This window comes from Sesamum indicum, linkage group LG1 (assembly GCF_026168435.1).
Source record: "Sesamum indicum cultivar Baizhima isolate 11 linkage group LG1, ASM2616843v1, whole genome shotgun sequence".
Classification (NCBI taxonomy): Eukaryota; Viridiplantae; Streptophyta; class Magnoliopsida; order Lamiales; family Pedaliaceae; genus Sesamum; species Sesamum indicum.
The window spans coordinates 17,709,576-17,833,786 of record NC_142657.1 but is presented as its reverse complement, the minus strand read 5'-3'; the positions used below and the strand labels follow the sequence as shown (position 1 = coordinate 17,833,786).

General features: G+C 31.9%; 12 protein-coding genes, 1 long non-coding RNA gene and 1 other non-coding gene across 24 annotated transcripts; 7 read left to right on the top strand and 7 right to left on the bottom strand.

The window, feature by feature from the left end:
• Positions 1 to 4,626: 4,626 nt before the first annotated feature.
• On the top strand, positions 4,627 to 8,180 carry LOC105166934 (TPD1 protein homolog 1). 2 transcript variants are annotated; one of them, XM_011086457.3, is made up of 4 exons: positions 4,627 to 4,842; positions 5,244 to 5,548; positions 5,871 to 5,987; positions 7,651 to 8,180. In XM_011086457.3, the coding sequence occupies exons 2-4, from the start codon at positions 5,443 to 5,445 to the stop codon at positions 8,010 to 8,012; spliced, it is 585 nt and encodes a 194-aa protein (XP_011084759.3). In that variant the 5' UTR covers positions 4,627 to 4,842; positions 5,244 to 5,442; the 3' UTR covers positions 8,013 to 8,180. The 2 variants fall into 2 exon arrangements, with proteins under 2 accessions (XP_011084759.3, XP_088741739.1); XM_088885613.1 differs by lacking the exon at positions 4,627 to 4,842 and adding an exon at positions 4,859 to 5,127.
• A 1,666-nt stretch (positions 8,181 to 9,846) lies between these two features.
• Positions 9,847 to 14,882, top strand: LOC105166038 (Pseudouridine synthase family protein). Its single transcript, XM_011085251.3, has 12 exons — positions 9,847 to 10,008; positions 10,126 to 10,169; positions 10,263 to 10,340; positions 10,862 to 10,962; positions 11,152 to 11,239; positions 11,776 to 11,854; positions 12,029 to 12,111; positions 12,332 to 12,397; positions 12,541 to 12,597; positions 13,210 to 13,338; positions 13,661 to 13,899; positions 14,534 to 14,882. Exons 1-12 carry the CDS (start codon positions 9,912 to 9,914, stop codon positions 14,634 to 14,636), a joined length of 1,164 nt encoding a protein of 387 aa, XP_011083553.1. The 5' UTR covers positions 9,847 to 9,911; the 3' UTR covers positions 14,637 to 14,882.
• Positions 14,883 to 20,664: 5,782 nt separating this feature from the next.
• LOC105166033 (bidirectional sugar transporter SWEET14) lies at positions 20,665 to 22,646 on the bottom strand. Its single transcript, XM_011085236.3, has 6 exons — positions 22,461 to 22,646; positions 22,195 to 22,231; positions 21,885 to 22,095; positions 21,548 to 21,709; positions 21,241 to 21,360; positions 20,665 to 21,103 (listed from the first exon to the last, which is right to left on the bottom strand). Exons 1-6 carry the CDS (start codon positions 22,492 to 22,494, stop codon positions 20,831 to 20,833), a joined length of 837 nt encoding a protein of 278 aa, XP_011083538.1. The 5' UTR covers positions 22,495 to 22,646; the 3' UTR covers positions 20,665 to 20,830.
• Positions 22,647 to 37,527: 14,881 nt separating this feature from the next.
• LOC105166015 (putative serine/threonine-protein kinase At1g54610) lies at positions 37,528 to 44,485 on the top strand. Of its 3 annotated transcripts, none has more exons than XM_011085216.3 (8): positions 37,528 to 37,983; positions 38,230 to 38,637; positions 39,104 to 39,388; positions 41,284 to 41,601; positions 42,277 to 42,504; positions 43,016 to 43,116; positions 43,197 to 43,320; positions 43,895 to 44,485. In XM_011085216.3, exons 2-8 carry the CDS (start codon positions 38,299 to 38,301, stop codon positions 44,243 to 44,245), a joined length of 1,746 nt encoding a protein of 581 aa, XP_011083518.1. In that variant the 5' UTR covers positions 37,528 to 37,983; positions 38,230 to 38,298; the 3' UTR covers positions 44,246 to 44,485. The 3 variants fall into 3 exon arrangements, with proteins under 3 accessions (XP_011083518.1, XP_011083526.1, XP_088736836.1); XM_011085224.3 differs by having other exon boundaries at positions 37,528 to 38,143; XM_088880710.1 differs by having other exon boundaries at positions 37,528 to 38,637.
• A 1,732-nt stretch (positions 44,486 to 46,217) lies between these two features.
• EMB2247 (protein EMBRYO DEFECTIVE 2247) lies at positions 46,218 to 66,198 on the bottom strand. 4 transcript variants are annotated; one of them, XM_011085180.3, is made up of 27 exons: positions 66,007 to 66,197; positions 65,539 to 65,632; positions 64,918 to 65,044; positions 63,437 to 63,520; positions 62,732 to 62,826; positions 61,635 to 61,726; positions 61,269 to 61,322; positions 60,593 to 60,645; positions 60,441 to 60,508; positions 58,702 to 58,777; positions 56,738 to 56,821; positions 55,576 to 55,724; positions 55,368 to 55,485; positions 55,175 to 55,291; positions 54,640 to 54,860; positions 53,106 to 53,195; positions 52,388 to 52,499; positions 50,717 to 50,827; positions 50,435 to 50,572; positions 50,078 to 50,128; positions 49,890 to 50,002; positions 49,228 to 49,375; positions 48,834 to 48,938; positions 48,628 to 48,729; positions 47,896 to 47,968; positions 47,587 to 47,753; positions 46,218 to 46,781 (listed from the first exon to the last, which is right to left on the bottom strand). In XM_011085180.3, the coding sequence occupies exons 1-27, from the start codon at positions 66,152 to 66,154 to the stop codon at positions 46,653 to 46,655; spliced, it is 2,919 nt and encodes a 972-aa protein (XP_011083482.1). In that variant the 5' UTR covers positions 66,155 to 66,197; the 3' UTR covers positions 46,218 to 46,652. The 4 variants fall into 4 exon arrangements, with proteins under 4 accessions (XP_011083482.1, XP_011083497.1, XP_088737132.1 ...); XM_011085195.3 differs by having other exon boundaries at positions 65,539 to 65,626; XM_020697453.2 differs by lacking the exon at positions 46,218 to 46,781 and having other exon boundaries at positions 47,592 to 47,766; positions 66,007 to 66,198.
• A 1,538-nt stretch (positions 66,199 to 67,736) lies between these two features.
• LOC105165996 (pyruvate dehydrogenase E1 component subunit beta-1, mitochondrial) lies at positions 67,737 to 73,884 on the bottom strand. Of its 4 annotated transcripts, XM_011085166.3 has the most exons (15): positions 73,545 to 73,877; positions 73,384 to 73,462; positions 73,226 to 73,285; positions 72,749 to 72,829; positions 72,617 to 72,643; positions 72,469 to 72,531; positions 72,298 to 72,384; positions 71,397 to 71,522; positions 70,373 to 70,506; positions 70,171 to 70,243; positions 70,032 to 70,097; positions 69,308 to 69,346; positions 69,090 to 69,214; positions 68,877 to 68,991; positions 67,737 to 68,117 (listed from the first exon to the last, which is right to left on the bottom strand). In XM_011085166.3, exons 1-15 carry the CDS (start codon positions 73,556 to 73,558, stop codon positions 68,067 to 68,069), a joined length of 1,140 nt encoding a protein of 379 aa, XP_011083468.1. In that variant the 5' UTR covers positions 73,559 to 73,877; the 3' UTR covers positions 67,737 to 68,066. The 4 variants fall into 4 exon arrangements, with proteins under 4 accessions (XP_011083468.1, XP_088742415.1, XP_088742417.1 ...); XM_088886289.1 differs by having other exon boundaries at positions 72,298 to 72,531; positions 73,545 to 73,884; XM_088886291.1 differs by having other exon boundaries at positions 72,298 to 72,531; positions 73,587 to 73,884.
• A 2,714-nt stretch (positions 73,885 to 76,598) lies between these two features.
• LOC105165987 (uncharacterized) lies at positions 76,599 to 78,293 on the bottom strand. Its single transcript, XM_011085157.3, has 3 exons — positions 77,575 to 78,293; positions 77,394 to 77,449; positions 76,599 to 76,841 (listed from the first exon to the last, which is right to left on the bottom strand). The coding sequence occupies exons 1-3, from the start codon at positions 78,038 to 78,040 to the stop codon at positions 76,791 to 76,793; spliced, it is 573 nt and encodes a 190-aa protein (XP_011083459.2). The 5' UTR covers positions 78,041 to 78,293; the 3' UTR covers positions 76,599 to 76,790.
• Positions 78,294 to 82,029: 3,736 nt separating this feature from the next.
• On the bottom strand, positions 82,030 to 83,730 carry LOC105165979 (NAC domain-containing protein 83). Its single transcript, XM_011085145.3, has 3 exons — positions 83,409 to 83,730; positions 82,663 to 82,949; positions 82,030 to 82,424 (listed from the first exon to the last, which is right to left on the bottom strand). Exons 1-3 carry the CDS (start codon positions 83,593 to 83,595, stop codon positions 82,215 to 82,217), a joined length of 684 nt encoding a protein of 227 aa, XP_011083447.1. The 5' UTR covers positions 83,596 to 83,730; the 3' UTR covers positions 82,030 to 82,214.
• A 2,531-nt stretch (positions 83,731 to 86,261) lies between these two features.
• On the top strand, positions 86,262 to 89,363 carry LOC105165967 (mitochondrial import inner membrane translocase subunit TIM8). The gene is made up of 2 exons (XM_011085135.3): positions 86,262 to 86,417; positions 88,910 to 89,363. The coding sequence occupies exons 1-2, from the start codon at positions 86,370 to 86,372 to the stop codon at positions 89,093 to 89,095; spliced, it is 234 nt and encodes a 77-aa protein (XP_011083437.1). The 5' UTR covers positions 86,262 to 86,369; the 3' UTR covers positions 89,096 to 89,363.
• Positions 89,364 to 89,442: 79 nt separating this feature from the next.
• Positions 89,443 to 93,420, bottom strand: LOC105165959 (putative protein S-acyltransferase 7). Of its 2 annotated transcripts, none has more exons than XM_020692325.2 (5): positions 92,977 to 93,420; positions 92,136 to 92,318; positions 91,347 to 91,652; positions 90,910 to 91,143; positions 89,443 to 89,893 (listed from the first exon to the last, which is right to left on the bottom strand). In XM_020692325.2, the coding sequence occupies exons 1-5, from the start codon at positions 93,067 to 93,069 to the stop codon at positions 89,576 to 89,578; spliced, it is 1,134 nt and encodes a 377-aa protein (XP_020547984.1). In that variant the 5' UTR covers positions 93,070 to 93,420; the 3' UTR covers positions 89,443 to 89,575. The 2 variants fall into 2 exon arrangements, with proteins under 2 accessions (XP_020547984.1, XP_011083425.1); XM_011085123.3 differs by having other exon boundaries at positions 91,347 to 91,634; positions 92,977 to 93,418.
• Positions 93,421 to 96,037: 2,617 nt separating this feature from the next.
• On the bottom strand, positions 96,038 to 96,109 carry TRNAQ-UUG (transfer RNA glutamine (anticodon UUG)). Its single transcript has one exon. It is a non-coding gene; the product is annotated as a tRNA-Gln (tRNA).
• Positions 96,110 to 99,269: 3,160 nt separating this feature from the next.
• Positions 99,270 to 101,439, top strand: LOC110011684 (uncharacterized). Its single transcript, XR_002286705.2, has 2 exons — positions 99,270 to 99,551; positions 101,025 to 101,439. It is a non-coding gene; the product is annotated as an uncharacterized LOC110011684 (long non-coding RNA).
• A 7,129-nt stretch (positions 101,440 to 108,568) lies between these two features.
• Positions 108,569 to 111,672, top strand: LOC148789501 (bidirectional sugar transporter SWEET12-like). The gene is made up of 6 exons (XM_088881696.1): positions 108,569 to 108,744; positions 109,014 to 109,050; positions 109,172 to 109,382; positions 109,522 to 109,683; positions 110,005 to 110,124; positions 111,173 to 111,672. The coding sequence occupies exons 1-6, from the start codon at positions 108,693 to 108,695 to the stop codon at positions 111,407 to 111,409; spliced, it is 819 nt and encodes a 272-aa protein (XP_088737822.1). The 5' UTR covers positions 108,569 to 108,692; the 3' UTR covers positions 111,410 to 111,672.
• Positions 111,673 to 117,276: 5,604 nt separating this feature from the next.
• Positions 117,277 to 119,853, top strand: LOC105166923 (bidirectional sugar transporter SWEET14). The gene is made up of 6 exons (XM_088881692.1): positions 117,277 to 117,415; positions 117,852 to 117,888; positions 118,022 to 118,232; positions 118,358 to 118,516; positions 118,777 to 118,896; positions 119,332 to 119,853. Exons 1-6 carry the CDS (start codon positions 117,370 to 117,372, stop codon positions 119,626 to 119,628), a joined length of 870 nt encoding a protein of 289 aa, XP_088737818.1. The 5' UTR covers positions 117,277 to 117,369; the 3' UTR covers positions 119,629 to 119,853.
• Positions 119,854 to 124,211: the final 4,358 nt, after the last annotated feature.

The window sequence follows — 124,211 nt, the reverse complement described above, 5'->3', positions numbered from 1 at the left end:
TTTTAAATTAAAAAAATTAAAAAAAAATTAGTTACAAAATGAAACATATTATTTGGCCTGTAGCCAATATTTGGTCGAAGAATATCATACATTATTCACTTAATAATTAAGGCGACGTGATGATTAATAATTTATTAATTAATACAAGTTTGCAATAATCAACAAAGCGTGCAGCTGTACAATTGGGTATAGCTTTCGTGAGGTCTCACCAGATGACTGCAACATATTCCATCAACATCTATTTTAATAATTAGTTGCTCTTGTTCATTACTTTCTATTATAAATATTTTGTACTGATTAAATATATAATACTTGTAATTTTTCGCGAGGCCTTGCTCGATTAATAAAATTGAGACACCATAATAAAAAAATTATAAGTTTGAGTCTCACGAATGTGGGCCGATGTTTACTTTTATAATAGTTTGTTGTTTTCTTATCTCATTTGATTGTATTCGCTAATTTGAATTTAATTAATTCATCATCATTATTATTACATGATTTAATACATTTAAACTTAATAGTGATATATTCATTAAATATAATATACATAATTCTTATAATGATTTCAAATTAAATAAGGCATTGCAATCTCCTCCTCTTCTTCTATATACCTTTACTTTTCATAAAGAGAAGTGCATTACGTATATATAGATTCCCCCCATTTTTTACTTATATAAATAAAAAATTGAAGAACACTAATGACTATTTAAATAATAAGTGGTGGAATTATTTTTGTTGCAATGATTACAAGTTAGTGGGGGGGAGTAGTTTGGATGAAGGAATTTGATTTAATTAACTTGCAACAAGTGCAGAGGTTAGTGGACATGCATGTCCCAAATAAAGCCACCTACCACTATTGCATTATTTCTAGTCTATGTTCTGATTATTATTATTGATACTAGCAAAAAGCTTGATTAGAAATCCATTTTAAGTTATGATTAATTTATTACTTATTTATTATAAATTAAATATTTTTTTAATTAAATTACCCTTATAAGTGTGAAATATATACATCCTAATATGCATTAATATATAAAGTTGTATAAGACTAGTTTGGTCACAAAATATTTGTTTGACTTGCAATAGGACGGTAATAAGTCAATCAAGGTAAATATAAAATTTTCATTCAACTTGTTTACTAATGGAAGGATCTATTTATTAACAAATATCAAGAATACTAAATTTAATTTTTTAAATTACATACAATAGTTTTAAACTTTTTAGAAATTATACTGATTAATGAAAAAAAAAAATTGACCGAATTTTGTAAGTTAGATCCATCGTATCCAGAGTTGGGTTCGGTTTAGTACGACTTTGGATGGGTTTCAAGTCTTATTAGAGGCGGGTGAAGATAAGACGGACTTCAAAATCCAAATTCCGTTCTTGCTAAATTAAGTAAAATGACTTCTCAAAACAAAATTAAACTAAAATGAGTTTCCTGTCCAACTAAAGGTAGGTTGAGACAAAATAGAGTGTGTGTCAAATCTTGATAAAATTAAAATAAAATAAATTACAACGGACTCTTTTACGATTTTTTACAATTATAAATATTTTTTTAAAATTACAAAATTTTTAACAAATACTCCCCTGTGGCTGACTAACTGACTGCCTATCAGGAGGGGTATTGAAAATATTGAAGCTCATCCCATTACCATTCCTAAATATCATACATATATAGTTGGGATAATTACAATTTCTTCCCCTAAAATTTGGTATAATTACATATCAACCTCATTTGGTTTGAAAAATTATATCTAGCACCCTGAATTTTGCTTTTGTCTGCAAATAAGTGCTCCCTTAGTTAAAATTCACGAAACTTATTAATATTAACAAAAAAATTGAATGAAACTTAATATTTAAGTTCGATTGACATATTATTGATTTATTGCAGGTCAATTAGTTTTTTTCGCACTAAACTACTCTTATAAAGGTGACGATATACCTTCTCACATATATTAACGTGTGGAAAAAGTATAAGGGTAACTTGATCATAAAAAAATTATTTAACCTGCAATAAGTAAACTGGGGATAAATCTACTATTTTTGGCCCCAATTGTTTCTTAATTTCTCTGTTGAAATCTTGCATTATGCTATAAAAATAATTTGAAACTTATGTCTGCTGTCTCTTGAGTCCTTGACTTGACTAGTACCATTTTTTGGCATTACACGGCAACTAATTATAATACTTAAAAGCTTTGACTACATAATTTTGCTTCATTTTCTAAATAGTCGCATTTCAGGAAAATCATTGTCATGATTTTAAATAATTGGGGAAATGGCACACGACTGGGTGAATTGTTGAATTTATAAAATATTTTAATTAATTAAAGTATTATTATTATTATTATTATTATTATTATTATTATTATTATTATTATTATTATTATTATTATTATTATTATTATTATTATTATTTTGAGCAATTCTCTATCTCCAAGAAAATAATTAAATTTATGTTGGAAAGCATTGCCCAAGTTATTGATTGGAGTCTTATATATGAATGCGAGTATTGATTTATTTTAATAACAATTTTGTATTTTTTTAATTTTTATTGCATGATTTTTTTCAATAATATTATTGATATACTTAACCAATATTGATATCTTGGCATATAGATATAGAATGATACAATAAAATTATTTTTATAAAAAAAATAAAATAATGAAAGTTTGATAAAATGTATTGGGAAAATGATGTAATGCGAATTAAGGGTTATTGGAGTTTCAAAATCATAAGCATCAAAAGATTAATTAAAATTTTTAAAAAGTGATATGCACTATCCTGTAAGAAATACATTGGGATTTTAATATCTATGTTAATGATTTTTTAGATGGGATATAAGCAAAAACAGTTTACAGAAACCACAAAACTAATAAACGTGACAGAAAATGCAAACAATTCGTGCAAGAAGAAGTGTTGAAGTGTGTTGAGAATATCTTAACAACACCACTATGTATGTTTTCATTTTCAAGTTATATTCGAGTTGAGTTAAAACATACTCAATATTTGCCATCATACAAAAAATACTTTATCTGGGTGTTTTTAACTGTTTTGGCATAAATACGTACATATATATATATAAAATATGATTTGACAATGAAAATCTCTAATACAACAAAACACTCCGAAAACGAATCCAAACACTATGCACTTGTCTTACCTTTACTGACCTAGTCTCTCTTTTGTACTAATCTCGTAAAATGACTATTACTAAAAATCGAAAAACTTTTAGTTAGAAGAAGTCAAAATTACTGGAAGTTGAGAAAAGTGAACAACTTGTCATAAAATATTTAAAAATAAAAAATAATTAATAACTGAAAAAAATTATTAGCTGAATTTATCTTTACAAATGAAGAGAAAAAAGTTAGTATAAAGAATAAGTAGTTAGATAAATTAAAATTATAAAAAAAAATGTGGGTTTCAATTGTAGAAAGTATAGGCTATAGATACGCCCTAAGGATCCGTTTGGTGTTATTCAGTAAGACCCAATTATTTGTGAATCCAAGCTGGTGCTACAAATACTATAGTGGGCTAAATACTAGTAATTAAACTGTAGTTGCGTGTCTCTCGTATGAGTTCTTACGCTCTGAATTCGGCTTAATCCACAATTCTAAAGATTTAAATATAAATATTCTTTTCAATTTTTTTGTTAAAAATTTTGTACCAATGCGTCATACAAATATGAGATTTTTTAAAAGAAATTTTTTTATTGGCTATAATTTAAAATCGTGACAAATAATTATTATAATCATAGTTACAAAAAAATCGATAAGAATACTTAAATCATCGATCGTGTAAACTCATAATATAGTGCTTTTGTCATGACTTTAACAGCGACAAATGTTATAACCATGCTCCTAAAATCACAATCGATAACCATTGTGTGACCGTGACAGACAACTATTTACTTTAATTATTTATTAGGGTAAATTACAACGACCTCCCATGAGGTTTGACATAATTATGAATACCCTCTTGTTATTTGGAAAATTATCAATACCCCCGTTAGGTTTTCATCTATTTTTTGTGGTGAATTGACTAAAATGCTCTTGTAGATCAAAAGTTATAATTTTATTTATTTTTTAAAATTTTCTGATTTTTTTATGGACTAAATGGATAAGTGTATAAGTATTTCATCCGTCTAATATTATGAAACTCTTCAACGTCGGCTTTTTCATTGATGGTTTTACCTGATATTCTTTAGAGAAAGCAATAATGATTCCACTAGTTGTTCTATTGTTGGTAATCGTATTGGTATGGATTAATTTTCAGAGCATTGCTACGTAAACATGCAATTTGTCGTTCTTTTCCTACAAATCACAAAATCACATAAATAAGTATTGATAAAATCATAAAATCCAAGGAATAAAAAAAAGTAATCTCATTAAATCATCAAGTGGAAGTGTTCATATGTGCGTAAATAGTCCGAATAATTTTATTTTATTATATATAGATTTGTTGATGATGCACGTGCGAGAGAAAGGTATGGTGGTGGAATAAAGAGCTAACCATAAATCAGTGCATTCTTTATCACCTACACGTGCGCGTTAAAACAGCATTTTAATTCTTTTTTGAAGAAAAAAAATAACATTAAATTGTCTCAATATATTGTTCATTTATTCTTCTCTCTCCCTCCCTCCACAACCATAACCAGGCCTGCAAAACCTAAACACACACTGCTTCTCTCTCTCTCTCTCTCTCTCTCTACAGTTTGTATATACCACCATGCACGCTTCTCACAACTGATTTCTCTCTCTCTCTCTCTCTCTCTCTCTCTCTCTCTCACACACACACACACACACGCACATGCACATGTATCTGTGTGTAACTCCATAGTTGAAGGTAAGAATAGAACGAAGGATAGCTCATATTGCATATCGCTGTTTGCTTTGAGTGCTCTGTCTCCATGCTTTTCTATGTATATGTATGTAAACACATACGTACAGACGCGTTTTCATGTATTACTAATTTTTCATCATTTTTGAATGATGTATTGCCATCTGATTTCATTTTCGGCTGTTGCATTGATTGGGAAAGAACCACTCTGTTTGGGAAAAAATTCGGCTGCGGCCTATGTGGGGAAACTTTTCCGTTCTTGATCTGCAAAAGGTTCCATGGACTATATATGTAAATCGCACTCGTGAAATCTCTTTCCAAAAGTCAAATTAAAACTTACACCCTTTCTTCCTTCTGGGTTTATACACGTGAAATGCTAATGGTTTGACGTTATCATGTTGTTGCAGAGTTAATAGTCATATATCTCGAAGCTTTTCAATAGCATATCTCCGCTTCAAGTGAAAGATAAATCGAAGGAATTATGGAAGGATGAGATAGATTTCATATGTGCAGGCGGTGAATCCAAGTCCACTCATTTTGACTCGGTTATCTTTATCTTCTTCTTGAGCCAACTCAGTGGGAAAATATCACTGAGCTGATAAAAACATGGGTTCTGAACCATCATCATTACACCGGCGGAGAATCGCATCGTTCACGCCTGAGTTGTTTGCGGTCATATTATTCTCGTTGTTAATCATTGGAAAATATACAGGTCAGTGCTCATTGAACATGCACAAATGACAAATCCACATCTTCATGTAGGTGTGTGCATTTGTTCTGTTTTAGTGCGCGTAGTGTTTGTTTTGGGTAGAGTACTGTAATTTCATTGGCGGAGATCGAAATCACACTTGGCTTTCAACTCTCCCCAAATTTTCAATTTCTCAACAATTTCCCTCTCTTCTTGTCTTGTGTAAAACTACTCATAGCAATCATCAGATGACTCAAAAATTCCAACCTCCCTTTTTCTGCATAGCAAAAATCAAACGACTACTCTTCTACTGATGTTAGTGATAATTTACTGACTTTTCTTGCAGGTAATAGGCTAATGGAGTTAACGCCAGTTACATATGAGGAGAAGAGCTTGGCGAATATCAAGAACAGCACTCCCTCTGTTACTCGGTTTCCTCATCGCAGACTGCTTAATCATCAAGGTAATTATACTTAAATTTTCCCTAACCATGCCATATATTTTCAACGAGAAATATTTGTGGATAGAAGGGTATCACAGACTGCCCAACAGTCCTCACGCAGTCTTGGAGCCCCTGATCTGATCATGGGTTTTTGGATTATGCATCAAAGGAAGAGACGAAAACTGAAAATCTCTGATATGCCCAGTGATAAGATATATCAGTGATATACGTACATACATTCATATATACACATACACGTATTTATATATGTGATTGATGTATATTCTACCCACTGTCTCTGCATTTGGGGTTGTCTTTAATTTGCATGTTTACATGAAAAGCCCACACAGAGAGAGTGCCCACTGTCCGCACTGCGCCATATTCGTCGGTTCCTGCGGCTACACCGCCAGATCAGAGGTTGCCACAGCCTTACCCACCACTGTTTTTCCCTTTTTCTGTCAGTGGTCGCTTACGGTTCTGCTGCCCACATTTCGGTGGCGCAGCCTCAGCTTTTCTTCCTAACGCGTCCTTTCTATCTAACATGCGCCACCACCTTTAATAGTGTGGGCTCCTAGGACCTACCTATTTATTATTAATCATGCAATAATAGCGTCGTAATTATCTTGTTGTAGGGTAGTTAATGATGTAGCTGCATTAAATAATTAATCACATGCACGTGTGAGCTGATGGAGACGTTTTGAACCTAGAAGGCGCATGTTAGCCTCTTGGCATAGGTGCGGCAATGGCATTGAAGTAGTGAGCAATGCCAATGCATCAATGAGAAATGAAAATCTAATGAATGAAGGCAATTCACTCACTCAGAAATTAGGAATCCACATTTCTCTATGCATAATCCTCTTTCCTTCAAACGTCTCTTTCTTGTGCCTCCCTTTCAAAAGCTTTATTCCTCTATTATTAATGTTATATATACTATGAAAAGTCGTTATATGAAAAGTTCTAGACATCAGGAATGATGATAAATTACATTATAAATATAATAGTATATGTAATGCAATTGAGAACTAAATTAAGGAATTTTTGAGTTGCACTTATTTTAATAAAAATTGATAAAAGTCTTGTCAATTCAAGTTAACAATTCTTGTATGTTCAAAATAGTTCGATTTTATCGTTGACGTCTTGTCTCGATGGTAAGAATTCAGATTTTAAAATTTTTTATTTCCATACATTGTCTTGTATTCAAGGTGGGTAATTCTTTGAAAAATTCTTATTCAAATTTGGCTTGGTAGATCAAATTAATCATTCAACAAATGTATTAATGTGATATACTTGTCATTTGATTAGTTACTTGTTTTAAATTATAGACGATTACATACAAGTATTACACTTTTGTAATTGGTTCAGATTTGACCAAATCTGATTTGAGTAAGAATTTTTCTATTTTTACTTTGGTATTAGTTTTTAAATTTATTATGTTTCGACTTATTTTAAATTTAATTTATGGGTATGATCAGTGTCTAGCAAAAATCAAAATATTCATTAATTTGCACACAATTGCAGTGAAAAATAGGGATACCAAAGGCCCTCAAATTGTACTTGTTTGTGAAATGTATTTCATCTCACTGTTTGATTATATCAATAACTTTTTCATTCGGAAAAATAACATATGAAGCACATTTCATTAAATTTGTGTTTGTATAATTTGTGGGGCTTTCTACAACGGCAGAGGTCAAAGAGAAGGAAAATGAAAAGGAGGTGGTGGAGCCAAACAGGATATGGAGCGAAAAGTGTTCGAAATCGGATATCGTGATAAGCCAAGGCTCCACCGAGGCGCTGCCGAATGGGATACCCACCTACACGGTGGAGATAATGAACGTCTGCATCTCCGGCTGCGACATCTCCGCCATCCATCTCACCTGCGGCTGGTTCAGCTCCGCGCGGCTGGTCAACCCACGAGTCTTTAAACGCCTCCGCTTTGACGACTGCCTTGTTAACGAGGGCAAGCCACTGGTGAACGGCCGCACGTTGTCTTTCCAGTACGCTAACACCTTCCGTTACCCTCTCTCCGTCTCCTCTCTTTCCTGCTGACTACTCACCAATCAACCAAACTGAGACACTTTTTCGTATATCTGTACGTATAGGTTTGTGTACATGTATACATACATACAGTGGTGTAGAGAAAAAAGCTGCGTTAGGGGATGTTAAATATACTTGGGAGGATATGGGAAGAAATAAAAATGGGTGATTTATTTTTTATTTTTTACTCTCCCATGAATTTTGATTTCTCTTTTATTATGTTTATGCTGATGGGAAATTCTTTCTTTTTTATGTTTCCCCCTTCCCGGTTACGTGTATAAAATTGCAAATACAATTTGTACCCTACGCGTTATGATATGAACACAAAGATATGTAATTTACATTTTTATACTATAAATTAAGTAAGAGCGAATTTTTTTATGTTTCATTTAATTTTGATATGTTATTTATTTTAAAATTTTTGAATTAATTGATTAATTATTTCTTAATCTTTTCATTTGTTATGATTTTTTATAACTACCTTTTGGTGATTATTTTTTTTCATATATATTTTTATTTTTTCTACATTATTTATTATATGTATTTGTCAATTAATTTATAAATGTAAATATTTATATTAATTTATTATCTTAATATATATTTTTCAGTTACTTTTAAACTACAAAAACTAATAATACAATTTATATAAATATTTAGAAAGTGCCACAGTTATTAATTATATATTAAGGGATAACTCCTTTTTTTATGTCTCCTTTATTTTTTATCTGCTTTTTTTTTCGCCCACTAACTTTCATATTTTTCTCATCATCTATAAGTGATAGAAATTATTTTTTTAAATAATTATTTATTTTTAATTAATATTATTTTTCTCTTTCTTCTACTCTATATATTCTCTTTTAGAATTATTTAATTTTATCATAATTATTTTTATACAATAAAAAATTATTAAATAAAATATATTTAATAATTTTAATTTTTTTGTACACATACATAAAATGTGCAGCATAAAAGTAGTTTATAAGAATTTTTAGGGCATGTTTTCTGCTTCATGGGGGAATTAAAACGAACAATTAAGAGATTTCACCTCTAAAAAATTGAAAAAATGCACCAAGGATAGAAGGTACAAAAATACTGATATACCCTCACTAGGTGAATACAGTATTTTGACAGTAGGTTTATACATACTATTATAGTTTACTTGATGCACATGTATACTTTAAATTTTCTTTGTATTTATTTAATTATATGAAAATAATAAAATAAAATAAAAATCAAATCAGTACCTTTATAATTTCTTAGATAATTTTAATTATTTTTAAATGTCCATAAATAAAATATTGTTGATAGAAAAATATAAAGAGACAATAATTCTAATAAATATGTTCGAGGATATTTTAATAAAAATATATTTTGACAATAAGAGTGGTATAATTATTTTTAAATTTTTTGAAATTTGAAAAATGAGAGTTTATATTAATAAAATTTGCTTCTATTTAATAAATACGTCCATATGTTAGTTAAAGTATATTAACAACAAATAAATAAATAAAAAATTCATATTTATTTTCAATTGATTTATTGCAAGTCAAATAAATACTTTATGATCATCTTTATATATTTTTACATGTTAATACGCATAAGTAAGTATATTTTCATTGTTATAAGACTAGTTTAGTCGAAAAATTATGTTTAATAAGTCAGTCAAAAGTAAATATAAATTTTCATCCAACTCGTTTTTATTTAATATCAATAAATTTAATAAAATTCAATTAACAAAAAGACTTAATAAACAAACTTAGGAGATATTAAAGATAAATTTTGGTACTTAAGTCTTATCTAAGTCTTGTGGGAGGATTGTGTAATTAGTGGTAGAACAAAGTAAAAAAAATGTCTTGACTTGTGAAATTAACAGAGTGGTAATAGGATCCTAATGAGCAGCAAAAACAGAGAATGAAGAGGAAGAGAGACGGACCAGAGGGGAACATGGAGATTGTGTGGCAAACTCCCGCCAATCCTCCACAGCGTCAAGATTACGTTTTTCGCGACGGTAAGGAAAAAAATTGGAATTTCACACACACACACACACTGGGAAAAAAGCCCAATTTTTTTTCTATTGATTGCTGTAGAGTATTTCGAGTTACTGTGTCTTTTCGATCTTCCGCAGGCATAAGATACGTCCGACCCTACTATTTTGAGTTCATCTCACACGTAAGAGTGTACATTTCTGTAAAATTTTGGTTGAACTGAATAGTTGGATTGAAATAGGAAACGGGATGTGGGTTTTTTTAATTCTTGGTGCAGGCTAAGAATCGGTGGGCGGGGAAGACGATTGTCGATTTATTTGCGGATGAATTTAAAGGGCGGCCTCGAGATTATTATGTATGTAATTTGTTTATTTGTTTTTTCCGGATTCCTTTTTTCTGCTTTCTGGTAATCTCTCCTTAGATATTCTTACTTTCTTATGTATGGTAATGGAGCATAGTCATGTTTAATTTTTGCTTATCTTTTGTGTGCTACGCTGCTGTTCTATTAATAGCACCAAAGGTTTGCATTGTTTTGGTGACTTGTGCTTGTCTTTTCAGTGAAATAATACAACATGATATCATTGTGGTTGCTATTTTTGAAGGTTTTTCAAAATGCATTTGCCTTCTGTGTTTGTGCTGGTAAAACAATGTAGCCATCGATAGGTGTGGAACCATGATACATAGAACAATAATATGACTTTGATGTTTGCTGGTGTGAATGTGATCTGTTGGTGGAAGACCTCTTTAGATAACTTGGTTATGGTTTGAGTAACCCTGAGTAAGACATTTGATTTTAATAAATTGGACATGACATATACAGAGTATATAAACTAAACTTTGTTATCGAGTTTAAGGTTTTGATTATGTGTATGGCAGGTGTCTGCAGTTAAAGCTGGACGCATACAAGTTGATGGACAGATAGTACCTGTATCATATGTAGTTCAGCCATCACAAAAAATCAGCCATTTTCTGCACAGGTTTGTAGTTCTTGGGTCCTTCTCTTTATAAACATGGAGTAAGTTTCATTTATTTGTATCTTTCTGTTGTACTTGGAAGTATTAATTCCGTATGCTGTATTACCCTTTATTATGATTATTTGTGCTTTTCCATTTTAATTGCTCATGACGATGTTGTAATTAGAGTAATTGACATACTGAAGGCTGTAGGCATGAACCACCAGTTATGGCTAGGGATGTCAAGATACTCCATACTGAACCAGATGTTGTAACTGTTTGTAAGCCCGCATCAGTTCCTGTAAGTTACTGCAGTTGATTAAGTTGGTCTGTGTTAGTTGTGCTCTATTACATTTTTCTACAATCAAGAGTTGAATCCTCTTATCCGTTTGCTTTTGTAAAATGGATATTGCTGTTGCTATCTTGCAATCCTTTTTGGATCTTTAAAATAATTTATTTAAGTCTTAGGTCATGTTTATCTGATTCATTAAGTAGAAAAGCTTGGCGTAAACATTCCGATTATATTTCTTTTTTCTTCTCCAAAGATATAACTTATAACTATGTTACAGAGGGGGGATGTATACCATAGTTCTGTTAAATTTGTCTTTAGGGGTTTCCTTAAATATAAAAAATTTGTTGTCTTGATTGTCAGCCTTGTGGTTATCTTTTAAGTGAAAGTTGGGTAATGTATTTTCCTGCAATTATTTTCAGTTCCTTAAAATTATTTTTCACATTCCTAGGTGGTTGTGGAAAAATATGGTTTACTCTGATTGACCTTTTAATAGCTTTCACGTAAATGACCTTGTGACTGGAATAGATCTCATTTCTGATACTCAGGTGCATCCATGTGGGCAATATCGGAAGAATACAGTTGTTGGTATACTTCAAGCAGAGCATGACTTGGCACCAATATTTCGTATCCTTTTTTTCTTTAGCCTGGCCAAGTGACAAGTAACCAACAATTTTTGTTGTTATTTACATCTGTCTACACTTTATGCAAATTTTGCTTCTCAGTTCTTGCCTTATATTTCTCTTCCTGGTTAAGTATAAAAATTTAGGTTTTCTCATATCCTTGACATTTAAATATCAGCAATTCATCGATTGGATCGGTTGGTCTCTGGACTTCTTATCCTAGCCAGAAGTGCTTCTAAGGCTGATAGTTTCAGGCAACAGGTAGCTATATTCAGATTTTTATTGAATTGCTGGCCAAACAAATAAAAACTAAGTTGGAGATTTTTTACATGAAGCTTGTAATTAGGAATGATTTTAATCACTTTTGTTTATAATAGTTTACATATGTATACTAAGTGCAAAAATTCTAATGGCCTGAACACAAAATAAATTTGGAAGAATATATTGATTATTTGATGCTGGCATGAACGTTTAATTTCAGATTGAGTCAGGAGAAGTCAAGAAACAGTATGTTGCGAGGGTGACAGGAGTATTTCCTGAGGATGAGGTGCTTCATTGTCTTCTTTCGCGTGACTTATACTTCCTCTTGTGGCCTTTTTTTTACTCGAATTGGTTTAACACTATTCCACTTCCATCCAGAGTGTATTCCTGGTTCTCCTTTGACTTCATTTCATGCTATTTTATTCACAGCAAGTTGCTAATGCAAAAGTCAACTACAATGCACGAGAAGGAAAGAGCACAGTGGAGGTATGAAATTCCAATCATCATCTCTCTTTTGTGGTTGAGAACTTCATATGTAAGTTGTTGAAATATGATAAAGCTTCAAGAGAAACTAATTTTGACTGTACAGGAAATGGATCTTGTTTGTGTCTTTTAAGAACTAAATGAATCTTTCTTTACTAGGTAGAAAAGCTTGTTTGCATGTTTAAGTACAATAACACATGCCATCACTTGTAAAATGCTATCCGGCAGTTTTTTTCTTTTCCGTCAGGTCTGATTATCCTTGACCCTATCGTGTTTTTATGTGTTGCACTGGTACAAACTAATGCATAATACGCACTGCATAAACAAAAGGGAATCTCATTTTTCTTTCTGCTCTTCTTTTTATAATTTCATCAAATCATTTGAAACCTGCCTGTAGATGTCTTTATGCATCTCACAATTTGCAGCTCCTTATATAATTAGGGTAGTCTCTTGATTGCAGCATGAAGCCGTAGCAGAATCCATTTTGGTTGCCCACTTAATATATCTGCTAGTGAATTTTCTCAGCAGTTATAGCATTTGTGTGTTTTAGCTCTGCCACCTTTTATCTCTTAGTAGTTTTAGCACCTAGCAGTATCATGGGGGCCTTTTGTGCAGGTGGAAAATGGTTCAAATGGGAAGAGTCCTTCAAAAGGAAAGGATGCTTGTACCAAATTCACTAGGATTAGTACCAACGGTACCCAAAGCATCGTTTTGTGTGAACCAGTAACTGGCAGAACACATCAGGTAATATAACTATACTGTTCAGAGGAATTTACCATGGTTTCCATCATCCCCAACTCCTTCGACTAGATGTTTTCATGTTCAGTTAATAATTCTAAACCTTGGATCTGGAGTGCATTTACAGAAAAATATGCACTGCTCAATTTGCTTTAAAGATGTGCTCGTTGTAGCTATCTGTTTCAAATATAGCCTTACCCATCACTACCATGTTAGACTTTGGCTATAACTTTAGATTAGGCTTGAACTATGACCAGAGCTTTTATTCTCTTATTGCAATATTTATTTTAGTCAAAATTTTTTCTGAACTAAATTTCCTTTCTTTCAGATACGCGTCCATTTGCAGTTTTTGGGGCATCCCATAGCTAATGACATGCTTTACCTCTCGGAATGTATTACCCGTCGTTCTGTTGAAGGTTTGAGTGCAGACAGAGCTGCAGCTAAGTCAACGCTTCCCATAAAACCCAGTCATAGTGAGGTTCACGTGCCTCATTCTACAGATGAGCCCGTTGAAGATTTCAACATTGATCCTATGTGTACCAACTGCCCAAATCTGGCACCTAAAGGGTGAGAGACTTTCTTGTATGATATGACAATGTAATTGAATATAATTTCTGCAATTCTTCTATGTTTTATGTGATTGAAGAATTTCTCTGTGCTTGGAAAGATAACTCTACTTTAGGGAACTAATAATCATGATGAAACTCTTGAAGCATATGAAATGATAGCTTGTATCCTCTTTAAGAACAAGAACTGGAGCAACAAATTTAATGAGGTGATAGCCAAACTCTTGTTGTGTTAGTTATCACGTGGTCAAGTGTTGAAATATGTTGAGTAGAAAACCCTTTCTTTTGTTGTTCAGGTGACTAATTGACTGGTGTCCATATGTAATTGAGGTTATGGCAGTCGGGGTCAAGAAATAAATGTTGAAAATGTTGGATGTCTGGGTTCGTATTAAGCTTCTTGCTTGTAATATTTGGGAACCTGAAGAAAACCCGTTATTTCAGTTGCTTTTTATTTGAAGTGTTGGTTATTGGCAATTGTCTTTTGATGGTTTCTCAATTGTTATTCATTTAATTTAACTAATCCATTTAGATCTATATCCTTGTAGGCTGAACTAGTCCTGTTGCCTTTAGAAGTTTTTCTGGCATTAATGATCGCTTAAATCATGATATCAATGACAACTTTTTTCTGGATGCAGATATGATGGTAATGAAGAGGGTTTATGGCTGCACTGTATTAGATATTCCGGCCCTGGCTGGACTTATGAGTGCCCATATCCCGAATGGGCATCTCTCAGCTGATTTATTTTGTATTTCTTTGTTGTATTTTCCATTGGAAACTATCATTTAACCTCTTCTAAATTTTGGGTGTAATGTTCAACAACTGCTGTTAGGATACGGATTATAGTAACATGTAAAACAAATTACAATATGGAAGGTTTCGAGGCAGCCAAGATCCTACTCCAGTAGATCTTCAATGTACACTTGAAACTGCTGTAAACTAGCCAACTTTGCATAAAGAAAATCGTATCGAAATTTGACTTCCTACTATGTTGTTACTATATTGAAATATGCCTATGATTTCAGGAGTTATAGGAGAGATAAGCGGCTCTCATGCTGGCTATCTTTCCTCACGAATTCTGCCTTGTTATCTTTGGCAGATTCTAGCTTTCCCTTGCATGGTGAAACAAAAAGGTAATGGATGAGTAACAGGCATGCTCTTCACCCTCTTCAACATGGTACTTGGGATGATCATACTTTTGCTGTTGGGCATATATTCGCATCTTCTGTTTGTCTTTATCATACTTGCAAATAGTAAAAGTTTCACGGGAAAGAAGTTTCCCTTTGAATATTTCCAGATAAAAGGAAACCCCTGAAAAAAGTGCTAGATACCAGTTATTGCAGTCTCTCTTCGTGGCCCGAATGTGAAAAAATATCTTCTATGCATTTATCCTGTCGAATTCTGTCTCCTTGGTTATTTTCACTTGATTTATGCTTTTAGTTTGGATTCGTGGACTAAAAACATGGATGAATCTGTTTAAATTCAAAGGAGAGAAATGAAAAAAATTATAGGGTGTTTAGGCTAAGTTTATTTGCAAGATCTTATGACTTCATTGTACATCTTATCACATATTTTTTAAATTTATAAGATGTTAGGTCTTATTTTAAAAGAATCTATCCAAGTGTTTTGATATAATAAGACGGTGTGACTTATAATGTGTTAGTAATTCTAGTTACTTTGAAGAAAAATGAGCTAACTAGTTAAAATTTTGAAAACAAATTAGGAACTCCTTATTTTTCTCTCAGAAGAGTTTATTTTTATTTTTAGATTTTATAAATTGTTTTTCTGAAAAATTTACCAAGTAGACTACAACATCTCATAAGTAATGCTTTAAAAGAGCTTATAAGCTCACCCAAACAAGTTGTGGATCTATTTGAAGCTAAAGCATATGTAATGCCATGAAAACATTGTTTACAGGTGCAGGTTGCTTCTTCTCAAAGGAAATATTCAACTCAAACTCATCTGAGGACCCTTTTTGCTGGGAGGAGGAATATTAAGTTAGATAGATTGCAGAAATCTGATTTGAGTATTCTTATCTTGCTTTTGTTGATGTGGTGGGCCATTCTTCAACTTCAATTATTTCTACTTTCTTGTCATTCAACACTCACACTTGCGATCTCAATTCATTAATGGTATCTTAGACCACTTGAATGTTATCCACTCCTGCTCCTAATTTTGCTCATTCAAGTAAAAGGAGTTGCTTCAACTTGATAACCTGCACAGCTAGAAATGGATGCACCCCTTTCTTCATTTTTGTTTCTTTCTACTTATTTGTGTACCTACTAGTGTTATACTCTTCAGGACCTCTCCTATATTCAAATATGTTTTTATTTTATTTTTGGGCGAAAACAGAAATTTTCATTTCAAAAGTATGTTTTATTAATTGAAATGGCAATTTATTTTGATTTTCCTCTTAATAATTTCTATGGTATGATTGATTGATTGCCTGTCTGTATTAATGCCATTGTGAAGGCAAACCATTGGAGCCCAAAATAAGAAAAGCGTGCTGGGAGCTTTCACGCTGCATCTTCCTCCTTTAGAATTTGGTAAGATTCCACCAGGTATTTAAGATACACGCTTTATAAAGAAAAATAATATTAAAAATTTGCGTCACTCAAGTCATGATTAATTGTATTATAAAAGTGAAATTCGGATGTTGGCGAAAGACGGTATCTAGAAATTATTAGTACATATACAGGTAATATTCTTGTCGATTCACTAACATTTCATAATAATTAATTATTATTATAATAAATATTAATTAGTTAAGACTAAGCTACGGCTACTAACTGATATTTTTGCAATTGGGATCAAAAAATTAGCTATGATAAATGTTGGTGATAGCTTGGCAAATTTTAGTCAATCATAATCAAAATTTATGTTTTCTCGTTGATTTTCTTTAATTGTGATAGAATGTATTGATTCATCGTAATTTTTGTAGTGATTTGATTATTTAATACTTGAAGAGTGCGGTATGCGTCTATTTATTTCTTACATGTTTAAAATATGTAAAGGCAACCTTGCCTAACAATTTTGGCTTAATAATACCATCGCTCTTTCTCGGAGAACAATTATAACATGTTTAAAATCCTTAGACTAGTAAGTTTGGAAGAAGAAAAATTAATGATGTCTTAGTTTAATAGGGTTGAAATTCCATCGACAAGTTTGCGGTTTATGATTTTAAATTTTATTAAGTATGTGAGCATTTATTTTATTTTATGTGAGTTATTAATGTTATTTGTCTATTATTTTTAGTCGTGGTAATGTATTGCTAGATTATACAAATGCTGATGTAATCATGTATGTAATGGTTTAATTATTTTTTATTATAAAAATAATAATAATAATAATATATCTAAAATAATACATATGATATAAATATAGCATGTGTCCTCGACTTCACAAAAGTAATCTAGGTTGAGAACTTAGACGAAAGAATTGTATCTGTTCAGTTTGAAATATGTAGGAAATAATAAATTTTAATATAAACAAAATATTTTATATCATATAACATACCACAATATCCATCATGCATGTATCTCCAGGTTGGAACCCACTTTCCACACGTCTATTGTAGATGACGTTATGAAATGATATGGCATGTTGTTGTGTCACTACGTTTTGTATGTCTTCTGTTGAAAATGAGTGGTCTACGCACAATCGTATCATGTCGTCTCTGCCATATACTAGTGTATATTATATATTGTAAGCCCCAATCTGTGCTTGTATGTGCTTTACGGGAGACGACTTGGAGTCCCGAACAACTTACAGAATTTTTTTTTTAAAAAAATTTGTAAAGTTGCCGACACATGCTGTATTTTATTATATGTATTATTTTAAATTTATTTTTTATTATTTTCATTTTTTATAATAAAAAATAATTAAACCTATATGTAATTACCACTTAAAAAAGTTGAAAGAAGTAAAGGCAATTCTAAATTGAAGAACTAGTAATAAATTGAAAGTCGTGTATAGATGAAATTATTTTGTTACGAATGAGGTCGTGGTTTGTAACTAAAATTGATACTTTATTATTTTATAAATATTTGATTATGAGTTCAAACTTTATTAGAATTATAAATATTTATCTCACTTATATGAATTTATTATAATTAATTTGGTACTCTATTGTTATTGGTAACTTGCAATAATTTACGATGTACTGAATTATTGTTTAATATTTTAATATAATGATGAAATTGATTTCAATCGCAACTACCTTACAAGATAATTTTTGGAATTACCCCACCAATGATGGATTATATATAAAATAAACTAAAATTAATTAATTTCTTGATTTCCAAAGTTAAGATTAGTTAGATAATAACTATTACTTTTGCCTTTATTTGTAGCGCTATTATTACCCTATATATTACTACTAGATTTAATCTTCACTACAAACCATTGACAAAATACTAAATTGATACTTTTAAAATTATCATTAAAGATATATATTAAATAATAATAATTTTGAATATATGATTACACTACATCATAATAATTTGAGTAGGTATATAAATGATACGAAATTAAAATAGGTCTGCTTGTATTAGAAAGAGAAAGGTAAGATTTTTAAATTTATTTTTATGACTATTATATATGTTTCTTTAATTTTACAATTTTTCTACAGCGTTTTCAAAACGTTTTTAATATTTATTAACTTCAAATATTTGTTAAAAGTGAAACTTTAAACCATGCATCCAATAAGATGAAATTAAACTGCACAAAAATTGAAAAAATTCTTATCCACTCAAACCAAACCAATCACACAGTAAGTATGATATATTTGTTATTTGATTTCATATTCTTTTTTTTTTTTTTTGAATTAGATTGGCACTACATCATCTAATAAATTCAAAAATCCAAGTGAACATTCAATACATTAAAATTTCTAAATCAACAAATATATTTAAAATAAATAAAGAGACAAGACATTATTATGAAAAATAGACAATACATTCACATTCATAATTATACATTATATGAGTGCATGATAAATGTTTTATATTTATCTAAAAACTGATTTAAGTATGGCCAAACTCGATCTGAACTAAAGTTTGAAAAATGCCCTAACACGCCATGTCTTTGGTTACACTAATTATTAACCTAGCTATTATGGGAACATAAATATACAATTGGTGGCCGTTCATAGATGCCATTGATAGACAAAATTGATTTAATTAATTACAGAAAAATTAATATATTACGTATTGATATGATAATAATAATATTATATTGATTGATTAAAATTATGGATGTATTTTAAAAATTTTATCATTGGAATATTAATTGCGTAGGTAGATATATAACTGATTTTGTTTAATTTGAGTGATTATAACTAAAGTTTTTATTTTGAATTACGTGCAAAAATTTTCTATAGCGCAGGTACATGGAAAAAGTTACACAGATATTTAATCATACACTCATATTTGTCGTTATTGTATAATCACTGATCAATTGCGTGTAATAAATAAAAACTTTTAATTGTTATTTTATATATAAAGGTTACTTTCTCCATCTGCATATCATTTTATGTACGCAAATTCATGGAGTAATTCTCGCTTTCTCATTGTTACGCATTTAGTGCACCCCCTCCGCTAGTAAACAAAATTACCAGTTTTATAATTTTTATTCAGATAAATACACTACAAATTACGCTTTAATTATACATGTATCTATGTTGTTTTAATTTAATCGTTAAGGTAAGATTTCTCACAAACAAGTCTAGGATCATGAGTTTTAATTAGTCCACTCAAGTATGGACATTTATCTTACTTTATATAAATGTTTGCAATTTGTTTATTATTATTATTAGGAAAAATAACATTTTTTATTCCATAAGTTAGGTGTATTTCACTTACAAAAATTAGCACTTTTGATTTTCATCTACTTTTTCTTCTACAATTTAATGATACAGGCCACATGTCTAGCACGTGACTCTTATGTATTTTTTGTTGGAGGGAAAATTGACCCTTCTTCCCATAGTAGTTCATAAAAGCCCCACTTTGCTTACTTGATTCACTTATGCAAGATATGATTTTTTGTGTTGTTTTTACTTGGTTTTAACTTACAGAAATATGAGAATAATGAGATTTAATTTTTGTCAGTGAAGAGAGAAATCTCTCTTTTTTTTTTTTTGCACTAATTTTCCTCAAGATTTATTTTTTCCTAATTATATTTTCCCACGAAATGGTCCCAAACTGGAAGACACATCAATTCTCCCTCCAGCTAGAAATATTCAATGGACATGTGCTGGATTCATGATCAATATCGTTAAATTATAGACAGAAAACTGGATTAGAAGTAAAAGTGCTAATTTTTATTAGTTATGGGACTAAAAATACTAATCCCATAATGCAATAGGACAAGAATTGAAACAGGCCAAATATATACTACAAAAAATGTTATTTCCCCTTATTATTATGTATTAACTAAAACAATATATTACTCTGAGATGTTGATGTAATCATATATTTACCTTATATGATCTGTTGAAATGTTGATGTTGATATGTTCCTCTCATGCACTTATGCATACTTATATGATCTAATTAATACATTTTTAATAATAAGAAGCATATTTAACAAGTAAAGAACAACAGGAAGTATAGGAAAATTTTAATTCGGATCGGATCATATCTTAATTAAATATATAACAAGTGTAATACATTTGTTATATGATTAGTTTGACTCGATCGGATTAGGTTCGGATGAAAATTTGATATATAAAACACTTGATGTCAAATGAATTGATGATGATACAACAGAATTAATTAACCTTAACACCAAATTAATTACCAACCTTAAATTTGAATTCCAACATCGACTAATTATAACACCAACATATTAATACGAAAAGGAGTCGCTGTAATTAAGCCAACTGCCAAACCAAATCATCAATTCAAGAAAATAATTAAACCAACACTAAATTTTTTTCATGGGTTTTGATCTTCGTTCTTTCCCCCTCCAAGAATGTGGTTGTCGACCAGGATTGAGACAACAGGAATTATCTCAACTTCCAATCCACCCTGCAGCTTCACAACATCAATTATCTGGTCCCTTAGTTCAGGAAGCTGCTTCTCGTCTTCTACTGCAATAATTCCAGCTGGGAGCTGCTGGTTTTCTTGCACCAATGTTTTGCCATTTCTGTAGATCAAATAAAGCACCATTTGCAGCACCCCGAAGATGAACCCGAGAACATTAGGTATCTGTATTTTATATGCACAAAACAGAGTAAAGTCACATCTCGATACACTGAATAATACCTCAATTCAACCAATATATCAATATATATAACTGGCAATGATAAATAAATTACAAACAAATACTATACGCTATTACTTACGGCGATGTTATAGTCTTTGCGCAAAAAGCCATAAAAGAACCACACAATAGCACTAATAGTGAGGAAAAATGAGAGAAGAAACGGCATGTACTCCGCACTCTTGGTTCGTAGCACTTGTCTCTGCAGAACGGATAAAAACCAACTTTTAGTTAGCTTATTATTAAGTCAAGATGATTATGAGAACATGTAGTAGAGATGTTCTAAGAATGAAAATCATTAATTATTACAATATAGTACATGTAGGAAAATTCTTTCATATATGTACCTTAAAATTTTGTTCCATACACACATATATATAAGTACTTACCACAACGCATAAAGGTGCGACGAACACACACAAAGAGAACACGAGGCAAATCCATCCGACGAAATTGGCGCGGTTTGAGCCTTTTGCTAGGAAATAAGTAAGTACCATGATTAGCCCGAACCCGACCGTATTTAGCAGAAGCAGCAGCTTCACAGTTTGGACCTAATTACATGAAAATAATTAGCAAAAATAAAGAAGGAAACATTATATCTTGAATTAATTCAGAATTATTACAATTAGAGAAATTAAAGGACATTAATTAACTAATCACTAGCTAATTTGGTTTGTATTTATTTAATTTATTGAGTGGTGGGTATGTGTGTGTATATATATGTACCCTTGCATTTCTTGGTGCAAAAAAGAGGTAGAAGCAGATGTATGCCGACTGAATGAAACAGCCAACGGAGTTGATGGTGATGAGAAGGGTTGTATCTGGTTTCAGAAATGCGTAGTATATCCACAGCATCGCGCTGAACAACCCCACAACGTAAGGGACGGATTGGAACCCCTCTGTTGATTTTTTCTTGTAGATTTGATAAAATGTTGGACTGCAAATCAAATAGAAAATTGAGATTATATTATTGTATATATGTTATTAATTCAAATTGAGAATATATATAATCAAAATAATTAAGTTAGATGCTCACATTGGAGCAAGGAAAACCATGAAGGAGACCACGTTACCTGCACATATCAAGAAAAAATTGTAACCAGCTCTATTAGTCTCGACCGTTACGATATTAATGTAAAAAGTTATATAATTCTTGATATAAATATATATATATATATATGCATGCGCATGCTTTTGCATGATAGTCTATGTATAATTAATTCTGCATGTTGAACATAAACCTTGCCTCTAGATAGAAATGATATCCATATATGTTGAACAAAATGTTGACATCGTACGTACCTAAAAGGCCGAACACAAAAGCCAACTGATTCATTTCTAGATTTCTTGATGATGATTTTTCTTAATCCGAGACAATATATATATATATATATATATGTATAACAAATAGTAGCACTATAGGGTTAGGAAGGGCTATTGATATAGTGATAGTGTGGATGTTAAAACACAATTAAAATGTTTGTGCGAATACCTATATTTATATAGAGGGGAGTAAGTAATTACATTGAACTAACCCTATTTCATCTACAAGTGGTGCAGATTGAATTCCCTCTTGTTTTTCTGCTTTACAGTTGTTCAAGACTCAAACAAAGTGATCATTCTTCTCTCCATTTAACCTAATTTGGGTAGTTTATGGCATTCACAGAGGCTCCATTAAGGTTTTCCATGGCTTGTTTGGGCCCTGTTTGCGGGTGGGGCCCGAAAGAAATGGGATCTTTCTGATGTGTTACCCACCCATCCAATTGGGGTCATACATACAGTTTGAGGCAGTGTTTGATGCTTCCGTGGCTGACCCCTGGATCTGCTCCTATTCAGCAAAACCAATTGGGGTACACCCCACACCCAATTGATATATCATAATGATAATATATATATATATATAGATTATTTTATTAAAAATAAATGAATAATCAAAGTAATTTTTTCTTACCATATTAAGGAAAATGATAAAAAAAATTCCAGTTGACCACCGCAGCCGCCTTCCCTAAAATATTTTTCAATAAAGGAAAAAAATGAACATGGAAAAGAAAACAAAAGGCATGAGAGACAAAAAGTGATAACTTTATTTCAAATTCATTTCCAGCTTATAATTAAGCATAAAGGACTTTCATGCACATTACATATATATAATAGAAACGATACTTATATTGTCACGTTAAGATATATATACACATTTTTTTATAACAATTAGATTACAATTAATAATGATATAATAAATTATAACGTAAATTTATATAAAATGAGACATTTATTCAAATATTTGGTGGGTTTTCAAATCTATATAACCTCATACTACCTTATAAGATCTCTACTTTAATCATTACACATGCTATAAATTATTTTCTATATTATAAATGATCATAAAACTTAAAAATCGATACCATGATTAATTATCATTTACCATGAATTTTTATTATGATTAATGTTTTGATCTTACTTGTAGAAACAACAACTAATTATAGCCGTTTGCAGCCATAGTTACACTGTTTTTTTATTTTTGATCATAATAATCAGCCATTACTAAAAGTAACATATTTTCTTACAGTGGCAAAACAACTTTTACTACCGCAGCAATGAAATGGGGAAAATTTTCGTTCAAAAATCCATGGAGGAAATTTGAATTAAGTGTTGAAGAAAATACAACAACTTATATATAATGTAGGTAGAAAATAAATATACTTTTCATCATCAAACTCTGAGACTTAGCTATTTAATTACAATATATATATGTATAATTATTGTTCCGAAATTTGCTTAACATGAAACTTTATCTTTATTTCATGAACTTTGGTTGATACGAAGAAATACATACTTGGGCAACCTGCATATCTGTGCTGAACTGATCGGCGTTTAAGTCCTAATAAACCTGCGGATACCGAGTTTCAACAAGTGGTATGTCGCAATGCAGTCGATGGGGATAGTATAACTGTACGAATGACTCCGGAAACCTAACTCATATATTCAAGAAAACATGACCAAGAATAAAGTTCCTAGATGAAATATTTAAGAAAGACATCAAATTAAAATACCCAAAACCGTAATTTTCTTTAACACAAAAGTCAATTAAAAATGTAATTAGATAAATAATTTCTACTCATTTCATATCTGAATAATTAATAATAATCTAACATAAATTAAATTGCTGGTTGGTAGTTGTAGGAAAAAGTAGCAGGACTAGCATGATCAAGAAGAGGCCGTCAGCTAAGCCAAGATGACTTGCCCGGAACTCCACACACACAAAAGGGTTTCTCTCATTCCCAATGCGAGCTCTCGTGTTCGAGTCTTGAGTGTGTGTACGTGTTGGATGCGTGAGTGTTAAAAAAAAACAGGGTTTCCCTCTCATGATCTCTTTTAGGAGAGAGGATTACGGGAAAGCCATTCTTAGCTACTAAACGAGGACTCTTCTCTTCGTGCAAGCCCGCTTTTCCTTATATGATCAAACGGTTAGAGACATATTGAGATGAATTTTTGTTCTTGGTTTTATGGTCTCTATTTATAGCCAAAATGAGATTCTGATTTTGTTTCATACTATGGATCCTTATCCAAGTTGCCTTATCCATGACTTTCTTGTTTGTCCCTTTCATCAACGTTGGGCAAAGTGTTGTTGCCCATGCAAATTATTATGATCAGGAATATATTCTTTGAGAGTGATCATCTATGGTATGGAGAGGGAATGTCAACCTTCACACCTTGTCAACACCCTTTTCCCAAGTATAATTTATTATCATGCACTTTATACAAAGTTTATGAAATGGTTCAACGTGAGTATTCAGATAGTAGCCTTTCACAATCCTACAACATCCGACGGTCCCTAATATTCTTCGAATATATATGCATCGTTGATCCAATATTATCAAATAATATTGTTGATACGATGAATTATCTGTCAGCATATTATTGGTAATAATATTCTATCACATCGTACTTTTTAATGGTTCTATTTGTTAATGAAATTTATATATTTTTTAACAACTTCTTGTAGTATGTATTGAGTAGTACTAATTTTTTATATTGTTTGTATTTTATTTAATAATTTTATATTAATATAATTTTAGAATTTTTCAGCTTTTATAATGTATTGTTTTGGTATCGCTCGATAATATCCCCGTACGGTACCACATCTAATGTAGAATAACACCTATCGATATTATTATCGATACCAGAACTTTAAACTATGGTGTGAACTGCTTAATTATAGTATATAGAACTTTAATCATTGTGGAAGAATTGTTTATTATAACAATGAAGAGTTATTAATTACAGAAAAAAGTAAATATGTTAGATCACGAATCCTTATTGACAGATGGTAATTTTCAAGGTTTATATGCTACAGAACATTATATTTCATAGTTTTAGTCGATACAGAAAAGGAATATATATGAATAAGAAAGTTAAAATATTTCAAAATTCATATACAGCTTTCAGGAGTCTATCGATAAAAAAAAATTTAATTGTATGAAAACATATACAGGAATCAATTATCTTTGGTATTCATAGCTTTTCTTATTCTACGTACGTACCATATCCAATTGCTTTATTTAGATCATATTATTTAAGTGCAGTAAGATTGAGCACTCATAATTAAGGAGTTTCGGACTCGATTCCGCTAACCTAAGTTATGACTTATGATAGTTTTTTCTATAATAAATTAAAATTAAAAATTTTTATTCGTTGCTAATTTTTTTATCGATTTACTCAGTTTTTGTTGAGAATTGGCATGATGAAACTTAAATTTGCCTTCTTATTTTCAGCAATGTATAACAGATTTTTAGAAGACTTTTATATGTGTTTTCTATGCAAATGATTGTCATTTTGAGCGAATCACATATGAAATTGAAGCTCTGTCAATCTAGTTTCTAATGGTGGAGATTTCAAACCCTTTTGTAAATTTTTACAAAAGGTTATTGCTGTTTTATCAAAAACTGCTAAAAATAGAGTTTGTTGTTTCATGCCATCTGGAGTTGGAATTTTATGGGGCGTATGACTCCACCTTCTCAGTTATATTAGCCCACAGAGTGTACAGTTGACTGGCTCTTATGTTCATGATAATAAACATTTGTTTTCAAGAAGTGATTTAAAACCCTAGGGAATTAGCATCGAAGATATTGAATCGGATTCTGATCTGTACTCTGAAAATGACAAATATGAGGATTATTTTATTGAAATGATATATATATAGTGAATTACTAGTTTTCACACTACCCCAATATCGTCTTGTTGAGGGAAAAAGAAGAGCGATGAAGAAAAGCTCAGGCCTTTCCAGCTTAAGAAAAAGCTTAATGTAAAGTCTGATCGCGAAGATGAGTTGCATGAGAGCAAAAAAGAAGATGGTTAGCTTTTGAACATCTTTGATATACAGAGAGCCTTTAAAGAAAAAAGATACAAGAAAAAGCAGGAATAACAAGTCTGAAGTTTGTGGTCGTAAGGCCTGTAAGTATAAAGGAAAAAAGTTTGATGTTATTGACCAAAACTACCAACAAGATAGATAAGCCAACATAGATGATTATAGAAAGAAATTTCCCATGAGATCGAGCCTCAAAAAATTCATGATGCTAATATTGATAATGCTGAAGGCTAGGAACTAGAAAATGATCTCATAGAAATTTGTGCATTGATAATGCCAGAGACGAGGAACTGGAAAATGACACCATTAATATTTTGAGGATTTGCAAGACGACACAGGTCTTTAAGATTTGCAGATTTGCAATGCGACCCAAAAGTCTTCAACTCAACGTAGTGTGGGGGAAAATGCCAGTTATCCTTTGTATTTTGGTGCTGGATAAAGTTGAGTAATGTCATGTGAAGTTGGAATTTGATGAGGCATATGACTTAAACATTCTCAGTTATTGGCCCATAGGTTGTTCACTTGAATAGTTATTGTATACGTACATGATAATACACCTTTGTTTTCATACAGTGATTTAGAATCATATGAAATTAGCATTGAAGATATTGAACCGAATTATGATATATGCAGTCTAAAGATGACAAATATGAGGATAGTTTTATTGATGACAGTGAATCATTAATTTTGGCATCTACCAATATGGTCTTGCCAAGTGAGAAATCAAGAAGAAAGACTTAGGTCTAAACGAGTTAAGAAAAAACTTGACGTGGAATATGATCATGGTGTTGAGTTGCACGAGAGCACATACAAAGATGGTTACATTGTGAACATCTTTAGTTTCAAAAAGCCTTTAAAGAAAAAGTACTACAAGAAGCAAGAAATAACGAGTTTGAAGTTGGCGCCAGAATCGAGTTAATTATTTGTTTAGAATTTTGTTTGCATTTAATTTATGCAAAATTCTATTTATATATAAATTGTCAAGAGACATTGCATACACTGAACATGAATAAACAATGTAAAATATAAGATGACATAAACTTAAAATAGATGATCCAAACAGGTAGAAAATTGACATGTTTTGATGGAAAAGGGAAGAAGAGGGTTAACATGATGAGGAGGAGCCTGTCAACCAAGCCAAGATGACTTCCTGAAAACCCTGGAGAGCATGATTATTGTGTCCATGGAATGATCATGTCAGGAAGGGTACAGGCAAGTCATTCTTGGCTGGTAAACAATTGGAATTAGGGCTCTTCTCCACATGTAAACCCCTCTCTTCCTCATGCATATAGCTTCATTTTTCCCCGGCTCTTTTACCTCTATTTATAGCCAAGATTTCGTTTAAGGCTGTCCCTTTCACTCAAATTGACCCTTTGCCAACTAGCCATATCCCATAACATATTCTTCTTAGTTTTATCTCTTGACAAAAAGTTATGTGCCCATGCAGACTTCGACGGGAATATATTCCCTATTGTATCGTGTGGTATGGAATGTCAACTCTGAAACTTGATGAAATTATGCAACTCTCAATTTGGTTTTGGGGTAATATAATAAGATGGTTTGAGTATTACCTAGCTCAATTTCCTCTATGTTCTGTGAGGGAGTTGCTCTAAGTTCATTTATAATATTTTATAAGTTCATATATCTTTTATAAGATATTTTTCAAAGTTCAAGATGTTAGATTTTGTTTTTAAGAAAAAATTGTTCCAAGTGTTTTGCTAAAATATAACATCTTGTAGCTTACAATATATATGTTGCTAATGATAAATTTGTAATTTGTTGTGATTAAATCGAACTAGCTTGTTAAGATTTTTAAAAAAGAAAAGTTGCGAAGTCCTCACTTGTTTCTAAAAATTTTAATTATAAGTTCCCAACATCTTTTAATTTTTGAATTTATAAGTGTCTTTTCTAAAAAAATTGTTGAGTAGCTTGCAACATCTTAATTAATTACAAATTTTTTGAAAGAGCTCATAAGCTCACCCAAACAACCTTTTAATTTGATGTGGTTATACGTAGTATTGTTTACTTCTCGTTTTTCTTTTGTATCTTTCATTTTCTTTTACCAATTTTTTGGATATAATGCATATAGCTATATATCGATAAAACTTGACATATTTCATTTTTCCTTGACAATGTTAATTCCATTTTTACTTGATAAAATAGAAGATCGGATCTTATACATATTTATTTATCAATTTGATTTTAAAATTTTGAAAATTGTTTAAAAGAATTATATATTGCTGACCTAGTCATGCCCTCTCCATCTCATCTCTATTAATTTATACCCAAAATTTCATTTTAAATTGTCTTTTCCATTCAATTTGACCCTTAATCTCAATACATATCATGTGGGAGTGGAATTTCAACCTTGAAACCTCATATAATGGTGCCTATGATAGAGTGTAGCACTTTTGATTCCATAAAAGATTAATTTAGTGATTCAATCGACCAATTTATCAATTTTTGCACGATTAAGACTTTTTTCGTCTTTGAAGCTGGAGGAGAGAAAGGGAAGAGATCTAAGCCCTGAACTTCATCCATCCTCTTTTTCCCTTCCTCTCACTAATGTTCGACCCTTCACTCTCCCTCTCACCTTTACAACAAAGAGGTTTGAGCTATAGCGAGATGTCTGTAAATTTTTAGAATTCTGAATTTCATCACCTGGCATGGTATACATATGGTAAAATCCTACTGTTTCTGAAAATACCATAAAAAAGAAAAAAAAAATCCTCCAAAAATAATAAATTAGTGCACTAGATTGTCAAATCAACTTTTTATGAGATCTAAAATGTCAACTTTAATGTCATTGTCAATTTTAAAGATCGATGTAATTATATAATTCTCAATTTAATTATATGGTAGCAAGTGGATATCTAATAAAATGCTTTGAGTACGTCGCTTTAGAGAGAGTATTGAACCAATGACTGGTTTAATTACGTATTGCAAGTAACCCTACACGATCTTCTTTTTTCAATGGTTGAATTAATATTTGAGCAAAAAATTTACGGGATCTCTTTAATTTTTGGGTCGAACCTAAGTTCTTAATGCATCAATATTACTAAGTATAGATAATAGGGGTGGACAAAATAGACGGTTAACATATATATATGATTTATTAAAAATTATAGAAAGAAATCTCAATACAGAGACACACTCTATGTATATAAACATGTGCGACTGTTGATCTTGTCGTGTGTGAAAAGACTAAAATGCTCTTAAACGAATTACCAAACTAACATAGCACAGGACGATAGTAAACTTTGTATCTTCTAACAGGAGGAGGTTGACACAGGAGAAATAGCAAAATTGCCAACACCAGAGCCACCACAAACCCTAGTAGGGCTGTCGAGTCGTCGTCGGAATCGCAGCACACCGCCTTCCCCATTGCTTCTCCTCCGGCTTTCTCTCCTCCTCAAGTCACATAGGCATATGTAGAAAAATTGAACATAATATTCATGTATGAATATGATGATATGAACAAGAGAAGAAATGGAGAAAGCACGCTTGTGGAAAAGATTTTACGCGGGTTGACTTGAGACTTGAGAGTACGAGGGTAGACCTGAGTCGTATTATGATATTACCAAGAAGTTGGTACGAGGACGAAAATGGGCTGGTGGAAAATTAGTACCATGCTTCTGTCCAACATGCAAAGCGACTTCTAACCAAACATTGACTTGAAATCTCGAAAAGTCTTGTATTTTACGTCCCCACAACTACAATTTATTCTCTTTGCAGTTTTGGTTATATTATTTTTGGATTCACAATTTTGTATTTCATAACTCTAAAAGATTTATAATTTTAATCTCATGTTTTAATTTCGGTTAAATCTCTAATGAAAATGATACATGCACGGCACAAGCTCTGTTAAGTTTTAAAGGGAATTAAGATTGTTTCCGTTATAAATTTAACGAAATTAAAATTTGGGGTTAAACTTGTCATTTTTTGGAGTTATGCAGTGTGAGTGATTTCGATGCACTATAAATTTTTTATTGAAAAATTAGGTGGGATAAAAAAGGAAGCTTTTTGAGGCTCGGAGTTACGTTCTTCTCTTTCGTACTCCTAATTCATTTATAAAACCTATAATTGTGCGCATAGGCAACCCAACTACCACAGAATTTTCTTCTTGTTTCTCGTGATCCCTTCAACACACTAGTTGAGTTCAGTCTTCACAAAATCAAGAATTATAAATCGGGCACTGACTTTTAATAATATATTTAAATAAATTGACGAGCTCTACGTCTTCACTCCAGTCTTCACTCCAATGGACTAACCTATTAGCATGTGAGACAGATGCAACCATCCCAATACACGTTCACATAATGTGGCAAATTATACAATTCTTATGTCAGACCATCATATTGGTGGTAAGAGGTCAGTGATGATAACAACTATGTATAATAACTAATGGGAATAGCTCAATTTCATCCTGGAAGAATTCAAGGCCGGCCCTTAGCATTTTTAGCCCAAAAATGGATTGTGGTGAATGGGCCGGGCCAAGAAACCCCAAAATCTAAGAAATTTTCTTAGAATGATTCAATATTTGAGGTAATGAATTCGACTCCCATCAAACATATGATTATTTATCTCACTTTATATTAGTATTTATCTTATATTAGTTTTAGTAATATTGATGTATTACTCAGTTAATCGAAATGTTGATATAATCATACCTTTGATTACCACTTCAAAAAAATAAAAGAATTCTTCCAAAAAAAATTCTTTTCTTCTCTTTTTTTCTTTCTTAAAGAAACATAGCATGACCAACAACTTTTAACCAACCTGCTGTTATTCACAATTAGATCTTCCAACAGAAAGTCGTACTTGTTCGTTCTCCCTCGTTACGGTGCGAGTGAGTGGAGCCCAATAAAACTAGTCCAAATCATAGTACAGTTGACATTGGGTCAGCATTTTAAATTTTCTTAATTCGAATTTTTAAAATGAATTTATAAGATTTAAAAATAAAACAGTACGATCTTATAAGTTCTTTTATAAGAAATATGGACTTATTAATTTATTTTTAAAATATCAACAAATTCTTTTATTTTTATTATATTAATTATAAAAATCAACATTGTTAACATCGTATAAGTTCCACAGTCTTATCTTATTCAAACAACTCATGAATTTATTCATAAAATAAGATCGAGCACTCAATAAATTTTGAAAACATCTTATAAGTATATGAATTTATAAAATATTTTAAATAAATTTAGGCATGCGTCCTTTAAATAACAATTAACTCAAGAAAATCCCAATTCATAAAATTGGAAATATGAACTCAAATTTTCTATATTTATTTATCTATACCTTACTCATAAAATTACAATAATATTCCTAGAAAATTACTGGCTGAGTTGAAAGTTATGAATTTTATTTTTGCAATAATAACAATATTAAGATGTTGTAAATCAAGTGGATCCATATTTTTCATCCCTATCAACATCAATAATTAATATTTCCGTGTATCACTGCAATGACTGAGGGAATAATGACAAAGGCTGCCAGCAATTAAATTCCATTACATGTCATTTTCTGTTCCCTCTCCAATCATTTAAATCAATTATTCTTTTATTTACTTTTTAGAAAGCCATTTATGCCACTAAAAAGAGAGAGAGAGAGTATTAACCACAAATATTTAGAATTATCACTAATTAAAAAATATTTTTTTTTACTATAATGATTTTATAATTAAAGTAAATATCATCACCAGGTATAATTAAAGATAATAAAATTTTGCATAAAGTTGTTACAAATGTGATTGTCAGTATAAATATATCACTAATTGATAATTTATTCCATAATTCTTAGCATTAATAATTATATTATGATTCCCTCTAAAACAAAATAGTTATATTATAATAAGATCAAAATTATTATAATTTAAGATATATATTTAGTGATAACTTTTAATTATTACTCAATACTTTGCCAATAATAATATCTTTTATCACCGTGTGTGTATATATATGAGAATCAAAAATTAAAATACGGTCAAGATGTTCTATCACACTTATATTGATATTACATCAATATGTAATTGGCGCATATTTCTTTTGATAATTAAAAGATGTAATCATTACCATACATATATTGTAACACCAAGGTGGGATAAAAAAGGGGGCGGTAAATAGTAATTTATTTTTATATTTTATAAAATAAAACAATTTACCTGATACGGGTATTACCCTATTTATCCCAAAAAGATAAAAAAAAAAAAAAAACCCTCATTAGGGGTAAATAGCCTAAAAACTAGCAGGATTCGCACACCAATGCACGGGTTGGGTCTTCGAAGCCCCAACCCGTGCCAGAACCCGAAAAGCCACCCGGTTGAAAAGATGAATTCTCCACTGCACGATAAAAAGCTAGGAACACCTAGATAGTGACATGTGGCTCAGCCAACACTGTACACTTGGGCCTTATAAATACTCCCGATACATATCATTTGAAATAACGTGCATTTATTGCTTTCGACTATAAATCTGCAGATTGCATATTTCTACCTCGATTCGAACTAACTTGAGCGTCAAGGGTCTTAGTCGAGAACAAATCCGACTAGACTAACATACATGTTTTTATCTCAGGACCCATTAACGATGAATACGTGGCTAACTTGGATCAGTCAAGGGAGGTTGCAAATTTCAATTTGAATCATTATCTAAAGAAGTAAATTGATTATTTTTTATAATACAATTAGGTAAATTTAATTTTTTCTAAAATAAATTCACCTTTTAGATAAGCCCTTTTGATCTCATCTAGGAGGATTATACACCTTGTCTGAAATGTTGCATCCTTGGGAGTGAAATCAAACCCCTCTAAACCGAACTTGCAAGGAGTTGAAATCATTTTTTTTCCGGTTCGGGAGGCAATTTTTTCAATCTATGTGGTTTTTTATAAAATTAGAACAGATAATATTTTATGTAACAAAATATTAATCAAATTACAAAACCATATTAATTAGTAAAGGCGAGTTACATAGTCATTGATTTTGATTCTTTTATTAATATTGTAAGGGTTACATTGGTATGTAATTTAAATGTACTAATTTTATAATCTTGAAAAAATATCCTGATTTATAATGGTGATCGAAATCGAAATTACTTAAATATTTTAATAAATAAAAAGAAAAAAGAAGTGTTGTAGTGAGGCTAATGTTGTCCTTGTAGGGAATCTGTTGCTATAAAGAGAGATTTAATTGTGCTATATTCAGGTAAACATCATTAAAATGGACCCACATAGGTTGTCCGTGCATTTGACATGCAGCAGGCACGTGACTGGTTCATATTTCTGAATGTTAAATTAAATATATATAACTTTAATTATGTCCTAATCTTTTAGATCTTTTTCCTAGGAAAAACGCTCACGTTTTTGCCGGGGCTGACCTTAGCGACCCGGATACGACTTCCTTAGTGGTGTTGCAATAATTTCTTCTTCTTCTTTTTTTATTGGAAATAAATTATAAAAAAAATTAGAAAGTTGGGCGAATTTAAAAAATTGATAAGGTGTTATTTATAATTTTTAACTTAAATTAATTGAGTTAAAAAATAGTAATCAATAGTCAATCCGATCTGCAAACTAAAAATCGAACCAAATATCAAAATTTAATAAAAATAGAAATAAAACAACTTATACGAAATTTTCAATTCGATTTTGATGGATACCAGATTTTTAACTCATTTTGATTTTACTTTTCTCCTGAATTACGAAAAGTAATCAAGGTAATTATTCCATAAAAAGCATTAATTTCACAATCACGGGAGTAGGTTTGAGTTAATTATATATAAATGCTACCACATAACAACAAAATTTATAAAGCCAATAATGCCTAATTAAATTTGCGAAGTTGAGACTTTATGAGGTTATATTAATGTTTCGAATCTTATTAATATTTGGGTATTGATATACTGTAATAATAATTATTGATCAATTATACATATTTAATGTTGATCATTAATATATATTAATTATTGATTATTGAAATTTATACCATAACTGTAATCAATTCATTAAAAAAATATTGATTAAATAAATGGTCCAACATACATATTCAATACAAATTCAAATTGAAAATTATTTCCGTACCAATACCAAACAAGTAAATTATACCATAGCTTTGGTGGACTCTTATTGGAAATTCTTATTCCAGTCTAATTTCAAATATTCATATTGGAAATTCAACTAAACTATCTTATTTTCCTTATAAAAAAGATCTTATAATTAATAAAATATTTTAGATCTTATGGGATCTTTGAAAAAAATTAATTTTACCTTATTTTTTTCAAAATATCTTAAACTCTATGTGATTAATATTCCATAAGATAAACACATATTCTTATAAATATTTTATCATTATTTGAAAAATTATATATACCCTTTGAAATTAATGATCGTTTAATAAATACCTTCTCGTGACATCTCATTCTGGGAGGTGTAACTTTTAGGCGGCCGTCAATTTCATGAGGGTATTTGAAATTATGACAAACCTTAAGGGAACCTTTTGTAATTTATCCTTAATTTTATGAGGTCATGAATTCAAATAGCACCAACATCTAATTTTTATCTATATTAATAATAGTTGTTGTTGATTAAAAATTATTAGTAATTGTTAACAATTAATATGCTAATTATTATAATTGTTAAATGATCGAGTTTCATAATAAAATAATATGTATAATATATAGGTTCACTTAAAATAAATAAATATAGATTAATATGTATTAATTTTCCTTAAAAAAAAAGAGAATTTAAATTATTATACAAATTGTATCAACAACTAATTTAGTTGGCGAAATTAAAAGCATATGACTTCAAATCCCACCACGTCTTCATATCTTGTAAGGTGTAGGTAACTGATCATTTATACACTATTTTTTTTCTTTCTAATAGTGCTTGAATCTTCAGGTTATGAATAATTCAATAATGTATACCTACAATTTGAAATTAAAAATAGCATTTAATATTTACTTTATTATTTAAAAAAATAAAATAAAATGGACTCTCCGATTTACCATGAGTTTTAATTCAAATGACATGGAATCATGATTGATATAATTATTAAAAATTAATTTTTAATATTGTAGAACTTATTAGAAAAGGACTATATATATATATAAAAATATATCCTCATGGTTCAATCATTAATATTAATGAATTAGACCATTATACGACATCATTAAGCTACATAATTATTAATTATTGGTCCTAACGAACATGATGTGATCATTATCATATAAAAATAAAATTTCATGTCAATACTAACTTTTTGTTTCTAAAAATTTGCAAAACTTAGAGAACATTCTTATTATTTCAATCGGGGAAAATTGCATAATACCCAATCAATTTACTTACAAAAAATTAAAAAAAAAAAAAAAAGTTGTGGCCCCTTTTAATTCAATAAATCAATGGTACTATATCTAGTTGAAAGTACTTGAAGCTAGGCTGCCATGACTACTTAGAATGATTAACCTTTCTTTTTTTTTTTTTTTTTAATAAATCTTTTGGTAATAAGAATCTGTTCATCAAAGTGGATTCATATTGATGGTCTCATCAATATTACCACGTGCTAAACTAGGACCACGCACACAGGGTAATTAGTATGGCTGGATTCTTTGATTTTTCTGTGTTTTTTTTTTTTTTTTTTGGTTTACAAAAGAATAATTATTTTAAGGAATAAAGTAATAGATAACAATTTTAATAAAATAGCATGGTTGACATACTCGATGTGTGTGCTTACATTCTTAAAATAAGCTATGAAGTGAAAAGATAAATAACATTTATAAATAAATAGAAAATATAAACACTTTAAATAACGAGTAATGTGAGAGGAAAAAAATGAAATTATGAAATAACATGAGAGAAGATACAAAAAAAAATTAGAATGAAATAAAAAATTTATATGGCTACTACGTACTTCTCTAAATAGGAGTAATTTAATCGATTCATTCAAAAAATATGTTGATGTAGTTATTAATGTGCTGGTACTTATAATCATAAGGTGAAAATGAGGGAGGGTGACTAAGAAACAAGCAATAAAGTTTTGGAAGGAAATTTTTTGAATTTATGAGAAAAAAAATATTGAAATGATTTCAAATAATTTAATATTAAAAAAAAATTGAAATTCATAAACATTTCACAAAGTATGGTTTGAAAAAAAATGAATTTATTTGAAAGAATGAAAGGAAAACAGAAAAGATTCATGACAAAAAAATAAAAATAAAAAGCTAAGTTGTAATTTTAATATTATTACTAGTTATATATATCTACTTTATCTCGATCAAAATTAATTATATTTTACCTTTATGAAAGTATTTGAGATATTAGGAGTAAAATTTAATGTAATTGAGTTAAAAAGATAAGCACATATATCATTAACTAGTGCAAAATAGGACACTCTTGTAACTTCTCTTGAGTTAAAAGACAAGCAAATAATAAAGTATAAATAAAATTATAAGTTAAACAGTAATGAAAATTGAAAATATGTGAAAATAGTGAAAAGTGAAGAAAAAAGATGAAATTGGAGTGATTGAGAAAGTAGTTCAATATTTAAAATAAGCCGTAAAAGTTGGCAAGTAGAAGTTGTAAATCAATGACACAATTTCAACTTATTTTTAACAATAATCGAGAAATGTTTATTTTTTCTTATTTTTTTTAAAGTTGTTGCAAATACTAAAAAGTATAAGTATAGTTATAGTAAAAATTGGTGTGTCCCAAAAATAACAATAAAAAGTTGAAAAAAGTTAAAATTAAAAACTAATAAGTATTTGTAATTTTTTCAATAAACTATAAAATTTAAAATAAATTAATTTAATTTAAGCAACTAAAAAAGAAGCTTTGAAAAGAAAAAAACATCTTTCCAACCTTTTCTTTTTCTAACTATTTCAAGCATATGGGCTGGGATCGTACAACAACTAATATATCGGATCCCATGTGAACTCCGAAGGTATTATCTAATATAAGTAAACCTTAAAAAGTTCTGTTGCTGCATTCAAAGAAAAAGAAAAAAGAAAACCATTTCAAACGCCTCTCAAGTCATTTCCACCTTTTCTTTGAACAATATGAATATGAATCCATTCCAAAATTTCAAACAGAGAAAAAAGGGAAAATTCTTTTCTTTTAAACTCAGCTTCCCTTTCTAGAATCCTGCAATAAAAAGACTCAAACTTTTGTTCCTGCCATATTTATATTTGCTGTGCTTGCTCAGTCACACACACATACACACAGAATGTGTGTTCTTGTGTGTGTACAGAGGCAGAGGGTGTATTTGTGGAGCACTGGAGTCATTTTTTTTACCTGAATAAATAGTTTAACCAGAGCTCAAATTTCAAACGCAAACACAGACATCTACCCACACTTGACACTGCTGAGAGCAATTAATGCTGAGTCAGAGACTAACATAATACAATTGGTTCTTCCTCTGTTTCTTTATTAGTTTTTTGTCTCTGCTGTGTGCTGGTGCTGTTGCTGGTTGGTTTTCTTACTCACTCAATTGACTTCTCTTTCTTTCTCTTTTCCGTCTTTTGATTTTTCTTGAAAATTAATGAGAACACAGTACTAGTATAAGTTTCTTTGCTGATCCCAGTTTGCATCAGTAAAGCACGCACCAGAAACACACACACTTTCGTGGGTAAGCAATAAATGCGGAGTGGTGTTCTGGGCTGGTCCTTACAATTGAAACAAGATTCTTTTCTTTTTTCTTTTTCTTTTTTCCAGATTATGTTTGCATTTTCAGATGAAATGGGCAGCTGAGATTCCAGATAAGTAATCTCGGTAGTCTTGGTTATGGGGTGTGTTCTTGGGAAAAGGGCCACCGGGAAAAGAGAAGCTCGCCGGAAGCACAAAAATGATGAACGGCGGGGTTCAGAATCGGCCACCGCGACGGTGCAGGACGGGGGCGTGGTGGGCCGTGGAGAAGAGAAGAAGATCGAAGAGGCTCCGGTTGAAATGGTAGCGACGGCGCCAGCTCCAGCGGCAGCTGTAGTGGCTCTGCCGGAGTTTCGGCTGAAAAGGGGCGTCTCCGCCGGTGGTGAGGGGTGGCCCTCGTGGCTAAACGACGTTGCTGGCCACGCCATAAAGGACTGGAAACCCCGCCGTGCCAACACCTTCGAGAAGCTTGAGAAGGTAATCGCCGTCGATTCTTGAAGCTATGTGTGCACGCTTTGTTTAGCGTTAATGTCAGTGGAAAAGGGACCTTTGTTGATTAGGAAGAAGGTACAATACTGGGAAGCATGTGTTTCGTATGCTTTACACCGACATCGGGGTGAGGGGGAGTAATGGAAGCAGTATGAAGTACTATCAATTTCTCTGACTTAGGTACAATACTTTTATGCGGAGGTGGTTCTTGGCAAGACACATAGGATTTTATTTTTCCTTCTAAATATTTAGGCGTGTGAAGCCATTCTTGCCTCATTATATATACTGCATAGCTTTAGCTATCCTTTTATATTGATCTAGTACATTTATACGTTGCCTATGGCCAAAAGTATGAAAACAAAGTCGGTCACCGACGAATTCTAGTTGTAATGCAGTACGGTCTGCCTATGAATTATACTGAATTTTGAGGATATGGTTTTGTGTAATTGTGCAGATTGGGCAAGGGACATATAGCAATGTGTATAAAGCCAGGGACTTGATCACAGGGAAGGTAGTGGCCTTGAAGAAAGTAAGGTTTGATAACTTGGAGCCGGAGACGGTGAGGTTCATGGCGAGAGAAATACTCGTGTTGAGAAGGCTGGATCATCCCAATGTAATTAAGCTTGAAGGTCTGGTTATATCCCGGATGTCGACCAGTCTTTACCTCGTTTTCGAGTATATGGAGCACGATCTTGCTGGCCTTGCTGCTGTCCAAAGTGTCAAGTTTACTGAGCCCCAGGTGAGTAAGTTACAAGGATGAAAAAGAATCCGTTTCTATCTACTGTAACTTTCATATGTTTTAATGGGTTTAATCTCTACTCAATGTTCGAATGATTGGCTATTTTCACATGCTTGTTTTACTGTTTAACTGGATGTTTATGGATCTATTGTGTGTTGTCTGGTTGGAATTTTGGAACAATTTATCTTGTATTTATTTAGTAATGTTGGATATTGTCAAATTTTCTATGACAAGGGATCTATATGGATATCTTTCATGTTTTTGTGGACCTTTTTGACTTCTATCTGAGGCACAGGTCTAGTTACAGATGAAGGATCTTTCCTTCTGTTTCTGATGTAAATGAGGCATTTGGATTATGTATTGTCTTCTTTGTCTGCTATGTCTGCATCATGTGCTTTTTGGATTCTACTGACAGACTTTTCTTGGTCCACTGGTCCCGAACGTTGGAGGTTGGGTATCACAGGACTGTTTTCAAGTGGTCATTAGAGTGTCCATAGGGGATATGAAAAACAATGTGATTGAACCAAATTGTAAATTACCACTTCCATCTTAGACAGTTAATAACATGCTAATTCCCTATCTAGAAGGAAAACCAGATGAGTGCTCCATCTAAATGGATTGTGCTATCAAATTGTTTGTTTCGAATCTCGCTTGGCAATGTCTTGTTTAAGTGAGAATTGTAGCCTGAAGTTCATTTCTCTATCCGTTACTTTCACCTCTGAAAATAGGTGCCTTGTTACATTTTAAGTTCATTATGCTAGTCTTTTGTGGAGTATAGGCAACACAAAATCCTGCAAACTGTTAAAACTAGGTCATGCTTGAGATCTTGGGTTCACAAATCCCTCGTTGTTTAATGATCTATTACAACATTACTTGTACATTTACCACTATAGAATCACTATTGGGAAGCTCTTCTGGTCCTGGATCTTTTATTGTCTAATTTTTAGGATTCAATCATTTCAGTTTTCTTCCCCTCTGTTTTTCTGCTTACAGACCAAAGTCTATGCAGTTTGCATTGCATAAACCAGTTTTGCCCAATTCAAGATAAAAACCTGACTAAAAACAAGAACAAAGGTTATTTCCATAGTCCGAAGCAGCTGAATTCAGAATTTTTTTTAATTCCATATTTTCTCAAATTCGAGGAGAAGATGAAAACAAGTTGCAGTGTAATCATTCAGACACATTTTGAAGTCGTGAATAGATATTCTGGACCAATTTCTTGCAAAGGAGAACAAACATAAAATAGAAGAGATTGTTCAAACTCTAGTGATGTTCTCTGGACTTGAACGAGTCCAAAATATGGATTACTTAATATACAAAATTTATGTAAAGCAGAACTCAAATACCTAAGTTTTTCCCGTAGGACAAGACTCCACTAATCAGTGAGTGTTCTGAATGACAAAACTCAAATGACATGTAATGGCACTCATATGATTCAATATAGCATAATCAGTTCTCAGATGTACCAAACAACTATTTCATCTGTTTGACTAGCTTTCTTCTGGCTGCTTCGGCTCTTTGTGATTCTGATTTCATGTGCCATGTATCGAGATTGTAATTTTCATTCGATAACACTGTTAGGAAATTCACAGGTATTTATCAAGTCATTGTGTCTTCTGTGATAGAGACATGAATTTCTTTGATTAGTGTGAATGTTAAGCAGCTCAAAAGCTATTAGACAATGTGTTAGTTGTATATTTCTGACTTTCTACAACACACATAACTCCTCCAGATGCTGAGATTTGTTGACTTAACATCTTAAATACGGCACTATTTAATTTCTTTTTGCAAAATAACTGGGTAAAATTATCTGATTTTGTTGATCACCCTGTCTTGCTATATCCATGTAGTATTAGCACAGTTGATGACTTGCCATTGATGTTTCCTTGCTGTAGGTCAAATGCTATATGAAACAATTGCTTTCAGGTCTGGAGCACTGCCACAACAATGGTGTCCTACATCGTGATATTAAGTGCTCTAATCTGCTCATTGACAGTGAAGGAATCTTAAGAATAGCTGATTTTGGTCTAGCTTCCTTTTTTGACCCCGAGCGTAAGAGACCAATGACAAGTCGTGTTATCACCCTTTGGTACCGTCCTCCTGAACTTTTGCTTGGGGCCACTTATTATGGTGTTGGTGTTGATCTATGGAGTGCTGGCTGTATTCTGGCAGAATTGCTTGCTGGGAAGCCTATATTGCGGGGACGAACGGAGGTACTATGATTTTTGTCTTCTTGATGACTACTTATTATCTTACTGTAGATGCTATGAAACACTCAAATAAGGTGCTTGAACTTCTTCAGTAGTTTGATGTTTTTGCTTGAACTGGAGACATTTGTTTTGCATCCATTATATCCACACACCCTTAGATTTGCCCTAATTATCAATACATTCTTGTTGGATTAAAATTTACAAGTATGCCACCTGAGATTTGTAAAACCTTACAATGCATGAAGGAGAAGTGCTTATACAAAAAATATCCCAAAGTTTCCGAGCAAAAAAACAATTCTTTGAAAATACAAGAAGGCATTTAGTGAAATATCATGAATTGGCACTTAAACATAGATCATGAGACTATTGATCGCTGAAACAATTTCATCCAAAGGACATTTAGTCGGTCTAACAGTCAGAATTTGGTGACGGGTACTTTTGACATATTACATGTTAAAAATTCACCAAAACTCTACTAGATGCAGTTTCATGTAATGCGAACAAATCTCACATGGGTTAGTGTTAATTTCCAATCTAATAGGGATATGTTTATAATTAAGGCAAACATCAAGGAGTGATTTACCCTTTGTGCTTACAATTTGGTCGTTCTACTTAAATTACTTAATTCTATGGATATTGGTCTAACTCCCAGTTTTACATACTTATTTTTCCCCATAGGTTGAGCAACTGCACAAGATATTCAAATTATGTGGTTCTCCAACTGAGGAGTACTGGAAGAAATCCAGATTGCCAAATGCTACTCTTTATAAACCGCAGCAGCCTTATAAATGTTGCATAGCAGAGACATTTAAGGATTTTCCGCCATCTGCTCTTGCTCTCATAGAAACTCTTCTTGCCATTGATCCTGACGCACGCGGCACTGCCACTGCAGCATTAAATAGTGAAGTAAGTAATCTTTGCATCTGTATAAAAAGCTGAATTCTAAATAAAAACTTGGGATAATTGCACTGACACCCCCGGAGGTCTGGATTATTTACACGACTTCCCTTGATTCAGAAAGTTTCACCGTGACTTCTCCAGTCATGTTTTACATTACACGTTACCCCCCCAAGATACTGTGGTGGAACAAAACTGTAGTGTGTTTCGATTTATATGCTTGTGATTGAAGGCTTATTATGATTTATTATTGCAGAACTTATCCTCAAGAGAAACTCTTTATTCTTGCTTTTTAAGCTGTATATTATATCAAATTTGCTTCATAGAACTGTATTGATCAGGCTTTTGCCTCTCTTTGATTAAGCGTAGGCAGTATGTTGCATGCTCTAATTGGTGTATTTATGTGTTTTCTGGTGCATTTTCATGGTGAGGGATCGGATATTTTTATTATCTGTGTATAGAGTATTCACAATTACAGTTAAACTTTTTATATGAAAAGTGACATTTTGTGTATGACCAGTTTTTTACCACTGAACCATATGCCTGTGAGCCATCAAGCTTACCTAAATTCCCTCCAAGCAAGGAAATGGACATAAAATTGAGAGGTGAAGAAGCCAGAAGGTAATTTTACTTCCTCCATTTTCACATACCCACTGTTTACTAAATCTTAATCATGTCCTCATATCTAGTCTGCCGTGTAGGCAACGAGGTTTAGGTGCAAAACCTCACGCCATAGATGGAAATAGACGAGTGAGAGCCCGTGACAAATTCAGCCGTGCAGTTCCGGCTCCAGAAGCAAATGCAGAGCTCCAGACCAACTTAGACGTACGTGAAACAATTTTTTTGTTCTTTATTTCTTTCGTTTTTCAGAATAATTCCCTGACATGAGCTGTGCATCATGTTGCTCCATCGAGAAAGAAAAGTTGAACGAAATACTTGATAATTTAACTTTTGGAGGAAAGATGTGTTGATTAGAAAGTTATTGTGTTAAAAATGGTGGTGCTAAAGTGGGTTTGCCTTACTTTGCATTTTGTTTAGGGATAATTACATTAACACTCCCGAGATTTGAGCATATTACAAAAAATGTCTGCTAGTTTTGCACAATTCCACTAACACCTTCCAAAGTTATATTTTACATTACAGATTCTTCCCTGGACATCACTTCTTCAGGGTGAATCTGCAATATAAAATTCGATTGCGGGTGATGATATGTAACTTTTTTAAAATTAAAGGTCTTTTTTCCCCCTTAATGTGCCTGAACTTCAAGGAGGAAGAATTTGGTCTCATGTGCTTGTCTTTCATGCATAGGCAACACTTTTCTTGTGTTCACTTATAAGATAAATAGATCTTTCCATCTTTGCTTCCACATTACCATAATCCTCTGACATTATGTTTTCAGAGATTGAGAATCATGTCGGACGCTAAAGCCAAAAGCAAGAGCGACAAATTCCCACCACCGCATCAGGATGCAGCCGTCGGCCACCCTCTCGATGCATCTCAAAACGGCCCCGTGTCGTTTGATGCAGCCGATGCTTCATTCACCGCCTCAATCTTCGACCCAAAGGCTTCACGGTCCCTTCGAACCACCACGCCAAAAAATGGATCATCAAGGAGGAAAAACTCAAAAGATGAGCCCCAAAGGGCTCCGACCCGGAGCTTCATCAATGCATTCCATCCATCGTCTGCTGGTTGGGATTTCAGGTTCGGCCGCAGACGAACCATATCAGAGAATTTCAGCGAACGAAGGTAGGAACATGAGGTGTAGACAAATTTTGACACTTCGGGTGTTTTTGGCATCAAAAGTTGTATTGAAGGTAATTTGTTTGATTCTCAACTCTGTATCATAATTGGTGTTTTGTGTATAATGAAGAAAAACATAGCATATTTTTTCAGAAACTGGTGGAGAATGGTTTGTAGTTGGACAACTGAACTCCCAACTTTTCTGTACAGTTGAGGGGCTCCTGCCTCATGAGGATTCATTTTTACTATACCTCTGTTCCTCACTACCTTCACTTTGCTTGGAAAGGGAATCTTCTTTTTTTCCCCTTTAATTATTTTAAAGAAATGCGATGAAATTAGAGTTGAAAAATAAATCAAATTATGTAAAACCCGATTCAAGATATGACTCGTCAATGGCAATAATTAAAATTGAATATAGATTTTCGTTCGATATAAACTTTTAAATTCTGTTTGATTTTTGATTTGTTAATAAGAAAAAATAAAATAAAATACGATTGAAAACATTAGATATTCAAACTCAGACTTGTGTTTGGCTCAACTAAAATTTGTTCGAGCTCTTGATTTTTAATCAAATAAAGCTTAAATGCATTTTTTGAAGTTCAATCAAAATTTAATTAAGTCTGAACAACTTGTTCTTTTACATACACTCATGATTTTTATAGTTATTTTTTCATTAATGTAAAGAAAACTGTTTTTTTTTTTTAATATTTTTCATTTTTCTTTTCTGTTAATTAATTGTTTAGGAGCCTCATGGCTCACTATCATAATCAATACAAACTGAAGGGTGCATCCTTAATTAATGGTCCTTTGATTTCTAGTTGTGTTGCTGTAAGTTTGTGCAAACCAAAACGATTATAAGGATATGTTTGTAATTGTTTAAAATAAATGTTTATCTATTTATTGTAGAAATGTAGAAAATAAATTGAAAAGATATTTTTTTTATTTACTTTTCAGCTCTTAAACTGCTTAAATTAAATTGATTTAAATCAAAAATTATAAATGACTTTTTATCGACTCGTATAATTTATTAATAAAATTATAAACATTAATTTTTTTTACCATACACTCCAACCGCAATTATTATTATTATTTTTTTTTCAAATTTCAACTTTTGTTTTCCCAAATTTTTGCTATTACTCACCATTTTTTCTATAACTTATATACACTACAAAAGTAAGCTATAACAGTAAGTGAATTAATACATTATTTATTAATTCTAGATCTGAATTTTGAATTTAGTGAGAATATAAATTTAAAAAAATATTGGACAAATAGTATTTAGTAGATGTTCTCCATATTGGTATTTCCTTTTAAATCTTTATCATAATATAAAATCATTTTAACTATTATTGTTCAAGAAAAGTGAAACCAGACTAATGGATAAAATATAAACAACACAAGGCAAAATTATGAATTATTTTTATTAAACAATCGAATAATTGATCATAATCTTCATTTTTCAAGGAAATAAGTAATTTAGTATTATTTTCTAGCCAAACAAGTGATTAAGTTCCTAAAAGTAACTAAATTATATTAGTGTATTAAAGAATTAAACTGATTATTTTAGAGTAAAATTGAACTATTATTCATTCCAAGAAGTAATTTCCACTCCCATCTCAAGTTTTAATAGATAATTAACAATTGAAAAAATCATTAAAATGCAGTAAATATATAACTCATATAAACAAAAAATAGAACAAGAAAAAATTATGAATATATTTCTTTTCTTCTTTTTAATTTTTTTAATCTTTTCTATTTTCTTTATACTTCTTCCTTTTCCCTTTTCCTCCGCATTGCCGCCCACATTCCAGGGTTATCGTCGATCAAAATCAATCGATAAAAGCTCATTTGCGCTCAATTTCTTAAATCAAATAAACTTAAACAAGAACTTTCATTCAATAAACTTTTAAATACGATCCGAGCTCAAATCTATCATGGAGAAGAACAATAAAATACGCTTGTAAGTACAAAACTACTCAAGCTTAGTTGATATCGGATTCATTAAAGTTCGTTTGAACTCAGCTTGATCGATAATCAAACTAAGCTCAAACACAATTTTCAAACTCAACAATAATTCAAACAAAGTTGAATAATGATGTTTGTAGCCGGACCCACTTGATCTACATTCCTATGCTCAACCCTTCCAATCAACCTAATACAAGAATATAGAATTATCTCTTTGTATTTTCACAAAACATACAAATCAGTGTATCTTCTCTCTTTTCTTTCTACACTAATAAACAATACCATCTTCAACTCGACAGAAACTCACCCCCGGTTGCCCAGCTAATGAAAAGAGCCATAGTATGAGCTTTTTAATCTAAAGAAAACTAAACAAGGAAGGGACTCGACGTACACATTTGATGAGCTGCTCCGGTTTTACCATATCAGCTGCCAAAAGACTCAATTAACTGGCTTTAGTTCGACACCAGAACCGTGGATTGGAGAAAAGCAAGTCGATTTCTGGTTAGTGTCAATTTCTCTTCTGCTTCTGCTGCTTTTTCTCGAACCCCACGGACAATATCCTCAGGAGCTTTCTCCACAAACTGTACTTAGTTAAATGGAAATCATTAGACTGTTGTGTCATGAAACACAGACAAGAACTTATGGAAAAGAAAGGTTCTGATGTTTACATGCATTAAAAGTCTTAACGACCAAAGGATTCATAGGAGGGCTATAGATTCAGATTAGATGGTGTTTGGATGAGCTTATAAGTTATAAGCTGTTTACAACATGTAATAACATGTTTTAAAGCTTATAAAATGTTGAAAGTATTCCATAAATTGTTTAAGGAATGAGCTTATAAGATCTAAAAATAAGATATTTAGAGCTTATAAACCCCTTTACAAAAAGTAAAGATTTCCCAACTTATCATTAAGATCTTATAAGTTCCTTCAATTCTGGATATTCTGATTACAAAGTTGTCATTACTAACATCTTATAAGTTTGATGGTTATTTTCTCCACGCACTTTAAATGCTCATTTAAGATTTAACAACTTATAAGCTCAAAAAACATCTTAGACAAACAACCTCCAAGTCCTCGCACTGCATTTAGTAGGAAAGAAGCAATACAAAGGCTCTTTATATTTGGCTCTTTACCAGATTGCAATCTCTAGCTTAGCTTATTATTCTGTCAAGTTTAACGAGGTGGACATGGTTTTGCTTGTTTTCTGTCTTATATATTGTGTACAAAAGTGAAGAAGAAACCTTGACTCTACAAGTGCATGTGTTGTGATTCATTTTAACACATAAGCATGCTAGCTTTCAGTAATGCACATGTCCCTAGGCAAATTGCCTTGCTTATGATCTGAAAGAAAAATAAAAGGATCAATAATCTGATCACCACTTACGCTGGGAGAATTTAAACGAGCCATGAGTCCATCATATTCGGTTTGCATTTTAGCAAGACGCTTTGTTAGGCGCTGCACTTCAGCAGAAATATCTACCATGTCAGCAAGCGGAAGGTAAGCCTCCAGACCTTCACTGGCAACAAGATGAACTGATTGATTGGCGTCTCCTGGAAATCATCTCTTATTAATGAAACGTCGCCAGAAGACATCAACCATAAGAGTTTGAATTTACCATAGCAGCCAAGAAATTTAGGAGGGAGAAACAATTATATGCTCAAAAAAGCGAAAGGGTGAATGTTAATGCATTACCTGGGGGAGAATCTGTAAAGCTGACATTTTGCAAATCTAATCTAGAGAGGAGAGCCAAAACTTCTCGTTCTTTCTGCACCGTGAATCAAGATAAAAAAGATTTAGACTCTAAAACAATGTAATAACATATTAAAGCTAATTATTGAAACAGGGATTAATTCCCAAGTAGACAGAACATAATGGGCATATTTCTGATACTGGAATTTCTCCTGTTTTGTTTTTTTATCTGGAGCACAGCAGAGTTTAGTAATTTGTGCTTAGCTACACTACCCATAGGTTCTAAAAGGAAATCAAAGAAAGAGTGCCTCATGCATTGCAAACTGCTCTCACAGACAAACTTTCCACTGTTTGCTTTTACATAGTTGTTCACTCATTTGCTTTCAATTATTCATTGACAGGACAACTTTATCTCATAGAAAAGGGGCCTGAGTTGCATGAAGTTTAACAGAGAGCCACCATTAGTAAGGTGCATTGGCTGCTTTCTTTGTACTAAAGTCTAAAGATGGAAGGAAAATTTTGGATTTCAAGTAATATCAAGCTGCATGCCATTCTATTATGCCACTCTTGTCGATGCTCATAGCGTATGCAATGGCTCATTTTAAGAACACAAAATAAGTACTTAGAATAGATAGTGCCATGCAAACAGAAGCTGTTTTGCTACAACTGCAAACACAAATATTTGACTGATATGGTCCTGCAGTCTGAAGAAACAAGGAAAGTGGCTCGACTTACAGAGATATACTGGATGACTTCTGAACTTGCCACAATAGATGCAGATATACGCCTTGCTGGTTCAACAGAGTATTCTGCCCGCGCATTACGAATTGCTCTCGTCTGGATCATGCAGCCAAATGCAAACCAACCACTTAGATCCACAGAATCCTATAACTGTTCCATTGACCCGTCGACTAAAAAAAAAAAGGAAAGAATGGAGTTACCAAAGCCTGTAAGTTCTCAAACTTCTTCACTGATTCAGCCTGCCTTGGAAGTGAAGTCTGTGGCCAAGCTGATACTATAAGAGCTGTTTCTCGATTGGGCAGTGACTGTCCGGCAAAAATGAAGAAAGGTTAGATGCAAACAGGATATTTGCAATCCAAATAATATTTCAACAATATAGTGTAGCAAAACACACGCCTAATACCTGCTTTCATGTAAAAATGAGGTTAAAGAATCACAAGAGTATATCTTAACAATATTGTTTATCATTTATCAAAGTGTCCATTTGTGCTTCTAAATACTTGGTCTATTCACAAAAGGACTCAAGATGCATATTATTTTGGGTGGTCCAGAAACATCAGTCATCATTTGGGTTGAGACCTGAGATTTTGATACCTGCCAGAGCTCCTCAGTCACGAATGGCATGAATGGGTGAAGTAACTTCAGTATGTTTTCAAAGACATACAAGAGAACTGCCTGGGCTACAGAAGCAACTGAATCACCTCCAGACTGATAGAGCCGCGCTTTACTTGCTTCAATATACCTGATTAAAAGAGAAAGCATAAGTCCCCTAAAAAGGAAGAAAAAGAATAATTATATAAGAGTGGTGTAGGAGGATGAACTTGCTGATGATTTAGCTGCCTCATTACATGCGCAGCTTCAGTTAGCTACACTAAGCATATCATGTCAGATTTCTGATCACTTGATCCTCAAACCTTGAATTGTTTCTAGAACAGTTAGCATTTATTTGGATTCAGTTATTCCTTTCTTGAACACATGGGTGATTGGTGAAATGTTTTCATGCATGCAACACATTTCCATTCCCTCATCATGTCAAGTCAAACTAATTATAGCATCGAATAAATGAATCGGCAATTACTGGATTGAGGTTGCTAGCGATTTCAGCCTTCATCGTTTAAGTTTTATAGATGAGCCTCATGAAGTGGCGTGAGAAAGGGTTCATGTAGCTGACCCTAAATGACTAGTGGAAAATTGATTTGTCTATTAAGTTGAGATGAGCAATTGAAAAACAAAATGATTAGAGGCCCAAAATTTACCAATCAGCAAAATCAGCCCAAAAGAAATCATATATTTCTCTTGCAACATCTCCGAAGAAAAACTTGTCATAACTCATGGTGACGGCATCGATTAGCATATGAAGTTTCGATACCTGCATACGACTTGTGTTAATTAGAAGGGAAATAATGCCTCTACGTCATAACGATATTAGGATTTTATATCTTACCACCCAGCATTCTGGTAGAGGCAGCTTTAACAGTGATTCCTCAGTATCAAACTGCATAAACACTAAGCAATTCAGTATAAGTTGAACAAAATCATACAGATGGGTAATTCAAATAGTAAATACAATTAATATCCAAAGTCCTCAGATATCAAGTGATGAATACACAACTACCCAAATCCAGAACACCAAAAACAAGCATAGGCGACAGAACTGTTCAATTCAGTTTGGAACCAATTATTGCCCGACATCTTCACACCTATGACTTTTAATATGGCTGTTTATTGCTCAAAATAACATTATTTGGCACAATCAATTAGCAATATTACGTTGTGAAGAATATTTAAGAGATTAATGAACCTTAAAGTCCTGCATAGCTTTCCAAGCAGGTAAATCACTTTGACGAGGCAAATTCTGCAGCACAAACTTGCCAGCATTCCAGAGCTTGTTGGTGAATGCTTTGTTAGATGTCAGCCTCTCTATTGATAAATTTAGATCCTGCAACGGAAAAGGGATAAAACAAACTAATGAACAACAGATGAATTTGATACATCTTCCATGAAGGTGTGCCAACCATAAAATAATTTGGTTCCTTTAGCCCATATTTTGTTGATGCAAAGGAAATATCTAGAGAAGACAAACCTGACCAGCCGTTCCAAGAGAAAGAGTAAAGCGTAGAGCATCAGTGCCATACTCTTTGATTGTATCAAGTGGATCTATAACATTTCCTAGGGTTTTAGACATTTTTCGGCCCTGAAAGAATGGGAATACTAAGTTTAAAGTACTTCAGATTTCAGAAAAGAATACATAAACGAAAAAATATTATGAAGTCATACAAGGTGCAACTTTAAGATAAAATTAGGACATGCACGTCTGGGATTTTATCATTTAAACTCAGACAATCATTTTACTTGCTACATCAGAGGACCCCCACTGTTATGAAAGTAGGTAAGTTTTTAGAGGCACCTGGATTAGCAGACAATGTCTTCAACTAAAAACTTATAGGTAAAGAATTTTATGAAACTATCCCAAGGGGAGGAGCTATACCAAGTGCATTATTACTTCTTAGGTTCTTGTCTGTCAGCTACTTAACTAAGCTCTTTGTCATGTATTCTTGAAATTCTTAAATACACTTTCACCAATCTTTGGTATTAATATTTTTGATGATGACATAAATGAAGATTTCAGAAAGTCAACATGTGTTAACACTCATGAGCACAGACTTTAATTCATTGATATAATTCATCTACTTCCCCCACTTCTATTTCATTTTCTGGGACATTCCTAAACAGGCTCCATATACTAAAATGAAAACTTTCAATCCCTGAAAGTACCCTTTCATTTAAAAAGAATGGTGCAACACCACTTACTTTTAAGTATAAGAGTATAAGGATATACAAAAACAAACCTCTTCAACTTTTATCTAAAACACCATTTTGAGAAAAATTGGGCAGATAAAATTGGGATGGAGAGAGGAATCTGTATTGCTGATGTGACAAAGTTCTTTTAAGAGTTCACTTCTCACATTGAAAACCTGATCTGCTCTCTACCCATAGATAAGTCTATGAAAGTAGATTTTCTGGTTAGCTGCGTCCACCCTAGATGGCCCATTATAAAAAGTTCATAATTACTTACATTAAAGAGGAAGGTTGTAGTGATAAATTGAAGCATGAAACTCACATCAAAAAAATGTAACAAATAAAAGAAAGAGCTAGACACAAGGATAAACTTGATTGCAATAAGTGGAAACAGAACTTTTTGGAAATGCTAAATTAACACCTAGCCAAACTTGCAGATACGAGTAGAATCTGTTCAGCACAAAGAAGACTTAGGATAAATTACATTGACCTCCCTCGAGGTTTGATACAATTCCAAACCATATTGTTTTAGAAATTACCAATACCCCACATACTTTTAAAATATTTTTGTGGACTAAAATGCACATATTTTTAAAATATATCATGGACTAAAATGCCCTTTATAAAAGTATAGAATGCATAAACATAGAGGGGCAAATGGGACATCACACACATGAGAAATTTTAACATTTAAAAAAAGGAAAATATTTTTTAAGGGTAAAGTTGACACTTCTACACTAAGCGTACAAGGGTTCTCCGATTATGTCAAATATCAGGAGGTATATCGTTTATTTTTCAAACAACAAGAAGGGGTGTATTGGTAATTGTATCACACCTCAGGGGAGTTCGACAAAATTTATCCAAAGAACTATGCTAAAAGCTGCTGCATTGTTACCAGAGAGATATAGGAGTCAATGCAAAAGGGGCAATACTCTGTGCTTCATATTTAACTCACTTGGGAATCACGGATGAGTCCATGGAGGTAAATATTTGAAAATGGAACTTTCCCAGTGAATTCTAGTCCCATCATCACCATTCTTGCCACCCAAAAGAACAATATATCATGCCTGTTCAAATTGAGCAGCTCTATTATCTTCTGGTATAATAAGAAATGGAATTTCCTTTGAAAAGAAAAAAATTACCAACAGGAGGAGTTGCTGGGGATGGGACAGGGCGAAACAACTTTAGTTTTTAGTTAATATTTATTAAATATCATTCACAATAGGGTATGAATCTAAATCACAATAGGATCAATCAGAAAGGGAATAAACAGTTCAATCTTATCTGCAAAACTGATACCACGCCAAACTCATGATGCAGTACTATTAAGAGAAAGGAACAGAAAGAATCCTATTCATCAATTAATTTCCAGGTAGAGAGAACATAATTATGTTTCATAGAGAAGAAAAGTATTCATTTTTCCAATAAAGCTACTTCCATTTAACACTCTATAGCAGTTGAAAACAAAAGAAGCAAGCCTTTCTGATAATTAAAAGGAGTCTGCATTGTGCTGTGCCTAATACTTTTAATGCCTATTTGGTGTTTCTATAATCGATGGACAATTACTAGCAGCATGCTTTCAAGTATGTGAATCATTCTCCATGCAAGTGATATTGTTACTATGATGCCAAAAGGTTCAGAAAATAGAAAAGCACAGCAAACAATGTAAATACCCGGTCTCAAGAACTGAAGTAGGATAAAAATTCTTAAAATCCTCTGCTGAAACATCTGGCCACCCAAGAGTGCTGAAAGGCCACAATGCACTGACAAAAGGCAAACAGGATTAGTTCAACCATAATTTTGAAACAATTAAAATATTATTGCTGATGTTTCGGCCAGCGCAAATTCAGGAATCAAGCAACATGTCAAGAAACAATGGAGCTCCTAATGTTATTCGAGGAATAACAAAAATTATGAGTAAGAGATTTAATTTTTACTAATTCAAATCCATGAAATTCCAACACATACACAATAAAAAGCACAAATTGATTGTGTTTTGCAACATCTGATAAGTACTAAAACATTAACTAGACTACTTAATCACATATTTTAGGACCTTGCAAAAATAAGGAGCATGAAACACTCACATTTACCAACTCACCAACTGAAGTTGGATTTGTGTCTGACCATCTGCTTTAATGGGTGAAAATGGCCAACCCAGATAACCCACAGTTTCTGGTATAATAGTGTCGCAGATTACCAAACAAAAAAGTTCTGCCAGAACTCATATCCCCCCACAAGCCAGGTTGCCTACATGTATCACAGATTGCGAGCCCACCCAAATGTCTATAAGGGTTTGCACTTGAGCTACTTACGATTTGTGTCAAATTTCGAAGCTAATGGCAGAAAAGTTCATTCAATTACTTAATGCCAATATTCATTCTTTTATGTACAAATCAATCAGACAGTAAGTTACCATGGATAGAAGATTGGTTCATCACATTTCCACATCAACAATTTACACCCAATTACTTTGAAGACTGGAATGTAAGTGATGCTTCTTCCACTCACAATCACCATTATCTGTAATTAACTTCATATTACAGAGTATTTTATATTAGAAAGGTCCCCCAGATTTCAATCAATTGAGTTAATATAAACATACATTCTCTTTCCATATCAGCAAAATGGCCAGTAACTCTCCGTTATGATTCCCAGGTCTTCCATTCATCATAGAATGGGCTAGCTAAAATTTTTACCCTAGGACATAATTGTTTTTTGAATCAAGGTAATTCTATAATATCCTCTATTTCACTTTTCAAGAATAAAACATAATTCTATTGACTATACCCTATTTTTTTGCCTATAATTTCACCCATGAATTAACTTGATAAATCATTTCAAGGTACTGTTTCCCAAGACAGAACCACCAACAACATTCTATCTAAAGAATAAAAAAGAAAGCAAGAAGTTGAAAACAAAAGCAATATCTCCAGAAATTAAACAAGAAACATAATATTATTTTTCTCATTCATCAGAAACCTATAATGGTATTGATAGAAACTCTTACTCAGTCACTTCACAGAATCACCAGCCAAATTTGGGCACAGAATAAATTTGAAAACAGTGATGGACATTAATCACATCAAATAATTCTTTCTTGATTTATTACTGGTAATGCATGTAATCCTTATTGATATAGGGCAAACTTTTTAAGGTATTAAAGCAAATGGACAAGTACATTAAGAAAAATGCTCAACAACAAACCTGGAAAACCAGGTGTCAAGAACATCTGGATCCTGATATATCTCAACATTTTTTCCATGCTTCTCACGAGCTTTTTGAAGAGCTTCTTCTGTGCTCCTGGCAACTATGTATTCCTCTTCACAGTCTTTACCCACAATGTACCAAACTGGTATACGGTGCCCCCACCATAATTGTCTGCTTATGCACCAGTCCTTGATATTCGATAGCCAGTGATCATATATCTATAATCATCAGGCAGATGTGTGTGAATACACACGAAATCAAAACAGATAGGTGAATTTAAACAATCAACTAAAACAAATCAATTCAAGTAACTTATATGGAATTGTGTCAGAAATAATGCGCTTTTAGTTGTGCTATATGTTTTGCCAGAATTACAGAAAGATGCAGCTTAATGATGAGGCAACCATCAAGAATACTCGCAGCTCCAAACGTTAGTAACAAAATAACAGGCATAGAACACAGCGGAATGAGAAAAAACTGAAGTCCAGAGAGCCAAAGGAACACTGTAGAAAAGATGACTGATCTAAAATACCTTCTCGAATCTTTCGGGCATGATAGTTAATTCTCCCTTTTCCACAGCTTGCAGGGCCTTCTCTGCCAGGGGCTCCATTGTTACAAACCACTGCTTGCTAACTAGAGGTTCTATTATCTGATCAAAGGAACGGCATTAGAACAAGTAAGATAAAGGTGCATCTTCAAGCAAACACTATACAATGTGCAAACACCTCTCCACCACGTTGTGATCTTGGAACTCGTAGAGTGTAAGCCTCCTTTTTTACCGTGAGTCCTGTCTCCTCAAGATCTGACCAAAGTTTCTTTCGCGCCTCAAATCGATCAAGACCACTGCACATTTTATTAAATTACAAAATTCTGAGCCAAACACAATTTTTTACCACTGCTGAAACATTTTGACACACAAATCTCAACATTTACCAATATAACCCAGCAACTTCATTTAGTGTCCCATCTTTATTCATGATATTGAGAATAGGAAGACCAAGCTTCCGAGCAAGAAGGTAGTCGTTGTGATCATGGCCAGGGCTTATCTTCAAGACACCAGTTCCAAAGTCTTTATCCACATACTGCATCATCAACAAGAAAGTATATTCAGCAATAGGGCATCCATTTAGAATAACCAAAGCATGCACAAATAAGAAGCAACAGAGAGAAACTAATAGTTAACTAAATGATATGGACAAAATAAATACAATCATCAAATTGTATATTATGTATTCCCAAGGTATAGAACAGTATTATGATTCTAGTAGTTCAGAATGGAAGTCCTTTCTTTCAGGCTGAAGTTGGGAATCACATAAAAACAGCAACTAATCAGACAGATCAACTCTTTACTATGACTGGAGTATGATTGCAAATGGAGAACATGGTGCAATCTGGTTTTTGCAGGTCATACAAAGGGAGAGCAAGAGGAGCCAGAAGAAGATTAATTGTATCCTCCCATGTTGATTTAGTTCGTATGATTATTTGTAATATGTGGTGACTTGCACAACACTCATAGATATATGCATCTTATAATGTCACGTCGCATTTCCTAACCAGATGTTCACACTGGTCTTCCATTAATATCTTTAAACGAAGCTGCACATATGGTGACCTAAAATGGTAGGACAGTTGGGAAGATCCTTGTGCTTTGTGGATAAAGTAGCTTGATTTACAATCCTATGGTTTATGTATTTCTGATAACTTACGAAGTTACAAGTATAATAATTCTGCAGCTGAGAATCAGTTGTTACATCTAAAACTGTTAAATTTGTTAAAGCATGAATGACCAGTTTTCAGGAGTAGGGAAAGGCTGGGGTTTAATGTAGGGCAAGACCGTGCATGGCTGGTCACAAAGTCAGAGTTACTTCCAGTTTAAGTTTCACATTGTTGACCTACAATTTTAAAGGCAAATATGAGCAAACAAAACCAACAAACACAGGGGCAGTAATTTAAAGGTTTAATAGCATTTATCACTCCAGTCACCAAGTTGCTGAATCTTGATATATTTCAAGACCACCACATTCTTTTCCCTAATCCACCAGTAGGTGGCTTGATGACCAAATCAGCAAGGATCGCAGATATGAAATTATTTTACCTTATCAGAAATAATGGGCACATGCCGGCCATAAGTCATTGGAACAATAGCCTGCTTTCCGATGTACTTGGAATAACGTTCATCCTAAAGAAAACAGCAAGAAAGAGTATCATCAATGAAACAGATAAGGAGAATGATACCCATAAATTCAATGAGCCATCCATGGAAGCAGCTTGAGAACTACACAACCACTTAAAAAAGTGAGAGTCAAATGGAATGATACATATGATAGATAGTTAAGCTATTCCAGAAGCACAGGCAATGGCCACGTATTCCAGCAACAGAAATGTAGCTCCATACAGTAACTAGTTCCATGACGAAGTTGGATTACATCACCATGGGTACTCGCAACATAAGATAGCTCTTCCTTCAATGGTTTAGAAATAGCATTATGTTACCACATGTGCCTTCTGGAGTACAGAAACATGTAAATGATTGTTTTTTCCCCGAAACAGCACAGTTGCAGAGTCCTCAGCTCCATAAACAACCAACAGATCTTATAATGTTCTATAATGTTGACTACATGATACAAGTCCAAAAACAACATCGAAATTCCATGAGAAACAACATTAAATTAAGTTAGGCAGCAACCAATCAGACTCAGGGTTGATATTATGAGGTGTTGAGCAAACCCAAAGTACTTACAAGTTCTTGTGTTACCATCAGCCAGTTAGGTCTTTTGTTTCCTTACTTTCCCTAACTAACAGTTTCAGCTTCACCTCTCCAGTAGTTCCATGAGTCTCTCAGGATTGGCATTGATAGAAGAAAACCAACTTTACTGTCTCCAACACATCTTGCAGAAGTACTCTTTCCAGCCATAGAAGACATAAGAACCTCACGGATGAGGTCATTGGACCCTTACTGTCCTTATCTGCTCTGCAGATCACTTGTCCTACTAATTCAATCCTTTTAGAGCTGTCTTCATCTCAACAACTCCCTTGTTGCTTCTTGGCGTTCTTCATTTAACAATCTGTAAGCTCTTGGTCTTGCTCCAACAGTTGACATGTAAAGTTGGTAGCATTATTTACAGAACAAGTGTAAAATTCTAAGTTGTCCAACCCTCTTAAAGAAGTTATCTAGGTCACCTTTTTAAAACCACTCTTGAATTTTTGGCTCAAATAACACCTCCGACTCACTTGGAAGTTGGAAGACATCTCAGTTTAAGAGATACTTTTACAACTTAGTCAACAACTTCCTTAGCTTTTACACTCTTAGGAGTTGAAGGTGCAAAGGTGTTTATGGGCCCCATGTACAGTCAAATGAACTACAGAGATGTTGCAATAGCTTCTAAATTCTAATAGGCCTTAGTATTATTCCTCTGCTTTCCCCAAGCATAGGGCTGGAGAATGATTATCAGGCATAGAAATTGAAGGGAATAGCTCAAAGCCTAGGGTACAATGTGGTATCTATGAGTAAGCTTCTTCTTTTGGAACTTTGGGCAATGATTTATTGGGATTTCCGGATGAGTCGAATTTTGGTGAAGGGAATGCCACGTACCATAAAGGTTATGGTAGAAGGGAGGGTAAAGAGAGGATGAATCTACGTCGCCACATCTCATTTCCAAACTGCTAGTGGATCTTTTAGTGAACAAATCCATCTAATAATGGAACTCCACTAAATAATTTCCTCTCTTTCTCAATTTGAATCTCCAAATCGAAGCACACCTTTGCTTTGTTTCATATGACCTAACAGAATCAGGCCCATATTTCACTCACAGCACAAGTCAGAAAATTTCATAAATAAATTCTATTTGTAAAATCTTTGTTCAGTTAGTTACACTGTGCAAATTAAACTGAATCTCAGGGCTCATAAAGCAAGAGAAAAAAAGGGTTTGCTTTCACCATGACTGCTTGGGACAGCAAGCACACCAAGTGGCAAACGAAGGACGATTTCATAATACATTAGGTGGCAAATAAAGGAGTTCATGGTATCTTACATTATATATTAAAACAGATAAAAATTACCTCAGGATGTACTGCAACAGCTGTATCACCAAATAAAGTCTCAGGCCTTGTGGTTGCAATTGTAAGATAGTCACTCCTGTAACATTAGGAAAGCAAAAGATTTCGTATAAGAGTAATGAACATATAGGACTCTACCCAATTCTTGGTCAAGGAAATACAGACAACTTTAAGCTCTTACACAGGGTGAAATTAATATCAGAATTCTTTTTTCTTAATTTATTTTTGTTTGCTGTTTTTCACCACTTTTTGGTGATCGGTTGGTATTTCAAACACTTGAACATATTATGACAAGTGCATTCAAGTTTTCCTGCTAAGCAATTTTATTCACTCTCTTCCATAGTTGTTAAACGCGTATGCCACAAAGCTGCTCTAGAGCATGGAGCAAGGGGCAGCCCGCTCGTTTTTAAAGTACGGAGCGGCATTTTTGTAGAAATAATTCATATATTTATACCATTATTATACCGAAATCGGCAGGTTCAAGATAATGTTTTTAAATTTTTTAGCAGACTTTCATGAGAAAGGCAAATTATGATAAGAAGCTTAGCAAGAAAAATCACAAATTTATTCATTTAGCAATTTTTTTTTTAATTATAGCAAGAATATTTGTTATAACATTAAATAATAAAAATAAATTTATAATGTTAAAGTAATCAACAATTCTACTAAAGTCTCAAGGGCAAAAAGACAAATGAAAAAAAGGACAAATAAGTGGTGGAATTGACAAAAAAACTATGAATAAAGGACCAGAAGAGAATAGAAAAAGAGAGGACAGTAGCATCACGAAGAAATAACAAGAAACAGAAAAGAAAAGAGAGAAAAAGGGCCTGAAGAGTAGGAAAAGATACAACTGCTGGAGAGAAACTGACACAGATCAGGATTTCTTTCTTCAGTTTGTTTTATATTGTTTTTAATTGTAAGGCTGGGCTTCAGCCAGCACCATCCACCCCAGAAAAAGGCGCCCTGGCCTCTCCCATGGCTGTCGCCTTTTGCACCATGCACCATGGCGCACAATATGGCTGCTCTCTTCTTTTTATAAAACCTTCATCTTTTCTACATCCGGAAATCACATGAAAAATTGCATTTGATACTTTCGGCTTCTTTGACCGGCAGAATGAGGACTGTTTCTCTCAAGGAGGAGTAGCAAATATAAAGAAAAAGATCTCCAAAAGCACAAAGAGATATCAGGCAGAACAATTATAAATAACATCATTCCTAACACATTAATCAGAATACATCATACAACACACATGCATTTATTCATATAGAGTATTTGTCATATTCTCTCAATTTGTCACAGTCCATCTTTGACATACTTTTTCTTCTGGTGTTGGAGACACCGAGACAAGGTAATGGCACCTCATCTCTTGAGCATTGAGAGCAAGATCAAGCCTATACATCTCAAATTAAGTCAAATACAAAGGACAATTTAACAGCTAACTGGTAGGTGAAGGAAATGGAATTAAAACCTTGTTGCAGAACAATGCTATGTAGCGAATAGAAGTCAATTTATGCATTAGAAGAAGAATCATTCTACTTAGGAAGAGAAACTGAGTTACGATGAGCAAAACATGACAGAGGTCCACAAAGAAATGGAAGAGGTAACATATCAGATAACAGCAAGCTAGATTAACTTTTGCCGAAATCAAGTCCAAGGAAAAGGCCATTCATTATTCAAACCTACTTAATATCAGGCTCCAAAGTAAATTTCAAATGATCAGCGAGTTGGAAATAATAATAACCTTGAACCACCTGCAACTCGATACTTAATGTGGTACAGCGCACCTGGTTCTTCTGAGTACTCCACTTCCTAGTGACAGATGAATTTCATAAATCAAAATGATAAAGAAAGAAACAGGAGACAATAACGGAAAACTAATCATAATCTGCATACCAAATCAGAAACTGCAGTCTGTAGATTGGGAGACCAGTTAACCATGTAAGAACCTGCAAGAAACTACTTGTTACAATATATATTATTTAGAAAACATACATTCAACACAAAAAGAAAAAAAAAATTGATGTAAACAGCTCAGTGGAGCTTAGTCCACCAGTTTGTGCAACAATAAATGATTAAGGCTTTCACTTCATATCAGAACAACTACCATGAGCTAGATAGAGAATAAAAAACACTAACCAAAAAGATCCTTATTTTCAAAGTAGTAAGATTGCTTGAGTGTGATTGAGAAGAAACATTTGACGGATATGACAAACATTCACAAAGACTCTTTGATTGGAAAGGGTTTCAAAATTAAGTTATATGTTCTCCAATCTGGAGTGACTCGTCCTATGCTAAATACACAACTTAGGACATGTGCAATTATACTAGTGTTTTCATGAGCATCTTGTTCCTTTATCTTCTTTGCAGTTTGTTGGCAATATCGGAGCTTCTTATTCTCCTCATCATTAAAGCAATGTAGCACCAATTATCCAATTACTTGCAGAACGGGAGAGATATGCAGCATATGTTTTCATCTTTTTATAACAGCAAAACTTGTAATATTTATGTTACATGATCATCAAGCTCCAATTCAGTGCCTGCAAAAAGGTGAAAAATAAATTGTTTGTACCTTGATAGATGAGGCCTTTCTCATGAAGCCTAACAAAGGCTTCGACTACTGCTCCTGCAAAAGTTTAAGAAAATAAACTTCAGTACAAGCTGGCATGTCCCACCACTATGTATTGTGTATATGAGGTATGACTGACTTATAAATAGTATATCAAGTTGGTGAATGGCAACTTGAAACTTTCTTAGTTGTCGTAGAGAGGAATATAACTACATAAATAACTGAATATAGCCTCCCAGATAATTATGAGTAGCCTACTTCTGATAGCTTGCACCAAATCATACCCTATCCTAGCCACCATATAATCCTGATATATTATGCATAATGCATGGATTGATAGGGGGATTTACTGGATGGAAACTGCCTTACGACTCAGCTGAGCATCTAGGGTAAAACGTTCTCTGGTCCAATCACAAGAAGCACCAAGTCTCTTGATTTGATTTGTGATTGTCCCGCCATACCTGCAAGTTATACGCTGATGAGCATTTCAATATACCAAAAAACAAAGAAATAAGAAACTGCAGAGTGGATCACAAGCTTCCAACTGCAAGCAAATGTCTTCCTGATAACATAAGATTACCCATGAGAAAAAAGGAACTGTATTCTGCCCATTGTCATCGTGGGACAGAACCGTTGCATCCAGAAAGCTCTACCAACTCTAGAATATCACTGTGATGAGCTAAAATTGACATGCAACCTTATTGGGAGAATCCAGATTAGTGCTTGAATGCATGGTAAAACCAGTGAACTGCTCTAGTTACTATGCCTATTAGTTCTAGTGCTCAAAGAGATCGCCACATCCTTAACACATGCCCCACATCACCATACTTAAATCATCAAGGCACATTCATTTTTTTATGCGCATTTATTGCCAATTTGTTTTCAAGTGTGGTAGTATTGCAGCTTCATGCAGCAGCAGTAGGCTGATCTGGAAAACGTTACCACAGACTGCAAGCACAAAGCTAGCTAGCTAGAGAGAGAACGGGAGTCTTTTAAGTACTAATTTTCATGGGTTCTTAATGATAACTCGTTGCAACCCCAAACAAATCTAAAATACACACATTCATGTAATGAATGAGTAGTGGATGATTCCTGTACAAAATTATATATTGAAAAGAGGAGCATATATGGAAAGGGCAAGAAACAAATCAGCGAAAAAATATAAATCCAGTATGAAGAACAGAGGAAAAATCATAATGAGGACAATAGTGAGAGTGGTACTTTGACATGTTCAAATTTCATCCTGGATCAGAAGAAGAAAAAGTAGCACAATCAATGGCATGAGATATGTAAGAAAATGTTAATATATAGCCGTCTACATTCATAAATATGAGAAACAATTTCATTAATTGCACGAGTTCAGAAAATTATCAAATGGCAGGGGATAGGCACATACAGGAACAATTTTTTTTTTTTTTTAAAAAAAAAAAGAAGAATGAAAAGGAAGCAGGATCAGTAGATTTTACTTTTCCTTCCATTCCCATACTCGTTTTGTAAATTCTTCTCGACCCAAATCCACTCTTTTTATTCCTTCAGCAGCCAGCATTCTTTCCACAACCAGCTGGGAATAAGGAGTATTAGTTCATATCAAAAGAATAAATATTTAGAAATCTATTGCTTAGTAACAAACGAGGACAGAAAATAGAAACACAATTACACAAGGCTCACAAACAGATCCATCTGAGGAAGGTTTTGATAAAAGAGAAAAAGGATCAACTATTTTGGGCCACAAACAGAAGACCACTGCAAACCATTGACAAGGTAGAGTATCAGGAAGTCTCTGAAAGCAATTGAGGGCTAGGAAGTCCGTAGAACGAGGTTTTTTATCAAAAACAACACAATGCAAATAGCTGAGTGTTCTAGATGAACCACCAGCTGCCTCAACTAGCCCCTCGTAATACAAATTAGGAAAGCATCATCACCATATGACCATGTAATATTTTTATGTGACATCATTAGATAAAAAAATCTCTTAAGAGATTTGATCAAGATGAATATTTCATGAACAAAAGCCAAGGAGATAATAAGCAATAGTTAGTTTCAAGAATTTGACAATAAGGAACATATTCGTAGTTCACAAAAAAGGGAATTTTTTGGCAAAAGAAGCTATGCTCTGACTATATTTTTCAACCAAATATATACAGAAAAGTGCTTTTAGATATAGCATAAACCTGGGTTGCAATACCAGCATGATCAGTCCCAGGAAGCCAGAGTGTAGGTCTTCCTCTCATTCTATGGTATCTCACCATAATATCCTACAATTGCAACAATATTAATAACGAAATGATATATATTATGCGTTTTTTAATTCTAAAATCAATTTACTATGCTAACAGAAAGCTAGTGTGGTAACATAACTAGGACATAACAAATCAATAATGAAGACATTGACGATGCTAGAGGGGGAAGGAGACGGAAGGAAAGCAGAGAGAAAGAGACTGCATCTGCAAATTTTCAATTGGTTTATGCACATTTATATCGCAAAAAGGATTTAAAAGCTAAAAGAATCAAAATCCATGGAAACAATGAGACCACATTGTAGTTTCAACATGCAACTGGATCGCACCAAAGCACCCTTGACCTCTCCAAAAAACTAATGGTACTAGCCATACAATATAATTCAGTAATCATGAAGAGTGAGTAGACTGACATAACAAAGTTCTATAGTTGTAGTGATCGTAAAAGGGGAGTGGGAGGAGCAGCATCTGCAGCTTTTACCCCCCAATGTTCAATAAATACTCCACGCTACCTTTGTCCATAATTGAATAGTCTTATTTCCTTCATAGAGCATCCAAACACATTCTATTTCCCAATGACTATGTTTTGCCAAAACTATACTTAAGTTAATAATGTAAACCTCGCTGATTTTGAATAATGAAACTTTAAGACAAAAATGTAATGATACACAAAATTTCCACCTTTTCAACTATACTGTAGAATTCAGACTTAGATTTGCAAATTGGGTTCAAGAGAGTGTGCAAATCTCAACTCAGGGGAGCACATACTCTGAGTACTTTTTCTCTTAAAAGTACAAATTGAATGAGTACGTCCTCCACTGCCTTTCCTTTCTATGTACAAGTGCAGTCATCATTTTCTCTAAGATTCTTGCTTAAATTGGAAATATTAAAATTTGAAACTATACAAGTCCATGGAAAATCAATGGACTGTGTGTTATCTGCTAAATCAATATGCCAAACAATCCATTGCATATGGCGATAACTACTTGTGATCCACTTATATCCGTCACATGTATAATGCAGAGAAAATACCAAAAAGAAAGAGAAAAATTGGTATTCTACACATGCAAGGACTTGAAATAATTACAATATTGGGCATGTAATGGTCTAGCAGACTCTTGGTACATGAAAGCAAAAATTCCCAGGAAAAGAAGAAAATAATTCAAAACTTAAAAAACAAAGTAGATAAAAAAAAAAATCTCACACATATCACACCTATGATGAATGTAAATCACTTCTAATTGAAAATGAAACGAATGTTGAAAAACTCAGATAAATAGAAGGGGTAGGAAACAAGAAAAAAGTTGCATACCCATGATACATCACCACCTAAGGATGTTTAAATCAATAAACATGAAAATGGAACCCAAATTACAAATTACAAAAGGGGGTCGAAAGCATCAATATGTTCCAACCTCAAGAGTCACAAACATTGCATGTCCCATATGTAATGAACCAGTAACGTTAGGCGGTGGCATTGGTACTACAAATGGGTCACTTCCCCTCTCGAAATTTGGCTTGAAATACCCCTGAGACTCCCACCTAAAATCCATCAGAATACTAGTCAATGTTTCATAATCACACATATCGGCCAACTAGTCAATTCGCAGGACCACCTTTGCATGACACTAATAATGAGATTTAAGCATACATCATAAAATCACAAAAACTGCTTTGTCCTTTAAAACTTGTAACTCTATCTGGCAGATAAAAGCTAAGAAACTCATTTTTCAAAGGTTATCCAATCACACAACACCATATGCTATTATGTCAATGGCATTCTAATTCAATGTTACACAGTATGTTTCGTAAATGATTTCCAAGAAAAGTACGAAGGCTAAACCATAAAGTACAATCTCCTCTTAGAGTACCTTCTAGTGTAATTTACCATACTCTAACACAACATAAAAGATTCAGCATTACAATCCCACATTCGATCTTCTCCAAATACAAAAGCATAGTGTCAACACACAGTAGTTTCAAAATTGGACTTTGAGACAAATGAATTCATAAACATACATTACTATTTGAATTACCATTTGTATATCCTTTCTTCCGCTGAGAAATCAAAAGCTTTTGCTACCTCCGGTGAAGTAAATACACCACTATCCCCCATCCCAGCAACTGAAACTTACAGTTAGGAACCAAGAATCATCAATACACAGTGAGGCATAAGGCACCAAGAATCATCAATACACAAAGGCATAAGGCAAACTTCTTCTTGTCATCAAATGAAGAAAACATCATTTTGGGTAAAGAATATCAATTTTAACTCATCAACAGACCTCACCTCCTTAACGGGCTCTCTCTTTTCCTACCAGAAGAGACAATATTTTCTTCCTCCAAACTGACTAGTAATATGATACTAACAAATGAAAAAACAAGAATGGGAATACAATAACCAGTTCTTTCTTATTTTAGCGTTTAACACTTGACATATGTCACGCGTTCATGCAGCATTCTTAGCTTTCTTGAATTTCCTTCTTCAAGAACTCCGTACTCACCAGTAATAAGGCGCATGCTTCTGAAACGAATGAAGTGAGAACGGGAGAGAGAGATGCGACGGCGTCGTTGGGTGGAGAAGAGTAGTGGGTTGAGCCTGTTGCATACCGAGCAAGAAGAAGATAAGAGGGAGGCGTTGGAGAAAGCCATTTTTTCCCCTGTTTGAAGACACTCCTCTGCCTGAATTTGCTAGGCTGCAGATTAATAGACCGTGTCCGACATTATAAACGCGATTTCTATGCCAATAATTTGACAGAGCACGCGACTTTTAGCAGAAAATTAAAACCCTTATATTAATGCGATTTCATGAGACCTAAGCCTGTAATTGGGCGGGTAATACCCAAACTTATACCCAATAATTTTATATTAGACCTTTACTTGGACTCGATCAATTTTATTAAATTCAGACTCGAACTCATACCCATTAAAAGTATCTGTGGGTATGAGTATTAAACGGCTAAAATTTAATAATATAAAATTTCATCAAATTTTGTAAATTTTTATATTTTAATCAACTCAATTTACTTGTCATTTAAAATTTTAAAATTTCGTACATACTATATTATTTTATTTACGTATTGATATTTAGAAAAAAAAAAATAAGGCACAAGTTTTTCTATCTTTATTTTCATAGCGACACCTCCAAATCAAGCATTTGATAAAATTAATTTGAACATAACAAGGAAAAAAATAAAAAATATATGTAAAAAAAATAAATTAGTTGTGTTCAACTCATATATGAAACTGATAAGATTTTTTTGAACTTGAAATTAAAAGCTCATTAAATTAATGTTGAAAGCAATTTTAAATGGTAAAAAAATTATTTCAAAGTTAAAATATGATTTTCATTGTTGATTGTGTAATTGATTAATAACGATTAATTATTTGAATAAAGTCTAGATTATTTATATTGCAACAATGTTCAATTTGCACATTAAAAAAATGAAATAGCTTTTAATTTATTTTATCGATTGCAAGTTCATAAAATATTTTTCTTAAATTAATTTAGTATGAAGTTATGATGATATTATTATAGAAAAATATATAATTACTTCATTCATTTTAACAGTGGTAAGACTTAATGGTAATATCCCGACCGAACCCAATTGTTTTGGTATAACATGAATAAAACCCGACGGTATTGTATTGGTAGGGTATAGGGAGGGTATATAAATAATAACTATGGGTACTTATTGAATCTAAGTTCGAGTAGAGTAATGCTCGCCTATTGACAGGCCTAATTGATCCGACAGTCGAATTCCTTTCATTTGGAGTCATTTTAAAATTCTTTTTAAAATTCTTAATTCAAATTCAAGTCATTTTAACCAAATGTATTTAATATTATACCATCCTTTTTAGGAAAAGAATACTAGAGGACCAAAATATTCTTTGATCAAAGAGGTATGTTGGAACAAGTTAGATAAGTATAAAACAAAATTCTTACAATTATTAAGAACATTATTTACACTTTTTCAGTTTTCACATTTTTATGGAGAACATTATTGTTGAAATCCCAATTTAAGCATTGGAGGTCTTTTTTTTTTTTTTTGAGAAATTGCTTGAATTATTTCTTTCAATTTTTATGATGGATTCAAAAAATATTAGAGGACTAAACCCTTCAACAATCAATTTTTTTTTCCTCCATTCTTCAAGGTTAGTATAAACTATTCTTTTTTTTCTGTCTAATTTCTTGATCAAGTAAAGTGACACAAAGTTACAAACACGAAAAAGATATAGCAAAAATATGCACTCAAGAGAAACGAAATGGCCAATAAAAGTTGACAAAACAGGCAAAAGTAAACAACTCAAATGCTCTATGCTTCTTCCTTCCATGTCTCTCCCTCTTTAATCCGATTGTGTTACAAGTTAACATTCTCAAAAATTGCCAAAAATAGTAAAATCTCGGAACCTTATTTCCTGTGAAAGGTCAACGTTTATGTTGCCAGAAAGACTAGACTTGTCAACCCTGATGTCCTGGGAATCATTCAAACTTCTCCCTGGGTAAAGAATCATACGGACAAAAGAATATGGGAATAACAGAAGCCTTCTATTCCTCGTTAACTTAATGTGACCTGTAACAAATCCTCTTCGCTGCACGAACAATGTCATCGACCTGACAGATGTATCCAAAATAAAATTTCTTTATGAACTGGAGGATGATATATGGAGCCAAACAGCGAAATACAGCACACTTGCCTGACATTTCTACTCTGCATTTAAGTATGGCCTCGTCACATTTATTCATCTATTCCTTTTTTCTTTTTCATTTGTTTATTTACTCTCAATTTTTCTGTTCTTATGATACATATGGAATAAGCAAAAGCAAGAGAAGAGGAAATATGTCTCTGCCAGGTTCTAGTTGCCATGTAAAGGGGAGAGACATGTGATTACCGAGTTACTTCAATGAAGATAAAAAGTTACATAAGATTTCAACTTAAGTTTAGACCATAACCACAATGTAAACGAGGATGAGCTTAAGAAAAAGGAAACAATTATAGAGCGATACACCCTTGAGTTTACGGGCACCCCGCTCCTTCCATCATGCCAATGCCACCATAGCATTTTAAACATCAGACGACTTGAGTTAAACTTAGAATATGGAGCCTCAAGTATTGTGATGGACTTGCCAGTACTTGTTGATACAGTTGCTCCAATAAATTCTTTTAAGTTAGTTTTACATGCAACTTAAAATATTTAGGGGAATAAAACATTATCTTTATGCTTTACAGTATTTTTTCATTGCATTGCTTATTTGAGGGTGACATTTTTGTTAAAATTCACACGAGAAAATATTTAAATACATCAGTTTCTTTTCTTCAAGGCAAAATAGCTGGTTCAAGGACATAGAAGGAAAATAAAAAGAAGCACAAACCTGTGGGACAGCTATTCTCTCAAGATTTGCAGCATAGGGCATGGGAACATCAGCCCCAGCAATCCTCTCGATAGGTGCATCAAGATAATAAAAGCTTTCCTCAACAACAGTAGCGCTGAAATAACAAAAATAGTCATTAAATAAGTCAGATGATGAAGAAAGAGGAGGGTTAGATTGAGAGGGAGAGAGATGCAGCTATGTGAAGGAGATGACCAGATCTCGGCACCAACGCCATGTTGAGGAACTCCTTCTTCGACTGTCACAAGCCTATTTGTTTTTCTAACAGAAGCATTTATTGTAGATGTATCAAGAGGGCGGATGGAGCGAAGATTTATCACCTGTAAAAGCAAATGGTGAAAAAATGAAATTAAGGCATCTACTTTTCACTCTATATATGGCCATATAAGAATAGGTGAATTTTGGCAAGTTACCTCAGCACTAATCCCTTCCTTTGCAAGAATCTCAGCAGCCTACACATATATTGACAGAAGTCAGTACAAGAAAAAAGAAGAACGCTCTAAATTCAAATTCAGATAGACCATTTAGTTGATTCCCAGTTTCCAGGTAAGGATGGGACAAGCTTACTTGAGTGAAGTTTTGCAACACGTTATGCATCCAAATTGTGTTCAATCAACAAGTTTATTGATGTAGAATTTGTGAAGTTACCAAGAAACTAGAGGAGCCAACTGGCAAATTATGATTTGCCTGTATAACTTGCCACAACGTACAAATTTAAGGCCAGTGGTTTAGCAATAGTGAAATCATGAACTAGACAAGTTTAACTAATCTTGTTAGTTTAAGTTTCTGAAGAGAAAAATATATAAAATTCAGAGTTAATAAGTGAATTTCATATTGAAACTCCAAAAAATGTACATGCCCCAAAGATGCAGATAATAAGGTGTATATTGAAGGAAAGTCAGTTTCTTGAGTACACACTTCTTTAAATTCTGAAAAATACACCTATCGCTGCATAAGAATTACTTGGACACCCTACTATCGCTGCCAGGCAGGTGATTTGTCTTGCTTCTTTGCATGGCAATTTATCTTCAGAGGTCGTAATCTAAAACTATCCAAGGGTTTAATAAAGAGCAAAATCATGCTTGTAAATCATGTCATAAGAATAATTTTTAATTTATTCACAAATAAATGACAGACCTTTAGAGCATAGCCAACCATCTTCGAGAAAGCAGTGATTGTTACATCATTTCCTTCACGTTCTATCTGTCAAAAAGCTTTCATTGATGAGAAACAATTAATATGTAAGTTGAAAGATAATACCCTCTTGAAGTTATACCTTAGCTTTCCCAATAGGAAGACAGAAACTGGAATCAAGAGCCTCAGCCGAGACAGGAAATGATTCTCCATATCTGTACAAGAAAAGTTAATCCCCCAAGGAAAAAATTTACACAAGTTAAGATTGATACAAAATTATGTACAGATGTCATGCTACATTCATAAGTAGGCCTGGTGAAAATCATCACTGTCATACAACTCACAACAATTCATTTTCAAGGAACACGACAGGATCTGGATCCCTTATAGCAGCTTTGAGCAGGCCTCGTGCATCTTCTGAAGAATATGGAACCAATACCTTTAATCCTGGACATGAACCGTACCATGCCGCAAAGCACTGCAAACGACACAAACTCAGTTTACAAGGCAAGAAATGTCCAAATGTAGCAATGACAATGTGTATGTCAATCAAATTCTTCTCCAAGCAGGGAATGACTGAAGATGGGTATTAAACAACTAATTCTTTAGTCTAAGTAAATATTGATTTATTAGGTCATTGTATAACTCAAAACAGTGACCAACTTTCCCTATCAATACAAAGGGCCTTCTAACAGTAACAAATGTGCCACTATTAGACATAAAAACTACCTTCATTAGTTGCTTTGAAATATACTGTTGTGGTTAAACTTGATCATACAATGGTCCATTAATAGAAGAACTTCTTGGATGGCTTACATCATAGGCCAGAGCCTGATGGTAAGAAGCATGACAAATAATTTTTTTTTTCCAATTTGAGAGTTTCTTCGTAAATACAAGTGCGACTGCTCATGTATCCTACCGTCTAGTGCTCCGCAAATATGAAGGATTCTTTCTTGTATTCTTTTAGAACATGCTACTTCAAGTCAGCTTCATTGAACAGGAAGCATCCCCCTCACCTTCTTGAACATTTCTTAATTATCAGGTCAGATGCATGACATAAAACATTTTAGTCCATCACAGGGATCTTTTTCGAATGGTTTTCCATTTAGTCCTATGTTAGTTGCTAGATATGAAACAGTCAGTGCTGTCCTATATTCTCTCTCCCTTAAGCAGCAGCAGAAATAGTCACTTTATCTAGAGTTACCTTTGGTTTAGGATGTGGAGCACTGGCAGTTTATAGACCAAAGTGGCATGGCAAAGCTCTAGGTCAATAACAAGAAAAAGATGTAACTATAACACTACTCACAGGTTTAAACATTACAAAGACATCTCAACTAGGACTTCCAGCCAACTGGTTTAAATTCATACCTGCGAATGTTGAGCACCTACGCCAGCAGCAGCACCATTTGGGCCTCTGAAAACAATAGGCACTGATATCTGACCGGCAGACATGTAATTTGATTTTGCAGCCGAATTAATAATGTGATCAATGGCCTGCAATAACCGTGTAAGATGCCTCCTAGACATTACGTTAACCATTTTTGTTTTTATTTTATTTATATTAAAGAATGCATATAAAACTCTTCATGTTCAGAGCATTGAAAAAGCTCAAATTGCACCCATAAAATCCTCCATAACCTACTTTATACTCTATCCCCACCCCCTAAGACAAAAACAAAAAGGAAAAAGCTGAGTTACGAGAACTTCTGACTTCATAAATATGAAAATGAGAAAGCGAAGTACGACATTCATTCACACATATGGCGAGGTTGACACTGAATTGTTCAGTCTTATTCTCATTGATAAAATGACTAAGCAAAGGTGATTTGTGGCATCTATATTCAGAAGAATGCAGCAACCAGAGAAAACTTTTTATCAATTTTTCCAGCGAGCTCGCTATTTTAAGTAATCATTTCCAGGACAAATCCAAATTAATGTTTGCCAACAATTAACACAGTAAAGTTCTTTTCATGGCTGAACTTGTGTATCTTGAGATAACATCGCCATTGACCATTTTAAAACAAAAAACAAACCCAGAGATGCTGTATTATGAAAGAATAGCCATGAAATAGGAAGTGCAACATCAGTACAGGATCTTAAATGTATCAAGGTCCAGGATAACAGCAGGAAAGAAAAGGTTGCCACTTGCAGCAAAAAATTGCAGCCTCGGAGATGAAATTTTAAAAAAGGAAGGTATTAGTGGAAGTAAATATTTCCAAGCTTCAAAACCATGAAACCAAAACATCACTTGAAGCAAAGAAATGCTAACCTGCATTGAGAAGTTAAAGGTCATAAACTCTATTACAGGCTTTAGACCATAATATGCTGCACCAACTCCAATACCGGTAAATCCAGCCTGGAACAGTGTTATACGGTTGAGCATTAAATGGTTATCACTCAATCCAAATAAACAATTCATGATTACACGACCAAATCCTACCTCGGTAATAGGTGTATCACGAACCCGCTCAGGGCCATATTTCTTCAAAAGCCCTCTGGAGATCTAATGAACATGTGTAGATCAATAACTAGTATGTAAAACCAATATTTTACCTTAAACCTGAGGTGATAATTGAATTGACACTCACCTTATACGCACCCTGGTACTCACCAACCTAAATAACAATAGAAAACATGTAAAATGTTTATTAGAACAAAAAGTACAAATCAACAACACAGAAAGAACTTTTTTCTCTCATTCAAACCAATAAAAACTTCACCTCTTCACCCATTAGAAAGACTTTGGGATCAGCAGACATTTCTTCGTCAAGTGCTGAATTTAAAGCATCACGCACTGTCATCTGCAACAAAGGACGATAGAAACATCATTCACCATGACTCACATATTATACGTCTCTGTGATTAGAGACAAATCATATAGAAACTTGAATAACCTTAAATGAACATTCACCTCCAATAATACTTGCACTATCAGTAGCACTAAAACTGGCTATCCAACTTTTTATACATAACGATCAAGTTTTTCAATACTCCTCACGGAGAGGGAGTAAGAAGAAACAAATAAATCTTGTGCTCTATTGTAATTTTACAAACCACCAGTTACCATACCAAGTTAAAAGATTTTAGAAACATAATGCTACTCAATCATCTTTCTAGACAAATCAAAGATTTTCCACGGCCCAAAGATCAATGCATCATCGAACAACAATTTCTGACTACATGAGAATACTTATTACCTCCTTCCCAGATGAAGAAAAGGTCCTCAATGCAGTCGCTCGAATCCCTCGCTCCAAACTCTTTAAAGCGAAGAAAAATTAAATAAAACAGTTACATAACCAAGATAAAGCCAAAATCAAATAAAACAACCAACAAAATTTAGGAACCACCAATATACCGAAGCATGATTGCCTCTGCATGCCGCCCTTTGCCTTATAAATCCGAACATCCTCTTTTCCTCTCTTTTCAACAAAACCCTGATTAACATAAAAAAACACAATAATCATACATAAAGAATATGTACCCAAATCAGATTCTGATTTCCAGATCAAATCTCACACCACAAAACCCATTTTGAATGCAAAACGAATACCCGTCGACCTGCCACAACTAAAACGCGTATGAACTCCACTAAAAGGCGATAAACTCAATAAATTGAGTAGATCCTATGCCTGTTGAAGGAGCGATTTGAATACAAGATGGTTAGAAACTTAGAACAGAGTGAGAATATGTGTGTGTGTATATATATGTGTGTGTGTCCTTATTCTCTCTCTTTGTTGTCCTTTTCTATTGGTGAAATAGACTGATGAGAGAGAACAATTCTGTTGTTCGTTTGGCGGCCTGGTCAGCTGAGGATGCTTTCAGCTGTTGTACCTTGTCTTTCGTCTGAGTGGCTTAAAAGTACAAGTTTCAATCACTGCGGGGGGTGTGGAGAGAATGTACTGCCAGAGTGTAAAGGTAAATTGCATGTAACACCTTTGTATTTGGTGATATGGCTCCAAATTCACTTATGTTAATTTTATAGATGAAAAATCTTCATTATTTTATTTAAAATACAAGGAAAAAGTTCTTTTTCATTAGAAACTAACAAATACCATTGCGAATTGGCTTTATTTTTTGACTTTTTTTGGTTGTACTATATGTGTAAATGTCTATTTTGCCTGATTTCTTGACATGTTAATATATTAATAAATAATACATTAATAGTTAATTTATGTTAATATATTAATAAATAATACATTAATAGTTAATTTAAAATATTTTATAATTTAAATATATTTTAATAAATTATATTTATTTATAAAATATATTAATTAAATATCAGAATACCTAAAAAGTATATAAAGTTTCTAAAGGTTAAAATTCTAAATTGAAAATCACCACACAAAAATAAATATACTAATGAAAATTCACATTTAAATTTAATATTGATATATATAAATATCAATCAATTATATAATTATATATTATTAACTAAATTAAATTATTATTTAGTTTGACTATAATTATCCATAAAATATATTAATTAAACATAAAAATATTATATCAATTTTTTAAAATTATCTTATATTATTTAATATAAATAATTATTAAATTAAACTATTCATTATAAGTATTTTAATAATTTTTTATTATTTTTTTAAATGTAGAAAAATTATTCATAATGTTTGGATTCGTTTTCTGAGTGTTTTGTGGAAATAGAGAGATAAACAAGTGTGTGTTAGAGATAGTATGTATGTTTGGATTTATTTTTGGAGATAATTTAAAATAAGTATTATATATTTAATGTTGTGTTTTGAGAGACAAAAATTACTATTCATTGTCAAATCATGTCTTTGGAGATAATTTAAAATAAGTATTATATGTTTAATGTTGTATTTTGAGAGACAAAAATTACTATTCATTGTCAAATCATGCCTTTTTTATATATATTTATGTATATATATGTGTATGTTTTTATACTAAAACAGTTAAAAACACCTAAATAAGGTGTTTTTGAATGATGACAAACATTGGGTATGTTTTGATTTGTCTCGAAAATAAGTTGAAAATGAAAACAAACATAGTGATTGTTTTTACTTATTTCTAAAAAATTTAGAAAAATTATCACCCTCATCGTCTCCTCAATGCATCCCCTCGACGTCTCTCTTTTGCTTTCACTGCCCATCGCCTATCGACCTAGATTTGGGTGATGGCGATGGCCCATCAAAGTGGGGGCCAACGCCGCCCTTACAGAAGGGGGCGACGGCCTTTTGTGCTAGGCCACATCGCCGCTTTGTTCATATATATTGTATTTTATATATATTATATATATATAATTGTATGTATATATAAATTATTTGTCAGTACCTGCTATAAGTTAGTAATAAATCAAGTTGTGGTAAATATAAATTTTTATTTAATTTATTTTCTAATATTAATAAATTCGATGAATTGTGACTAATAGAGGAATATATTTATTAGACAAAAGCAAAAATCAGAGGTATAAATATAATTTCCTAAATCATTGGGGTCTCGTGCAATTATATCAAATTTCATGGAAGGATAGTGTAATTATCCCAAAGAGAAAAGTAAAGTATAAAATAAAAAGGGTGAATTACACGTAGACCTCCATTGAGAATGTAAAATTACACTTCCTCCAAATAAGATTTGAAATTACACTTTTAAAAAAAATTTCGTTTACGCCCAACCCCCTTTCGTTAGGGTTTGAATGAAAAATATTGATGTTAGCAAAAGAAATTATACCAATTTTTAATTTTGTCCCTCATTCAACATTTTCATGTAAATTTTTGTACTAAATTAACATCATTACATTATTTTCTTTATCAGTATAAAATTATTATACGGGAACATTAAATAAAGGGTAAAATTAAAATTTTATGTAATTATTTTGCTAGCACCGACAATTTTCAACCAAATTTTAATAAAAATGGTCATGTATAAATAATGAATTTTCCAAAGAGTGTAAATAATATTTCAAAATTTATTTTTAAAAAATAATTTCATATTTTTAAATGAGGTCTAAATGTATTTAACCCAAATAAAAACATAAATGCTCATATGTCCAATCATGAAAGTTTAAGTTTGATATTGTTCTCAATCATACTAATTACATATTTATCATTTAATTTAATATATTATTATTTTTAAGCATTGCAGGAGTACTGTTTGTAATAGCTTTTATCGTTTTTGGTGAGAGTAAGTTGAAAAAAAAAAGTGTTAAACAATAATATAAATTAAAAGTGTTCTAGAACAAAAGTGGAAAGTAAAAAAAAAAAGAAAAAATTAAGTTGGAGTGTTTGAGAAAATAAGCTTAATATTTACAAATTTATCAATAAATTGTATTATACTTTATGTACAATTCATGAAAAGTGATCAATCACATAACAAGTATATTATATTTATTTTACGATTGATTTGATTCGACCAAACTTGACTTGATTAAAATATTCCATTAACAGCTTGGTTTAGCTCAAGTATGGAGTGTGGTGTCGGGATTTTCCAATATTCATAACTTGATCCTTAATTGCAGGTCATTGATAAGATCAAAATATAAACATGCATGTACTAAATGCTACATATTTGGACTAACAGTGCAAATTTTGATGAGACATGGGGTCAAAAGTAAAATCTCACAAAAATACGTGGCTAGGAGAATAATACAAAGAGGAATCTCAACTTCGATAATTAGCGAAATCGCTATCAAATCAGAAATATTACAAGAAATAATCATTTAAGTTGCTATCTTATAATTATTTCACATTAAACAATCAAATTTCATAATTCTGAACAAAGTCGACCTTGCTAGAAACTCTTCTCTTTTGTTCCTCTCTGGGATTTGTTTTCAGCAGACTCCTGCACAACAAAAGACAAATCAAATGTTTTGACTTAATTTTCCTGTGATTGGTTTCCTAGTCCTCATGTCATTGCAGCTGGCTAAGAACTAAAATGTATATTGCTATTGTTATATGTGTATTAATTACACAAACACCTCGTATTTTTATAAAATTATAAATACACCTCTTAAAAGAGTTCTGGAGATATCTATACAATTGGGCCAAAATATCAATATGCAATAAGTTTCTGGTAAAAAAAGAAAGGGGAAGGGGGCAACAAAACCTCGTGATGTGGGAGGCATTAAATTTCTTTCTAAAAGTTCAGGGACGCTGTCATTTTTTTTTTATTCAGGAAAATTTTGTAATTATTTTTATAGGGATAAATGAAATTAACCTGTAATTTCACATATAAATAGTATATCCAACTTTTAAAGATAAAACATAAATTATAATTTATCTCTTTATGATATATTTTTTTTTAGGAAAATCATCCCGTGTCAAATAAAATTAAAAATATTAGGAATTTAGCTAGTTGTTACATATATTTGAGGATATGCAGTTATAAATTTACCTCTGATGAGACGGCACCACCAACCGAAATCGCACTGTTGAAGGCATCATGCCTACCTGCATAAATATTTACACCAGCATTTCATTAGCAACATATCTATATATATATATGTTATGTGAAACAATTAATGAATTGATTAATCTAATTAACATGATGATCAAGATGAGCTAGATGTAGTCACCAATGTCATTGTGTTTGTCTTCTTCATCATCCTTGAAATACACTCGAAAGCTAGGGGAGCTCGGGGCATGCCCGATCATTCTCTCATCATCGTAATCGTCTTCCTCACCATCATCGACGCTACTAATTTCACTCTTGCTCACTTTATGACCATTTCTACCCTTTTCTCTAATGTCGACGTTCCTTACATCTTTGTGTTTCTTGTCATCCTTGTGTTTGTCCTCACCCTCGCCCTCGCCCTCGCCCCTGGGGGAGAAAGTTACGATTTTTGGGGCACTTTTGTACGTAGACGATCCATCCTCATGCCAAAGCAACTCTTTCTTGGAAGGGGTTGATATTGTAACCTTGTGGGGCCGTGTGTGCCTTCGCATCTTGAGCTCGTCCAGCCGGTGTAGGAAGAGCGGTCGGCCCTTGGGCGGCGGCATCACCATGCCATCCCCATCTAACCGTGAGCCACCGCAACCCATGGTATTGCAGGCTCAACGATACATGCAAGCAAGGCGGATCGATGTCTACCCACGTTGGATGACAAGAAAATCGAGACTAGGAAGAAACCCTAGTTTGATGTTATATGTATTTACAACAAGTGTTGGAAAGGGTCCGATCAATGAGCAGTACAAGTTTTGATTTAATGAACAAGAATGTAGGATTTTGTCATGACTTATGTTTGTGTTCCCCTAGACAAGGTCATTGTTTGCTGGAAGCTAATTTTTTACAAGGTATTTTTTGATGGTCAAATGCTTTTCCAGTGGTAATTTTCTGGAGGAGTGGGCTATTATTCAGGAGGTCTTTTCTCAACAACGGATGGTCCTGAGCGGAGGTTAATTTCTGTAACAATGGATGATATAATTAGTTCTACTCATATTTTTCTGAGGGAAATCAGATATTAGACCACGTGACAAACTAATAGTAAGTATGGTGTGGTTTAGTTTTGTACGAATTCATTTTTGCAATTTGTCTTGTTATTTGAAAGTTTTTTCATGTTGAGGATGAAAATGAGTTTAAAAAGTGTATCCAATTAACTTAGTTACGCATGTTACATGCATTTTTTCTGATTATTTTAGTAAATTTTGATCATTTTTGTCCTTAGTGTACGAAAATTTTAAAATTACAAGAACAAAATTGCCAAATATATTCTTACAAGATTAAAATTACCACCCCATATGTATATTTACAAGATCAAAATTGTAATTTTCCCCAAACTAATTAATAATATGTACATTTTTATTTAAAACACACACACACACCCCACTCCCCAACCACCGGTCATCCCCTTCCTCCCTCCACTCCACCGCCTCAATGGCCACCCCCTCACTATCACGCCATCCCAACCCCCACCGCCGCCCCTCCTCTTCCCTTCAAAAACCAATCCCCCTTCCCCCTCCAAAAGGAAAAAAAAGAAAAAAATAAACAGTGCCCCCCGTCGCCTCTCCTCCCTTCCCCGGCTCCTTTTGCCCGTCGCGTCGCCCTCAAACCGTTCTTCTCTCTCTTCTCTCTGTCTATGTACATATATTTACATATATAACATTAATTATGTATATAAATACATTATATATAATGTATTCTAAATTAATATTTGCATAAATAAATATTAGATAAATTACAACTTCAAATCTAGATCCTTGATTTGAATTACGTAAGATCTAATCCATTAATCTATTAGTTAAATTTGGACTTTCGATAAATAAGATCCAACGGTTCATAAATAATGTTGCAAATATATATTATAATTAAAATTTTAAAAAATAAAAAAAAATCAGAAAAATCACGTGGACTACACAAATTGCCTGAGGGGAGTAAGTTGCTCTATTTTCACTAACATATGGGGGTATTTGATATTTTTCTTTTTACATGGAATAATTTGTTTATTTTTAATATCACATGAGTGTAATTTACATTAAACCCCTTTCTAAAATAGCCAATATTAGTTTCACACTTTAAAAAAATATTATAAAAAAGCAAACTTGCACTTTGGTCCTACTAGATAAAGTCGTTCTCACTTTTGCTCCCTCGTTTTATTGGATTGACATAAAATTTCGACACTATTTATCCTGTGCCGTTAAATGTAACAGTAAAAGATCATGTTCCGCTAGTTAACAGTTGTTGACTTGAAAAATAAATGCTCAAATTTCATTTAATTTTTTAAGAACTTTCAAAATTATATATTATAAAAAATAAAATTATTATTACTTTTTTTTTTTTAGTACTAAAATTAATTTATACCGATCCTCTCCTGGAACCCCTCCCATACCCCACCTCCCTCCGCCGCGATCATCCAGACTTAGGCGTTGCGACCAAGAAGGAGGTCTGGTTGTGGGGTGGAGAGTAGGGGGTTAATTATAGTAAATTTATATTTTAATAATTTATAAATTTGAAGTTTTAAAAAATTTACAAAATCAGAAACTTAAAAATAAATAAAAGTAAATATTAAAATTTTATTTTAAATATTTATAATAGTAATTTAATTAAATATTATATATAATAGGTAAAATAATATATTTAAATATATGTAAACGAAATAATAATAGATAATTGTTATAGTTGATTAAACTTTATATTCTTATAGATATCTAACTTCCGATGAACTTTATTATATTAATCTTTTATGTATTGTTAATTTTATTTTTAAAAATTCAATATACTTTTCCAGTATTTTTATATTTAAATAAATATATTTAAGAAAATAATTATTTATTTTCAGGAGGAAGAAAAGTACAATAAAAAATAATATTAAATTACAAGAAATAAAGGAGGTTGAATTTATAAAATAAAAACATGGTATTTTAGTTAATATGAGCTCAAAATGAGTTCTTTTGCAAAACATGAGATTTTTAGCCTATTTTTAAAATATGTGGAAGATTTTAACCTTTTTTGAAAGATATAGGGGGTAAAATGAAAACCAAAAGTGTCTGATGAATAATGGTTTATTTTTGTGGAACCAAAAGTACGATTTTGCCATTATAAAATAGTCTCACTGTCGTAACGTTAGTCCCACACTTTAGGAAAATATTACAAAGTGAGTTCTACATTTTTTAAAAATATTATAAAGTTAGTCCCAACCATTACAAGTTTTTTACAATTGATCTAACTTTGCGCCATTTGTGGGACTATAAATATTGATTATTTCAAAAAGTACGAGATTAATATTATAAATAATTTTATATTTTGGGACTATGATTATAATCTTCTATTATAATAATGTGAAGACCAAAAAATTTGTGCCAACCGGCGACGGTCCATTTAATATTTTTATTTAGTATTTAGTGAGAAATTAATATTTAAATATAAAATGCAATAAATAAGGAACCAATTTAACGTAAAAAGAAATTAATAGTATAGATTGGAATCCTCTTTCTCTGCCCCTATCAGTATTTAAAAATAAAAACTGAAGATCTTCACTTTGTGTGGCTGTTGCTGAGGAATTAATTTCATTCTCTGACAAGAAAAGTAGTGTAAGAGAGTGAAGGAGCACAGATTCTATCTCCTGATCTGCTTCATGTCTCAAAAGACATTTCTTCCCATAAAAGCAACAATTATATGCTATGCTTCCTGTTTGTACTTAACCTCTATTTCCTTCACAAAATTCCACCCCCTTTCCCTTACAAGAATTAGGTTCTCCCACTTTTATTTTATTAATAATAATAATAATAATATCACCCCCAGATATTTTAGTATAAAATTCTATCGCATCTTGTATTACATTTTATATATATTATAGATATACGTGTATAAAATTCATGTTGGTTCTGTATATATTAAACAAAATACTTCTATACGTACATGGAATGTATATATATGTAAACTTGTAAAGTGAATTATTTCGTGCAATAATTAATGAATATATAGGAGAAATCTTCTATATATTACAAATTCTCATTTAAGGGTAATGCCCATGAATCGGTTGAAATAAATCAAAATCAAATACGAAGTTTGATTTTTATTTTTTTAGAAAAATAGTATTTGATTTGATTTCAGTTTTTAGTTTTGGTTTATCGATCAAACCGTATTGAATACCTTTATTATTTTTTGTTATTTTATTTGTCAAAAAACTAAAAAATAAAGAAGAAGTGTAATTTTTTTAAATATTTTTGAACACAAAAATCAGTATACATATCAAGATTAATTCATTTCGAAATTTAGTACGTCTCGACATACTAAAATTTTGATTCGATTATATTCGACTTTATTCGATGAACGCCATGTCATGTATATATAAAATTTTTTGGGAATATGCAAACAACCCTATTGTGATATCGTAACTGAGCAAATTATTCTATTACGAAAAAGAAAATAGCAAAATACCTTCTGTATTTTTTAAAATACAGTAATTTATTCCCATGTATTTTTAAAATATGGTCTGCGTACGGAGATAAATTACTTCATTTTAGAAAACACATGAGAGTAAATTGCTTTCTTCTTTTTTTTTTTTATAAGGAGTATTTGCTCATTTACGATATGACGTAAAAGTAAATTGCATTAAACCTATAAATTTCTTGAAATCATCTGAGTTGCGGACCATTTAAACCTTACACTAAAATGATCACTCTTTAATTTGATTCAAACATATAACTCAAAAAACTACATTAGTAGTTGATCAATGGTCCATAATTACATTTAAATGTTGTAGGAAGTGGAAGAGACCTAGTGTGGAGGAGAGGAGGATGATGATGATGAGGCAGAACAAGAATCTGTGTCGCTAGTTACATCATCATCTGCCCCTGTAATGAAATGATCATACTTCCTAGGATTATAACCATCGTAATTCTCTTCCACTTCTTCTGCTGTGCTGCTAATTCTTTTCTTCAAAAATACACGGCACAAACTCCAATTCCCTATTCGAACCAATGAACCCTGCAATTTTTGGTAGTTCCAAAATCTTGTTAATAGAGTACTGGAGCAAATGTGTAAACACGTTGGTGTCAGAAATTTTAGTTGACGATGTTAGAGATATTAAATATTCAACACGATGGATTCGGATAAAAAAAGAGATCAATCCTGACTTTGGATTTCGTTGCTATTCATTTATAAACTACTCGGATCATAATATATTCATCAGTTCGCTAATTATAAAAAAGACATGAATATTTACCTGAGAGTTCTTTTTCTGTTGCATATCACAATCCATATGTCCAGAAAGAGCGATGAAGTACTCATGCATGATCCAATCAGTCCTACAAGCAAGAGGATTCTTTCCCTTGTAAAAGACCAGGGATTTTCTGATCCCGACTATCGGCATCCTTTTCGGGCAAATTATCCGTTTGGTCGAACCGGTGGCCTTCCAGTGACCAGAACAAGTCCCTCTGCTGATTCTATCACCGTTCCGTCTTGTGTTGCCCTCCTTATTGCTAAAAAAGTACTTGTCTTGGTCGGAATTACCTATATTTAGAAAGTTTAGTTAGCGTGCAAAATATGGATAATTTAATTTCAAAATGTATTACAAGGTGTTAATTGAAAAGAGTAAAAATTATAAAATAAAAAATTAAAAACAAAATAAATAATTAATTCTCATTAGTATATGTTAAGAAGTTTCTCAATAAAATAAACCATTATTGTCAAATTAAACTTGGATTTATAATAAAAAAAATAGTTCATTATAAGCTACAGCAATAAGAAGATGTTCATATGTAATATATGAAATAAATCACATTACAAGAAAAAAAAATGTAAATTTCATTATCAAATAGAACTTTTCAACGTTATCGGATATTATCACGGATAAATATCCCGTGATAACTAATAAAATCATTCTATCGGCGATATAGTTAATACGGTACACAAGGGATCAAGAACGGCGAAAAATCAAGAAAAAATATGAGGAAAAAAAAAAAAAAAAACCTGGAAGTTCCCAAGGATCGAAGGTGGAAACGTCGATCTCTGGAATAAGTAGAGGAGGCAATGGATGGGAAAAAGTTTTACGTGCCAAGTACTGAAAGACGATCTCTTGGTCGGTGGGCTGGAATCGAAATCCAGGTGGTAATTTGCTCCCTCCATCCCCAGCAACATTCAAGCAGTACTTTTCCATTCTTGATCAGACGTTATTAGCTGCAATATATAATACCAAAGAAACTGAGAATGTTACTGGGAATTAAGAGAATGATGAGAGAGGTAGAGCCTCGACAGGCCACTGATCAGTACTGGAGCTGTCAACCTGCATGGAAAGCTTCACTCTTTATAGAGATGGAATCACTCACAACTTATTTTATTCTTTTTCCCTTTTTTTTTCTTCATAAAAGATCATGCTGTCACTGTTGTTCTTTATTGAAGTCTTTTTCTTAAAGAGGTAGACTATGCACCCCTAGTTAAGTTATTGGTATGTATATGTTTATACCTGATTCGAGGTGTTTGTCTGAGCTTATAAATTTTAAAATATTTTATAAGATGTTATAGAGTGTTTGTAATTTTTTTTTGGAAAATATGCTTATAAACTAAAAAAATAAGATGTTAGAAACTTATATAACTCTGTGCGAGTTAGTTACACAAATTTATTATTACTAACATCTTATAAGCCCAATCGTATAATTTTATCTAAACTCTTTGAGAACTGAATTTTGAAATAAGATTTGACATCTTACGAGTTCTAAAAACATCTTATATATAAGATTTATGAGCTTATAAGATCTTTTAAATAAATTTAATTAGTTGTTGGGCCATACTTGAAAGTTTTCTTTTAAAAAACATATGATAAGATATTGTGAAGTGTGGTAAATTTTTTTAAAAAATAAATAAAATCAGCAAATAAAAAAAGAAAAATAAACAAATAAGACGTTAAGATTTTCTAACTTATTTTTAAAATTTAACAAGTTTTTGCAATTTTTTTATCATTCTAACGATATAATTATTGTTTCTAATATCTTATAAACTCCGCAATCTTCTTTTAATCAAACACTTTAAAAATTTACGTTTAAAGTAAAATCAAACATATTTCACAACGTATGAACTTATAAACTCATTTATATATAGCCAAACATGAACCTGTTGATTAAGGTTGTCGATTCTTCTTATATTTATTTAGTTAATAACTTTCTATACTTGAAGTATTAATTTCACCAAGAAAATCAAACTCACGTATATTTTCTATTCGATTCGTTTGAACTTCCATATTTGAAATATTATTTAATTTCATAATTAAATGAAATGTAGTTAGATTTAGCATCAATCGCTTTTATAATTATGGATTTCTGACATATAAAGTAGAGTGATCCAGCCCTTTGATTAGGTGAGATTCACATACTTATTGGTATGTGTTTTGAATATTGGTTGGAGTTGGGGGGTGAAAGCAAAAAAGAAGTGAAAAAAGTTTTGTACTTTATGGAAAAGTAATAAATCCCTGAAAAAGATGGGAAGGAGGAGAGGGAAATTGACTTGAAAATGGGATTGGGTTCTTTCCTTCACCTATAAGAAGTTGCTTTTTCTTCCTTATTTTTTCATTGGTGTTCAAAAGTCATAAAGTCAGCTCATTAAATTATTAAAAACAAAGGCAAACCTACATGCAACATACTTCAAATTTTATTTCATTTCATTTCCCTCTAATTATTCCATTCCTGTTTAAGTTTAGACACATACTCTTTTTTTCTATCAGTAGTTGCACAATGGCATAAACAGTTCAACACAGACACAAAGTAGTCCAAGAAAGCTCGATATGAGATCGACCCACTATTATTCATTATCGGTCTTAAGGCAATCTTGGGCCTTTAAGTGAACCCTAATTAGATCCAGTTTTAAACATAGACCCGATCCATATATCGATTCGGTTGAAACCTGGTCGAATGTGCTTGTTTTATTTTTTATTTTTTTATGATATTGATGTTTTATTATACATAATTAATTAAATCTATATTATGAAAAAATAAATAATAAATTAAATGAAAATTTATATATAAAAAATAATAATTAAGAATATAAAAAAATGTTCGCAACTAATTATGTTTGAACGTCACTAATTGTCAATAATATGAACTATGTGCATTAATACAAAAATAACTTAATGTATTTTAATTAATTTTGTATTAGTACAAAAAATAATGTTAATTCCTCAAAATTTAAATGGAGATAGAATAGGTTTCAAGAAAGATTTGGTTGAACTCGAGATTTAATTCACCTCACTTATTAAGTTATTATTAATACAACTCGAAGCCCATTCAGTCCCACTTGATACATCGCTCTTAGTAGGATGCAGAATACGTTCCGACCCATCTCAACCCAACCCACATCTCTATGTATTGAAAGAAATATAATTTTATTGTCATGGTTAATTGTCACAGTTAAAAGTAAAAAATAATTTAATCATAGCTAAAAATATATAAAATATTAATTAACTGTCATCGAAATTGATGTTATCTAATTATGATAAATAATTAAATTTTTATTATTTTTAAATCATAGTCGATATAGAAAATAATTTATTTTTTTTAGTGGGATCCAACCTGATTGTCAAGCCAATTCAAGAGACAAGAATAATAACAAGTTAAGGAGGATTTTTGTACTAAGATTTTAAGAAATTAAATTATTTTTCTTTTTGTTCAAAATATATTGTGGGAATTTAAATAAAATAATAACATTAATTTAAAACAGAAGTTATAATTGTTAGTTCATAATCAAAATTGAATTTAAAATGAGAAATTTATTATACTCCTTAGGGACTTAAAATTGAGTGGGTGGGCCATATTTATCTGGGCCAAGCCCAGATATTTGATCCAATATTCCATTTCCTACTCCCCTTGTTTTAAGCGGGTTTTCCTAGGGTTTTTCTATGCTTGTGATTGTGAAGGTGAAGTACAAGAAATTCTCTCATCTGCAATGGATTCTTCGTCGCTCAACTCCCCTGACTTGCAGCACTTTCTCGATGTAAGTAATTGCAACTATTTGTGAATGATTCTGGGTCGGTTTATAATATTGCATATACCTATGTGTACCTTCAATTTTGATTTGTTGCCGGTCCTCAATCCTCCATTCCAATCTTTTGGATTTTCATTGTTGAAAGAAATTTCGGGAACTTTTTTTTTTCTTCTTTTCCTTGTTATGTTATTTGAATATTTTGAAGTTGTATGAAAAGAAAACTGATATTATATCAAGAAATAATTTTGGGGAGATATAATTAGAAGTTAGTGAAAAAAGAAATTCCCTCAGTTGTCACCTCAGCAATTTTGGGGAGGTTGAAGTAATAAGCTTGGAGAACTTTTTGGATTAGCCGATATTTCCTGCTTGCAAATTGCAACCAGATGTTTACATCTTTGTGATTCCAATTTTTGAGCTCAAGTTGTAATCTGATTTAAGCTGCGATGATTTTCCTTAGACTGTGGCACTAAATGTTCGGAGTGTTGAAGAAGCATAAGTTCTTGATATGCAATTGTAGCTCAAACTATAATGTGGAGTGGCTTATTGGATAGCAACCTCCAAAGCAGGTTTATTAGAGGCTATTAGGCAGGTTAATTTGGGAACTTTAGTTGGTAGAGTACCCAAGGAAGCTACATCTCTCTACACATTAAGAAAATTGAGCTGAAGATATTGACTTCTTGTTTGGGCTTGCTAGCGAAGATGCTTAGCCCCCCATCATGCTTGAATAGAGACTATGTTCTAATTTAAACTTTGAAGTTTGAAGTCTCGTCAGCCTTGATCTCTGTCTGCTTGTCCCATGCATGTTGGATTGCATAAAGTTTGGGTCTTCTGCAGATTGCCCTTTCAAGCTGATCCAACTAAACAACTTTCTCGCTACTGTGCTTGGAAACCATCAACTTAAACATATAAGGAGGCACTAGCTTTGTTTTTCAATTTGCATTAGCTGTTCCTGATACAGTAGCTCCTGTAACACTGTCGAGATTCAGTAGTGTCGAGTCTTTATTTTGTGGTTTCGGCCTCTTGTTTTTTTCACTTATAACTTGTTGTCGTATATGTTTATCTTCGACACTCGCGCAGATCAAATATACAAGTTGTTATCCCAATGATAATAAAGGAAAAAGTTAAGGAGATCAGGTCATTGGATTGATCTGGACTAAGAGAAGGCAATTCATGACTAAGAATCTTCAATTCCACTTCCCCTTAAGTGTACTTCATCGTATATGTTATGGATAGGAGCCATCTCAAAAATACATTTTTCGAATGAAAAGGATATTTAGGACTTAAAACTTTTGAGTGTGATTGCAAAATGTGTACAAGTTAAATGCCATTGGCACATAAACCAATTCCTGGATCTTCATAGAACTTCCACCAATTGAAAATTTGAATTTCATAGATTGTCCTTGATTTAATTCTCAACTTTTGGAAACTTCTACTGTGTTGTTTCATCTGGCAGTATACAACTATTGGCAAGTGCAAATAACTTGCCCTTTGATAGCTGATTGTGGCTAAATGGGCATAATATATATTTTTCCCTTAACTGCCTAACCTCTTTTTTGGAAGGTTATAAACATGCTAGAGTGGAATATTATTGAACCTCTAATGTCCATATGAAATGGAACCCTAATAAATTGCCTCGGTTGTTGAACAATTTTTAATGTAAGATTTATGCCATGCACTTCCCTATTCCTTTCCCTTTATATTGATCCTGTGCCCTATTTCTTTTTTATTATTTGCTTTTGGACCATTTATTGTCCCTAGATATTAGTCTAGGCAATGCACTAGGAAAGGATGTTTGATGTTATTATAGCATAGTTGTTAATAGCGCATGGCGCAACATGGCGCAAGGGTCCGCTGGAGCCATGCGCACGGCGCGGCGCGCACATTTTTATACTACGGCGCACATGTATAGAAATAAATTATATATTTCATACATCAGTATATATTCACATCAATAATGCACAAATAAGTAAATATAAACACTAGAAATAATTTTAATCATCATACCATAAAAGAAATTTGCATAATAATAAGTCTTAGGAAAAACAAAAGAGTTCAAAACAGTCAAGATGATTAAACAATCCTACATAATCATTATAAACACAAATATATAATATCCATCAATCAAAATCCAAATCTTCCCTAATTTCTAATTTCACTCGTTTTTGCAAGATATTTTTTATTGTTTTTATTCTTTTAAATAAATTAACTGAAATAAAGACTGGCTAAAAAGCCCAGCCTTTATTTACACTAAGCGAAGCTTTCGCCCATTTCTTTTTAAGCCCTAGCCTAAAAAGGCTGGGGATTGGCGTGCCATTGCTAACTATGTTTAATTATAGTTATCTGCCTAACATAATTTTTATCACCTCTTTTGCTGTATCAATTTATCATGGAATTCGAGCAAGTGTGTTTGATGGGCATGGACTTATTGCTGATTCTCAGAATTCTTTGTCTTGCTAAAGGCTTTCTGTTAGCATTTAATTTACATCACTTTATCTTCACAGCAAGAAAAACAAAAAGCTATGGTGAATGAAATGATCGGAAAGCTTACATCTGCTTGCTGGGATAAATGCATAACGGGTACTCCTGGAAGCAAGTTCAGTTCTAGCGAATCGACTTGCCTCACAAACTGCGCTCAACGTTACATGGATATGTCTCTTCTGATCATGAAACGTCTGCAGCAGCAATGAACTAGGCCGATCTTTCTCTTGGGTCTGAAGTAGAAGGTTTCTGATATCTGATGCCAAGAGTCTACTCCTATCAACAATCAAATTACACAAGTTCTTTGCATTAAGACAAAAGTGTATGATATAAATTATTTATTACTATCATCTTCTGTGGTTATTAATTTTTTTTTAACACTAGTTACATTCATTGTATCAGATGTCTGTATATGGATATACCCTTGTTTGCGAATTTCAATTGCTGATATGCCCAATTCATTAAGTTTTATTGAAATTATCAGAAAGCAGATTCATTAAGAGTCTATCTTGCACAGGGCATGATCTGTTGGAGGAGGACGAGAGAAAGGTGGAACTTTGAAAACGAAATGGCAAAATCGAATTCTACCAGAACAATTACATATACACACATTAGCTAGCATATAAGCTATGCTGTTTTCAGTTTCTTCCTCTTTTTCACCTCGACTTTTAATTTACACAACTCAATTACTATTGCTGATTTTCGGTGATATTATTATCACCATCGGGCAGAATTATCCGACTGGACCCTATTGCAAGGGCTCTGTTGATGGGCATGTCCCACATCGCCTTCTCTTGCTCCCCTTTTGCAGTTCCCACATTTGTGCTGATAAAACTAGCAGACATTGAGTGAGATGGTATCACAGATTTTTTCTGCACCTTTGCCCGGAAATTGTTCTTGGAAGCGGGGATACTCCTCCAGAATACCTCCATGAAGTTTCCAACTATTCCTTTGTTATAAGGATTGGAACGCATGCTGTATTGATATCTAAAATTCTCATATGTTGACTGCAATGAAGAAAAAGTCCATGTTGGGAACTTCTCAAGATACACATCAACGTGATACAGATCAAATTCGGGAACAGAGGATTATTCATTAACCACAGAATTTGCTTGAGATAGGAAAATAATGATAATTGGGAATGCATCGACTAAAATTGAAGAAAAGTTATTGTCCGAGTACAATGCATTTGCACAATGTAAGGGTATAATAAGGGATTCTATTATCTTTTCCAAATATTTGTTATGATTTGGATTCATTTGCAGAAATAATTTTCTTTCGGTAAAAATGAAAATGTGTCTGTTTGGCATAATTTCGTTAACTGTTTTCTTGCTAACATTTTGAGAAAACAACTTCAAAACCATGCACCTACATTTTACGCACTATTTCATAAAACATACTCTATTTATACATGTAACATGCTTTCTTCAAATGAATATTGAATCTACCTATCGCTTAATGGTCAAATTTTGTTACTGACTCATTCAAACACATTTTCATTTCCACACTTTTCGGAGAGGCAATTTCACATATTTTGGGCAAACTCTTTCCAGAAAGGTTTCCCAAAATGATAATGGAAATGAATCTGAGAACAGGCAATTATTGGGTTAATTTTTAAGAATATTGTGTTCCTACAATATAAAATCGGGAAAAATGCAATTTACATTCTCTATGATATGGAAATGAGCAAAATACCTCTAGTGAAAAATAAAATAATAAATTACCCCAATATTTTGGAAAATACCCCCTATCTAAACCATTGACAGGGGGGCAATTTTGCTTTATTTTTTAAAACATTGGGGGTTAATTTGCTAATTATCTTTTTTCAAGGGGTATTTGCTTATTTCACATATCAAGGGGGTAAATTGCATTTAACCCACATAAAATCTACATTATGATCAGACAGACAGAAAGCTCATCTTGCTTCCTTTTCAAATTTCAAAGTAACCAGCCATCAGGTATTTGAACAGGAATAGTATAAACTCGGGAACAGATACCCATAAACCAATAATCAGCTTGTTACCTGGTTTGTACTGATGAGGTATAGGTGGAAGACTGATAGCCCGCCCACAAACCAGAGTGCTAAGAAAGTATAAGCAAGAAGCACGATGGATGCAGGTGTTTTGGTCATTGCTTTCCATATTGAGCTCTTCTCACTATCCATTATCCTCTTAATATAGACCCAGCAAAACCCATGAACATACAAGCAAAGAAGTGTCGTTGAAAAGACGAACATGAAAAAGAACCGATAGTTCCTCTGCAGCCAAAATCAAGAAAAAAGGTTCATATGAAACAAATCTTTGTACACATATGTAGATGGATGTCGACACAGATAGAAGTATGTGTTATAATATTACTCTCCAAAAACATTTAAACTAAACGAGACTTTGAGTAAGAAGTTTTCATGCTGGATTATATTCAATACTGAAACAAGTGCTGCATTTGTCAGGAAGTACTTACCAATCCAATACATTGGCCAATCCAGGGGCAATGATGGTCGAATCGTTCCACACAGTTGTCGCAAATTGAACAATGTGAACAACGTGGAGGTCTATACAGCATACAAGTGTCGCAGTATTTCACTTTCACAGTTATTCCATTAATTACAACATCTTTGGTCCGGGGCAAGCGGGGCGTTTGCCCAGGTCCGAATTCCATACTATTATCGTGTTCTGGTTCTGGAGGATGAGCATTGCGAGGAATAATACCAGGATCTCTTCCAGAAGTCAATAGAAGAAGCATTAAATCCTGGAAATGCAAATACAACTACGAAATGTTGATTATGCTTGTCTCTTGTTTCTTCAACACACAGAATGCAGAAAAGCAAACCCAACTTCAATTATTCTATATGAACACACATCAAGATTGCATTCAGGGTTTTGCTTTGGTACAACTAGCAACTTTTTTCAGAAATCATTCTGCTCGGTAGTTCAAAAGATTACTTTCGGCAAACTTCATTACTTTTGCCCAGGTTTACCATACATCAGCATAGATGATTACAATGTAGGGATTGGTAGTTCTTGTTTAGATCATAGAACTCATGGACTATTGCAAGAATGATAGATGATGATCATAAGACCAACCAAATGCCCTTATCCAACCAATAGCTTAGAAATCACAGCTCAGCTGGTCAAAGTAAATAAAAAAAAAAAAGAAAACCAAAATCTCAACCTAATTCAACAACTGCATTGGTGGGATACTGAACCATTTGAAACGAACGTAAAATTTAGAGTAGGAAATGGAACTTACATATAGTGTGAAAACAATAAATACAACCATAATTGCAATCCCCCAATCGCCAGAGAAATCATCCATCAGTTTTCTCGCAACAAACATGCAGAAAATAGTGGCAGGAGCAACTATAAGGGCTATCGTCAGCAAGACTGATCTTGCGTCTGGCCCAAAAATGAACCTTCCCCCAAGACAAAATATCTGCAATAAAATTAAATGGATAACCACATATCAGAATACATGCGAACCAGCAGCAATTCTTTCTCCACAATTTTCACGCAGTTTCTGATCGTGGAACAGATCCTTCAAGAAACTTCATTGTAAAACCACATACTTTCTTTCCAAGGATTTAACTGATATATGACCTCAAGTGTTTATTGCATTACTCCATGTCATGTACACATTCAGGTTACACGCCAACAAGTAATCAAATTATTGACAAGATGTATACTTCAGAGATAAAACAAGCTAAATTTCCATACTACCACCCCAAAAATTGCTTTATTCTTTGCCCCAGATACCCAATAAGTATTATTGAGCGAAAGCTGCTTCAAAAAAAAATCTGGGCAGTAGAAAATAAAAATTGCATCGATGCCGGTTTATATTTCCTCTAAAACGCTCAAACTTGATCATATCTGAAACTAATTGCAAAGTCAAGATAACATGTTCCAGATTATAACTCTCCGATAAAGCTATAACAACGAACTCCAAAAGACGATCAAGATAAGTTAAAGCTCAATTCAAGAACCTGATAGTAAAGATCTTAATCTTCAAAGAATAACTATATTTCCCAAATAACAGGAACCCATCAAAATTTTCTCAAAGAATCAGATAAAAACCAAAAAGTTACGGAAGTTACATTACTCCCTTCCCAAGCCTTGTAAGTCCGGACCATCTCCGCCGCACTCTCGACGGCGCCACCATGGGACTCCGGCGGCGCCACTGCGTCCATCTCTCTCTCCTCTAATAATTTTCTTCTCTAACAAAAAATTATGCTCTTTTTCTCTCACTAGACAAAAGAAAATTGAAATGACGGTGTGAAATACTCAATCGCAGTGCGCAAAGTCAGCAGAGAAGAAAAGAATCGGGCAGAACAAAATATTATGTTTAGTTTATAACACTATAAGAAAAGTCGTTGTATACAGCAAGTGGTGGTTTCCCTGTGTGGCGGGTTTGACTATTTCCGGGTGAAGTCAGCCGCCGTAATGATTGCATCAGTTTCCGGCAGTCAATTTCCCCGGAGGATAAGGGCGGCGGGGGAATCGAAATTATATTTAGAAAAATATGGGGCAAAAAACATATGGAGAGGAAGAAATGAGCCATTATATGAATTTTAACGTGAATTTATTTGTTAAATAGAAATATAACTATTAGATAATGTTTTAAATTAAATTTATGTTTTAATTGTATTAAATTTCAACAATATAATTATTTTTAAAATTTATATACATATTTTTTATAATTATAAGACGAATTTAATTTTAATAAATAATAATAAAAATATTGTAGTAGTAAATATATTTATCTTCATTTATGGGGCGTAAACTCATCTATTTTAGAGCTGGGGATTAAATAAAGTGTAATTTAAGATAAAGTTGGAGGGCTAAAATGTTTATATATTTATATAGTTCAAATATTAAAAAATGATTTAATGCTCATTACCTCCCCAGCTTGTGGGGATAACGCGTTTGTGAAGTGGGTGGCTGGCTGTGACTAAGTCTTCCCAATTATGCTAATTATAAAGTTAATAAACTTTAATTCATAGATGTGGTATACATACTAATAAAGAAAATTTCATATATCAACAATATTTATGTGTGTTTATATTTATATGCTAATTATGACATATGGATTGATATTTAAGTTGTGATTATACTTGGACTATAATATAGAGAGAATTAATGCAATTTATCTCCTACAAAATGCAAAAAGAGCTATAAATTTTAGGGATGATAATGGGACTGATATGGGATGGATTCCACTAAATTCGAGACTTGTTTCACTTAATTTTATTTTGACTCAAAACACTCGATACTGCTTGATTTTTACTATAATTGAACCTAAAATCTGTCTCAAAACCTTCCTAGAGCTTCAGACTTGGCATATTTATATAATAAAGAAGGGTTAATTGGATATTTTCGCATGCCAAAAGTGAGTGGAAGCTATGAGCAATTTAAATCTACTTGTGAATACAATCTTTGTAAAAAAAGAAAAAAAATGATAAAATGGCTTTTCCTGAACCTATTTCTTCAATGCACGTTCTTTTAGTTTGTTTTTGCAACTTCATTAGAACACAAAAGAGGTTTTTGCGTTTTTGTCTTCTACTGTAATAGTAATTGTCAGTCTATTTTAATAAATTATTATTTTTTATTATAAATAATTAATATATTGATTTATTAAAAACAAAAAAAAGGGTATTTTTTTGAAGAAAACATTCAATCAGAGACTTTCCAATCTAACAAGTTTCAACATCAAATCTTAGCTGTATAGAGTTTAAAAAAGAGAAAAGGGAGCAAAATAATTGGGTGGAGGCTAATAAAAGATGGTTGGCATATGTAGAGTAGAGCTGCATATTTAATTATGTGTGAATGAACATGTTTTAGTAACAATGAAACTTGACCAAATTCAAGAAGCAATGACTTACACCTAAGTTTCCTAAGTATTTATTGCTTACAAAATTACGTCTAAATATTAATAGGTGTCTAAATATTAATATTACAGATTATAATCTTAAAATTCTATCTCAAATTACCAATATTAAATTTTAAGGTAATTTAGTTAAAATAGAGAAAACTTCAAACTAATTAATTTCTGTAGATATAATCAATTTTTTAGTGTTTTTTTTTAAAAGAAAAAAGGAAAATGGGCGAACAATAAGTTAAATGTGTCATATTAATAAAATAACAATGAGACGGTAACACAAAATTATTGGTACTATATGTATGATATAACAAATATGAGGATATATATATATATATATATATATATAATTTTAAAAAAGTTAACAAAGGAGGTTTATATAATTGTCAAAACACTTGAGTTTTTTATTAAATTTTTTTATTTGATCGATGCCGATAAATTTAAATATTAGGATTAATAAATGAGTTTGTTTATTAGATGATAACGAATGTGGTCGTTATTAAGTATAATTTTTTAAACTTGAAAAAATCGAGGTTCAAAATAGTTAAATTAGAGGAGATGAATGCAGATATTTTAAAGCGTGATTATTAAGTAAAACGTGAAATTTTCTAGGTGACTTGTGACACTCTAGACTAGATGGAGCGAGCATGGGGTTACCACTGCAATGTTGATTTCTAGACATGGAAAATCGTATTTTTTATTTTGTTTATTTAAAAATATTTTATGTGTATATATATATATAATTCCATAAAATTTAAAATAAAAAAATGAATCTAATATGAGCAACTCCCAACGTAAACACGTAGTGGTGTCCATATGAATGAGTCTCAGAAACCGAGCTGCTCCACCCTTCACTCCTAATTTGCTTGCTTTGGAATCAGAGTCTCAACCTCATTTCTATGCGTATGTGAATGTACATAAACTGACTACATTAACTTTGGACTTTTTCCATCATATATTTTTTACATCACTCATTATTCAATTATACCAAAATAAATGTGGTTTTCGATTTTGTATGCTGAACGTGTAAATGACTGTCAGTCTATCACACATCTTTCATTTTATAAAATAAAATAGGCATCAATCATGTACAGAATACTAAACGGTGTGGATCACCTGAACCGAGACTCACTACTATTCATAGTGGCTGCCTTTTCGCACTCAATCCACATACATAAAAGAACAATTAATGAATACGGAATAATGGGAAAATATTTGTGGGTGGCCCAATCCCACATGATTTTGGGTTGGGCTAATTCGTTTAAAACATGAGAAAATAAAGGTCCCACCGGGAGTCGAACCCAGGTCGCTGGATTCAAAGTCCAGAGTGCTAACCACTACACCATGGAACCCCCTTGGCCTACCTAGTTTCCTTTATTATTTTTCAGCACATGATTTTCAGCTGGTGCTTTGCTAACTGTTGGCTCTTATCCTCTCGATTTTTTATATTATTTAATTTTTAATTCAACCATTTTATTTAATGAATTAATTTTTTTGTATAAATTCAAATTTAATCTATTTATATTCATTTAAAAAATATTTAGTTAATTAAATTATAATAAAAATTTAGATAATATACACACATCAAATGTGTTTTGATCACTGATCTATTAATTAAGTGTGAATAAAGCTGATAATAATTAGTTTTGGCAGACAAAATGTGTGTTGACTTAAATGCCATTTTTATAAAATAGAGATTAAACTCCCTCCATTTTTCATAGGGTTGTTCTTTTGAATTTTAAATTTTGGTATAGAAAAAAGGAGTCATAAATAGTAATGATCACAAGAAATAAGGAAAGAGTCATGCCCTTTGAAAGTTTTGGGGGCTGTGTAATTGATGGGAGGAGGCCAGCTGCCATCAAGTCCTTAGTTAGAGGGACTGTTTATGACAAGATATATAGGACATCTTTCCATCTAGCAGCTTCACTCTTCCCTTGCGTCAAGGTAATTTCATAGTTCTTCTCTTTTTCCCCTTTTTTCCTCGTCTCTTTCTAATCCGCCATTTTTCTAGCAGGTTATAAGCGCTTCTTCTACTAACATCTTATTATCCTCATTCATCCTAGGTAAGTCTTTTTTCTCACTTTTCTTAGTTTAATCATGTCTGAGGGGGATGTATGCGAGCAAACCGTACAGGAGTTTTTGATTGAGTTAACTATTCTATTAGATGAATACGAGGAACGTCTTGATATTTCTCACTCTGGTCTCCAAGGGCAAAGGCGAGGAGGAAGTGAGTAGTAAAAAAATGAATGTCTAGAGAGGAATCGAAAAGAAGAAAGACAGAGGATATGGTAGTCGCCTCTAGTATGGAGTCGTTTAGGATCTTCCAGTCTTGTCTGGAGGAGGACATATGTGCGATTAGGTCTAGGTTTGGGATACCTGATCCATTCCTGGCTTACAAAAATCTTTTTGGGATGAGGTACTTTTAACTGTTGCTCATTTGATTAATTTATCTCCCTCTGTGCCTTTGCTTGGAAAATCTCCTGATACTATGTGGTATGGCAAGCAGCCTAATATTTCCTCTTTACGTATTTTTGGATGTTCTTTTTGTGCATTAAAATTCTGATAAATTAGAACCCCGATCTATAAAATGTGTGTTTATTGGTTATCCTGAGGGTGTCAAAGGGTATAGGCTATGGGTATGAAGCCAGTCAAGTTTTAAGGATTTAATAAGTAGAGATGTCATATTTAATGAAACTGAGATGCCTTGCCCCAAAACGACACAACATTTAATAAAGTGGAGGATAACATAGAGGATAACTAAGAAGAGGGTAGATAGAAGCACAAAATTCTGAACACCTAGAAGAACAACACTTAGAACATCCTAAAAACACAAACATAGAGACAAACCTTGATGACTACCTATTAGCTAGAGATAGGAGTAGGAGACAACCTAGGATGTTTTCAAAACTTAGAGATTACCAAGTTGCTCTAAACACTGAAATTCCTGAACCTACGAGCATAAAAGAAGCCATAAAATCGAAAAATTGGCTTAGTGCCATGGAGGAAGAAATGAGATCCCTTAGGGATAATAAAACATAGATCCTAGTACCAAAACCCTCTAAATGCTCTATAGTAGACTGTAAGTGGATCTTTAAAATCAAACAAGAGAATCCCATAAAATATAAAGCTAGGTTAGTAGCTAAAGGATTCACACAAAAAGAGGGCAATCATTACAATGAAATTTTCTCTCCCGTTGTTAGATACACCACTGTTCGCATTATACTTGCTCTTACTGCTCATTATAACTGGGAGTTAAAACAAATGGATGTGAAAACTGCATTTCTTCATGGGGACTTAGATGAAAATATTTATATGCATCTACCTTTTGGCTTCATTAATAATACAAAATCGGATTATGTGTGCCTTTTGAAAAAATCCTTTTACGGTTTAAAACAGTCCCCTAGACAGTGGAATAAAAAGTTTGATCTTTTTATGCTTTTCCTTAACTTCAAAAGAAGTGATTATGATCATTGTCTTTATTTCAAGTATATTGACGATTGTCCTATTTTCTTAGTGTTATATGTGGATTACATGCTTATATCTAGTTCTAATCATAAATTGATTGATGATTTACAAAAGGATTTGTGTAAAACTTTTGAAATGAAAAATCTTGGTGATGCGAAAAGAATCCTCGAAATGGATATTACTGAAGATAGAAAAGAATAAAAAATTCTTCTAAATCAAATGACTTATATTTTGTCTATCTTGAAAAAAATTTCAATGGAAAATAGCAAAGTTGTTTCTATCCCTCTTGCTGCTCATTTCCAACTATGCAGGGATCAATGCCCTAAAAATAATTTTGAAAAGGAGAAAATGAGCAAAGTACCTTATTCGAATGTTATCGGCTCTATAATGTTTCTTATGGTTTGTTCCTGACCCGATATTGCTTATGCCATCAATTGTCTCAACAGGTATATGTCTAACCCTAGCCCTCCACATTGGGAGGCCCTGAAATGACTCCTTAGATACCTTCGCGGTTCTATTGATATCGGTATTACTTTCTCTAAATTCTCTGATAACATTCATTTGATTGGCCGTAGATTCGAATTATACAAACGATAGGGATAGTAGAAAGTTTACTACTTCTTACATATTTTCTTTGTGGGGTTCATATATTAGTTGGAAATATAAGGAATTAAGCGTAATACTTTTTTATTATAATAGGAACAAGAAATAAATTGGGCTCAGCTCGTTAAGCATTTATTTATTGCTATAAATTATATTAAAAACTTTGGCTATGAATATGCTATTTCATTTCTTTAACTAATCAATTAATTGACTTTTCACTCATTTTATTTTAAAGAAAAAAGAACAAAAAACAATTAATTTTTCATTATTGTATTTTATATGAGTATATAGTCGAATACTGTCATCACTAACACATTGATAATTAAATAAATATGTTGAATTATAACACACTCCATATAAAATAATAAATTTAATGATATAAAATATAAAATTGATAACATTAAAAAAGACAATTAATTAGTATAGAGTAGAAGGATTATTCGAATAGAGATGGGATAGTAAAAAATAAAAAGGGAGAGGAAGAGAGAGAAATGGTGTGCTGTGCATTTCTTACATTCCGTCATTTCATAAACCCAACAAGCAACAAAAACCCTAGTTCCTCCTCTCTCCTAAAGCTCCCACTTTCGTACTCTCTCAAATTGCTACTGCCAACACACATATATCATTCTTCAAACTGAAAACCATACGAATTCTACAGATTTTAGCATGTTGAGACTGTGGAAATAGTACCAGAATTGTTTAGCGACACATCCAGTTAAAACCCAGGTGATTATTTGGGGTTTTGGTTATTTGTTTTGTTCTTTTTGTTGATTCTTTGGGGTTTTGATTAAATTAGTATAAATATAGTTATCTGGGTTAGTGTTATTTTCAATTAGCTTAAAGATAATTTTCGTTTCCTAACTTCAGACCATTCTCGTTTTAGTCCCCTAAGTTACTAGGATTTCAATTTGGTCCCGTAAAACTGAAAAATTCTCAATTTTGGTCCAAATTTCACTGGAAAAATGAGGAGCTCGCCGGAAAAAGTCACATGCCAAGCATGTGACTTTTTAAATTGGGGGCTGGATTGTGATTGGCTGAAAAAAATGATGTGGCGCAGACGTGGCGCCCAGTTAGAAATTAAAAAAAAAATGACTGACGTGGATATTTAATCCATGTCAGCTGTTTGCGTTGTTGCTGTTCCAGTTGCATGACTGGGTGAATCAACTCAGTCGACCGTGTTAGCTTCCTAGGAGGCCGATTCCGTCGAGGCTCCGGTGGCCACTTCTGATCGGAGAGGAAGGTCTGCCATTGTAGGGCGAGCTCAGTGGTGGTTCTCCGCCTGAAATCTGCCGTTATACGGCGGAGAATCGAGCGCGCGGCCGTCGGCGAAGGCGGAGGACGGCTTTTCTCGGATCTTTGCATAGAGGTGACCAAAATCGATGGGACTGGTCTCAAAAGATTCACCAGAATGAGAGGAGTTCAACGGTGGTTGTCCGAGCCGGTGGTTCGTTCAGGAGAAGGAGAAAATGCCGGTCGAAGGTGCAGTCACAGCGGACGACGATCGAGATCTTCAAAACGATGGATCTTTGCACCTAGTTGATGAAAATGGATGAGACTAGTCCCATTAGAACCGCAATGAGGAGACGAATTCAATGGTACCAATCTGCGATCGTGGGTCATCCTGTCGCCAGCAAATTGATGGGAATTGTCCGCGGCGGTCAATTTCAAAGCCCACTCGCTGTCGTGGTCGAATCTCAAAATTGGTTGAGGGGTTTTATTCTCCTTGCCATGGGGAATCAAATGATATATGTGGTGGCCAGAAATTCCAAGTAATAGTGGTGGAATTGAAGAGAGAAAGTGGTGGCGACTGGCAGGTGATTTTGGGGCGAATTTCAGCGACTTTGATTTCCACGTCAGTCATGTTTTTTTTTTTTTTAATTTCCAACTGGGCGCCACGTCTGCACCACATCATTTTTTCCAGCCAATCACAATCCAGCCCCCAATTTAAAATTCACATGCTTGGCATGTGACTTTTTCCAGCGAGTCCCTCATTTTTCTGGCGAAATTTGGACCAAAATTGAGAATTTTTTAGTTTTACGGGACCAAATTGAAAATTCTAGTAACTTAGGGGACTAAAACGAGAATGACCTGAAGTTAGGGAACGAAAATTACCTTTAAGCCTTTTCAATCTTGAAAAATCCTTAAAATTAGCGCACTGACATGTTTTCACCCCCTTTCCTCGGTCCTCTTCTGACCCAGAAAAACAGAGGAAAGAAAATCAAGAAAAGCCTTTATTCGTCAAGGAGGCAAACATGGCTAAGCCTGATGATGCCCATTTGCAGGGTAACACTCGCAGGAAAAGTAGCGGTAGAGGTTGGGTACAACACAGAAAAATGCGAGAAAGAAAAAAATCGCTGGTAAAAATACTCAAAATCACTGTTCTCTTCCTTTCATTTCATTTTTTTGAATTTTTTGTGAAGAGGGTTTTCTTCATTTCATTTCTTGAATTTTTGGTGAAGAGGGTTACTCCAATCTACCTATAAATGAAATCATCATTGCAGTTCTTTTCCTTATCTTTCTTGATTAATTTTCTTGTATGGAGGGACTATGCTATATGTTATGACATTGCATCCCGCAAGTTTTTGGTTTCATGAATAACGTGTTTATCCTTTTCTGTCTCATGTCTCCAATTAGCTTAATCATCTTAGTTGCTTCTAATTTTCTAAATAGCGAATACATGTCCATCAGTGACAAGATCAGAACTCATCTGTGGTTTGCTGAATCACTTACCATATTTACTGAGAACTATCCGATTTTATTATTTCACCATTAAATATTAATGTGAATTCAAGGACCAATCTGGTCTTCAAGTAGAATGCTTAAAACAATTTGCTTTCTGCTAGTGCATTTTCTTGTTGATGGGAGGACAGTCATTTGATGGTAGATTTTGACATGGAGGAGTTCTAGAGGAAAGTTGAGAGTTGTAAATAGAGTGCTTCTTTAAGGGAATATTACCATGATTCTTTCTCTACCCACGTCAAACAAGATATTTTTTGTTTTGAAGGAAATTAGTCTAATTCTTTGAATTTGCTACAAATACTCTATAGAAAAATTCAGTGGAATTGATTATGAAATATTTTTTTGGGCTATATTATTTGGTTTTGAAGAATTGAATTAACCTGACAAAATTAATATGAAATACAATTTGCGATAATAAATTCGCGTAAAAATTACAAAATTGGGTTGAATCTATTAGTAAATACTGTTTTCTTTTCCTCCCTTTTTCTAAATTACAATTTGGCTGTAAGAAAAAGAACAAGAAATAATGGTGACTATCACAAATTTAGCTGAATTAGGGCATAAATTTATATTCTTATAAATTTAATATTAACTTATTATTTTATATATATACTTTATTGAATAACAAGTTTAATAAGTATTTTATATAGTTATTATTGTAGAATTTGCATGTACATAGTAATTGCCACAAATTACTAGGATACTAGCAAGTGTGGCATATCTTATATATGTGTATATTTTTTAAAAATAAATTAAAATATAATATTTATATAAATTATATCGATAATTTTTGTAGAGTACAAAGTTCCTAAAAATACATATTAAGATAATAAATTGATATAAATATTTTGATTTATAGAAAAATATCGATAAACAAAGATAATACATATTAATGTTGGAGAAATAAAAAATACATGAGAAAAAAAATATCTGCCAAAAGGAATTTGTAAAATCAATAAATAAAAAATCCTAAAAATAATTAATTAATTGTTTTAAAAATAAATAGCATACTATAATTAAGTGAGCTTAATAATAAAGTATAAAGCAAAATTTGACACTTTAGACTATAAATATAGAATGAAAAGGCTTAAGCACAGCTAATTATCCCACATTGAAAAAAATATAAATCAAACTTAAACCCTTTTGGTTATAAATATAGAAAGATTTAATCCCAAAAAAATTAAACCTTCACTAGATAATATTTTTTAAAAAAAATGATTTTGACCGATTTTCATCATTTTGATTACACCTATTTTGAAAGTATGAATCAGGTCGGATACATGACCGATTCCCAATTGAACCGTTTGAAGTCCAGTTCTAAAACCCATGAACCTATATATAATTCCACCAATACCATTTTTTTATTGCAGAAACTATAGGTATTGACAACTTAATACTTTTTTGTCATGTTGGTTATTTGTCCACATTTATAAATAAGAATTCGATTGAGCTCATCTCGTAATTAGTTGATAATATGAATAGTGATTGAGTTATCTCCTTATCGTTTGATAAAAATATATATATAAAGTCGAGAATTTGAAGTGGGTGAAATTAAGGCACTCACTGAAGAAATATATTGATTGATGTCTTTTCTCAGTTAGAAAGTATAGAAAATATTTGATATTTCAGAATACGAAAACTATCAAGTGTACAACCAATAAAGAGTTGTCAGGAATTCAAAAAATGGATGTTGAAAAAAAAACACTCTTTATTTTTTCTCATTAGATGAGATAGAAAATTAGTTCAATTTGAAATACAAAACATATCAAGAGACCAATTCATAATTGGATCAAACTATATAAGAAGTCCATAAAATTGGTATTTCACTACCTATATCGATCTTTTTTTTTATGTACATATTAGGTTATAATCTGCTTGCATATCACAATTAAATATTTAAATTTGCAAAAATTATTAATGTGATAAAACAAATTTTTTTACAACTTATAATCTGCTTTTGTTATTCACTCACTCAACATTTATTATTAATATATTTATCTCTTTTTCAGTGTGAATTGATTTCGAATCGACACAGTGCCATGCAGATCATGTTTGTGCTTGTCGCGGTGTGCATCACTAACACGTAAACAAATAAAAACAAGTGATTTATTCAAAACGACCACTATAAAATATCTAAAACTCAATACAATTAGTTTATAATAAAATAAAAACTAATCTTGAAAATAACATCCACCATGTATGCACCATTACGAAATTTAAGTAAAATTAAATTTTTGGTCCTGTGATTTTAGAATGTTGGTATTTTTTATTCTGTAACTTATTTTATTTATATATTTAGTTCTTTTTTGACGAGTCTAGTCTTAAACATCTCATATTTGGTATTTTTTTTCGACAAATGTAATCCCGTATTAATAATTTTGGTCCTTTTCGTATTGTAATAGATATCATTTTTGGTCTTATAACTATGGGTCGTTGGGATTAAAATTGTTAATACATAGCTAAATTTGTCAAATAGGGACCAAATATGATATGTTTAGGACTAAATTTGTCAAAAAAAAGACTAAATGTGTAAATGAAGTCAGTTACAAAATAAAAAATGCTAAAACCTAAAGTTACAGGACACAAAATGTAATTTTGCCCGACATTTAATTTGTTATAATATCTTACTTTATCGTAAGTCATTGAATTGGCAGATCGAAAGCAGCAACTCTTTAATTTAATTATTTGCTTAATTACTCCATATATTATTGTAATTTAATGATTAGAGATACACTTATGAAAAGAAATCTTATCGTCGTAATTAATTACTCTAAAATTCAAACTTTCTACCAACTTCTTAGGAACATGATCTAAACATAGCTTTTTGGGACGACAGATGGCTGAGTTACTATTGATTCTCACTGTAAAAATGCGGACAGAAACCCTTTTAATATTTAACGCCAAAGGCTGCATCGACATTAAATATTATTTATCTTTAATTCGTGCTTCAGTTTGCATCATCTATATCATACATTATTCACTCCAAAGTAGACTATGAAAGTGAAATAACCAGCCCACAACGCACTGCTCCACTGGTAACGTTGAGGTCTCATAATTGCTTGAAGTTCAAATTAATTTAATGAAGTTTTTAGGGTTTTAATAGTCTTCAATCAGGTTTTATAATTCTCAAATTATTTTTACGTAAATTTGTAGGACAGAGCATGTGAGAACAACATCGGGAAGGCCTTAGTTATACCTGAAGTATAGAGAGTATATGTATCTATAGGTATGATCGAATTTATATGTGAACCATTGATACAATTTTGATTGTACGATTGTATCATGTAACGTAATGAGTCCGGTTCAAATCGGGTCGGTACGACCTAAATGCCTTAGGGTCTATTTTCATTTACGATGATATATAACATGATTTTTCTGCTATTTCAGGGTATTAAATGTTGTTCTCATATCACTGATCAAGAGATTTTAGGAGTGAGATTGTTTAGACCTTAATTTTCATGTAAAAGTAAAATAAAATATGATATTTCTAAGTTAATCAGATATTTGATCAGTTGAAAATGTGAGCAAGTTACAAAATTAGTAATAAATCAAGTCCGAGGACCATTTCATTTCATCTCATAAAATATTTCTTCTTCAAATATATAAATGTTATTACTATTATTATTATTTTATTTTATTTGAATTACATGGTAATACACATTCGAATTACAATAGTTTCAACTCACCCAAACTCATTTTATCTTGAATTGAGATGAGACGTAAAGCAATCACAACTTTATTCATTTCCGACAGAGTTTGGTCAATAATTTGAAAAATCATCTTTTTTAATTGAAATCAATTATTTTCGGTGAGATAATTAGACGGATAACAAATTATAAAAACCCGACATGATCTTTCAATTAAAGTATGTTTTTGCTAATGAGTTTTTATTTTTATTAATTTTTTAAATGATTTTTTGAAGTTGACAAAATAAAGTACAAACTTCATATATATACATAAATATTAACTTCATTCTAACAATTCTATCATCCTTGAAATTTTCAATAATTACCCAAAACTAGCAACCAAAATAGTTACTAAAGGAATTAGGACCAACCATGCCCAAATTAATCTTCATTAAGAAAAATTAAATTATCCCCTACATTATAAATGACTGTAAAAAATTATTATTATATACTACAATCAAATAAAATTAATGTAAAAACTTTAAATTTTGATTATAATTCATCAATATTTTTCTTAATTTTTATCTATAATCAAAATAATAAATATTTTAACCTCGCATGCGAAAACAGACGTTAATAGCCATTATCCAGCCCGATTAATTATGTTGAACGTAATTTTTAATTTTGAGTGCACGAGTATAGTGGAGAAATTTGTAAACATGAAGAAGTAGAACTTGATTGGATCTGGTCCAAAAGCATAGAAGGAGGTAATTGTAACTTAGAATATTGTAAGGATTTATATATATATAGATAGTGGTGCCAGTTGTCTGTAAAAGAGGCAGATATGTATCAATATTTGAGTTTGAGAAGAACAGGTACGGGTCAAAAAGGTGGGACATTAGATAGGTAGAGTGCAATACCATTAATTTGCTGATCTCACCTCATCAACAATGCTACCAATATAAATTAATCTTATTTTTTTATTATATATATGTGAACCACTTCTCCAGGACTTTTCCGTACAATGATTAATAGGGTTAGTAAGGCTAATATATATCATGCAGTTTAATGGTTATATTTTCCTTTTTATTTAAATATCTTGAATTGAATTTTATTGATGATTTTGCTTAGATATTAATTACAAACTATAAATTTTAGTGATTTATAAGTCATGAGGTTTTATCTCCTTAACTAGCAAGACTCATTTTTATGATATTATAAGACTTATATGAATATAGAACGAGTAATATGTTGCGCAAGAATAAGACACAGATATCACATGTTGTATCAATTGAGGATGTAAAACTTGTCATTTTATGTAGATTTATTATGGGTTGAAAGTAGTCGGCTTAATTACAATGTTTGATGAGTGAAATTGAGCTTAAATTTTTAGTCTGTTAAAGGGGTAACAGTGATCAAGTTGAGCAACTTTCCAATGGATTCTGATTACAAATAAAAACCACATAGCAATATCAAGACTCAAATATATTTTTGGTCATGTAATTTTGATATATTTGTATTCTTATCCTTTATCTTTCTAGAGTTGTAATATAGTCTTATAACTTTTTGATATTTTGGCCCTTCTGGTGCTGGATTTTAAAAAAATTGACGGAATAAATCATGTGTCCCTCGTGATTTTGGAATTTTTTGTCTTTATCTTTCTAGAAGTTGCAAAAAAGTCCTTTAACTTTGTTATATTTCGCCATTTTGACCATTTCGGTGCTAAATTTTGCAAAAATTATCGAAATAAATCATGTGCCCATGTTATTATTATTTTTTTAATTTTTCTTTCATGCTAGTAAAAGTTAGCCAATCATAACAAAAGTTCCAATTTAAATTAACCACGTGATCCGCATATAATTTATTCAGTGACTTTTCCAAAATTCGACACAAAAAAAATCAAAATTACAGGATAAAAAATATATTTAAACCATTATAAAATTTGGCATTGAGGCATAATTTAGCTGTAAAAATTTGATTATAGTGATATTAATAACGTAATTAAGGGTACGTATAATCGAAGAAAAGTGAAAGACTGAAGAATGAGGTTCATGATTTGGCAGTAGATTGTGATGACACATGGGCCAGGAAGATGTGAAAAGGGATTTTAGCTACAATTATATATGAATTAACAGTTGCTTTTTAGGATGCATCTTTATTAATTAAAACCCCAAAAACATTCAAAGCAGCCAGGTGCTATCTCCATTCATCAATATAATTGCTTGAATGGGAATTATTAATATAAGATATGATTTAATTAGCCGACAAACTTAGGTATGAATTGAACTCAATCTTAATTTTTTGGTAAATAAATATATAGCACTGTAAATAAATAGAATCCAACTAATAAAATCATTGTTCAAACATAGTTTGAATTATTATTGAGTTCTTTGAATTTGATTTTGTTCATTATCGATCGAATTAATTGTGCTCAAACCAAATTGTAATTGAATTTAAATAGCTCATATAGTTTGATACTTTTAGATTTATTAATTTGATTATTTTTATATTAATTGATTATCGAGTCAAGCTAACTTTGTTCAAAATTTGATTTGTTAATTAAGTTTAATGAGTTGAGTAGAAACGGGCTTTTATATATTCATATCTTGAATCAAGTATCAAGTAATTTGCTTTATTTTTCAACCATATAAATAAATGATCCATTTTGGTATTTTTCTTTTTTCATTTTCTCATTTTAAAATGAACTCGAATTGGTATTTATACGTATTTCAATAAATAGGCAGAGATCTGTATCAAGGATAGCATTTTGGGTAAATTATAGACTCTTTATATATGTTAGATCTAATTACACCCACACCTCGATCGTTCCCCTCATTCATTAATTAAATAACAAGTACAACCCTTGAAGAGATGTTTGTATGTTCCGTGATGAGTTGTCGATATAAATTACAATTATAATCTCAAATAAATAGCATATAGTATTTGTATAAGTAAAACCCTTGAAGAGATGTTTGTATGTTCCGTGATGAGTTGTCGATATAAATTACAATTATAATCTCAAATAAATAGCATATAGTATTTGTATAATTAGACATAACGTTACGGCGTGTCACTGTAATTTACACTTGTATTTAATTAATAGATGTAGAAATTAATATGCTAACTTATATATGTTTGCTAGTGTGCTAATATTAGTAAGTGGCATGACACAATTGGATTTTAATTCTTGTCTTTATTTTAGTTACCAACTTTAAAGAATTTGCAATGCAAGATTAATTATTATAATTACCACTAAATTTTGGTAGGCAGCTGCTAACTTAAATTTATTTATTTAAATAGGGAAAGTAGAACCATTACTGACAACTCATGCACTATAACTTGGACCAAAATCTTCTATATATAGCCATTTCCCCAACTTCCCAGTATTCATAGTTCAAAATCTAGGGTTCAAGAAAACTAGGGATCTTCTTCAGAACCCTGGTTTCTCATTTGCAATTTTCAAACCCTAGAGAGAGAAAGGAAGAGAGAGAGAGAAGACAATATGGCACTTTTTAACATTCAGAATCCTTTGGTATTTACGTTCGGAATTTTAGGTGATTAATGTTACAAATAATGCCCTCATTATTATTGTTATTTTTTTCTTTGGAGCACTTAATTCCACAGCTACATAAAACTTCCATATTAATGGGAGGCTATGTATGCAACCCCAATAATGAAGACATCGATCTTTATATTTGCTTTTTATTTAAGTAAGATGTTTTTATAACTAATTAATCGTAAATGTTTTGACATCACTAATATATTTTTGTTTTTTAGAGCATTTATGACATTATTATGATTAATTTTTGAAATAATTCTGCAGGTAATCTTGTTTCTTTTGCGGTATATCTTGCTCCAATGTAAGTTCTTTTTCTACATATATATATATATGCTTGCCATGCATCCATTTTACTATGACATTAAGTGATTTATATGTGCGGCTAATGCTAAAATTTACTTTTTAATTCATTTATATCTCAGGCCAACATTTTACAGAATTTTCAAGAAGAAATCAACGGAAGGATTTCAATCAGTTCCATACGTGGTTGCATTACTTAGCTCGATGTTGTGGATATACTACGCAACACTTAAATCAAACGAAACCCTTCTCATCACAATCAACTCCGCCGGGTGTTTCATAGAGTCCATTTACATTGCCATTTACATTGCTTATGCACCCAAAAAACCTAGGGTACGTAATTAATTAATTTCCAAAAATAAAATAAAGTCCGTTATCAGTTAATATTTCTTTTATTATTTTGGGGTTATATATATATATATATATATATATATATATTTCTGAATTGATTTTTGTTGAACTTTGAATTCAGATGGGCGCTCTGAAGCTGCTTTCGCTTCTCAACTTTGTTGGGTTCGGACTTATCGTTATTTTCACCCATTTCTTAGTAAAAGGACCGGAACGAGTTCAGGTTCTTGGATGGATATCTGTAACATTGTCAGCAAGTGTGTACATCGCGCCTCTAAGCATCATGGTAATTAATTACGACTATATTTATATACATCTGTATCATTAAATATGCAGTATTTAAGTAGCATGCCACTATAAAATATAAATTACTCCCTACATTAATACAACTTAAAAACCATAGTGAGTAGATTGATCTTTTACTTAATGCTTTGGTCTCACCTGGTTTTGGTTAATTAATGTTGGTACCGATTTTTTAGCTTTAATCATAACAAAACCTCACTTTTTATCAATGTAAACTCTAAGTTGAGTGCATGAGTTGAGATTAATACTATGTTTGGCACATAAAATATTTGGGAATTTTGATGTATATGTTTGTGGGATGCAGAGACGAGTAATTCGGACAAAAAGCGTGGAGTATATGCCAATCTCATTGTCATGTGCTCTCTTACTGAATGCTGTGATGTGGTTTTTCTATGGTTTGATGCTCAAGGACTTTTACATTGCGGTAATTGATTTCTCTCTTCAACTTCAACAATAATACATGTTTTGTTAATTAATTAAGAATATGATCACTTCCATTTTATTGCATAAAAGAAGAAAATATATATTTAGCTAACACTAAACTACTAATTGATTAACATAATACAACATTGAAAATTAAAGGTTAATATTATTAATTTTAGCCTTCTTGACTTGGTTTAATATTTCATGATCATTACAACATCGGTCGAGCCGACAAATTGCCCTTCTTCTATTATTTTTGAGATTTGTACGTCTAAATATATTAGTTATTTGATATATATTGTTCCAATACTATAGAGAAAAAAACAGGAACTAAGTTGATGTGATTAATTAAAGGGAAATCAAGGTTTTTTTTTTTTTTTGGGAGTCATGCAAATTCAATAATTGTTTAATGGAAAAGTTATTTTATTAAATCTTGAGTTACTAGCTAGCTACATTAGTACGTTTTGATATGTTCTGATATTATAAATGACAGTTATTTGTAGATGATTAAATATAAAATATACTACTAAAATATATTTAGTATTTGTTAAAAGAATTACATTGGCTAAATGACAAGTGCAAATATTGAGTAGAATAATATCCTTAGAAAACTTAGAATTAAAAGGAGTATTTTATCAATTTATAAGTTCTTTTATAAAGTAATTTTTCCAAAAAACCTATCTACGTATTTTTCATAAAGATGCTAAGTTTTTAATTCAACTGCAACTTTTAACTTTTCCTATAATTAGCACTTCTTCAAAGTAGAAGTCTTTGAAAACACGTAATTTTTTGTTATTAAGTATTGTTAATAACAATTTTATTCTACACAATAATCGTCATTTTTAAATTATAAAAAAAATAATATTACTAAATGTATATAATTAATGACTACATTAATATTATTATTTAATTTTTTATCACTGATATTCTCTTTTTTTCATAGTTTATCAAAACAAAAAAAATTAATATTTAATTATTCCCCTATCTTCTATATATATGTATACACACACACTTGCTCACATTTTTTTTTTGATTAAATAATTGTATAGGTTCCCAACATAGTGGGATTCATATTTGGACTACTTCAAATAATACTATATGTGGCATACAAGAACTGCAAGGCTGATGAAGGTGTGAAATTACCAGATACTCCCAAGTCCAAAACATTAATTACCCCTGAGATCCACCCAGTCCCCACTCAAGAAGATCAGAACATTGAGATTATTACCATTGCAGAGGAAAATGCTGGTGAGCCCAATGCAAGAGTGGTGGATAATCCCAACTAATTATATCATCTTTTAAATAGTTAATTTTACTTTAATTTTTGTATTTAAAATCGATCCTTTTTTAATTAATAAGTAATTAAGGTCTCAGTTTGTTGAAATGGGGCCTTAATCCCACTGTATTTTAGTATTAAAAAAGGTTCACTTTTTCTTGAAATGGGGATTTGATGCTTCTCATCACCTTTCATTTCCCCAATGTAGTTGTTTTCTTAATTATTGTAATTTTTGTACTATGTTTAATATAATCAACTTTTTTTTTTTTTAAATTGAGTTATGGGAGCATTTCCCTTTTTTCTTTTTCTTTTTCTTTTTTTTTTTTGGCGAGTAAAACTGAAAAAAAAACGAGACAATTGATGGTGGAAAATTTGAGAATTTTAATATTCATGTCGTTAATTATATGCATTAAGACATAAGTTTTTATTTTCTCATGATAATAAATTTTATAATTTTATTAATGACAAATATTTTGTCAAAGTTGTCATTAGCAAGATTTTTTTATTTTTTTTTTATCACTAGCAAGAATTATAGACAGAAAAAATTATACAGAAAGTTTTCACTAATTAAAAACCATTAGATAGTATGTATAGTGACAGTTCTTGTCATTATAGGTACATATATTGTCAACATACAAATATATCACTCCTTGTCTATAGTGATAACTTTGTACATAATCTTATCATTAATTTCAATTATATTGCAAGAAAATCAAAGTTACTATCAGTTAATGTACTTTGTAAGTGATAATTTTAAATTTACCACTTAGCAGTTTTTTTTTTTTTTTTTTTGAGGTAAGAGCGATGAATTATTATTAATTAAAATAAATCGATTACAAATACAATTATTTCTGCCGACATCAAAATCTAAAAAATTTAAGAGTATTATAATAATTATATATTAGACAACAACTCCTACTATATAGCAGATAATATCCCACGCACCTAGCAAAGCTCGAACTCATGACCTTCTAAAGTTATAAAGCCTCAGTTTCGCCAATTAAACTAAACCTCATTAACACCATTTAATAGTTTTTTATTACTCATATCTTTTACTGTAGCGTTAGTCATTTTGCAGTTTAATAGAATTTAAGGGTTAATTAAATTTAGACCCCCTTTAAAAATATGAAATTATACTTTGCACAGAAGGAGTTTTAAAATTATATTTACATCCCCTTTGAAAATTCACTGTTTACAGGTAATTGTTTTCTTTTAGGATTTGGACAAAAACCGACATTAGCAAAAAAAATTGTACAAATTTTTAATTTTACCCCTTATTTAATATTTTCATGCAATAATTTTGTACTTATAAAGGAAAAAATGTAATGATGTTGATCACCACATATATATATAATACATTTATCACTTTATGAATACAAAAATATACATAAACAAATTTAAAATTTTATATAATATTTTTTTATTTATTTTAATATTTCTCGTTCAAACTCTAACCAAAGAATTAAATATCTTTGAGAAAGGATTAGAATTCTAAACGAAATAGGGAAGTAGGTTGTAGGAGTTTCGGCGTAAGTGGACGAAAAAGCAACTATAATTATCTGGAAAAAAGCGAGAAAAATAGATAGATCACTATCATAAAGAATTAAATAAAATAATTTCTGATGTCCATTTCTTATAATATGTTCTCAGCCTCTTCTTTTTTATATATATTTTTCCAAATCTTGAATATTAATTCTCTCATTATTGGTCTTTTCACTTACTATATACTGAATGATTATTTTTATTAATTTTAAAAAAAAAAAAATTCTTGGCCGTGGAGAGTCGGTATACAGTGAAATTCCACTTGCAATTAGTGAGAAATTACGTCATGTTTTCTCAAATTCAATTGAAACAAGTATTCTGATTATATCACACATGATTAATTAACAGCACTTTTGCAATATTGTGATTGGGGATCATTTTGAGACGACATGATTGATGATGTGCTCATGCATACTAAATGGATGACAAATATGATTGCACTTGTCAATCATTTCACAATTATTCTTCAACTGTTATAATTCCAACATATCATCACAATAATAATTAATATGTGTGTATATATATATATATATATATTTTAAAAAAAAAAGAATAAAAAAGAATTAAAGAGCACCTTAACATTTTAAAAAAGAAGCATTTATATTATTAAATTAAATTAGTTCTTTTTTATGCTGCTTACGGCGCATCATGAAAAAAATATTTTGGAAAAATATTGAAAAAAGATTATTGGATAAAGAATCAAGCCCTAGAGCTGTATCGTAGTAATCAATATTATTTTTGGACTTTTTTCCATCAGTTCATCCTTTGATATTAAAAAAGGTAACTTGGAATTTTCAATTTTTTTCAAGGAAATTATTTCAGAAAATACATACAATCATTGTAGATAGCCAAGTTTACTAAACATAAATAGATACATACTATGATACATGTTTTGATTTTTATGTACATTTATTACACATGATTGGTTAATTATTTAATTATTAACTAATCATGATCACAACTTTCTTTTGTTTCTTTTTAAATAATTACTACTACGTACTTTTTGCCATACATTAGTTTGGTAATAATTGTGACATTGATACTTTTAATTTGGTAGTATGCAAGAACATTAGATATTGTGTCAATTTACTTATGAGACACAACTTAAACAAGTTAGGCACCATAAATTATTGGTGGATCGAGCGATGAGTTCTGTACAAAAAATCGGACATTAGCTCAAAAATATCACGACCTTTTTTTTTTTCTCCAAAACTTTTACTTATGATATGTGGAGAAAATTATCCCACCTGTCCTATATTTACTATTAGCAAACATCTGATGCATGTTGCTATTGAAAATCAAATAAAAATTAATAGACGGATATTTCCATCTCTAAAATCAAAATTTCCATCATTGAAAATAAAAAGGATATTTTACATATTAATTTCGTTTTCTTGGTTTATGTTTCGTGTTATTTGTTATGAGTTTGTAAAAATTATTATTGTTAAAAAAAATAAATTTATTATTATATAATAAAAATGATTAGCGAATACGGCGATGTATTACAACTAATTAATACTACTTTTTGTTACAACTTGCTGAACAAGATCCTCTTCAACCCAAATTATTTGACAATTAACTAATTTGATTAAGTTGATGCGTAGTACTATGTCTTTTGTTTGTGTTTCACTTTTAGTTCCGGATATTACGGTCATGTATTATCAAATAAATGAACGGAAAGTGCTTTCATTCTTCTTCTTCTTCTTTTTTATTTATTTCAAAATTTTCGGTCGAAGAAATTTAAATTCAAATTAGTATTCCGACCCAATTTAAGCCTAGAGAATTCTCTATTTACCATTGTATTTTATGCCTCATTCAATTGTACGCCTACTGTTAGAGGAAAATGCAATTTTAATCCTGCAACTTCAGGGGTTGACATTTTTTGTTTTGCGCCAATTAATTTTTGAAATTTAGTCTTGTAACATTAAAATTTTGGCAATTTTTACTATAAGAAATATGGCTTTTCACCATGGCAATTTTGGTCATAGGTAAAACCATAGCGAATGTAGATTAATCGTAGTTCGAACTTAAGTTTTCGTATCGATTTTCTCTGATCATAGTACATACTATCGATTTATTGCGATTTTTAATTTGAAATGATTTATGATTTATGGAATAATCAATTTGTTGTAGTGTTTAGTCCATTTCCAGCCAATTTTAACAGGAAGATTGCATGTAATTAACTTGCATTTGATATTGTAATTTTAGTCATGTAAATCAATTCGGATAAGATCAAAGTTATCATACCTCCCTAAATTACAGAATTAAAATTATAATTTTTGTCTTTTGCTATCTCATATTTTATAAGGAAAAAGCTTAATTTTGCATTATTATTTAATATTTTGCAACAAAATATATATATGTAAATGGACTGATGATTAATACAACACGCATCCTAGCTAGATCTTCGCAGCCACCACACAAATTTAAGATGGCATTTTGAATGGAGTTAGGCACAATTGGACACGATCACTCAACCCACAAAAGGGGGGAAAAGAGAAATTGAAAAGGAGACACAACGTATCCCTTTTCTTTATCATCATCTCATATTTATTTATTTATATATTATTCCATATATATAAAACGGAGAACGAAAAATTCCAAAAAATTCTGCAAAGAAAAAAGTGATAATTTACTAAAGAAATTGGTATTTTCCTAGTGATCTAACAGTTATCGTCACTTAATATAAATTTATAAATTTTGCATTATCATTTATATTTTCAAGAACATACACAAATATATAATAGACTCATAAAAAATAAGGAGTAGGCATCTTTTAAGAGCCACCACGCAAATTTAAGGGCGCATTTAGAATGGAGTTCGGCATAATTGATCAACTTTTCAAAATCCCACAACGCGGAGGGAAAAGGAGATATATTGAAAGGAGACACATGCAATTTAATTAAATATTATCATTTTTCTTTGCTATATATAATATTTTAGTTTTAAAAATAACAAAAAATTCACAAGCAAGCAATAATTTTGATGAGGGAATGAAAAAAAAAGATCCACAAAAATTTGGAAAAGAGAAAGGGATGATTGAAAATCAATCAAGCAGGCTTTTGTGCAGAAAGAAAACTGATCCAAACATGACATAAACCACCAAGACAAGATAAGCCTACTAAATCATATCCTCAATTTTTCATCACCCCTTCTGCTCCACCTCTCTCTATAATTGATGCCAAGTGGCAAGAATCATACCCCCATCTATTCCATCCCATGCACATTACTCTCATCACCACTTCTATATATTCTAATTTTCATTTTTTCAATATATCTTAATATTGTTGACAAGTTCATTATATGCATGATAAACGTCGTAAATAATGGATAATTTGATAGTGCGGAATTAAGCAAATAATTTATTTCAAACCAGTTCAACATATATATATATATATATATATATAATAAGTTGGTAAAGATTATGATCTCCTCTTTTTCCAAAGTCAAGAATGAGATTGTGTATTTACGAAAAAATTTTACCTGGATCAAGTTTGGTCGAATCAAATCAATTACAAAGCAAGTGTATCACACTTGTTATGTGATTGTTCACTTTTTTCTGAACTGTACGCCTATTACATGACAAGTGTATTGCACTTGTCATATGATTGATTTAAATTTTAGCAAGTCGGATTCGACCTAGAATTTTTCGTGTATTTACAATCTTTTCCGTGATATGTTACTAGCTACAGCTATATTACATTTTTGTCCATAAACTGCGCTTGTTGATGGTTGATTAATTAGTGCACAATACATTCTATGCAGTTTTTTTTTTTTTCGTATTAATTATTAGATTATTTTGTAATTAGTCATTCTCGTCAATTATTTTAACTTCATCACTGGTTTACAATAAAAATTCTGATTGACGTACGAAATACTAGGAGGTAATAATTGTCATTGATGGTTGATTAGGGCAATACGTCCGACATATACTTTTGGGATTTTGTTTTCGTATTTCTAAATTATTCTGTTAGTCAATGTCGTCAAACCGTAAGTTTTCTGCTTCAATAAGAAAAACAATTCTTCATCAGCACCATGGTTTATGCAATTATATAAAACAAAAACTAAATTACAATAGAAGATTCAAACTGACGACACAATGAGTAAAAAACCCGAATGGAGAAAAGAAGGGGAAAAAATCTTGAAATAACTGTTTGCAGAAACTATTGCATGCATGGTGAAATGACAAATGTGCCCCCCATATTGCAAAATATAATATCACAAGAACAAAAGGTGCTTTTGCTTTAGGAGAGCTGGATTGATCATCCCACCTTTTTTGTTAATCAGATTTTTGGCTAAGGCACAAGTGGTCTTTCCTTTGCTTTCTATATAAATGGGTGCCCAACCCTTCATTCTTGGCCATAAGATTGCAGTATTTCCTTTTAGAGGTCTAAGTTTGCAAAGTGTCAATTCTTTTGCTAGAGAGCTATGGCAGGTTTCTCTGCACACTGGGCTTTTGCATTTGGACTTCTTGGTAAAAACAATTAAACTTCATGTTTATTACATTAATTAGCTACTTTGTTTGTTTTCTTTTTCTTACACTCTACTCTTATGAAATCCCATGTTTTAATTGTCTTCTATGAACCCTAATGCGAATCATATACTAGCTACTTTTGTTTTTGTTAGAGAATGAGTGACGTTGATATGTCATTGGAGTACAAGGAAATTGACTATAATACACCATGTTTATGCTTCAAATCATTGATTTTGAAAGTTATTATACACTTGGCACGACAAAATCATTGTTAGTGACGTTATTGATGATTTGAATTGACTCGTTGAAGATATATAGGTTATGTGATTACTTTAATATGAAATGTCGAAATCTGTTTCATTATTAATCATGCGTAGTTGACGTAATTATAAATGCACTTTTTTTTTAGTATCAATGTTTTGTCTTACTTTTGCAGGTAATATTGTCTCGTTCATGGTGTATCTTGCTCCGATGTAAGAAATATCATTTCATTTTCTTTGAGTTTATAACGTTAATTCATGAGTTCGTACAATATATATATATATATATATATGAATATGTATATATGATATACATATATTTGATGAAAAATTTTATTTATTGCAGACCAACTTTTTACCAAATCTACAAGAAAAAATCGAGTGAAGGGTTCCAATCAATTCCGTATGTGGTTGCTCTATTCAGTGCATCGCTATGGATATACTATGCATTGCTCAAGAGCAATACTACCCTTCTCATCACTATAAATTCAGTTGGATGTTTCATCGAGACCATATACATTATCTTCTTCATTGTCTATGCATCCAAGAAATCAAGGGTACGTAAATATGTACGCAAATAAATACAACAAAATAATATATATATATATATATATATAATATTTCTTTATTCTTGTGAAAAATAATTTACAAGAAATTTTACTTTTTATTATTGCGCATGCAGGTACAAACAATGAAGCTTCTTGTTCTGCTTATTGTTTGTGGGGTGGGATTCGCGAGTGTGACTCAATTCCTAGTGAAAGCTTCTCAACGAGCCAAAGTTGTCGGATGGATTTGTCTAATATTTTCGTTGTGTGTGTTCATTGCGCCTTTATGCATTGTGGTAAGCATAAATATATATATAAATATGTATCCATGCAAATAAAATAAAAAGATCCTACTACGTACTTTTTCTTGCCCTTCTCTCTCCTCTCTCTCTCTCTCTCTCTCTCTCTCTCTCTCTCTATATATATATATATATATATATATATATATATATTGGCTCGTACTTTGGTTGCAATAAATTATTAAGTTAATTTCTTTTGTCCAAGAGGAAAATTTCATTGACTATACATTTCTTTTTTATTTAAATTTTTTTTGCAGAGACAAGTTATACGAACTAAGAGCGTCCAACATATGCCGTTTCTTCTTTCATTATTCCTTACACTTAGCGCAGTTATGTGGTTTTTCTATGGCCTATTGCTCAAAGACTTTAACATTGCGGTAAGTTCATTTACGACTTAATTTACTTCTCCCGCCCCAAGAAAATGCATACATACGACATATTTATTGAGAGTATATATTTAATAACAATCATAATAATAATAATAATTCTTACTCTTATTATTTATATTTTTAGTAAAAGCAACAATTGGTGCTCCCAACTAGAACTCCACTATTGCATGTTAATTGTACTATGAGAGAAATAGTAGTGAATAATGGAGCGCAACTGATAATTTTAAGTATAACACAATATCTGAAAAGTAATCATTAAACAAACCTGATAGTTTTGTAATAAATACACTTTAATATTTTGAAAAAGAAGTACAAACCTCTGCGTTTTGTGATTAATTTGCATGTTTCGGTGTTCAGTTTATTGTCTTAATTTCCCTACCCTCTTCATCTTTCTAATTTCCACGTCTATTATTTTGTGTGCAGATTCCAAATGTATTGGGGTTCAGCTTCGGCGTGCTTCAAATGGTGCTCTACCTAATGTACAGAAACGCGGAGAAAACGAAAGAAGAAAAGCTTCCTGAAATACTACAAAAGCAAATTATCATTTTGGATGAGCAGAAAATTCCTGAACTAACTCAGCAAATTATTGACATTATCAAGCTCAGTGCCTGTCGGAGTTCGGAGAAAATTCCAGTGGTTTCCCAGCAGCCCATGAGTGTTAGTGTCTCAGTTGAAGCATCTTCCCATCAGAATTTGCCTAAGGAAATTGAAGCTTTTTAAAAGCATTATTGATTTCTCTATGGCATCCACTTGCTTAATTGATTTAATTCCTGAATTTAGGCATTTATGTGTAATAAATTAATTATGTATGATGATGCTTTGTGTATTTTTCTTGTTAGTCATTTGTTAATTTGCTTGTACGCACTTCAGGGAGACTTATCCCATTAGTTTATGTATTTTCTGCAATTTACAAATGAAATAATTGGATGCTGCTCTTCATGTGTATATACTATTTTTTTCTTTTTTTGTGGGCTTTGAATTGAATTATTGCTCAAAGTAAATTAATTATGATAAATGCATTTCTTCGTTTAGGAGAAATTAGAGAAAGAAAAATGAAAATATATTACTTCTTGCATGATACAAAAGAGAGTACGTATGTAGAAAACACGGGTCCAAAAAAAATTGAAATAAGGACATTACTTTTAAAAAAAATTATTAAATTTTTACTAACTTTTGAAAAGTGAGTGTTTATGTATATATACAATGAATGATTGCAAGAATCAGCTTAATCATTTGTTATGATAAACTTTAATTAATTACGTACTATTTACATTTATATAAGTTATTACTTGTCACATAAGGAAATAATTTGAAGAAATTAAAGAACAAAAAATGAAAACTTGTTACTTATTACACGGTACATGGGAATATGCGAGATGTGGAAAACACAGATCCAACAAGAAAGAGTAAATTACGACAACCTCCCTAGTAGGATGGCATTAGTATGAATACTCCCTCATTGTTTGAAAAATATCAATACCCTCCTTGATTTTAAAGACCGTCTAACAATTAGCCCGATCCATTGTGTTTTCATCCATTTTTACGGCAAAATGACCAAAATACCCTTGTGGATTAAAAATTATAATTTTTTTTAAATTTTTGTATTTTTTTTATGGACTAGGTAGATAATTTTTTATAATTTTTAAAAAGATTTCCATCCATCCCGTTAGATTTCTTTTACAAGTTTTTAATTTTCTTCAAAAAATACAATAAGGGCAAAATTAGCAATTTTATACCTCCATCCAAGAATTACGTAATTTTAATCAAACAATGGGGTATTTGTAATTTTTCAAACAATGAGAGGGTATTTGCAATTATATCAAATCTTAGAGGAGGTCGTTATAATTTACCCTGCAAATAATTACTTACAACAGGATCAATAAATAACACATATTCTTGTTGAAGAGATTAAAGAATGATTTAAAGATGAAATTTTGCATGGTAGACGAGAAGTACGTGGTGCAAAAAAACACATGTCGAAATGAACTAACTAATTAAATTAAAAATACGACGTCACTCATAGGATTTGGTATTTCCCTAATTTCTAAGAGTCGTACGTTGTGATTTTATACAATGAATAGATTGCAAGAATGATCGCTCAATCTTTTGTTATGATATAGACTTTTAGCTACTATTTATCTCCACTTATATATAACTTTTTTGCATGCTTTAGAAATGTATTGTCACCTATATGTGATTAGCTCCAAATAAGTGATCCAGATAACACATGTAATAATATAGATGAGATAAGATCGAATATATCATGTTAGCACATATCGCACTATGAAAAAAAAAAAAAAAAACAATAACAATAACAACAAATGAAAACAAGTAATAATATGATAGTTAATATGTATTAAGCAATAATATTTTGTATTTTGTTAAAGTGGATCTACACTGTTTTATTAAAAAGAAACAATAAAAATTACATATAAATTCATCACTATTCAATAAAATACATTTACAGTGACAACCGAGCTGAGACTAGCTATAATTGAAAATTGTTGCTAAATATTTATCTCTAATTAAGACTTAGACGCAACTCATATTAATTACTACAATAGTTTTAAAAATCATGAAACAAACTTGTTGCTAAATGCATATAATTAGTTTGAATTCTGATATTATCACTACATAAATACATTTTGTCGCTCATTATAATTTTTTCTTGCAATGTCGATGGGTTATTCAGCTCGGACTTTTAATGTATTCATAATTTGTAAATTAATGCCATCAATTCTAATCCTCGATGGATTTAATTTTCTCGTAGATTAATGCATGCTTTCTACATTATAAAAAGCATTTCCATCCGCGTGCGGCTAGGTTAGCTATATTTAGGTCTAATTAATTGCAAATATATATGATAAAATTGCTATGCTTGGATCAGATATGATCAAATGCATGATTCAAATGTTTCTTTCTTAAAAATTGTCTTTTTAACTTATCATATGCTTTTTCTGCATCCACTTGCTACCAGCTTACCACAAAATCCATATGACACAGTACTTTGGATAATTAATTAAATATAATTTCTATAATTAATAAAAAAAACATCGGTATATTGTATATAATAATATCGAATTTGGCGTAATTTTCAAATATATATGTTTCAGTTACTTTAGTTTACTCTTTATTTATGCTATCAGAATAATAAAAATAAAATAACATGGCAAGTTCATTTTAATTTTGTTTTATAAGCGACGGATCGGATTAAGTTATTAATAAAAGTTTGTAATTAGGTGTCACTTGATGCACTGTTAAGTTGTCATTAGTAAAAGAAACAACATGATATTGAATTAATGCTGTGATTATGTCATCAATCACCAAATTAATATTAATTAGTCCTTTGACCCTCCCATGCATATAAGGATAACAAAGATTCGATTTTATCCCACTAGGAAAAGGAGGAGTTTTGTAAGGATAAAATTTGCCAGGTGACTTCAGCAAATAATTGTTGTCCTGTCCCATGTTCATGCAAGTAGCCATTTTGTGTCTGCATTTTAGAAGAAAAAAAAAAACTAGCACTAGTGAAAAAATTATATATGTTATGTATTAAGTGAAAATATTCTTATGGTATATATGTTACAAAAATAATTTTCACAAATTCAATATAGCGACAACAATTGTGTGCCTCTAAAGTTGTCATCTTCTTAAAATTATTGGGGGTATACAGTACCAACTTTAATTAATTAGTTACTATATAGTATTGTTATAAATTAAAATTGATATATTTATTTCGAATTCTGACCATACACGTGCAATTTTTTTGTAAGTTCAATGACAATTTATACGTAATTATTATCGTATTATCTTATATTATGATCTTTTCGCTCTTTTTGGGTTTTGAATTTTTCCCACCCGAACAATCACTAAATTGATGAACACGGAAGTAGAAACTTTGAACGTAGCTATCTCATTCTGGCTATGCGAGTAATTAGTGATTAGAATAGAAAGTTAAATTTTACATATAAATGGATTGTATTTAAATTTGAACCTAAATAAGTGTTTTGCATGATGATTTTTGCCTCTTATTTTTGTCCTTTTTCATCTTTTCCCTTTGCAAAAGAACAACTAACTTGATGAATATGGAAGTTGGGGACTATTAGGTCAAAGTTATCTCATTCGGAGTACGTAAGTGAGTAGTAAAGAGATTTGAAAAAATTAGTTACTGTATCATGTAATTTTTATTTTTTTTCCTTAAAAGTCGTCTGTGCCTAAGGGGATTTGGCATAGACCCCTACCCGTTTATTAATTTTCAAAATTAAGTCATTGCACAATTTAAAAATCATAAACGAGGAGCACTAACCTCTGTATAATTCAGTTGAAGCAAAAATTGGAAAGGACTTATCTAAACGTATCATAATAGTTTAATTTTTTTTAACATGATAAGAATTTTTACCATACATTCTACTTCGGGTGCAATTAATTAGCTAGCAAAGTTCATACAGACGTATTAATAAGTTAGCTAAAGATTTGACATTTTATAAATTAGAGAAATATTTTCTAAAATGTATGAAGTACTTCGAATAAATAAACTTATCCGCAGAACCTCTTAATTAGGAATTCAATAGCACCAAATTGATGACAAATGTTATTCACTTAGGTCAAAAAATAAAATCACGCAAACATGTGAAACCATTTCGTAATTAATTTAAGTCAAACTATAATTCGCAGTCTTCCTTAAAATGTCACTTCATAATTTATCCAAAAAGTACATAATTTTCAAGAAAATTCTCATAGGTTTCATACGCGAATCATAAACCACGCCCAATTGGCACCCCACTACATAATTCTCGTCGGGGTTCAAGGTTGACATTCCATCCCCACGTTGCATATTGAGGGAATGTATTCTTGCAAAAATACGAATAGGCACCATTTATACACAACTTTAATTTGTCAACAGACAAACCAAGAATAATACTATTGGATAAGACTACTTGAGCAAAGTGTCAATTTGAATGAAAGAGGCAGCGTGCGATTACACCAAATCTCGACTATAAATAGAGATGAGAGACTGCACGAAAAATTCAGCAATGTGGTATACATACATGAGGAAGAGAGGAATTTACATGTGGAGGAGAGCCCTAATTCTAATTGTTTACCAGCCAAGAATGACTTGCCTGTACCCTTCTTGACATGATCATCAATAATCATGGTCTCCAGGGTTTTCAGGAAGTCGTCTTGGCTTGGTGGACAGGCTCTTCCTCATCATGTTAATCCTCTTCTTCCCTTTTCCGTCAATGTTTGAAAATGTCATGTTCGACCTGTTTGGATTATCAATTTAAAATTTGTGTCATATATTT

Excerpts from the sequence above, each read along its gene's own strand:
- LOC105166015 (XM_011085216.3), top strand. The coding sequence starts at position 38,299 with ATGGGGTGTGTTCTTGGGAAAAGGGCCACCGGGAAAAGAGAAGCTCGC. Across the intron at positions 42,505-43,015 it reads CTGCAGCATTAAATAGTGAA|TTTTTTACCACTGAACCATA; the intron begins GTAAGTAATCTT and ends GTGTATGACCAG. Across the intron at positions 43,117-43,196 it reads AGAGGTGAAGAAGCCAGAAG|GCAACGAGGTTTAGGTGCAA; the intron begins GTAATTTTACTT and ends TCTGCCGTGTAG.
- LOC105165996 (XM_088886289.1), bottom strand. Across the intron at positions 71,523-72,297 it reads CCTTTAACTTCTCAATGCAG|GCCATTGATCACATTATTAA; the intron begins GTTAGCATTTCT and ends CGGTTATTGCAG. Across the intron at positions 68,992-69,089 it reads GGCGTTGGTGCCGAGATCTG|CGCTACTGTTGTTGAGGAAA; the intron begins GTCATCTCCTTC and ends TTGTTATTTCAG.
- EMB2247 (XM_011085180.3), bottom strand. The coding sequence starts at position 66,154 with ATGGCTTTCTCCAACGCCTCCCTCTTATCTTCTTCTTGCTCGGTATGC. Across the intron at positions 65,045-65,538 it reads GAAGAAAGGATATACAAATG|GTGGGAGTCTCAGGGGTATT; the intron begins GTAATTCAAATA and ends GATGGATTTTAG. Across the intron at positions 58,778-60,440 it reads CGAGTTGCAGGTGGTTCAAG|GAGTGACTATCTTACAATTG; the intron begins GTTATTATTATT and ends CTAATGTTACAG.
- LOC105166033 (XM_011085236.3), bottom strand. The coding sequence starts at position 22,494 with ATGAATCAGTTGGCTTTTGTGTTCGGCCTTTTAG. Across the intron at positions 22,232-22,460 it reads TTTTGTGTTCGGCCTTTTAG|GTAACGTGGTCTCCTTCATG; the intron begins GTACGTACGATG and ends TGATATGTGCAG. Across the intron at positions 21,710-21,884 it reads TTGCACCAAGAAATGCAAGG|GTCCAAACTGTGAAGCTGCT; the intron begins GTACATATATAT and ends TCATGTAATTAG.
- LOC105165967 (XM_011085135.3), top strand. The coding sequence starts at position 86,370 with ATGGATTCTTCGTCGCTCAACTCCCCTGACTTGCAGCACTTTCTCGAT. Across the intron at positions 86,418-88,909 it reads ACTTGCAGCACTTTCTCGAT|CAAGAAAAACAAAAAGCTAT; the intron begins GTAAGTAATTGC and ends TTATCTTCACAG.
- LOC105166934 (XM_011086457.3), top strand. The coding sequence starts at position 5,443 with ATGGGTTCTGAACCATCATCATTACACCGGCGGAGAATCGCATCGTTC. Across the intron at positions 5,549-5,870 it reads AATCATTGGAAAATATACAG|GTAATAGGCTAATGGAGTTA; the intron begins GTCAGTGCTCAT and ends CTTTTCTTGCAG. Across the intron at positions 5,988-7,650 it reads CAGACTGCTTAATCATCAAG|AGGTCAAAGAGAAGGAAAAT; the intron begins GTAATTATACTT and ends CTACAACGGCAG.
- LOC148789501 (XM_088881696.1), top strand. The coding sequence starts at position 108,693 with ATGGCACTTTTTAACATTCAGAATCCTTTGGTATTTACGTTCGGAATT. Across the intron at positions 109,051-109,171 it reads GCGGTATATCTTGCTCCAAT|GCCAACATTTTACAGAATTT; the intron begins GTAAGTTCTTTT and ends TTTATATCTCAG. Across the intron at positions 109,684-110,004 it reads TCGCGCCTCTAAGCATCATG|AGACGAGTAATTCGGACAAA; the intron begins GTAATTAATTAC and ends TGTGGGATGCAG.
- LOC105165979 (XM_011085145.3), bottom strand. The coding sequence starts at position 83,595 with ATGGAAAAGTACTGCTTGAATGTTGCTGGGGATGGAGGGAGCAAATTA. Across the intron at positions 82,950-83,408 it reads CGATCCTTGGGAACTTCCAG|GTAATTCCGACCAAGACAAG; the intron begins GTTTTTTTTTTT and ends TTCTAAATATAG. Across the intron at positions 82,425-82,662 it reads AACAGAAAAAGAACTCTCAG|GGTTCATTGGTTCGAATAGG; the intron begins GTAAATATTCAT and ends CAAAAATTGCAG.
- LOC105166038 (XM_011085251.3), top strand. The coding sequence starts at position 9,912 with ATGAAGAGGAAGAGAGACGGACCAGAGGGGAACATGGAGATTGTGTGG. Across the intron at positions 12,598-13,209 it reads AAGGAAAGAGCACAGTGGAG|GTGGAAAATGGTTCAAATGG; the intron begins GTATGAAATTCC and ends CCTTTTGTGCAG. Across the intron at positions 13,339-13,660 it reads TAACTGGCAGAACACATCAG|ATACGCGTCCATTTGCAGTT; the intron begins GTAATATAACTA and ends CCTTTCTTTCAG.
- LOC105165959 (XM_020692325.2), bottom strand. The coding sequence starts at position 93,069 with ATGGACGCAGTGGCGCCGCCGGAGTCCCATGGTGGCGCCGTCGAGAGT. Across the intron at positions 92,319-92,976 it reads AGGCTTGGGAAGGGAGTAAT|ATATTTTGTCTTGGGGGAAG; the intron begins GTAACTTCCGTA and ends ATTTTATTGCAG. Across the intron at positions 89,894-90,909 it reads ACCTCATCAGTACAAACCAG|TCAACATATGAGAATTTTAG; the intron begins GTAACAAGCTGA and ends TCTTCATTGCAG.
- LOC105165987 (XM_011085157.3), bottom strand. The coding sequence starts at position 78,040 with ATGGGTTGCGGTGGCTCACGGTTAGATGGGGATGGCATGGTGATGCCG. Across the intron at positions 77,450-77,574 it reads AGACAAACACAATGACATTG|GTAGGCATGATGCCTTCAAC; the intron begins GTGACTACATCT and ends ATATTTATGCAG. Across the intron at positions 76,842-77,393 it reads GTGGTGCCGTCTCATCAGAG|GAGTCTGCTGAAAACAAATC; the intron begins GTAAATTTATAA and ends TTTGTTGTGCAG.
- LOC105166923 (XM_088881692.1), top strand. The coding sequence starts at position 117,370 with ATGGCAGGTTTCTCTGCACACTGGGCTTTTGCATTTGGACTTCTTG. Across the intron at positions 118,517-118,776 it reads TTGCGCCTTTATGCATTGTG|AGACAAGTTATACGAACTAA; the intron begins GTAAGCATAAAT and ends TTTTTTTTGCAG. Across the intron at positions 118,897-119,331 it reads TCAAAGACTTTAACATTGCG|ATTCCAAATGTATTGGGGTT; the intron begins GTAAGTTCATTT and ends TTTTGTGTGCAG.